Source organism: Amblyomma mixtum, chromosome 3 (assembly GCF_055824585.1).
Source record: "Amblyomma mixtum isolate Tamu chromosome 3, ASM5582458v1, whole genome shotgun sequence".
Lineage (NCBI taxonomy): Eukaryota > Metazoa > Arthropoda > Arachnida > Ixodida > Ixodidae > Amblyomma > Amblyomma mixtum.
The window spans coordinates 139024233-139168411 of NC_143014.1; the positions used below are offsets into that span (position 1 = coordinate 139024233).

Here is a 144179-nt window from a genome sequence, read left to right on the forward strand (position 1 = left end):
CCGCCAGAAATAAGAGCGCTTCGCTAGAGGTCCTTCTCAGCCAATTAAATATTTAGTTCAATGTACTTATGTCGACGGAAACATGGTACGGTACTACAGATGACCCTTGCTGCTTGCCTGAATATAATGCTTGTATCCTTAACCGAGAGTTTGACCGGGAAGGCGGGGTTAAGATTTTAATAAGAAAAAAATATAAAACATGAAATACTACCTTCCTTTACACGTTCGTCAAGTGATTATGAAGTTTTGTCTGTTCTCTCGAACAGCGAGCTTTTTGTAACGGTGTATCGCTCACCTGCAGGCAACCTTGAGATGTTTTTTAGCTCCCTTGAGTCCCTTTCCTCGTAACAAATGACAACGGCCTCAGTCCCATTTGTGGAGGAGATTTTAACATAAACTTACTCGACTCGTCTAGTCCTGTTAAACATTTTAAGCTAATGCTGGAGCTGTACTATATTAGAAACAAAATCAATTTGCAGCAAGAGTTACATTACAGTCATCCACATTAATTGATCTTTTTCTAATTACCAGACAAATGAGCTTAAACCCAGCGTCTTAGCTTACGATAGTAGTGACCATCTGCCGATTCTTCTTTGTGTCAAGCTCCAGGAAAATAAAAATTATACAGCGTAAAATTCGTCCCAACAAACTTTGCCTTCACAGCTTGAAGCATTTCGCAGCGATATCATGAGCGTTGGCATGTCCGATGTTTTAAATAGCTCGGATGTGAATTGGGCATATGATTGTTTCATTAAAAAGTTTAGGAACATTTATAGACCTCATTTTTCTTCTGTGACTGATAACTTACCAATAAAGATAAGAAAGCCATGGACCAATAGCCGTCTACTGTCAAGAATAATAATTAGGAACGACATGTTCCATATGTTCATTCAGGCCAAAGATATCACCTTACTGAAAGAATTCAAATAGTATCGGAATAAACTAAATGACGATATTAAGAAAGCTAAAACACACTACCTTGAAAAATCTTTCACCGCAGCTAATAATAACAATAAATCTACATGGTGGAAACTCGGGGATCTTCTGTGCCGTTCACACGGAACTGGACCGGTGAAAGAACTTTTAATAAATGGACAAACACTGAATGAGGCTTCTCTAACTGACCCATTTAATTATCATTTCGCCAGCCTTCTTTCCCCTCAGCTATCTAGGCACACAAATCTTCCCGATAGATTTTTATGCCCAAACAGTATATTTCTTAAGCCTATTTCAGTTGAAGAAGTTTGTTCAACCTTCTTGGATCTAAAGAATTCAGGCTACTGTGACTCACTACGTATGAAAATCGAGTCACTAAAATACGCCTTTCAGTTTATAGCACCTGTATTAACGCATGTTTTCAACTTGAGCTTTACTGCAGGCACTTTCGCTAAACAGCTGCAAGAAGCGAAAGTTAAACCTCTTCATAAAAAAGATCACCATAATCTCAACAATTATCGCCCCATATCAATTCTGCTAGGGTTCTCTAAAGGATTAGAAAAACTTCTTCAGTTTCGCCTTCACTGGGTTTCTCACTTTCATCATCGAAATGACCAGTTTAGAAATTTACAACCAAATGTTGAACTGCTGCATATGAACAGCCGCTGTCAACCAAAGTTTGTGAGATTTCATCAAGAACGTGCTTTGCATCTTTTCCTTGGAGAAACAGAAACTTCAATATTGTCCTGTGCTCTTCCGCACTGAACGTCTGTGGTGCGGTAAAGTTAAATGCGGAGCGCGAGAAACAAATAAATAATGTACGTTTTAAGCGGGTTTGACGTCCCAAAGCGACTCAGGCTATGAGGGACGCCGTAGTGAATTAAGGGCTCCGGAAATTCCAACTGCCTAGGGTTCTTTAACGTGCACCGACATCGCACAGTACACGGGCCTCCATAATTTTGCCTCCTGCGAAATTCGACCCCCGCGGCCGGGATCGAACCCGCATATTTCGGGTCAGCAGCCGAGCGCCATAACAACTGAGCCACCGCGACGGGTAAAAACAAAAAAACATCATAGGTAGTGTATTTTTACACCATCGAATACAGACAAACAGTTCAAATACTACAAAAGGACGAGGACAAACAGAGAAACGCACACACAAAGCACCAACTTCGAGTTGAGCGCTTTCATCCAAGGAAGGCAAATATACGTGCGCATTACGAGAAAATTCTTTAAAAGACCAGAGTACACATATAAAAGCGCGAAAACGACCACCATCCTAAAAGCCAAGAGCTGAACAAGGAAGCAACACACCACACTTGCAAATCTTTCCAGTTGGGACGTCGGTACCTACAAGAGACACACAGCAGTCTGGTCTTGTCATTACGTGGGCCGCCATTCTTGTGGCCTGGGAGGCTATCATCAGAGAAGGTTGCGAAAAGCCGGCAGTCCTCTCCTCCATGATGAGCAGTTCACGAAACTGGCGCAGCCATCATCTCCCGGCGCTCCCGGAAGCTTCTGACACTGCTCGAGCTGCGTAACCTGGAAGAGCCGCTGCTGCACGAGCGGATTTAATCCGCCCAGTATGCCCACCGAAGGCGTCATTGAGCTGTCCCCGAAATCTCGTGTTATTAACAGAATCACAGTCACGTCCGCCACGATTAGAGAGAACGTAACCACGCATAGAGTGCCTCACAGCGGTATGCATGGATGTCCTACTTGGCACCGAACGTCTGGCACAGGGGCCACCGCCAGCGCTTTGCAGGATTCGTGCAGCTTTGGAATGAGCGCATTCTCGAACGAAATCTTGCCGCTTTTGAAGAAGTCCGGGAATCAAGCCGTGGTGGGCTGGAAGATGTGCGGCTTCCGGCATTGCCGTGGAAGCTGGCTGTCCCAGGGAGCAGTAAAGCCGTTGTCGCTCATTAGGTCCTTCCATATCAGCACCGAGGTTTCGGTTGATTTGTTTGAACTCGTCCAATCGAAAGCCACCCAGGCCCCTGCCGATGTTTGGCGGCAGTAGACTGGAAACGATCAAAACTCGTGAATCCAACGACAGCGCACTTATGGGTCTCTGGCCGCTCTTGGTCCTAACGAAGCTTCCTGTGACCTTGAGGAAGAATGTGATTATGATGGAGATCACCGCGGGTGATCAGCCGCGCCACCCATCGGGTGAACGGGTAGGCTTTGGGGATTACCACGCGGCCGAGCCAGAAGTTAAAAAACAGCTGTTCACAGCGTTCTGGTGTCGACCAGACTCACACTAGGGTGATTGCTGAAGTTGCCAAAACCACCGTGTTGGACCAAGCGCCACCAGTATTTGTGAATGCTTTCGTCGTCCACGTCCACGTGAATTAGAAGCTTCGACAATAGCGCCGCCAGCAAGTAATTTGGCGGTTTATTTGCAAGCTCCCAAAAGCTTGAATTGCGAACAACATAGAAAAGGGTCAGCACCAGAAGGTTTCGTGGTCGTATATATGGTTTGAAGAAATTGTTATTTTGACGACCCCGTCGTTGTCCTTTTAAAGTTGCGTATAAGCATGGACAGATCTTCGATCTTGCTTTCTATCTCCTTTTCTTCCTTAAGCATTTCTTAAGAGCCTTTAGCGACAGAATCCGTCGAACTCCGAGTAAATATTGTGTAATCTAAGGTTACTTCATGCCTTGTTTGAGGTTCTAGTTTCATTGCCCGGAGACCTCTTCCCAAAAATTTTCCGGCCGACTGAGGCAAGTTGCAGTCGAAACTCTATCTTAACCCTTGACTGCAGCTTTCTGCGTCACTGTGCCCACTCTTTTTAATGCAGGTGTGCATTATACGTCTACATTTTATCCTTTCCGTCAGTCTGTGGACACCTGACCTGCATAAGAACGTACGCCTACAGGAACATCTAAATAGGAAAAAACAGCACGGATGTGTGTATGAATGTACACTGCATACATCGCCACGCTGGCGCACACTACTTACATGGCAGAGCAGGTACAGGAGGGTAGGCTGTGTGTACATGTTACCCAGAAGGTAAGCTTCCAAGAAGAATAAGATGAAGATGAAGCAAATGATGAAGGAGGCAGCCGCGGCTGAAAGCATGGGCTTCGATGAAAGCTTCCGAAATTAGAGCAGATGGAATGTGGCGCCGTAATCCTCCACCCCAGCGGTTTTCGGTCCAAACACGCTGGCTTATTTTTCCCGCTCCGGGTGTCCTACGTGTCACTCCCAAGATTGCGAGGACGACGTCCACCACCTGGTGTTAGTCTGCCCGTCATACAAATCAAACAGAATACGGCACCACCTAGTCACGGACCTTTTGGTGGGCAGCGCCGCATCGTATGCTGCTGGGGAACGGGCAGGACGTCATTGGATCAGCGAACTTTTTCACATCCATATCCTGCTCAGATCTGAGCAAAAATTTGCTTTGTAAGCGTTAATCAAAATATATTTCTCAAGTCCGGGTGTTCCTATGAACGCACGCAAAAAACTTTGCAGCCATAGGTTCAACAGTTCTGTCTTTATGTCCGTTAGCCGTGCTGTGCGCTATAGGGTCGCTGTGCCTTCAAAATATGCACCAACGTCTCACTACGCATATTTAGTTCAATAATGTACAGCAGAACACAATTTTAAATCACAATAACATGAAGTCTAAGTGCGAAGCGTGCTCGAGGAAGAACAGCTGTTTTTTTTTTTTTTTTAACGTCGGTTCCGACCTCCCAGGGAAATTGAATTACCACTCCTCGCCCAGCATGTTGCGGACGTACGATGCCAGGAGTGGCTGTGGGCACGATTCGGTCGCCACGAGAAGCATGAGAGTTATTTGGCTGCTGGGAGCAGGAACCGATGTAGACAAACCAACTTGGAAGGATGCTCGGAGCGCCCCATTGTTACCCTATTATTGAAAAGGTGATTATATGAGAGCACAATGAGTACTATCTAACTCTGACAGCACCTAGGCTTATCTGTTTTTGTTTTTTCATGCCGCAAAAGATGTGAATTACATTATAAACGTAGTCAATCATCGCTCCTATGACTCTAAAATAAAAGATGAAATACCATACCATCTAAACGGGCTTAAATGAGGAGGAGGACGCGGCAGAAGACACAGTAGACGAAGGAAAAGAAGGTAGACTACATAGTATTTTGCGAGATCTCCTGAAAGAAGATGGACAGGTTGTCGACGAGTTATCCCCTCGTAGCATTAAATTCATTCCTGCAGTAGTCTTCTCAGGTGTACGTAGCTGAATTTTGCAAAGTTCAAACGATATACGAAGTGTTGCCGGCTTGAAAGGCCAAACCATGGCTTTGATCAATTGTCAAAATTCGAGAGAAACGTGCTCGGTGAAAACTCGTGTCAGCGTTCATCGATACATAAACGATGCACAATCTCACTTAATGCGCCCTAGAGCATTTCATTCGAGTAAGAATCGAGCTCGGATGGTGTCCTTGACATCGCGTAAACCCGTTCATATTTACAATGGGCGTCGGCATTCCGTGAATCTTGGCTTTCTAGGAAAGAAACACTCTGACAAGGTTTCGCCTGATCTCGGTGGCAAAACCTTTCCGATGTTTTTACTACGGCAATTTTTATTTGTAGCCAAGTTCCTACTCACAGCCATGCGAAACAGGCAGCTCTGGCGTGTCACATGGAGGCAAGGGGATGCCTGCGTACAGTAAGCTTCTTAACCTACACGAAGAAAGTTTTTTTCAAGATTTGCATCAGATGTCAAAGTCTTCCTCAGCGAGCGAGGCTTAGAGACCGCCCCTCCACCGGGAATAACAAAAAGGAGCATCGGCATTCTTTGCTGCTCGGCGCTGCTCGACACTCGATGCAGCAAATACATAGTGTGCAGCGCGTGGCTTTAGGATGACATAAATATTCAAACCAGCAGCTCTGCGCGAAAGACAACTTGTAAAACCTATGAGGTCATGCTTTTAGTCAGATAAAGTCCTGCGTGCGATAAAATGGCATTTCAAAGTGCTGTTCTGTGGCTCATGTGTGCCCAGATTACATTCTTCGCGCACTAATAATAGCCCCGTAAAATTAAGTACTGCTGCTAAACGGATGACACTGAGGAGCTCGACAGTATTCATCTTCTCACCATGGATTAAAGTGAATATAGTTTCGGTGTAGCCTCATTCTGTTTGCTCTGCAAACAATGATAAAACTGTGAAGGAAAATTTATCTGGCTGCACCAGCCCTGTTGCCAGGTTCGACTGCGCATCACGCTACTTTCGCCGTCTCTTTTCCGCTATTACTCCTGAACCAGGATTCAACATGAATACTTCAGTTTGTACCGGCTACAATTTCATTTAAACGATACGCTCTTGCATGAAGGCCGTAATTGCCAAGTGCATTGAAATCCGATGCCTAAACTGTTCACTACAAGCACTGCTAAATCAAGGAATCAAAACAAGACAGTCATATTTATTTTGTGGCTGTGCTTCCAAGCTACAAGCAGCCAGAATTATTTCAAAGCCTTAAGGTTTACATTTTCCCACGACTGCTACCTGTGCCAAGAAAGAGTTGGTGGTGAAAGTGAATTATTCCATGCAGTCGTGCCACACAGGCGGCGCAGAGCTAAATGCGGTAGCGCCGAGGTCACCGAGCTGAGGTAGAAGCTAGGAACACGAGTCATGAAAATACACGTAAAATAAGGGCCTCCCAGAATATTTTTTCTCTTCAGAGTGCGTTCATGAAGTCAGCTCCACGTTAACAGCTCTCGAGTGCACAGAAGTAACCTTGAGAGTACGGAACGTCACTTCACGGCCAAAATATTTTTAGAACAAAAATATAAGCTGGTTTTGTGATAGCGGAGATACCCCTGGGCAGAAGCAGCTGGCTGTCGCTTCTGGAGAGAAATGAATACGCTTGTACCAGCCTTCACATCTGTTTTCTTATTTGCAATGAGGGGCATGTAATTATTAAGGATGAAGGGAGAGCCTACTAAACGACGCGGTGGCCGTGACGTTCAGCAGTTGTGCCCAGTGACAGAGGATGCAATTTCGGCCTATGCTGCCGTACTATGGTTTGGTTTGGTTTATGTGGTTTAACGTCCCAAAGCAACTGAGGCTGAGAGACGCCGTAGTGGAGTGCTCCGGAAATTTCGACCACCTGGGGTTCTTTAACGTGCACTGACATCGCACAGTACACGGTCCTCGAATTTCTCCTCCAAAGAAATTCAACCGCCGCGGCCGGGATCGAACCCGCGTCTTTCGGGCCAGCAGCCGAGCACCATAGCCACTGAGCCACCGCGGCGGCTCTGCTGTACTATGATAAGACGAAATGCAAAAAGCCCGTTTACTCCGTGATTTCAGTACACGTTGAAGAATCCCAGGTGGTCGCAATTAGTCCGGATCCATACACTGCGACGTCTTTCATAGCACATGTGAAGCTTTTAGACGCTAAACCCCACGTACCGTACCGTGCCATACCATACCAGATCATACCATACCATACCATACCATACTATACCATACCATACTGATAACAACACAAGCCACCCGAATTTTATTTTATTTTAATTGTTCTCACCTGACCTGTATTGCGTATCTTTTTTTTATTTCCCTTCTGTTTGGTTTATTACTCTACTCTTTTTTCATGTGTTGAAATATTTTTGCTGCGTATTGCATTTTTTTATTCATTTCTGCCTGTTCTGTTACAAATTCAGTGTTCGAAATTTGACGCCCCCCTTACACATTGCCCAACGGGCCTGTAAGCTATTTGAAACAAAATAAATACTATACCATGCTATACCATGTCATACCATACCATAACATACACTATCATACCATACCACACAGCTTCCACCCTCGCCGTTCGATGACGTTCTACGTCACATCAGCGGTAACTCGGGACGTGCTACGTCCGCCGCTTAAGGACGTGGGTGGCGCTGGTGAACACTCCCAAGGTTAGGTTATTTGTAAACATAAATACCCCCGAAAGCAGAAGGTTTGACAGCCGTCGCCGTAGCTCAGCGGTAGAGCACCGGACGCGCAATTCGGAGGACGTGGGTTCGGATCCCACCGGCGGCATGTGGTTGTTTTTTCTTCTGCTTTTCTAATCAATTAGCTTTAAGCGATAACATATTCAGTAATATAAATTGATCAACACCACAAAATAAATGAATATATTAAAAATCCCCTGTGCCCCTTGGTTTATGTGGCTGTTGGCTTCTCTCATACTATACCATGCCATGCCAAACCATACCAACTAAGTAGTAAAGAAGAGGTTGTTCAACACCGCGGTTTCGGTTTCTCGAGGAGTTGTGCTCACAGTGCTGTCGACGGGAACGCCTCGTTCGGGACCACAGAGAAAGGAAAACCAGGAGGGAGCGTCATGCGTCAGTTCTCAAAAAGCCATGAAGAAGCCCTCGGTATGCAGTCCTATACGCCGCGCAGCCACGTCGGCAAATGTCCACTCCTGTAGCCTCAACAAGGGCGCCACGTCCATGGAAACGTTTTGCGGCGCACGTACCGACCACATTGCGGGATGAGTGGGATAGCAACGAGGTCCGGTTGCAAAACAACTCGTGACCTGTACGAGGCTCCGAATTTTCAGCGCTCGGGCGCTGTTTCGGCTGCCGAGCTGTAACGTTGAAAACCACATATTCTACGTGCTTTGTAATCCTACGATACTTGGAAAATTAGCATGACAACTTATCAAAATCTTTCTTCAAAAATTAGACTTGAACGTTTTCGTTTAAATGCTACAATTTTGAACAAAGTCGGCCCAGTGGTTGCGAAATGACGCCACTGATGCGTTTGCACGTATTTTCAGTTACAGAAAATATTTCGCACGTATTTTCGCATCTATTTTCAAGTACAGAAGTTCCCACAAGACACTGCGCGATTTCTGAAAACATCTTTCAGTTTTAATCTTCGCAGCTATCCGCAGGCACCTGCGAGCGACCCCCTGTGGGCAAAACCGGCTTTTCGCAGCGGAACATCACGTGCAACGCAGAGCACGCAGAGCCCGCCTAGCCGTCAAGGCGTCATTCGAGCTCGGATTGATACGTAATTCCTAGCAGCATCATGGAAGGGCTTCACCGACAAAAGCTCGGCGACAGCGAAGAGCCTCTTCGGGGAGGGGACACCTCTAAGCCACCAGATGGTTCCACGGAAGGCCCACGAGAGGTGAGCCAAGAGGGGTTCCAGCAGGACACATTGGAGCCCAGTGTTGTCGACGAAGACAGCATCGAACAATTAATCGAAGAAGCAGATTATAATGTGCTCGAGTTGAAGGAAGAGGATGAGCTCATGATATCGCTGTGTTCCAGCACCACCGATGACAGCCTAGGCAGGTGGCCTACCCCTCCTCCTGCAATTGATCCGCAAGTGTTCAGCCCGCTTCCAGGGCTCAGTGAAGACAGCGAGATCGAGGACTTGCCTGTGGCCGACCCCATTCTCCCAGTTCCGTTAGATGAGGAGGACTGAAACTGAGTCCGCGCATGGCGAAACCTTGATTTGAGCAAGCGTGTGTTTTTTTGTGCTTTCAATTGTTTTTTTTTTCTTCGTACGTCCTAACTTTCCATTGTATGTACTGTTTTTTCTCTGAAAATATATGTGATCCAAAAATGGGCTGGAATATTGATTTTCACTCAGTGCATGCACTCGTACCTGTTCCTGAAAGGTCAAGCCAACTAAGAAAGCGTTTACGCAGAAAGCAGCACAGTACCTCGAAATTCAGTCTGGGAATGGTCCGCACGAGGGAAGGGTGCGAGTCTTATGAACTTGATCCTGCTTTCGCGGGTGACAAGGCGTGCTAGGAACTCAATTGTGGTGGCACCAAAGGCACACTTCTTATGCTTGATCACGAGCCCGTAGTCATCAAGGCAGTAAAACAGGCCTCGCAGGTGACCTTCGTGTCCGGCGCCAGATGAGCTAGCTAGACAGAGCTTGATCGTTGAAGTATGCGAAGACGACCTCGCGTGACATCATTAATCGATCACTGAAAAGTGAGCAGCACTGCACAATTACAATATCATCGTCACATGCTAAAACAGGATGAAAGGCGTTGTAATGGCCGCCATTCGTACGTCAGCTGACTCTACAAGAACCTGATGGTAGGCTTTCCCTAAGTCAGTCTTTGAGAAGATCGTGCACCCAGCCAGAATCGTTCCGCAGTCTTGAATTGAGGAAGTGAATGGCGGTCACGTATTTCGTGGAAGTTGAGAGAACGGTAGTCACTGCATATAGTCTACAACCTCCAGGAATTTTCTTCAGCTCCATATTCAGGGGTGATGTGTTCAAAAATATGCTCAACTCGCGGCGAGAGGTAGTGACATGTTCTCCAAGACCAGAGGGCCAAGAACAGAGGGCACAGTGTGGCGTGTAATGGATTGCTGCACCGGTGACTCTTTAGTGTGAGGCTTCGTTTTGTTCTGAAAATAAGGAAGGATTTTCGCGTAGGTCGGAACAGGGAAAAAACGCTCGGAGCCCCGTCGCTATGGCTGTGGAGCGTATTTAGTCTGCACAGATCTATGAGGCTACAAGCGTGCATGTCGGCTGCGGAGTTGAAGAAACCGAGGAAGACAGAGCCGAGAAGAGCTTGCGGGATATCAGCGACGATGTATGTGCCATTAAGCCTGAGGGCATCATCATCATCATCATGAAGGGCCATCGTAAAGGGCGGCGCAGTCCAAGGTTAAGCGTGAAGGACCGCTGGCCGAATGTGGTGATGGCGGAGCCATTGATCATCTGTTACGGGAAGGTCGTTGCTATGTCAGTCGGCACAAGAGGCCGGTATCGCGCTGACCTCGCTGCAGTGTCGATAAGTAAGCGATTGCGAGTGGTTATGTCAGCAGCGTAGTGTAGAGATTGCATTCCCATTGACAAGTGCCACTTTCCGCCGTCAACAGCTGGTTTCCGCGTTTACCCGCCAGGAGCACGGCCGCGTGCACTTGCTGACAGAGCTTCCCAAGGCACGATGATGCCAGCACACTCACGGGGGCGTGGTGTCCTCCCGTGCGTTGAATGATTGGAATTTCAAACAGCGGGAATACACCGAGGAGCAATGACGGCACCTGAGAAGCGGCCGCGGACGCCATGACCAGAGCACGAGGGTGTCAAGCTGTTGAACGGCGCGTCGACTTTCGACGCGAGAAAGCTGTGAGAATGCAGGTGTAGCTGCAGGCGGAGTATACTGCGCTGCGGTAGTATGAGGACCTTGAGTACGTGATGACGCGATGGGCTAGCTAGGCGAGCTTGTCCAGTGGCATGTCGCCTACGGCTGCTTGTACGATGATCATGTTTTCCGGGTGGCGCTGGAGAAGCAACTCTGGCAGTAGTTTGTGATGCGGCTCTTCAGTGGCTCCCTGCAGCTGGTGCATGTTTTGGAGGAGCAAACAAAGGCGCGGTCACCGAGCTCTTCAGCTGTGAAGAGCTTCTGGAGCTGACAGCACTTGGGCTCTGACTTGTGGTCAGTGACGGGTGCCTTCAGCATATCAAAATGGCGCAACGGATTGGACGTGATGATGATATTCGCCATCTCATGTCATCTCGCCATCTCCTCGGCGATATTCGCCATCTCCTCGGCGACATCAGAACGTAGAGAGGGCACAGTACGGGGGAACTTGGTCTCCATGATGCGCAGGAGATGTACTGTAAGTGTGCCTTGTCGTGTACCGAGAGCCGTGGAAAGACGGCGATGGGAGACTCGGCCCGTGAAGCACAAGCGAATTACTTTAGCACTCGAACAACCCAGACGCATTCATTGCACTCGCCGAATGTTGACGAATTACCAATGATTAATTACAATGATGATGGTAATCCAGCGTTGCCGGCCTCCATGTCGCCTCGGCCTGCATGAGCCAGGCGCTTAGGCTCTAGAGTCAGAATGGCGGCAGGTTGACGTGCTGGAACGCTTCCAGCCGCAGAGTTTCTCAATCCTAGCTAGAAGAAAAGAAGGCGCCTGGCACGGCACTTCATCCATCATGGAGAGGTGCAGGAATGCCAGGAAGAAGACGGTTTGTATTTTGTAGGGCATGAAACGTGAATACGGCTCTTCTCGCGGCAAACCCAAAAAATGCTATAAAATTTTCCATACCCGCCTAATTCTTGCGTTAATTTTATTGAAGAAGCCCCGTCCCGCGCGTTGGCGGTGGAGCCAGCGGAGGAGCACCAACTTTTGAGCATGCAAATAGTCACAAGAAGAGAGGGAAAGGCAGGAAGGCGTTGAAATTAATATTTTGACTAGAGATAACGCAGCTTCTACAAAACTTATCAAAAAAATTGCTGGAAGATATTCGTGAAGTGTCGTCCTTTAACATCTCAGGCATACCGCACCTTTCAGAGCCCCTTTAAGAAACAGGCATAGACGGTGCAGCGAGCTTTCCCTCTACGTAATATTGAAAGACTCCATGCTTCCAACGAAGCGCTGCCAGGCCGCACATCCTGCTCGTTGTCGCCGTGAAGGAGGGTTGGAAGAGCCGGCGGCATCCACAGTGTAGGGCCGGCAGTTGCGTGATCGAAGCAGAGCAAAAAGGCTGTCTGAGCTATAGCAGGATGAGTCAGCCCCGAGAGTGTTAGGTTTCAAACTACGAAGTTTTATTGCGCCGCTCCCTGATGTTGTTTTCTTCTTCTTCTTCATCCTCTTGAAAATGGCACATACCCACATGGGTGGCTTGGCCTCTTCTTCGTCTTCTTCTTCTTGACCCCTTCTGTTGAAATCGCGAATACCCATGGTTGTCACTGTGTGCAGTGTCATCCACTTCTTCATCGTCGATGGGCGCCGCGCGCCGAGGCCGGAGGGAGGGAGACGCTAGGGGAGCTACAGATGTATGCTACGATGTCGCGTTCAACTAAAATTTTGGGCAGCACTCGTATCTTCTTAGTGCGTGTGCCGCGCTTCTTTCAGAGCGTCTTGAAGATCTAGTCTGTGGTCAACAACGGCTCACCTCTCTGTCCACACACCCCTACCCCCCCCCCCCCCCCCCCCCCTCCGGCAGTAACGGCAATAAAATAATTTAGAATGCATGGAGCCAAGCGATCAGTGCCTCGTCACGGCATTCCTTTCATTGACCTGTCGATGCATGAATACCGCCGCAATCGACAGTACAATGGGCGACGAAGCTTGGGACGAGAATGCATTCGTCGCAGGCCGGGTGCCGGAGCGCCCAGCCTCGGCGTGCTTAGCGCGCCATTCCAACTATATTGGCAGTTGGCCCTTGCGACGGTGCCATGGGGAGTGAGCCACGCGTCCGCGTGCTCCTGCCGCCGCAGCCGGGACAGAACACGCAAAGCCTTGGTCAGCAGCAGAAGTCGTCGCGGGCGGTTTTTTTCTGCGCCCGAGGTAGTGTGCGCGCGCAAGTGCACGCGTTCAGAAGGGAATGAGAAAAGATGGAAAGAACTAAGAAATTAAAAGCGCCGCGAATGTAGTAACGCGTACATGACTAGGCCACTATATGCTGTGAGCACCCGACTACTCCGCGCCCAAAGGATAAAAAAAAAAAGCATTTTCGGGGTTCTCCGGCAACAGTAGACTCTTGATTGTGCTGTGATGCTCTGACGAACGCTTAGGACGTCCGTTACCGCTCCTAAGTCGTGAACTGTGTAGATCTTAACCTCTGGGCATGCGCGGATGTAAAAACACCTGCTCCTTGGACTGTTGCCAGCACCAGCACAAAACTCGCGCTACCATCTGCACCCTGCTTGCGCCAGGTGCGCACAGCAGTCTTGTTTAGCAATACATGGCGACCCCCAAGGAGCGCGTTTATAAAAGTTTAGAAAACGCGCACCTTGGTCGTCGTTGTATTGCTTTATGCACTGCTGCGTGCATCTGGCGCAAGTACGGTGGAAGGGCAGCACGAGGTGCATACAGCAGTGTAATGACGCCCAGGTTCGAAAGGTCTCCAGACGAGCACCGATCAGTGAAGTAAGCAAAACGCGGTAGGGCTGCGGCAGCCGAGCGGTGATAGCAGCTTGAGATTCGAGCATAAAAATAGAAGCAAAGGAAAAGATTTAATTCTTTTTCACTTCACAGTGCATCCATGAAGTCAGCTTCTCGTTAGCAGCTGGCGAGTGCACATCAGAGTTGACTTTGAAAGTATGAAGGAGGAGGAAGAACATTTATTTCCGCCGAATGTGGCGCGGCAGCCACCTCCGGGCCCGCACGCAGGCGTCCGGGGAGGCAGTCTGTCGCACCGCGGCCGGAGGACATCCGACCCCGTCTAGGAGAAGAGTTCTTCGGCCTCGGCCGCCAGGCGGACGGCGAAGCGCTGGGTTTTTTCGTCAGAGCTTCTTAGCGTGGTCTCCCATTCATCGCTAGTTTTAATCGCGTTGCGCCCTGGGGCACGAACGCATCTCCGTATTATGTGATCTAATGTTGCCACGTGGCCGCAAAATTTACAAATTTCGGTTTCTGCACCGTCCCTCTTCCGCCCTCGGGCACCCGTCCAACTCCTCCACAGGGGTGAGAAGAAATTTCGAGCTTGGAGTCTTCTCCAGTCGTACGATTCCTTTTTACTCAGGGATCTATCCGGTGGCGGATATATCTCCGGTCTTTCTTCAGATTGTCAGTTACATCCCTAAACGTACCAATACTTTCTTTGCTTTTAGATGTTGTTGTGGAGGCGTCTGCAGCGCTTCGAGGTAGCGAGGAGCGGGCGAGCATGTGGGCAGCCTCGTTGCCGGCGAGACCGGCGTGTGCTGGGGTTCAGATATAGTCACATTTTCGGCGAGAGACGACTCGTTCAGAATTTTGGCAGCACGATTGCTGACTCAACCCTTGCTAAAATTCCTAACCGCCGCTTTGCTATCGCTGACGACGTGTTTCATGCCTGGTCGTGCAATAGCAATGGCTATTGCAATCTCCTCCGCCTCTACCGGCGGTAGATCTCGGTTTATTTCGATTCCTATGGCGATCCCGGTGTCTAATAGGGCGACCGAGGTTGCGTCGCCTTCTTTCCCGATCGCTGCATCGGTGTAGGCGACCGATCCCGGTGGCAGTTTGTCCAATTTGTTAGCGAGATTCTTAGCTCTGCTTTTCCTCCTCCCCTCGTCGTGTACAGGGCGCATGTTCTTCGGTATGGGCGAGACGTATAGATCCTTTCTGATTTCTCAATCTATGCTTCCTCTGGCCCTTTCCCCTTCCTCGGGCGCTAGTAGGTTTACCCAGTCGAAGATTTGTCTACCCGCCGCCGTTCCTGCGAGTCGCTCTCTCTGGGATATCCTGACCGCCTCAGCTAGCTCTTTCCACTCATTATGCAACCCCATTTTCTCTAGAATATCGTTAGAAGTAGAGCGCACTTCGTGCATCTTTTAATTATGGTGTTTATTTCCCGTTCTTCGGTCTTGTTGATATTTATGAATGAAGCCGCGTAGGTGATTCTGCTCGTGACAAAAGTTTGTACGAGTCTGAGTCTACTAGCCTCCGTGAGGCCACTCCTTCTGTTGGACGTCTTCTTAAATACTCTGACTACGAGCTCCGCCTGGTCTTTTAATTTCTTAATCAGGCTTTTGTTACTACCCCTGCGGTTGATACTCATACCTAATATTCTAATTTCATCTACTTTCGGGACTTCGTTCCTCTTGGCTTTAATTTTGATATCTGGAGTTATCTTCCCGCTACTGCTGGTCATTACCAGGAGCTCCGATTTTTCTGGCGAATAGCATAGACCTTCGTCCTCTGCGTGTTTGCTGATTATATCTGCAGCCTCTTGGAGCCTGGATGTGATGTACGAGTCGTTCCCTTCGCAGATCCAGACGGTCACATCGTCCGCGCAGATGCTTAGTTTTAAGCCATCGAGATATCCAAGCTTACGGGGGAGCTTCCTCATTACGATGTTAAAAAGGAAGGGTCAGAGCACAGCCCCCTGCGGAGTGCCTCTGTTACCCAGCGGGAACTCCTCCGATTTTAAGCCCTGAAAGCTGATGATTGCCGTCCTGTCTCGCAGGAATGATCTAATGTAGTTGTTTCGCCTACTCTTAGCTCAGCTAGCCCGTCGAGAATGGCGTCGTGGCTGACGCTGTCGAAAGCTTTCTTTTAATGCCAAAACATTTTTTTATAAAACTTAAGGGTGCGCTGTAATGGCTGAGATAACTTCGGACAGACGGATCGGTAGCAGGTGTAGCCCATAGATCTGCATGTGAACAAAGTGCTTCAAAATAGTTTTCTCATTTCAGTAGGTATGTGGTTAGCTCTACGTTAACAGTCGGCGAATATACTTCACCCCCAAAGTTGAAGGCCCCTGAAGCATGCATGCAGCCACGAATTCCTCGCATTCTACAGCCTTAATCCTTTTCTTCTTTCGCGCGACGATAGTGGCCATGGCGCAAATTTGATGCTAATTTTAAAGTTTCAGTTATCTAGCCGGAAATCATGCACATCTTTGATGTGCATGATTTGATGCACATCTTTGATGTGCCCCTTCCTTCTTGAGTTGTATGCTACTAATTAGTAATGCAACGTGAGACCAGTAATTTCTGCTTGCTTGACCGCCTCACGGTTAACCGCATGAACATTTTCACTTCTGCAACCATCACCAAGCTCGAATACTAGGTTTGAGGCTTGCGGGGAAAAAGAAGTTTTTATTTCTTAACCAAAAGGCTTTTCAAGCGGCCACTCTTCAAGCCGTGGCAGAACATCAACACAGCATGCCTGCAGTGGACAAAGCGGGGCGGGTACATGATTTTAAGGCGGAAGCCTTTAATGTCTCATCGTTGTAAGCAGCGGTTGTCGACAGAAATGTCACGCTTTTCAATTGGTCGAAATGGTCGTGACGTCACAGTGCGCGAATTTCGAACGGGGCCAATTGCACTTCGGCTAGTAATTAGGCAACCAATTAAAACGATGGTATAGTGATGCTCCAAGAAAATAAATAAAACCTAGAAGGAAATTGGTTGGAGAATCCAACCATGGTCTCCGGAGTGCGAGACGAGCACGTTACCCGCTCCGCCATGCCAGCGTGGTGGTTTCGAATGAACAAAGGCGCATCTAGCGAATACGGTGTCTTCGTTCACTCCCATCTTCCTCCCTTCCCGTTACGGCGAGATTCAGGTGTCCAGCGAGATATGCGAGACAGATACATTTTCTTCCCTCAAGAACCAATTTACCGACGAGCACGGCGTAGAATCGAAGGGGCAATGGCGTTCTGTGGACTCCCTGGCAGCGTTGCAAGACGCTGTCGCATTCCACTCTTAGAGGCGAAGCTTAACATCTTAAAGGTGCACTGAAGAGGAATTTGAACTCGCCTTTTTGCCGCGGGAACTCTATCTACACGTTCCGAGCATCCTTAGAAACTTCGACTTATTGCCCTGTGTGGCCGATTTCTCTAATTAAATCGAATTAACGTCCGGCTCGGGCCTTTATTTTTGAATTCTCCCTCGTACGGTGGGCGGAATTGACCAACGCGTGGAGTGCCTTTCAGCCAGCTCCGTGGAGGCTTTGCTTTCACTTTATGTTGTTTTTTAGGTTTCCGTGAATAAATAGTTTCATTCGCAGATAATATAGCCGCAAAATAAGCCCGCAGAAATAAATATACGCGCGGACTATTTGCTTCTGCGGATTACTACGTATTACTCCGCCGATGGCAGAGCGGCAAGCCGCCACGGGACTGGGTGAAAAGCACTCCGCGCGTTGGTTGACTCCGCCCACCGTACGAGGGAGAATTCAAAAAAAAAAGGCGGGAGCCGGACATTAATTCGATTTAATTAGAAAAATCGGCCACACAGGTCAATAAATAGAAGTTTCCAAGAATGCTCAGAACGTGTAGACTGAGTTCCCGCGGCAAAAAGACGAGTTCAGATTCCTCTTCAGTGCACCTTTAACACCGGGCTTAAGGCTTTCGCCTCACCGCACTTCAGGCCAACAAAGCGCCCCCCTGAATTTTTGTGATGTCAACTATCACATATATTGCTAGACAAGGAAGCTCTCGACAAAAAACGCAGAATGACCGCAAAATTCAAATCATTTTAATTTCACATATACGGCGAACAAAGTGGGAAAAGATAGTTTGTGATAGGAAATTGGTTATCATAATCCCATCAAATTTCAGTGTGTTTGGACATAATTGACGCCTCACGTTGCTAACGCCCTTACGTTCTATTAAATATCAGATTCCTATACTGCTTTCTCTCTAAGCCCAGTAACATTCGCATTTTTTGTGCATTCAGTGCTTTTCTTGCGATGTGCACAGTAGCGAACTTGGATTTCAATATTATGGCAGACGCGTTTCGTCTTCCTTTTTGCATTTCGCTTCGCAGACACGTGTAGTGTGTTATCATGCTTCTACCACGGAGCACAACGCACTTTCCATCACTGCCGCTATAACCAGAGCTGAAGGAGCCAGAATGCATCGTGAAATGTATTGGAGCTGAAGAGCCGTAAGCCACGGTGATAGAAGACCGGGGTCGACACTTCGGGTTTCAGCCGTTTTTTTTTTTGCTCTACGTGCGCATGTTCAAATTATTAGCTGCTCACAAATTCTTCGTGGTCCTTCTATTCGTGTGCCACTTCTCCAGTAAGTGAGGGCTCTCTGTGCTTCTGCGATACCAGGCAAGCATTACCGGAGAGAGGGGTAAAACGCCACACAAACATGCAAATCGTCGCGTTTTTTTTTTTATTTATCACCGATGTCAACTAATAAATATCGCCAAATGATCCGCTACCGAACTGGCGTCACGCTTACTTAATATGGAAGGCCCAGCTGAAGGGAAACAGTAAAATTTAATGACGCAAATTTGAAAATGTCGCAATTTTTTCCCACATTGCTGGTCAAGGCGCACTTCCGCAATCAAGATGTTACTCATCCTTGTAATGAGTGTTCGCAAAGTTGGCTCCATGGATTTCTAGAAAAACTTCGCGAGATAATTGGCATGACAGACGCTGTATTCAGGCCGAACCCGGCACTGTTTTGTTCCATGACCCACTGCAGACTAGGCATTTCTACAGCCGAGCTGTGCGTGTTGTCCATGGCTACGCGATATTTTTTTCTTCAATTTTCGGCCTTCACCACAAAATTCCTCTATTTTCACATCTGTTGCTCTGTCGCTCAGCCCTGTTGAATGGACATCAGATTTGGTTCTATTCGCAGTGAGCGAACACTAGGATTTTTTAACGTGATTACAGACATCAGGCCAAAGAGAGCTCGCTCCATTATTCGAATGTGTCTCGCGCAGGTAGCTGTTCTTGCTCATCGGAAGGAGCGCGCCGCTAAGGTTTAAGGTTCGGACACAGTTCCTGCCTGATATATTCCCTGTTTTTGCTCAGTGTTCTGCGTTGGGCGCCGTCACGTACGCAAAAACGCTTTATGCAATCGGCGGAGCTCGATGCTCTTCAAAGCTTTCCTTTTTGTGCGGTAGTCAGCAATCAATATCTTGCTTTTGTGCGGTAAAATAATTATTGAGAGCGAACATGAGAGGGTAGATCTTTGGAGCGGGCAATGAAATCATTGTCTTTCATTTACTCCTCGCGAAACACCACGATGTCGCGTTTTGCCCGCATGTTCAACCTGCTGCTAAAATAATCTCTTAAGAACCCGACGCATAAAATGTTTTAACATTTCCAAAAGATAAGGCCAATAACCAGTTGTAAAAACTAAACACTTGCATTAATCAAGGACGCTAGGACAGTTGAGCTGAAGAGTACCGAAAAATGTGGCCTGCAGAAATTTACAGCTTTCTGACCACTTTCCCGCTCACGTGGTCTCATTCCGGAATTTATTTCTATGCTTGGAAAAAAAACGACGTTGTCAGCCTTAAGTTATGTTGCAGTGGATAAATTAATTTTATTGTACGGTTAAAAGTCCAGGGACGCTTAAAAGTGTCCCCTTTTTTGCCCCACTCTTAACAATGACACCGTTGCCAAGATCATGCTTGCATGAAATACTAGATCCAAATATATTTTATTCCGGCTGTGCATACTGCATACGGCTGCTAGAAGAGCAGCCCAGTGTCGGCATTATTCTCATGTATTTCGGTGTCATAGCCGACCGCGCGAAAGACTCCAGAATGTGATTCTTGTTGTTCTGGTACCACCTCGTCAAATGGTGCACATACACGCACGGGGGACAGACGATATTCGGGTTGCAAGCGAGTGCTAACCAACATGGAACTCTGTAGTGCAAAGGAAAGGAGGAAGAGGAAGCGTGAGCGATGATGAAGATGATGATGACGATGAAAGCATTTTTAATTGGACCTAAAATTGGTGGTCGGTGCACGAATATGTGAGTCAGGCAAACATTTAAAAAAAACGGTCCAGAGACCCTCAGGGACATTTGGATGTTTTCCTTTCATCCCGCATTTTACGGTGCGACTTTCGGCGCAAAAAGCTCGGCGCTCAGCTACTGCCTCGCGCCTTGCGCGTTCACAGGAGCTATCCTTCGCCGAGCTCGTTTTCGCAAGGTCTATCAAGAAGCTTCTCTTTTTTACCATGGAAAACGAATTCAAGGCTTCGACAGTGAGGGGCGCCTTGGTCGATGTTTCGAACGTCTGCCAGAAGATACCGAGCAGCCGTGCAGAGTCAGACATCTGCTCGAAGCAAACTGGTGAGCTGCGCCAAGTAGATACAAAGCTGGGTGAGCCAGCTGCAGCCACTGCTAGTGGAGATGAAGAGGAGGCGAAGGCGGAGATACCGCCGACGGGCCACAGCGATGGTGGCCACACGCCACAAATCGAGTACAAGGCCATGCACCTCTACGGCGACATGGATGAAAGCCTGATAGTCCTTAGTGATGAAGACGAGGACCTCAACCGTCCGCCCGAGTTTGCTCCGCCATCGGCTGGAGCTGAGGAGTTCGCTTTTGAAGAGAACGAGAGTGTTCCACTGGACCTTCCCATAGAGGATCCACTTCAAGAGGTGCCTCTGGAGTGAAAGACTTGAGACTGGCTCAAGTGAAAAGTGACCAGTGCCTTTTTTTTTTTTGTAGTGAACTTTCATTTGTATTTGGAAAACTTTTTTTTTCGGTTCAAGCTTGTCAATCTCACGTCGTAGCAGGAACACGGTGGCCATGTCCGGCGACAATTAAATAAGCTTGGACCAACCTTCACGTCTGTTTCCTTATTCACGGTGAGAGACATGCAATGAATTATTACGGATAAAAAGGGGAACATACCAGCCGGGAGTAAAAAAAAAAATTACTGGGGGCAATTAAGGCTGCTTACGTGATTTGAATGCGAAAGCATTGCCTTATCGTGAGCTCTGTAGCGAGGTTCATTAAAGATTCATTCCTTTCTAACGACACACCTACCCATTAGCCCACAGTCGTAAGGTAACGCGTTCGCTAGGTTCACCTTTATTCGCTGACAAGCAGCGTGGTTTTGTAGCCTATGGGTTGCGTGCATGACTCGTAATCAGAAGGTCCTTGGCTGAATTCCCCGCACCTTTGGAAGAAGTTTCATTGTACTCTGAAGATGACGTCACCGGGTTTCTGGATGCCGCTTTATCTTATGGTCTACTGCTGACGTCATTCGAGGCCCTGGTGACGTCATTGGGCTTTTTGGACCACTTCTGCTGGACAGCAACGACGGGTTTCATTGACGGTGAGCCATTTAATGCGTTCGCATTAAAAAGGTGTTCTACACGGTTGCTTAGAGTTTTCGAGCTCGACCTCTCCTGCCGTCGCTTGAAACGTTACGTGCGGGACCACAGAGGAAGGTAAACTAAAATGGAGATTATCGCGGCGTCAGTTTTTAAGAAGCCTTAGTTCCCACCCCTTCGCGCATCCACACAGGCAGGCATCCACTGCTTTTACACAACGCATGGGCCACGCCCAAAGAAGAGTTTTGGGGCACAAGTACCGACCCTGCTGCGGGGTAAAGGGGGATAGCAAATAGCACTGATTTCAGTGGAAGTCGGCTTGTGACGTCTGTGATGTGCGCCTACCTACTAGCCATTTATTTCTTCCATGCATGGCCTGTACACGCGCATGCAGGGAAGTGCTGAGGTACCAATTTCGTAGCCTACTAGCGCTCTTTCAGCTGCGATGTTGCAACAGTGCAAACACGAATTTGAATGTGTTATATTTCTGCGATACTTGGCAAATTGATATGAAAACTTGGTCAATACCCCGCCGCAGTGGCTCAATGGTTAGGGGACGCGACTGCTGAGGGCAAGAACGCGGGCACGATCCCGGTCGCATTTCGATGGAGGCGAAGCAATCCAGAGTCTGTTACGGCGGTGTACCCATAGCCCACGTCGCTTTTGGACGTTGAGCCCCATCACCATGCAAAAACTTAATGAAGATTTTCCTTAAGAAGAATCACAACTTGTATTGTTCGTTCAAATGCTACAGTTTTCAACCAAATCGGTCTAGTGGTTGCGAAATGAGGGAACTTTGGCGTTCGCACTACTTTCTTTCACAATCAAGAAATCTAGATCTCCAGGGCGCGATTACTTAAAACTATACGCCACGCAAAATTTTCGAGCGATCTCCTACGGACAAAACAGCTTTCCTCGCTCAGCTTTCACGCGCTATGCCGACGAAAGAATCGCCCGCAATATCAAAGAGGGGGCTTTGTGGAGTTTCCTGAAGGAGCTTGCTGATACTTTTGATTTCCTGACTGTTTGCTTCTCGTTGCAATATTTATCTGGCCTGTCAAGGAGGCAGATGACAAAAGGAAGCGTCCCATCGTCCCGACGCTTCTTAAGAAAGGTTGGCCTGCGATGGGACGTTGCAGACGACTATCGCAAGTGGACTCAAGATAATCGCTTTATCGCGAGCTTTTGCCGCTTTTTAAGCGAGGCTAGTTTACACTCCTTTTTATAACTTTCTCTCCCTTTTTCATTATGCCTAATGGCAAACAGCTCGAATAAAAAAAAGCACTAATAGAATCTTTATTCCCTGTACCAGTGTATCAGTAACCTTACCTTCGTTTTATGAAGTGTATTGAAGCGAGTTCAGCGAATGTATATTCAACCTGCTGCAAAATCCTTCTTTTTTAGACTCCACACTTCGACTCTACCCTTCAAGGTCTGGCTTCGCGCTAAGGAGACTTCTGTTTTGAGAGGACATAGTAGTAGCGCTAAAAAAACAAGTACGACAGGATAGAGAAAGACAACACAGGCGCTAGTCAACTGGCTTTATTCTCGTGGACAACAACGAATTTATAGGCGACAATCAGGCGACAATAGCGCCTGTGTTGTCTTTCTCTACCCTGTCGTCCTTGTTTTTTTAGCGCTACTACTATGTCCTCTCAATCCAAACACCAACTAGCCCAGCTTTCTGCCTTAGAGACTTCTGTGCCATGGTAGGTGAGCTGTAGCCTGTGCGGCCAACCAAAGACGATCGATCACTGCTTTGTGTGGTGCCGTGATGCAGTGAGCTACTCTACGCGTAAGCTACACTACACGGGTTGGAAGGAGTTTCGCGTGCCCTCTTCGCCGACCATACTGCGCAGGCGCGGCAGCTGCGTGACGTCACGAGAGGCGCCACTGCGTCGACTTCGCCGCCGCCGGCGCGCGCGCTCCTCTCCGACGTTCCGCCGGTCGACGCATTCCAGAGGCGTGACGTCCCAGTCTCGGCAGACGCGTCGGAGCCGCGTGCGCCCGCCGCTGTGCTTACGACTGCCGCGCCGCGCGCCACTGCGCATGCGCGAAGAGGGCGCACCATGTGTATATAATGCGCGGGATATGCGGTTTATGCAGTGCGCTCTACATGGAGGTCAAAGACAGTCGAGCCGCTGCCAGTCGGCGGAGAAGACTGGAAAACCTCAATTCCTCAGACCCCGAGGTTGTCGCTTGGCAGCTAGCCGCTTACGCTGCATATATCCTGGCATAGCAGAGCTAAGCGACTGCCAATTTTTTTCAGGGACATACTACAGAGGACAATCAAAAAGGACATTGAGATCTCACCTTTACAGTATACGGTTCTTGCCTGTCCTGATAGACTCCGGGACTCCGTGTGCTCTGTTAATGCAGATTAGACTTTTTAGCCTGTGGAAGAGCCGCATAATGGATCGACAAGCAGAGCCACCTCGTACTGAACAGTGCGCCTTGGTGCGGGGGGTTTATGCTGCGCAGGACCGGCCGCGTGAATGGTTGCCGATTCTTGACGCATGTGTATGCCGCCCACAATTTTGATGGGCTGGTGGAGTGCAGTGTACGAAGACATGAGATTGTGTATCTGCATCCCGTAATGGTATGTGTGTACCTAAAGCATTTGGTAGTCGAGCAGGTTTGATTTCCATGCAATAAAGAAAAAAAACTACGCCGGTTGTGTGCATACACAAACGCGCGCACGCGCGCACACACACACACACACACACACACACATATATATATATATATATATATATATATATATATATATATATATATATCCTTTTTGTACATAGCCATGTAGAATAGATACCATGAAAGAAAAACAGCGGTAGCCGTTTACAAAGAATGGGACTTTTTACAGGATTGGTTTCCTCTCCTGATGCGCTGTATATCCTTACCGACCTTTTAGTTCTAATATGTTTACTATCATGTTTGTTCCACGTAGCGCCTACCTAGGTTCTCTGTAACTAGTTTTTTTGTGTGTGTTTATACACACACACATATGTATATACGTACATATCCTTTCTGTACAAAACCATGTAAATAAATACCATGAGAAAAAAAAACGACGGTGGCCGAATTCTCTGAGGCTATGAAACTGCTCTGTTTTCACCGGCGATTGTTCCAATCGCGCACCGAGATGGAGTTTTTTTTTTTTTCTGCTGTATACCGCTGCCATGACAACAAATCGACGCTCCAGTGCGCTTCACTCCGGCCGGTATGTTTGGAAGTGGCGCTAGTGTACACTCTTAAGGGTCAGGCTGCACGCAACACATGCATACATTGGTAATTAGAAGGCTACTTCGATGCTAGAAGTGCGACTGCGATGCTGAATTGAGCTTTCAGTTATCAAGCAGACGGCGTAGTGAACAACGACTTGGCCATCAGCACGCTCTTCGCGGCGCTTAGGCGGAAGTACATGCACAGGACCCGATACCTATGCGGGAGCAGTTAACTGTTGAAAAACTACAGCGCTCATAACATGAGAAACATGTACTTGTAATATGATTTAATATTTCAGCATACTAGTGATTTCTGCTTCTTCTGCTGCTTGAACGCGAGCTGCGCGAATATTCCCACTGCGCCATGGAGCATAAAACACGCTATATGCTTGAGGCTTGCGGGAGGTAAAGGGGAGTCTTTATTTAGTTCACCCAGCCCAACACCTTTTCAAGCAACGACTGCCCACGTTGTCACAGCACCCCACCGCAGCCAACAGCATGCAGTAGACTACACGGGGCGTGTATACCTATATGCCTTTGTGACGTTAGCGACCACAAAGAGTGCCAGAAAGGCAAAGTGTTCGAAAAAGAAGGAAAAAATTATTTTATGAGTGTCTGCCGCATCAAATTAACTCAAAATTCCAGCAGTCCTAATTTGATGTAATTGTAATTTTAAGATGGGGAATGGAGTGCTAAAGTAGTTTATGCTCGAAAACTGGGCGTCCTGACCCCGTTATCTTTCGGCACCCTTGGACATAGTAGACGCCACTCACTGTCGATGTTAGCCGATTAAAGGAGGATGATATTTTAATGTATGAATTTACTTGCCCTGCAAACCCTGTAATATCCGCACTTTTTTGTGTCCCAGGTCCAACTTGCGAAATACGCCGTATAGCGACCTTGCGTTTCAAAATTGCACCAGAAGCGTCCTCAACCAAATGGTGAGTGAATAGTTAAACACAGGAAAAAGCTTCCCGAAGTTTAAAAAGCCAACCTCGCGAAAAGCAGTTCCGCAGATACTTTTAAAGTGCAAATTCCAGGATAAACTGTTAGTGAGCGTCGCATCTAAATATTTGTAGCTAGAGACTTTATGCAATGGAATGAAATGCGAAAGATAATGGATTCGCTCAAAGAACCATGACCCATTTCTCGCATCATGCCATGATGTTAGTGAAATACCATGGCCAATCTGATTACTGGCCCATGTAATACCTCCGTACAGCACGAAATCATCTGCAAACAAGCGAATCTGTACTTTATAAACAACTATTTCAATGGAGTCGTTAATATACAGCAAAAATAATGAAGTCCCAAGAACAATCCCTTGTGGTACACCAGAAGTGACTGAAAGACAGTCACTGTTTTGTTTGAACTAAAACGTATTGCTTACCATTAAGTAGTCGGAAATCCAGAAAAACAAAATTTACGGAAAGCCGATAGATGTAGGATTTAGAATTAATTTATCATGAAGGATTTTATGTAAATTAAGCTCTAGTCAAATCTAAAAAATATTATATCGACTTGACCATTACTGTTGAAAGATAATGCAAGAGAATCAATCACGTTACTAATTTTATTTTCTTTTAATTTTAATTCAGTGCCTGTCAAACAGCCTTTACAAAAATCGAGTTGAAATTTTGATAGAATGAAGTGCTCATCTCGAAATTGATTTAGAAGAGCAGCAACACTATATTCGCCCAGTTTACAATAGAAGCAGTAGTAGTAAAAGACCTTTATTCGACCATAATTTATAGGCCGAGCATGTCGACCGCCTGGGCGACCAGAAGTCGCTGTTCTTCTTCCCCTTCAGCGCCAAGCCAGTCGAGCCAGGTGGTGATGGATAGAGAGGGTGGGGGGTAGGAACCCGACTGCTGAGCAGCCGGGCAATAGAAGAGGCAATGGGCCAGGTCCGCATAGATACAGGGGCAGTTGGGACAGGAAGGGTCCGACCGATAGCGATAGAGAAAGAGGCGGGACGGGGTGATAACTGCATTTATTTGGATGTTTACAATATAATTATGATTCAGACTGGGCGGCAGTTTTCCAGCTATAAACGATCACCTTTTTTTTAGGTAGGGAGTTCCGGCCGTCTTACAATCGCCTGACAATTTTCCAGTTCGCAAGGGCTCTCTAAACACGATACGTAATAAAATTACACTCAATTCAGCATATTGCGATAAATATATAAATGCTATATAGGCCACATGAATTTTCGATTTTTAAATTCAGCAACCCGGACAGCACACCAGGGTAGAAAATAAAATTCACTTCTGAGTACGGAGTAAGGTATACATATTATCTTCCACCATGTTTCTCAGCCACGAAACCGTTTAGTGATATGGGGGCGTGTACTGCGACTTGAACTTGAAAGGGTACTTCGGAAATAGGCAATAAAATGTTGCGCAATAGCTATCTTTCATGGGTTTTATGGGGGTTTAAAGTCCCAAAGCGACTCAAGCTATGACGGCGCCGTAGTGAAGGGCTCCGGAAATTTCGACCACCTGGTTTTCTTTAACGTGCACTGCATGACATCGCACAGTACACAAGCCTCTAGAATTTCGCCTACATCGAAATTCGACCGCCGCAGTCGGGAACGCAATAACTATCTAATCAGCAAATAAGGATCATTGACTGATATCTGCGATATAACCTTTTTTTTGCGCTGATTAATTCCAGAGCTTTTCTTGAACGTTTCTTATCAAATCTATAGGCAAAAATGTATAAAAGTGGTTGGTATTCTTTAGAACCACGTGGTGAATATGCAAGACTGTCTAGTTGCTTAATAAAGCTTGGGTGCACGCGGCGTTTTTTAATTGTTTTATCTTGCACTTCTGATGTATAATATAACGGATAATCGGAGGAGTCTATATGACTTGATTTTACACTGAGTATACTGCACATAAGGCTGCCGCTGACGACAGTGTGGACATCCCATCGGAATCAGTGAGCGATTGCTACTTGACGTCAGTGCGAGTGCTTACATTATTTTTTTTTCTCATTTCGGTGAAATGGTTTTACTTGTGTTTGCGTCACTGCAACAATTCGTTTAATAATTATTCATTACACGCGCACGAAATACCTCGACCAGAAAACTGCGATTACATAAGATTCGAAGCCTGCACTTTCAAGTCAACACCCACCTCGCTTTTAGCTACCAGCCCATGACCCCGTCGGCACTCTAGTTCCGCCTGGCAATATCCCCATCTGCATTGACCTCGGATCGCACAGCGGCCTCAAGGCCTCCGGCTCGGCGATGTCATGCAGAAGTCAGTCTCCGGCGGGCAACAGAGTCAGCCGCAAAAAATTCTTGCGACAATACCAGCTTACTCTGCTCGCCAGTTTGAAGCCACTCTCTATCGTGACCTTTCTCGCTTCTTTGGCGCAAATAATTTCAAGCGTCGAAGAAATATTCCGAGGTGGCGTCTCGCTCACTGGCACCCTGAATATGATGGAATTCCGCACTTCTCCAAGCTATGCCTCCCGCAGTGCTGGATTGCTTTGGCAGTGTTGCGCGTGCCCCTGGTGGCGCGTTCGACCCACCGCTGATAAACCTCTCGACGTCGGTGGCTATGCCACTCGCCTAAAAGCTGTCATTGCCGCGGTTAGACCAGCCCTCTGCGAGAGCATTTGCGATCCAGATTCGTCAGCAGTGCGTATCACCACCGCGCGAACGTATATAAAAGTGGCACTCGCCACCTGGCCACCTCATTAACCATCCTGTGGTGGTCCTTTCAAAGCAACGAAGCGCCACCACGTATACACTGTCTTCCTCGACAACAGGCGCTATAGGATAGTGTGAACACAGGCTGGCTCAAATCTGTCGTGCTCAAAAACAAATACCCGCACACAACTCTAATTGCAGCGTTCGGTTCACCTCCACGTAGCACTCGCCTGCACAACAACTACGCCCACTAAATGTCACTGCTTCACCCCTCACTCACCTCTTCAGCTAAATGTGTAGAGGCTCTGTCTCCGCGGACTTCCCACGCTTGGTGCGGCGCGGCTAGACGCTCGTCGCGATTGCACATGTCGAACTCAGCGATGTGCACTACTACTGCCGAGCAGAAGCCAAACGGTGGTCGCGCCTGGCCGGTAATAAATACCCTTGGAGCAACCTTCGCGTCTCTTTTTTTTTAGAATATGAGGCATGCAATAATTAAGGATAAAAAAAAATCTAAGAGCGACTAGTCCCTCCGTGGTGGCTAACTGGCGGAATCGAATCCCGGCCGCGGGAGCCGCAAAAACGTCCTGGTGCAGTGCGATGTTAGTGCACTTAAAGAGCCCCAGGCGACCGAAATTGATTCGGAGCCCTCCACTACGTGCAGCTTTGTGGCTTTAAACTCATGATACCGCATACCATACCAGAGATGGCAGAACTTAAATTACTATAATGAAATTATAAACATTCCAATAATTTTTCGGTGATTTGTTATGTAAGGAATTAAGTTTCTCGTCTATAGCCGTTTAATAATGTAATGAAATACTTCAGGCAGTAACTGTGCAGCAAAAGTAATAAATGACCTCAGAAATTACTTTTGTTGACATGCAGCGCTGTTGGTTGTATCATAAAGGCTTCCGCCTTTCGTTTGCAGAGTTGGCCGCCTCAAAAGAAGAAACGACGTACGAAATGCCTGAGCCAGAAAGCCAGCAGAGTTGCACAGGCGAAAGAGTGGCGATGTGAGCGCAGAGCTCAGTGTGAAAAGAGTGAACAAGAACGACTTTATTTGCTCAGAATCAAGTCTATTCAATGCTTCCTGCGATTGGGGTCCCTTTAGTCCAGGGCTCCTGCGGCTTGAGCTGCCTTTCGGCCCTTTCGATCAGGCAAAGCTGACCTTCCAGGTCCCAGCGGCGGCCGCGTTTCGATGGAGGCGAAACGCAAAAGGCGCCCGTGTGCTGTGCGATGTCAGTGCACTTGAAGGGTCCCCAGGTTGTCGAAATTATTCCGGAGCCCTCCACTACGGCACCTCTTTCTCTCCGTCTTCTTTTACTCCCACCTTGCTCCCTTCCCTCACGGCGCGATTGAGGTGTCCACTAAAAAGTGAGACGGTTACAGCGCCATTTGGTGCCACTTTTTCTCCGGCCTCGCCCACTTTTTGGACATTTTCGGCTCTAATTAATTACCTAATTAACCAACCTTAACCATTTTGTCACTTGCACATCCTCTTTCGATGCTCTATCCGACGATACCGTTCTTTTTTCCGATATGCCAACTAGTTCCTCCGTTATAGGACCGGGATTATCTAGTCCACGCCGAAACCGCCTACATAGTCATACAAGGCTTCCTCATTAAAAATCGTAAATGCTAGCGGAAGTTATGACCAATGTACTTTTTGCATGCGTACAAACAAAAAAGAAATTTCAGTTTAACTGCGTTACATTCTGTAAGTAATTGTATTGCCATTACTTTTCGTGACCAGTAACCGGTAAGGTTAATTGTATTCTTGCGTTTTTAGGACATGCAATTAGGAATCACAATTAGGAATAAATAAACTACCGAATTTGATAATTAACACCTAGTTCTTTTGTTCTCTATCTGTATTATGCATGAAGTGAAGCTTGAGTAGTTGTGTTATTTGCTGCCCCCCCCCCCCCCTATGTAATGCCCAGCCGGGCCCTTAGGGTATTTAAAGAAATAAATAAATAAATAAATAAACATTCAAGTACTTTTCAAACGTAGTTTTGCCTTGCACGTAGTATATCATACCAACGAGTGCTGAAGTAGAACGGTATTCTGCACCGTGGCTTCGGCTTTTCGAGGACTTGCCGTCAACCAGAACACCCCGTTCAGGGCCGTGGAGAAAGGAAACTATGAGGAGTGTCACATGACACTTTTGAAGAAGAAGCTATAAAGAGACCCACGGTATGCAGTTCCCACTCTGCCGCGCAGCCGCTCTGGTAGGCGTCCATTGCTGTAGGCCAACGCGGGTGCCGCGTCCAGAGAAAAGTTTTGCGGAAAAGGTGGCGACCATATTGCGGGATGGGGAGACAGCGCAGCTAACCATGCAGATTCAACGGCGGTCGGCCCGTGACATCTTGGCTGTGCCCCTCCATCCTAGCTCTCTATTTGTGACATGCATAACCTCAACACGTACAACTGCAATGAAGAAGCGAGTTACCAAATTTGTAGTCTCCCAACGGTGTTTCGGTTGCGGCATTATAATGTTGCAAACCGAAACTTTAACGCGCTTCATGATTCTGCGACACTCACCAAAAATAATATGAATACTTAGACAAGATTCTCCTTACGAAATACTTGAACTGCACTTTTTCGTTTAAATACTGCAATTTTAACCAACTAGGTACGTCCAGTGATTGCGAAATGGTAGCATTTTTGCGCACGCACGTACTTTTGTTCAAAGTCGATAAGTGTAGAGGCACCCACAAAACGCTGTGGGCGATTTCTGAAACATCCATCCACTCACGGCCCAAGTCACCGTCCTCTAATCCCCTTCCTTTACGGAAATAAAGTCTGATTCATTCATTCATTTCGTCACTTTGAATCTTCGCAGGCTCCCGCGAGCGGCTCCCTGTGGGAAAAACTAGTTTTCCCGCGCAACTTCCGCGCGCTACGCCCAGCAGCGGACGCCCGCCTCGTGCACCCAAGCATCATCCGTTAACACCAAAAAGACGACGTTCATTTTCAGCGACCGTGATGGACGGCGACACCCCATTCTGTCCTACGTCGGAAGCTGAGCCAGAGACGCCACGGCGAGACGTTAACGTCGCGGCACGACGGGCTGCCGCCCCTCCAGCTGCGCCGGATGTCTCCGGCGTAGGTGATGACAAAAAGTGGCTTCCACTGCCTGACGCTTCGGTGGAAGTCGAGCCGGGACCCAGTGGCGAGCGACAACCGGACGAACATTTGGCCTCTGCCCATGGTGCGCGTGAGTTGGAGGACTCAACTGAGCCTGAAGCCGACAATTCATTGAACGAAATCATCCAGATGCTGTCTGTCGCCTCGGAGCCATGCAGCCCCGAGTGGCTACACCGCCTCGGTCCTAGCATGTGGCCGAGCCCGCCTCTTTTTCCTGCGGCAGATTTCGGCCGTGGACCACCCCTAAGCGGGGAAAGTGACTTAGAAGTGGAGGACTCTCCTATCAACGAACCCCTTCAGCCGGTTCCATTCGACGACTAAAGAAGGACAAGCCCGGCGTCAGCATGGTTCAAGCCTTTTTTTTTTTTATCGTGAGAAAGACTGAACTGTGCTGTGACTGATTTTTCTTCTTTTTTTCTTTTCTTTGAGGCCAATGGATTCAAACGTGCAAGTAAAATTGGTTTTTGGTTCTCTACCAGTCTAGAATGCGGAAACTTTCCTGAACCCCATTCAGTGGCTCGCATGATTTTCCGCCACACAGTGTAGGACGAGAACAGCACGGTTTTCGATACCGACTGGTCGGCGGCCACGCCCGATTTCTTCGGAAATTCAACCACTCGCATTTCTTCTCCAAAAAAAAAAAAGATTCTGAAGCAGTGCTTGATCGTTTCTCAACTCAGCTGATTCTTTAACAGCAATCAAGCAAAGCAGACAAGGTGCATGGTCCGTTCCATTGAACGCTGGCACGCCTTACTCTCTGCTCTTCTCGTCTGTGTCAGGCGCGAGATTCTTCACTCCTGTGCATCTATTTCGAACGTTGTCCTTTCATTTTGGATGGAGACTTGGACAAAAAAAAAACACATGGCTGTTTGGGTCAACTGTTTCCACACGTTGGCTGCTGACATTGACTCCTGTCACTGGCTGAGTACACGAAATACTCCGAAAGGCGGTATGCGCACAAGATCTAAATTAGACATACAGCGTGTTTCACCTAAGATTTTTCACAATTTTTAAAAAGAAGCTTTTTGAGTTATAATACTGTTTTTCTCGGCATAGCATTGTCAGTGGTATAGTACATCATAATATAGGTAATGTGTGCTAACGAGCAGGCTGGTTAACTAATATTGAATACACAACTTTTTAGCCATTACTTCTAGTATCCTTAATTATTCAGAGGCGTATAGCCCGCCGTATTGTATTGTAAAGCATTAATTCACCGGCAGAAAGTGGTTCAACGAGGGTCAAGTTATATCCATATCAGTTTTTAGAAAGCCAAAAAGGCGGTTAACCTCGGCGTTGTGGCCCGAGAAAATCTGGCTACATCACGCCAAAATACCTGCGATTTCGAGAAGCTTGCAGGCGGAGCAACCTCTCCAGTGCACGTAATTCGTCGAAATAGCCAAAATTTGTTGGGCAACAGCGCCGAGGATAAACACGTTTTCGAAACTCTAAAAACTGTCATGGATATAACTTACCATGGGCTACACGCCTCTGAATAATCAAGGATCCTAAAAGTAATAGCTAAAAAGTTAACTATTCAATATCAGTTAACCAGCCTGCTAGTTAGCAAGTGTTAGTTGCACCCTGATCGACCACACCGCTAACAATGCTATGCCGAAAAAAGCAGTCTTTAAAATTGCGTAAAGTCTTAGGTAAAACACCCTGTATATGAACGAGCCTTTTGTCCACAGATACTCGTCCAAATCAGTTCCTTACTCCACAAAATTTGCTTTCCAGTCACCAGCTCAGCCGGGGCTTCTCCAGAAGTGCTTTCACGGGCGCACCCAAATTCCAACGAAAAATTCAGGGGGGCACTTTGTTGACCTAAAGTGCGGTGAGGCGAAAGCCTTAAGCGCGGTGTTGCTGCTTGTGTCACTGATGTGTTGTTAAGATGTTAAGCTTCGCCTCTAAGAGTGAAACGCGACAGCGTCTTGCAACGCTGCCAGGGAGTCCCCAGAACGCCGTCGCCCGTTCGGTTCTACGCCTTGCTCGTCGGTAAATTGGTTTTTGAGGAAAGGAAATGTATCTGTCTCGCATACCTCGGTGGACACCTGAACCTCGCCGTATGGGGAAGGGAGGAAGATGGGAGTGAACGAAGACACCGTATTCGCTAGACGCGCCTTTGTTCATTCCAAACCATCGAGCTGGCATGGCGGAGTGGTTAGCATGCTCATTTCGCACTCCGGAGACCGGGGTTCTCTTCCCGAACTCGACCAATTTCTTACTCGGTTATCGGCCTGATTAGAAAGGTTAATTTGGCTAATTGGGCGAGTAAGCAATTAACTAAACTCATTCCCACTTACTTGGAGCATCACTATACGAATTGGTTGCATGGTTGCAAGCCAAAGTACAATTGGCCACGTTTGAAATTCGCGCACTGTGACGTCACGACCGCTTGGACCAACCGAAAAGCGTGACATTTCTGTCGATAACTCCTGCTACAACAATGACGCATTAAAGGCTTCCGCCTTAATACTCTAACAAGATCGTCTACGAGTGCACACCAAAGAATGCCTCCCTCAGAATGAAAATCTCCGAACTGCTGCCTTAGACGCAGTTCTCACATTTAATGATGGCAGCATGGACCAAGTTAACGCCATGAAGGATTTTGGGATACCACCGAGGCGCTACGTCGTGATATGGTTGCCGCATGGGGACCCACGCTGAAAGTACTTTACTCGCAGAGATGCAGGGCGGACCATAAAGGAGTCTGTAAAAGCAGAGCGACAAGCTAAGAAACGTAAAATTAACAGTGATACAGACTAATAGATTCCTCACTGCACGTTTTTACTCGACAAAAATTGAATGAAACAATACCTCAGAATGTCATTTTTGTTTCGTTTGACGAGTTATCGCAAAAATGACAAAGAAAAAGAAGCATGATTTTTTTTTTTCAGCTTTAACTACGCAGAGGTGCAAAGATACTGAATGGTACACATTGACGCAGATTTTCTGTTTAACATATGTTTCCGGGAAAAGGATAACAAAGATATAAATATTTGCTACAAAACAGTCATTCTAGTGCGGTTGTAAGAAGAAGAAAATTTAGAATGAAATGGAGAAAAGCCGAATAAGCGACATGTAGCAGTTGTAGAGAAAACGGGTCTTAGAAACGCCTAAAAAATACAATGGAAGTATGAGGCCTACCATGCGCCCTTAAGCGATTCATCGCTCAGAACTTTCCGCTGGAGATACTGGCACTGCAACTGGCACAGGATTGTATGCAGAGTTCGGACCGCATCAACGTAGCAGTTGCCTCCGCAACTAAGCCCACTAATGCTAACTACTGTTACGTTTCGCCTTTGTCGTCAGGGAAAACCGGCGCGGCTGCAGCGGAATGCCGACGAATCGCTCAAGGCACGCGGGGTCAACTCCCGGATTGGACACGGAAGCGGCGACAGTAGTCCACCCCGAAACTAGCCAGCGCAGCTCTGCAATGCACCCTCTTCTACAGAACGAAGTTAGCTGCCAAGGCCGGCAGTACTTGACGTTTCCGAGGGGCCAGGGGTTCAGCTGGTACAGTCATCAAGTCCGACAGCAGCACCCGTCTTCCAGCGAGAAGTTATCAGCGAGCGTTTCCCTACCCCGCGTGGACATGCACGTAGCCTGAACCCCGCACGTGCGAGCACTCTCAATCCCAACACGTGACGGGGCCGTGTTCCCTGATGAGAGAGTGTGTGATGGGTGCCACAGTGAACTTTTCAGGACACTCCTTCCTCGGCAGGTCCGAACCCCATCTAGGGAGCCCAGGGAAAGGAAACGATATAAAATTCGGCGCTGAGTACGGCCGAGTAGCTCCTCGTCATCGAGCACCCTGTCATCGAGACTATTTTACTGAGCTACAGTCTCAGTTGCTGTTTGCACATAATGTAATTTACCTGTACAAAGTTATTCTTCTTGTATTTCCCGTAACCTCGTCTCCGACCTCCCTCTTCCCCTCTCCGGCCCGACCATACTACCTGAGCCGCAACACTACTTTACTCTCCTCCGGTTTACGGGGGCTTAATGTCTCAAATCGACGCAGGCTATGAGGAACGCCGTAGTGTAGGGCTCCGGAAAATTTCCACCACCTGGGGTTCTTTAACGTGCACTGACATCGCACAGTACACGGGTTTCTAGAATTTTGCCTCCATCGAAATTCGACCGCCGCGGCCAGGATCGAACCCGCGTCTTTCGCGCCAGCTGCCGTGCGCCATAAGCACTGAGCCACCGCGACGGTTTTTACTCTCCTCCTTGCCACTGAAAAGACCATACACTCTTAATTTTAGTAGCATGCTTTCTTATTTCAAATGATGCGTTAGACGTTAGAATACATGGTTCGCCGCGTGTTACTCGCCTACGACCCCTAAATAATTTACAACTGAAATTATTCTTGATGTCGTTTCGGTTTCATCAACCGAACGATGGCTGTGATGCGTTTTGTGTGGGTTTAGGACAATTATGAATACACACACAAAAAAAAGTGCAATATAGACGCTGATACGTAGGTTTAATTCACTACAACGCTTAGGCCGCCTGATTCAAGAGCTGCAATGACAACAAATGACGCATCAGCGGTTATACCGGATTTTTTTTTTTCGCGCCTCGTGCGATCTAAACACCCAATGCGTCACAGCCACCGTTCGGTTCATGAAACCAAAACAGCATTCAGCATTCAGAAGGATTCTGAGAAATGCATTCTGTTTAATGCATCATTTGAAAGAAGAAAACATGCAGCTGAAATTAGGTGTCTATGGTCCTTCAGGTTACAAGTAGAAGTTCCGTCTCGGCACACTTCCGACGCTTAGAACAGCGCTGCTGGACGTGACTCGCGATCGCACCTGCGGAACCCAGCGTCGCCTATACTGCCTAGCAGAGGCCGAACGACTGTCGCTTCTGGCGAACAGTTAATGCGCTTGGACCGACTTTCGCTTCTAACTTTTTTCTTATCTACGACGAAAAGCATGCAGTAAATTATTACAGATTAAAAAGAGTAACATATCAGCGAGTAGTAAAGAAAAACAATATTCTACACCATAGCTTCGAGTTCTCGGGCGCATACACGTCCCCACGTCGCGCCGTCGACCAAAATGTCACGTGCGGGACTGCGAAGAAAGAACTAAAAAGGGGAATATCACGGAGTCAGTTTTGGAGAAAGAGCCACCACGAACAGTAGTTCCTAACCCGCCGCGCAGCCACATAGGCAGGCGTCCACCGCTGTAATCCAACGCGTGTACAGCGTCCAGAGAAAAGTTTTGTGGCACACCGAATACGACCAGTTTCAACGAAACTGCCCACTATCGAACGAATGGTTCGCGACATAACAAGCGTGGGCATACACGTGCATGTCAGCTCGAAGTAAAGTAGCGCGTCTCAGGAGATTCTGAATGTGATCTTAGCTACTTGTGTCGTAATGTTTTTGTTTTTTTTTTCTGCCCCATTCACCTGCATCAGATGCTGGTGATACATTTGTTTCAGATATCCGAGCTCTCTTTTCTCCGCTGTCGCATTTAGTGCAACCAGATCAGATGCTGCTTGCACCGTGTTTTGGATATTATCATCATAATAGAGGGTATTGTTTCGATACTGATGCTTTTCACACACGCGGAACAGCAGCAGTTGACGCCGGCATCAAGCTTGCAGCGTGCAGAAGGGTTGTTGTGCAATGCACAATGCAAGCTTGATGTGGGTCTGTAGGCCCACAGTTCTCTGGCTCATCTTTCGCTGGAAAAAAAAACGAACAAAATTCGCGGGTACAAAATGAATGCTACAAATATCTGCAAACGTTTTTAACTGCCTGCATTCGTAGAAGAACAGTCTTGCTCTTTGCTCATTTCTAAGCGTTTTTTTTTTTTGCGACGTTTGGAAGAGGTATTCTATAGACTACATTTAGATGTGTTTTTTTACTGCGCGTACGAGAAGGATTCTGAAATCTCTTTCAACCCGGGCATTAGACAAGCTATATGACTGATTTAAGGCGTTAACCAGCTGAAGACGGATTTTTCACACATGTTTTCGAGACATTCGTTTCGCTTCGAGTAGTTAGCTTTGATGATGTCTTCTATTTCAGTAAGTGCTACCTGATAAGGTGCTCGACTCCCACACCTGTAGTCATAAAAATTAAGAAGCACGGAGAGCAGTCCCGTGGACAATAAAAAAAAAAAAAGAAGCGCGAGAGACCATGATGAACTCTTCTTTTTTCTTCTCCCCACATTTCGTGCCGCGGCTATCGTGCACACAGTCTCGTGCCCTGCACGTTCGTTCCAGACGTACTCCACCACGGGATGCTGCGAACAAAGCCCTTACCAGTCGACTGTTTAATTTACTGAACCATGGAGGACAACAGGCGGAGGAACCCATTGTCTGATATAACCAACGCTCCCGTCCGACCTGCATCGTGCCGCAGTAACGACGAAGGCACCGAGAGGCGTTCGGACAATATGTTACAAGCCCAGATAGCGCCGACAGCCCAACGAGTGGCGGCAGACACTGCAGCTGTTGGCATCCAGACCAACGCCCTTCGAGAAGAGACGGGCAAGACCGAAGCCAACTGCAGCATCGCCAACGCCTCCGCGACTGTTGACACGAAGGTGGCCAGTGACCCTGAACAGGAGAGCTCACTAGTTGTCGTTTCTGACGAAGATTCAGAGCTCAGCAACCCTCCTGAGTTTGCGCCTGGAACAGACGTCGCTCCAGGTGAGTTGCTTCTCGACGTTGATTCCTGTCCGGAAGATTGCCGCATCGAAGACGACATAGTGGACATCCCATTAGAATGAGTGGACAACTGGTGCTTTGCGGAAGGGCGCAGCCTACAGTTATCTTTTTTATTATTATTTAGCTTGTATCAGTGAACTTGTGTGCACGTTATTGTAAACCTTTATTTTTTTTTCATGACTATTCAAGTGAACGAAGCTGAAGTTTGTGCTAGCAGTGGTACGAAGCCTGCTGGTCACATTGTGACACATGTACCTGCTGGGACATTTTCAAGCCAGCGCCCCTTCCTCGTTTAGTTGCCTGCGCATGACCCCGTGTGCCCGCTCCTTCATCCTGCAAACCAATGCTACATCCCCATTTGCAAAGACCTCGGTGCGCATTGCGGCCTCAAGGCCTCCTCCTCGGAGACGTTATGCAGAAGTCAGTCACCGGTCGGCTTGTGACAGAGAGCCAGCCGCCCAAGATACCCGCGACGATACCAGCTTGTCCTGGTCGCCAGTTTGAAGCCACCCTCCTTCGTCACCTCTCTCGGTTTCTTGGCGCAAATAGCATCAAGTTTCGAAGAAATCATTCCAAGGTGCCGTCTCGCCCACTGGCACCCAGAACAAAGTGCAACTGGATGTGATGGGATTCCACACCATTTTCTCAGCATGCCTCCTGCAGTGCTGAAGAGATTGTTTTGGCAGTGTTGTGCGTGTCTCTGGCAACGTGTCCGACTGGCCGCTGATACATCTCTCAACGTTTGTGGCCGGCTATCCCAATCGCCCAAGAGCTAGCCATAGCCATCGTTAAACATCGTCAGCAATGCGCGCATCGCCACCGCGCAACGTGTATACGTGTGACACTCGCCACCTGGCCACCTCATCAACCGCCCTGTGATTGTCCCTTCGAAGCAGCAACGCGCCGCCCCGAATACACTGTCTTCCTCGACAGGCTGGCTCAAATCTGCCTGTACGCCAAAAGAACTGGCACATGACTGCATGCAGTATTCGGCTCGCCTCTGTGTAGCACTTGCCTGCGCAACAGCTAAGCCCACAAAATTTAACTGCTTCACCCCCCACTCAGCTCTTAAGTGAAATGCAGAAGCTATGTCTCCGCAGACTTCCCACGCCCGGCGCGGCGCAGCCGGACGTGGGTCAGTGGAACTCGGCGGTGCAGTACTGAATGGCAGAGGCCAAACGGCAGTTGCGCCCGGCGAGCAATAAATGCGCTTGGACCGGCCTTCGCATCTGTTCTGTCATTTACAGTAATAGGCATGCAATCATTAAAGATAAAAAATGAACTTAAGAGCAAGTAGCTCCATCGCAGAGGCTAACTGGCGGGATCAAATCCCGGCCACGGCAGCCGCTGTTCGAAGGGGACGATATGCAAAAACACCCGTGTGCTGTGCGATGTTAGTGCACGTTAAAGAACCCTGGGCGATCGAAACTCATTCGGAGCCATCCACTATGTGCAGCTTTGAGACTTTAAGCTCAACACACCGCATACTATCCCGACATGGCACAGATTAAATTACTGTAATGAAGTATTTGCAATCTAAGTATGTTTCGGTAATTTGTTCTTGTGTAGTCAATTAATAATTTAATTAATTATTTTAAGGCAGTAAACGCGCGGCTAATGTAATTAATTGGTTTCGAAATTACTTTTATTGGCGTGCAGCACGACCCTTCGTATTAGCAAGGTTTCTGTATTACGTTTGCAGGGTCGACCGCCTTAAAAGAAGAAGCGACGCGACAGAATTCGCGTGTTGAAACCGGAATTGAAACAATTTCTGACAAAATTATAAATTATTCACCCGGTGTAAGCGAATTTCTTGTGACGATTTATGCTCATTAATCTCTTGTACACCATTCCAAAGAAAACGCAAAAACAAATATTTAGTGCTTGCACTAAACGCTATACCCGTTCACAGGTATTTTAGGCTACAGTGTACAGGCTACAAGTGTAGAGATTCACGCAAAGGCAGTGCATCATTTCTGAAACCTTCCGTCAGCTTTCACCTACACAAGTATTAAATCAGTTTGCAGGCACCCGCGAGTGACCTCTGGGGGCAAACTTTGGCTTCGCCGTGAAATTTCCGCGCGCATTGCAAAGCACGGACCCCCGTCTCGTGCACCCGTGTCACCCAGCTGTCTTGCTAGGACTGAGCTGTTTCCAGTAGCGATGGACAGAGAGATTCCCTTTCGTCAGCCAGCAGCTCCTCGACGGCCCAAGGATGTCACGAATCTGGAAACGCCGACCCGACGCGTCGCTCCACAATCCGGTTGCGGAGACGGCGCAGGTGATCTGCAGGTGCCAATGGAAACTCCAGCTAGCCCAAGCGTCGTCAAAAACAGCGACGGCAACCAAGTGGAAAGTAGTTCAGCGCAGTCACAGGGCGAGGAGCGTTGTGGTTGTGACGTTCGCGAACCGAGCGAGCAACTCGCTCTTAAGGAAGGCGTCGAAACTCCGGGAAGCCCACCACCCGGCGATGGAAGCCCGCTCGTCATCATCAAGACGCCGAGCCCACCACCGACTTTCATCATGCCAACTTTCAGCCCCGAGCCGCCTCCTCCACTGAGTGAAGACAGTGAGTTGGAAGATCTTCCGGTTGAAGAACCGATCCTGCCAGTACCTCTGGACTATCTGGACTAAAGAGAAGAAAGAGAGGAAGAGAGGAGCGGGGCGGGGGGGGGGGGGGGGGGGGGGGGGGGGGGGGGGGGGGGGGGGGGGGGTGCCAGCTGGAAAAGACTGGGTTTCTGAAACAAGTGGCCTTTTTTTTTTTCGTTTATGCGAACACTTGGTGTTTTCTTGCATGTAGCTACTCCTTCGTTAACGCTGACCGCTGAACCGCATTTGGAATAAAGTAGCACACGTCTGTCTATCGTTTTCTTTAACTGGGGCCAATATCGCCAGTGAACTGACGAGTCTCAACATAAAGCACAAGGAACGGGAACATCATCAAGCATGCAATACCAAGAAATCTCGATTACTTCACACCGCATCATAGGCCCTGTGGCACTGCGTTGTCGAGCATGAGGTCAGGAGTTCAATACTGGCCGTGGCTGCTGCATTTCGACGGAGGCGAAATGGAAAAATACTCGTGTACCGAGGTTTCAGTGTAAGTGAAGAATTACACGCGGTCAAAATTAGTCTGCCCCCCCCCCCCCCCCCCACCCCCCCCCCCTTTGTGTCCCTGAAAGCCCAGCTAGGCGCAGCTTTGGCGCGAGAAAATCGACTGACAAAAGTCAGAGTGAGCGCCGCGGCATCACGAGAGCTGGAGCACCCTAAACATAAACAATTAACTCGCCAGGACCTGAAGCACGATTAAACTTTTTTGGGCTTTAGGACTGTACGTACCATACGAGGGAACAAAGGTCACGGGGACGTGTGAGTAGCAACCGAAGCCCATAATTCAGTTAACAGCCGCAGGCTCTACCACACTTGTGGATAATGAAGTCGAGCCGTGCCCTCACATGTGATGGTGAAACTATATAGGCAGTCATGGACAGAGATGGCACCTAAGCGCCTAGATGAACAATTGCGCGCCCTGTAGATTTCTGCACCCGGCAATACTTTGTTGACCACAAGAAGCGTCTTGGCATCGACAGGGCTATTTAGGACTGATGCCACCCCGAACTTTTTCTTCGAAACGGGGAATAAGAGGGTATAAATAAAGGCACAACATTTAGCTTGAGAACTTTTATTCCGCTCAATTACCTCCCTCATTTTCCCCCGGCATTGCCAGGAAGATGGAGCGCTTTGCTATAGAGCTAATATACCAACTCTTATCAAGGCTGTGGATCGGCGCCTTCGCCCGTGGCAACAATGGTTTTACCACAGTCGTGAAAGGCAGCACAGAAGTCACCCGGGCCACGGGCGGTTGCTCTATTACAGCGCAAATCAGATTGATAAGCCCCTGTAAGAAGTGAGAGAGAGTCAATTGCACTATGAGCCTACGCGGCGCATATGGGGCCCAGCTGCAGATTGATCGAGATGCTTATGACGACGTACTCTGGCCGAGCGAATGTAAAAATTGTAAAACGTGGAGTTTAACGGCCCGAACGACACATAGGCTATGCGGGACGCCGTACTGAAGAGCTCCAGGTTAGTTAAGACCACCTTGGGCTCTTTAACGTGCGCTGACATCGCACAGCACACGGGCACCTTTTGTGTTTCGCCTCCATCGAAATGCGGCCACCGCGGCCGGGAAGGATCCTGGGTCATCTGGCTCACAGCCGAGCGCTCTAACCATTGAGCCACTGCGGCGGTTCTGCCGGCAAATGTGTTGCGGACGTAACACACGTCGTAGAATTGCGGATGTGTCCTCAATGCTACGAATTGCCGCCGACAATCCGTTCTTCGCCGTGATACAAGTACCTAAGAAGGCATGGCTCCTCCATGTATAAAACCCCTCAATAAACTTAAAGTAATGCCATGCTAGCCATGCTATGAAGAACGCCACTCCACACCTTCCCAGTGCGTCCCCTTCTCGCTTGGCCCTCCCATTGGCCGAATGCCGTCATGTGCATTCGCGCGCTTTTTTCCTGCTTGTTTTTCTGATGGCGACGATGTCCTCAGTCTTAATGGCACATACCCAGGTCGGGGGATTTGCCAGGGTGCACAGCGGATACAAACGAAGTCTGAAGTTTGGTTTATGAGTTTTAACGTCCCAAAGCAACTCGGGCTATGAGAGACGCCGTAGTGAAGGGCTCCGGAAATTTCGACCACCTGCGGTTCTTTAAAGGGCCACTGACCAGGGTCCGGACATTTTTGAAAAACAAGCCCACTGCATAGATGAGGCATCGAAGATAACCTCTGCAAAATACTAGAGCCATGCGCGCCCCGAAAAGCTGCGAAAATTCAAATCAAAGCCCGTTCGTTCTTTCCTTCCTTCAAAAACGGGCCCCGCCCACTACTCTGCACACCGCTGACGTCAAGGGTGGCTACTTTGGCTAAAGGCACTCCATTGGTGCATCGTTCTGACTGACGGGAGAAGGTTGGGCGTAGCCTTGGCGTCGCGTCGTCTGCACAAGGCTTTCCGCAGCGCCTTCTGTTCTGGCTCATGCCTCCAAACCCGCATGAAGGAAAAAAAAAAAAACTGCGGAGGGAGCGTGCGGCGACAGCCTTGAACCCTTGCCATAAAAAGTAAAAAATAGTAAAACTGAGGGAGTTGGTTCGCCCCCCCCCCCCTCCCCCCCCGCCGTGATCACGTCACGAGAAGCTCTGCGTGCGCGCTCCCTTCTCAGTTTCTTTTCTTCTATGCGAGCCCCCCAAAACAAGGTTTTAATTAGTAGTGCAGCAGAGCCTTTCCCTCGCTCGTCCACTTGAGCGCTCCGCATAGACACCGCTTATCCTCCATGCATCTTGCGTACGCCCTGACTCCAATGAACGACATGGGCTTCGTGAACGACATGGGCTTCGGAGCGGAGAAAAGACACAAACACACAGAACACAAACACACATGAAGAAAAGCAAACGGGCGGTTGCCGGGTCCGCACTTCGCCGTGTGTTTCGAACAGAAACGACTTCCGCCCATCCGCTCGTGAAACGGTGGGGAGGCCTAAAAAAAAAAATGAAAAGGTGGCTCGCTAACTGGGAATGACAAACAGATGTATGAAAGGGTGCGCTCGCTAACAAGTCTAGGTGGTCGAGCCGATCGCGCCTCTCGATCGTTCAGTGTGCGGAGAAAATGCGACGACGCTGTTTCAGCCCCAGCAGCAAAAACCAAGAAAAGAATTCTATTGAAGGCGGGGCCATGACGTAACCCCGTGACGCACTCCACAGACACCACGCCTCCGGCTTACGTCGGAGAAGGAAGGGGTGATTTTGCCTTGCCGAGCCTACTCGACGAGGAGCGGGAGAGAAGAATTTCGAGGAGGGAATGGAAGGAGAGGAGGCTCGCTGAAAGAGAGGTAGAGAGTGTCTGCTGAGCTGGGGTGGTCCGTGGCCCTTTAACGTGCACTGACATCGCACAGTACACGGGCCTCTAGAATTTCGCCTTCATCGAAATTCAACCGCCGCGGCCGGGATCGAACCCGCGTCTTTCGGGTCAGCAGCCGAGCGCCGTAACAACTGAGCCACCGCGGCGGGGCCGAAGTCTGAAGTCGCAGCTTCTTCGTCGCACGGCGCGCACGTAGTAGCTGTGGTTCAGAGGGACCTATGGGCGTATGCGAAGCACCACTGTCTATTCTAGCTGTTCTAGCCACCCACCCTAGCACCACTGCGATAATCACAGACCCGCACGCTCAGTGACCCTCAGGAAAGCGGTTTGGCACAGGCCTATAAACCATTTTCCCATGGGCGCTGCCATATTCGAGAAGACGCGATCTAGCATGGTCCGGTCGAGAGCGACCGCGCCAGGCTCGCTGGTGCGACCTGCCGCGGCTGCGTTTGGCTCAGCGGGAGCAACTGATGGCTGCGCTGTGTAATCGTATTATTTTAGTTTCTTGCATGGGGAGGGGTCAAGAAGAATAGTGATCTCACATGGTTCTCGCGGCTACCGGAAACCTCGCTGCCTTTACATGGCTGCCAGCAGTTCTGCCGTTAATCATGCACGGCTGTCACCATAGGCGTTCGGAAAGGGGGGGGGGGGGGGGGGCAAGGGGAGGCGGTTGCCCCCCCCCCCCCCCCCCCCTGGAATTACGGATATTATATATGCACTAGTTCCTTTTTGGTGTTAACCTACCGCCGCCCCCATCCCCGGACATCGGGTCCCCCCCCCCCCCCTGGAAAAAGTTCTGCGTACGCCCTTGGCTGTCACTGACAGCTAGCGTGCCTGTGCGCACACCAAATTTGTGCCGGACAATTAGCAACGACTGCTCATTACGATAAATGACTCGCCTGAAAAGCAAGATGTCATTTGTGCAGGTGAAATTGCATTGATGGAATTTCATCATATATGCTACGTCGGCATGGTGTTACTTTTGAGTTTTGTTCCTCACGCCAGTTACAAATGAACTTTATGGCACACAAGCTAAGAAAATACGTTCTGAATTCTAGCAAATACACGTGTTTTGTGTTTGAATTCAACATTTAGTTGGCATTTCAGAGTGGTTCTCAACACAGAATGCATTTTTGCTACCTAACACTTCTTCCAACGATACATATGCTACAGCAACGAACAAATCATATGCTTGCAAATACTCATTTGCATGGGTTCAAATCATTTTAGATCACTTTATTGTACTGCTCTCCTAGCGGCTTGTGCAATTCGTATTTGCCATTGTATATTCACAGCGAGTGTCAAAAAACATTTCCTTTACATAAATGAGAGGGAAATTCCTCGCACTTTTGTAAATAAAGTGAGCAGTATACACATTTGGATTTCAAACATTTGTGGAGCCAGACGTGTTGCTTCTTTTTTAATGCGTGACAGTGCTTAGCAACCCACACCATACTTATACGTACCACATATGGAAGCTGCAAGCAAAGCATTCAAGTAGCAACAGCTCACGTGTTACGCATATTTCTTGCCCGTTTTTCTATTCTGAAAAACTGAACAGGTCTGCTCTGCTACTGCTCTGCTAGCGGCTTGTGCAATTTGTATTCATCACTGTATATTCACATTTCGCCTTGCCAAAAACATTTTCTTTACATAAATGAGAGGAAAATTTCCTGCCACTTTTATAAAGTGAGCAGTATACATATTTGGATTTCAAACATTGGTGGAGCCCAACGTGTTCCTTTTTTTTTAAATGCGCGATAATGCTGAGCAACCCACACTGTGCTTATATGTACAGGGTCGGTCAAAAGTTCCCAGGCCACAGGGTCTGCTTTTGAGCAGTGTAGCCAGGCAGTTACGACTCCCCCGAAGCTCAAAATATTCGCAGAGGGTATAATAAGCATCGTTCTAACCTCTGAGAACCTTGATAGCTTTATCCGCACCTTAAGTGTCAGGATGTCTACCAAAGAGGTAGACAAATCCTTGCCGAAAATTAATCTTCGACCTGCGTATGCTATAAAAGGATCGCATGATTTAAAATGCACCAAAAGTGCATGAAAATTATTATCAAGCCCTGCGCAGCATACACAAAACTCGACGCTTGTCCATCACCCAAGCCAGCAAGAGGAGGAAAGGTCCCCTCCTCTTTGCTGCTTCCCTCCTCACTCCTGGAAATGGAGTGGTGCTTTCAGAGCAAAATAAAATGGTTGGTTGGTTTATGGGGTTTAACGTCCCAAAGCGACTAAGGCTATGAGAGACGCCGTAGTGGAGGCCTCCGGAAATTTCGACCACCTGGGGTTCTTTAACGTGCACTGACATCGCACAGTACACGGGCCTCGAATTTCTCCTCCAAAGAAATTCAGCCGCCGCGGCCGGGTTCGAACCCGCGTCTTTCGGGCCAGCAGCCGAGCACCATAGCCACTGAGCCACCGCGGAGGCCCCCCAAATAAAATGAAAAAGCGATCACATCAAACAAGCGCCAACTAAGTTAAGCCAACAGTGATCTTCACATTCTGTCAATTTTTTTGTCCCATTCTCAAATACCTTTATGGTTCAGCTAAAAGTGGTTCGATGTGAGGCTTACATTTCTTCCATTCACATGTTGTCACTCAACATATTTTAAAAGCGAACAGCTGTCTCTGGCTACCATGGCAGTTTTCTTCATCGGACTGAATGACATCACCAAAAGTGGTTATCAGGAAATGAAAGGTGCAGTTATGTCTCAATTCTCGGTGGACACCACAACTGCGATGGGAGGGAAGGTGGGTGGTGGTGGTAAAAACTATTATTTTAACAGAGGTGTTTGGGGAACCACACAGGCCCCTGGGCCCTACTACGACCCCACTACACTCAAATGTTTAAGTGAAAGAGGAAAGAGAGAGAGGTGCTGTAGTGGAGGGCTCCGGATTAATTTTGACCACGTGCACTGACATCACACAGCTAACGGGCGCCTTTTGCATTTTGCCTCCGTAAAAACGCGGCCACCTAGGACAGGTTCTAAGCCGGGTACTCTGGCTCAGTAGCCAAGCACTCTAAGCGTGCATTGGATTTCAGTGATCGCTGGCCATTCACGGATGATTCAGCGGGAAAAGGTTTTCGCTTACTTAGATAATCATCCTACATAGTTTCCACATGGATTTTTTTTTTTAGGTTGTACGAGCGTATTTTTGGAAGTGCGAGCAAGAGCAGACAAAGCGAAATACGCTTTTTCGCTCCACCTTCAGGGCTAATAACCCGGCCTATTACCTCAATTCTAATACAGTGATACTGATAACAGTGGAAGCAATCAAGTCTGCCAGCATGAAAAAAAAAGTTAGCGACTAATTACTTATTGCGACACTTGCACCTTTCCTCTTGCAGCCGCTTTACCGCATCAGTGTCAAAAGTGCCAAAACAGCGACGATTATGTCGTGGCTTCCAGCTCAGCAGTGCGGTTGCATGGCAGCCCAGCGCTCCTATCCAAAGGCTGAATGCTCTCTGGTTGTTTAGCGTTTTGCGCAGATGTATCGCTGTGTGGATTTCAAAATTGCTTGGATTTTCTTCCACCAAAAAAGAAAAGACCAGACGAGGGAGGTCTTCACGTGAACACTTGTCTTTTCTCAATGGTCTTACGGCTTCCAACATCTAGACCGTTGCATCAAATTAAAAAAAATTAATTTGTGTCCATTAAGCACCCTCAAAATATGTAAGGAAAGCATCACAGAGTTTCTTTCACTCGTGCAGGGCCTTCCATGAAGCTTTACAATTGGGTGAACAAAACTGGGGTAAACTGAATACGGAGATGATTGTCCTAAGATTGCAAATATGCTATTTTTAGCAAGAACAGAGCTTGGATAAGCGAGAAAATTAGTTAAAAGTGAAAGACAAGCAGCAACGTTCCTTCAGAGCATTGGTAACTGGGCATGATCAGCTGATTTTTTTTTGCCAGCCACGAATGGTTCGTCGTTTCATGTGCAAGACTTTACATGGGCAGGCACTGTCAATGTGTGTGTGTGCGTACGTGCATGTGTGTGTATACTATATATATATATATATATATATATATAGCACAGAAAGATGAACATACTTGGTTGCTAGAGGTAAAATGCGCAATTGAGAAACGTTTCATTTAGATAAACATTTATTGCGAGTCGACGTTTCGGACAGAGCCTGTCCTTTTCCAAGACTGAAGGTACATGGTTCTTGCTTCTCTTCTTAAGGGGTTGGTATGGGCTTGACAGGGGTTGGCATCTTAAGAAGAGAAGCAAAAACCATGTACCTTCAGTCTTCAAAAAGGACAGGCTCTGTCCGAAACGTCGACTCGCAATAAATGTTTACCTAAATGAAGTGTTTCTCAATTTCGCATTTTACCTCTAGCAACCAAGTACGTTTATTTTTTTGTGCTATATATATATATATATATATATATATATATATATTCTAATTACTCATATATTGCACATCAACACGATAGCACACAAACATGAATAAGGTCTCAGAAAAAAATTAGCTTGATTTGCAACTGCACAGTAAGGAGTTCGTCATTCTCCTTAATCTTATATTCACATGCCATTACTGGGCTGAGTAGATGCAACATTCAGTTTCTTTGTTTTCTTCTGAGGCAACTGAAATATTTATGGCCGCACAATACCCTGCTATCATTCTAAACATCACTTGTCGCTCACCTGTGTTGTCAACCTGCAGCAGCTAGACAAGAAGCCTCGTGCAGCGAGTCTTTTTAACAGAAAGAAATGAACGCAGCAGTCTGTTTTTTGATGTTGCGAAGTTAAAGGGTTTTGTTTTACAACAGATGGCAACAGAAAGATCAAAGCTGGGGTAGTATGCAAGGAAAAATATTTCAGCTGCTATACCACAGCAATGCTGGGAATTAAAAAGTTAGAGAGATAGGGCAAGGTAGCATCAAATACTGAGAAGCCAACTGCATTTGTTACACACCTAACCCCCAAAATATCCGATTTCTTAGGTTCTATTAAACTGTTCCAATAGCTGATTTTTTTGCCATGAGAATCACCTTCTGCTTTTTCTGCAATCAAAGAAACTTTATTTGGAAATTGTTTCACTCATCCAAAGCATACTCTTGTAAACCTGTACACATAATTAAAAACTGCAAGTTCCAGGACAACACCAGTAAAGACTGCTTGATGCACTGTTCCAGATCCAGAATTCAGCCTAACGAAAACATGCATCTTTTTATTATTTTGCTGAAATGTCTACGATACAGTGCACACAAACGAAGACGTTGCAGGCCCAGCTCAACACGCCACAATATCAGATCTCCCCTCTTGCAACTGTTAAGCCATTTTCTCCTCCCTTCCCTTAGCACAGAATAGAGGGCCAGAGACACGTTCTTCTGGCTGACCTCTCCATACTTCCGAGACATTTAAAGCTTACCCTCCTCTTTCTTGTGAAATGCAAGTTGTGAGCAGACGCATATGTACATCCCGTGTAAATCTCAAGCCATTCAAAACTGCTTTCTGAACAATACCCTTCTTCACATCTGCTAGGATGGAACACCCACTCAATATTTCAGCTTCACATGATACCTGCAAAGCTGTACACCTCAAGCAACCAATAGATGGTGCCAGCAGACAGCAGTCAATTGTGAGAGCACTGATTCCACCACTTACCAGAGTGCAAATATAGCAATGGTTTATTAACATGATAGAAACAATGTGAACACACACAGGTCTGCCAGAGCACTCCAGTGCTGTCATTATGGTCCATTCTTGAGCGCTGGCAAACAGAAACCAATGGCAATTAGTAGCCTGGCCGGGCTTCCTCGTAGAACTTTGCACCAGTACTGCCTGCAAAGAGTCGCAGTAGGCCCCAAGTTTTTACCAGAAAATTGTATGGCTGGTCACACTAGCCTGCAACCATGCGCTGCATTCTTTTCACAGGCAACAGCACCACAGAAGCAAATCAAGCAGACTTATTTTAGTTTGGTTTGGTTTATGGGGTTTAACGTCCCAAAGCGTCTAAGGCTATGAGAGACGCCGTAGTGGAGGGCTCTGGAAATTTTGACCACCTGGGGTTCTTTAACGTGCACTGACATCGCACAGTACACGGGCCTCTAGAATTTCTCCTCCAAACAGACTTATTTTAGTACATTTTTCTACTTGAGGTGGTTTCTTTCTCTCAAAGTAAAAAAAGCTCACCTGACTACCACAAACATAAAAGCCAGCCATATTTTGATATAAATTTTTTCATGCGATAAATTTTCATGAAAAAATGAGACAAAACTTTCAAAAAAACCCATGCTGATTTTGCAGATACACACTGCTCCAAAAACCTGCAATGCATTTCTTAAAGGGACCGTGAGGAGAGCTCTAATAATATTTTTTTTATAGCAAAATCCGATAGTTCGGCATTTCATGGCTTTGTTGCCACTTGGCCGGCAGCGAAAGATGCATTTATTTCTAAGAAATTTGGATTCGAAGTTGAAAAGTTTTTCCTGCCGCTCTGATCCAAACTTGGGATTCTCTTATGACAACACAGGACTAAGTGACGTGAAACATGACACGTACATGACGTAACGCAGACTCCGTGATTTCTGGCGGCCAACAGTGCAGCCTAGCAGCAGCTGAAAAGAACGCTACCGCCGGCCGCACGTTGAAGGCATCTATCGGCTATTGCGGCCGCCGCTAGCGTCGCTTCGTTTACATTTGCACCGGCGTTTTGCCAGCGTTACGGTGGATCCCGTTCTCGAAGTCGTCAACGAAGTTCTCGCAAATAGACACCTTTAGCATACCGTGGACCTCGTTACCGTTAGCGGAATACCGGGAGCCCGCCTACCGCCGGTGAGCAGGCGCTGATTAGTCCCGATGCTGCAGGCGCACGCGTAGCTGCCGAGTACGTGGCGCCGTCTGGCGACGTCAAGGACATTTTCGCGCGCATTGGCTGCGCCTCAGTGATTCGTGGCTTCTCGTGTCGTAGTGTTGCTAGAACCATTGGTTCTAGCAACACTGTTTTGTCCTATGACGTCATCACGCTTGTACTTGCGAGTTTGGCCAGTGGCGGTGATACCTGCATTTTGGTTCTTGCTCTTTTCTACGTTATAAGAGCTTTGTTGTCAGTATGAGTGGCGTTTTTGTAATCAGGAGCTGGTATTCTGTCGATACAAGCTAGCTTCAATTTCTCCTCAGTGTCCCTTTAAAGTGCCCATGGCTAGTGTCAGCATTCATTATACAATAATTTCAACACACCTTTGAGTACAAACAACATTTCTACATTACCTTGGTCGACGACTAGCTTTTTCATTGGCTTGCCATGTTCAGACACCTGCACAAGGAACAGAGAAGCTATTTTTTAAGCACCTCAAGTTGGTCTGATAAATAGCATGTCAATGGCCAATAACATGGGCAAGCTAGTTTTTTAGCTTTCCGTGCATGCGGCACCTAAGAAATATATTAATGCAGCAATAAATATGTAACACATGAATGTAATCAAAAAATATACGAGGTCCTTTAAAATAAAGTAAATAACCGAAACTCAACCATCCACAACTTTCATTGATACTAAGTGCTTTCATCTTTTGAAGTACAGCTTTAATGGCCATCTGTTAATGTCAAGCATAATATGATTTGTAAATTTACGACAATGAGAAGCAAAATTGATACTGAAAAAAAAAAAAGTTATGAACATGACTCAAGGTGGGCTCATAAGGTTTCGGAAACAAAGCTAAAAGCAGTATGCTCAGCAGAAAACATGCTGTTTCGATTCACTTCGCGAAGCAATACTGTGGTGTCACTGAGGCAGGGAAAGAAACAGCATATTTTGAAACACTTTTCCGGAGAACAGAAAATGCATCCACAGTCACAAAATGCCAAGAAGTACAAAACAGCGTGCAAAATAATACAAAATTTAGAGAGTGAAAAATGCACCAATTTTTTTTTTTTTTAGGCTGTCAACAGTGAGTTTTTGTACATGACAGCACAATAAATAAAAACATCCAAGAAATAAACGCAGGAGAGGAGGGGCTCATGCAAAATGCACCGAAAATGGCTAAGAGACACTAGTCTTCACAGTTTTTGAAGGAAATACACAGCGCATAAAACCACCGTTCCAGTCCCTTTCAGGACACAATCTAGGCTATGCAGAAATACTGATATATGCCCTCTGTGTCTCGAGCGGGCACAATTAAGAAACGTATGCTTTCCCTGATGACGAGATAAGCAGCATGCAATCGGAGGCCCTAGCATGTTAAAGGGATTCAACTGGTATCCCTCTACAGATCACTGTTAGCACCTAAACCTTTTCAATCAAATTCATTTGTCCAGGCACTGTGCATGGCTACTTTAAGAGTGGCTTTGCCACGCAAGACTTTGCTCCCTTCAAAACTTTTCCAGAGTAGCTCTTTTTCTACATACAGCAAGAAAGTGCAACTGAATTGGTGCAATGGTTAGCCCAAGCATATGCTCTAAGCTTCTTCAGCAATGCAGCACAATAAAGTGAAGCATATGGCATGATCAGTTTGAATGAAACACTGGTTTAGCTAGCTGACAGCAAGAAGATACTGCATCAGCTTCCCCACACTGTCATGCAGACTTCCTACACAATTACCAACATTGTCATACTGATGGAGCGTTTGTACCAAAATCTGTGCTTTTCCATACAGAGTTAGCTGCCACAGGCAAACTTGGTCACGAATACCACCAAGAGGAAGGTTGCTCACTAAAGTGCTTCAAAATGCTGTATTTACGCGCATAATAAGTGCACCACCAGTTTAGTCACGAAGAACTAAATTTTTTTATTTCCGCGCATAAAAGGTGCAGTCCGAACTTGGCACAGTGATCAATACTGTAGTTACACGATTGCAAACAGACGGCTCCTCCCCCCCCCCAGCCCCCGACTCTTTATTTTAACAAACTTTTGCTAACTGACCTGAACTGACCACTAGTCCTCACTAGTGCTACTGCCGTCGCAGCTGCTGCGGACCCACACCACGTACAATGAAATAGCATGGAACAGCTGTACACAGTTACCAGGGATGCTCCCTTTAACGTCTGTTTGGAAAGCTTCATCTCCAACCGGAAACCTTCCCGACTTAGGCCCCACGAAAACCTTGCCACTAGGAGTCACATACGAAAATTTAGGTACGCTGCAGTCACAACTGCCACACTTCTCGGCCACGTCGAACTTCCGGCCTGCCACACACTTGCCGTGTTCGACAGCAAACTCCCAGCCGTGTAGCCATTAAGGTGCTTGGCCGTCATGCTAAAATCGCAACGCTCGGCGGCAGCACACGAAAGCCACAACTACGATGAACTAACAACACGCTAAAACAGATCCCGGGCCTTTGACAGCCTCAAAAAACTGCAGCTGGTGATGCTGATGCCGATATGGATAGCGAAAGCTCGCGGTGGAAAAAAAAGTTGATGATGATGATGACCTTGGTCTCTGGCGCCATCCGGGGTGGCACCTGGAAGCTCCTGTGCGCGCGAGGCCTCCGTGATCAAGCGCGCGTTGCTTGCAGCCGGAGCCGATCTCAGAGGCCCCGGAGCGTGCCTTTCGAAGGCTATTCCCGCGTGGGTTGTGGAAGGTTTGGTGGGGCCCCTACACGGATCTTTTTTTTTAATATTTTATTCAGGAAAACAGGGTGCGGCCCGTACACAGGTGCGTTTATGCGGTATGTTCAATTTTGCGAGTCCAAAAATTTCCGAACATGTTACCCCGCGCAATAGACATACCCCGAACTTTAAGCCAGATTTTTTGAAAAAAAAAAAAAAAGTGCGCCTATTATGCGAGTAAATACGGTACTAATTAATTCAGAATACCTATATCGCTGGAGTGGGGAGGTTAAGTAGGTACATGGGGGTCACGCAATGATAAAAATAGAATAGAACACTTAAAAAATTTAGCTTCCTTTCACTTTCTCAGTACAGATGCGTGCCCTAAATAGAGTCATTTAAGTTTTAATAATTTTTTTTCCTTTAACAGGCATGATCATTCATGCATTTAATTTCCATGAACCGCTGCCCACACAGAAAAGCAAAATTTGCATTGCACTCTTGGTTCTTTTTTTGTTTCAGAAAAATTCCCTATGCCTGACTCAGCATGCTCCTAAAGAGTTCATGAAATAGCACAGTCCAACGGAAGGAGACGCTCACTGAAACCTCCTAACTACAGTAACTAGTCATGCACAGTTAGCTGTGCTAGCCCTTTGCTTCGAAGAATGGGTGTTTGCAGCCCTAGATAATGTGGAATATTCTAGGTGTTTCATACTCTTCAATAAAAATGATATCAAAGTTACAGAACACCACTTTTCAGGTTGGGTTACCTGGCCAGGCCTTGTTGCGGCAAATCTGTGAATATTAATTAATTACCCCGTACGTTTATTGAACTTTCAAATTAATCTGTACTGAATGAAATGAAGCACTTAGCACACACTCCATACATGACGGTGACACCTAAGTTCATCAGCTTGATGTATGCCACGTTGCACATATGATAATGATCAGCTGATGGGCACAATACAAGCAGCATGTGTGTTAATGATAACATCCATACCAACTCCAAATTCGTACCTTCAAGTACTATCCCCTTTAAATAAGCAAAACTGAGAGAGAGTTAACTTTTTATTCCAGTGCGCACCCACTTGAGCAGCATAAAAGCGCAACACAGAAGGCAAAAATTCATCACCTAGGGATTTTGGACAGGTAAGCACTGTTCCTCTGAAAAAGCATAGGCTGAAAGCCACATGAACATGCCCGATATATATCACCACTGCAACTTACCTTTGATTCTTTGCCCCCAAGTGAAGAAGTGATGCTCTGCAGAGTGCCTGCATCTGATTGGGACTGCTCTGAGCAATGATTGATGAACATGCTTGGAATGTCCTTGCCAAAATAGACCTTGTTATTAGCAGCAATGGCTTCATAGCGCTTGAGTTCCAAAAATTCTGGTGTTAAGAGCAGCTGCAAGAAAAAAAAAACGCGCTCGCATTTCAGTTTTCACTTCAGTTTCAGTTTCGGTTCGAGGCTTGGTTTAAAGGCAATGTGTAGGGGTGTGTTCTGGAACCATGGCATACAGGTGGAAGTTGATCAAGAAGATGACATACAAAGCACAGCTGCAGCGATAACACAGTGATCGAATGCAGGGGCCAGCGAAGCTGATCTACATGCGCCACCGTGAGTTCGAAACCCAGTCGCAGCCACACAGAGTTCTGCCACAAAGTTTTCTGCATAGCTGGCCATAAAGCCTGCTGGCGGAGGTTGCCCACAACCCGATGGGCAGGCTGCCATCAGCCAGAGGCTTCAGACAAACATCTGAGATTGGTGGTTTCAGTACTGGCGCATTAAAATAAAAAAAGAAAGCAGGTACAAACTGAAATACTCAAGATGCTCCAGCAGCAAAAGTTGCCCCACAGAAGCACAAGATTTGCAGAATTATAACTAAGCCACTTTATGGACATGCTTGTTTTTAACACGTTCACTGCAGCAGCGATTTTCGGGGCACTAATTTCAGTCTGTCGGGGCTCACCGGTGGGCCACCCTTAGATTTTTTTTTTTTTTTTGCGTGCAGCGTCACCCACCAGTGAGTCTCCGGAGAAATCGACTTATTGTAACCAATGAAAGATGGCAACAGCAACGTGGGATTAGCGTTTTTCGCAGGCTCTGAAAAACCTGAGCTGTCCCACAGCTTCATAGCACCACTCAGTTTTTGTACCGCACAGCAGGAATACACGATGGGACCCACCAATGGCCCATGACGCAGTGAACGTGTTAAGGTAAGACATGCGAGGGTCAACCACAAAAGTAATGCCTCTAATTTTGGTACTAGTATTTCCATGCAGAAGAAAAGCTTCCCCCCTTCACTTTTTCCTTGGCCTGCTACACATAATTATGAAAAACAAATGAATGAAATGAAACCAAAACTGATACCTTCAGCCCAACAGCACTTTTTCAACACTATCCCCATTCACTGACTGGCTATGCATTTTCGCCATGCCATGCCAGTAAGCGTATGTACTGTGGACGTGAATTGTAAATTCAGGGCTTTAATGTCAAGCAGTGACATACGGACTATGAGGGATGCCGTAGTGGAGGACTCCGAATTAATTTGAACCACCTGGAGTTCTTAAATTTGCCCAGACACCACCCAGCTCACGAGCACCTTATACGCTTCATCTCAACGAAACATGGCCGCCGTGGCCAGGACTGAACCCAGGTCCTCCAGCTCAGCAGCCGAGCGCCCTGATTACTGAGCCACCTGCCAGGCCTGTATTCGATGTACACGGCCTAACCCAACAAAACAACAAGTTGGCAGCCATTGAAATCTACTGATGAAATCAGCCAGGGTACGCCATGCTGCTGGATCTGAAACAAACTGCAGCACTAATGGACGTGTTAATTAGTCAAGAACCCTGAACAAAGTTAGCAACTGGGTGCGAACTTGCTCGTAAAGAAATTCGACCGATGCTAGTGCTCCCAACGTAGTCATATTGTTTTCAATCCCTGCGACAGAATTTGAATGTGGCCCATATGGATGTGGAGCAAGTGCAGCTTCTAGCTCTCACCACAGCATGTCACAGCAGAGCAGGGGGAGCTGCTGCACACATGCACTCCCATATTGCTTTCAAAATGACCATCCTCACCCTATGCAATACTTTGTGCATTAGGGTCTTCAAACTTTCACATTTGAGCAGCACGGGTCAAGAAAAGAAAAAAGTTCGACAGAAACAAAAACTGCAAGGGCTCACGAAGTTAACCCACACAACTGCACCTCGTACAGTGCCGAGCAGTGCACTTAGCGCCTTGCTTCCTTTCCAGCACCTACAGTTGCACACGAATGAGCAGTCAAACTACAGCAGCTGCTGTGACCAAATTTCCGCCTGCCTGTAATATGCTGTTCACACTGCTGCACAACTAAGACACAAAGGCTGAGGCTCATTCCAAACGCCCATGCTTGGTTGGTCAGCATCGCATGGGAACAGGAAAGCAGACGATCCTGTTCATTTCATTTCAAATAGTACATTATTAGGTCACATCACTTCAAAAACAACCTCCAAAATCTTTCCCCAGCAAGCAGTGCCTATACCAGCCAAAAGTGTTTAATATAAATGCCGCTTTCCAGAGTTGGAAGGAATTGTGACACGCAGAAGAGCACATCTGCTCCCAACACATCAGCCACTCTCACTTGTTCACAACAACATTCAATAACTTTTCTTGCCATGTAATCATTTGTGTTAAAATTCTGATAGGCTTTTTTCACCTAGCACTATTATGTAAGAGTAATATAAAATATCTTCTGCAGCACGATAAATTTGGTCTTCATGGGTATGCTTGTTGTAAAATAGGGGTTGGAGAATTCAGTCTAAAAAGAAAAATGCTTTGTTGTAAAATAGGGTTTGCAGAATTAAGTCTAAAAAGAAAAAAAAAGATGAACCAAGCACCTCGGTAAGTTCTGCTGTCCTCTGGATCAGCGAATTCATGCTTGTGCTGCTTCTGCACACTCAATGCGAACTGATTCTAGCATGTTCAAGGCTAACTGCGTCGCCTGCTAGGGAAAACAGTCCACTTTTGACGGACGGCACACAGGAGGCATGACCAACTTCGCAGATGACATGTTTGTGAAAGGCACCGTATCACTTCTTCACAGCATTACTCCACAGAGCTGTGTATGTGCAGGCTTTCCCTGTTAATTTAACCATCACTGTGCTTTAAAAACGGATGTCTAAAGAACCTCTCCAATTACTACATTAATTGCATGAAATATAGTTATACCATTAAAATATGTGAAGGACCATTTTGTAGCCTTCCTTGGCTCTAACATGACGAGGCAGCTCTACCTTCCACAGTGCTGCAAACTACTTGTGAGACGGGGTATAGCTGCACAAGGTGGGCGATCCCACTTTTCCGTAAGTGTTAGATGCTATAGTTGACAGCAATGCACAGGCGTTTCGTGCATGCTTGTCCACCAGCGTGACACTGCACAGTCCTGGCGGCTACAGAAGTTTCAAACATGCAGACATCACGACAGCAGCTGCTTAGGATGAATCGGTGTGATTGCTGCCACGAACAGCGCTGCCTGAACCGTCAGCGCAGTCTTTCAAAAAGTGCCTCCTTCGCAACGGGCAAATATCCAAGGCATGTGGAGCAGTGCGAGAGTCCCACCTGCACGAGGCTTGCCTATGCGTGCTGTGCATTTCAGTTTCCTTGGCACCCAGCTAGGAATACAGTTTCCACATTGGACGCGTGCTCCGTTTACTTATGTCCTCACCTGTACACATTTCGGTGCGTGACTAACTCAACAGTTTTGCCATTTCGCGTATGGTGCACTCTGTGCTATTTTGTTGCAAATATTAATTTCAGGAAACTTCCACTCATGCGAGCTTTTTTCAAGGTCTCTTGTCGTTCACTCAAGTCAGAGTTTACTGAAAGCCAAGTGAGGAAATAAGATTAGAAGATCTGCTAGGAGAAGACTCCCGTGGCTGGTGTAGGACAGAGCTAATTGGAGACCCCTGGGAGAGGCTATTGTCATGATGATGAATGCAATGTGTGGCACTATGTATACACAGAAGCCATTTCAACACCGCATTCATGCGGGTCCTCAGATGCTGTTTACCTTCCAAAGTGGCCTACTTGTACCCATGAAAAAGCGAGTTTAACAAGGAAGCAGTTAAATGCACTTGAATATGAGAAGCTAGCTGCAACACCATGCGCAATGTATTGCATGGAATGTAATACCCGTTGCAAGGGATCAAAGCTGCAAGCAGCTGCACAAAATAGACCAGATAAAAAATAGAGAGTAAACTGAGGGTTACCTTATTCGCTTCTGCCAGCTTCTGCTTTGAGTAGAACTCTCCATCTGCTTTCATCTTTTCTCGAGAGAAATGCATTTCATCTGGAGAAGACAGGAGAAAGTGCAAGATAAGTCAGGTAAAGCAAACAATTATTTTCTTGTAAAAAAAAAAAGCAGAAATATTGAAAGAAGACATTAACCATAGAAGTTCACCTTTATAGAAACTCATTATGTCTTATAATTTATTGCAAAGGAACACGTTACAAGAAGCGATCGATTAGATAAAAGGCATTGTTCTGTTGATTTCCACTGCTCTTAGTTTGTGTATTTCTTTTTTGTACTCATTTCTGACATCCTGATGTATGCACTTCGTTTCATCTACAGGCCCCGTTCTGCTCGGTGGTTAGGGTGCTCAGCTACTGAGCTGGAGAACCCAGGTTCAATCCTCGCTGCAGTGGCTGCTTTTCGATGGAGAAAAAAGGCAAAAGGCACCCGTGTGCTCTGTAACATCAGCACAAATCAAAGAACCCCAGGGGCTGAATTACAGAACAATCAAATCACAAACCTATCCCGAACGGATCAATTAGCCCCTCTACTATTGTTCAATATGTCCTCCAGTCCATGCTGACCAATAGGAATGGGGCGTTATGACCGTTTTGCGATTGTTTTGAGATTGTGATCCTTCCGTAATTCGGTGGTCTCAATTATAATCCGGAGCCCTCCTATACGGCATCCCTCAGAGCCCATGTGTTTCTTCAGGATGTTAGACCCAACAATTCACAATTCTAGAGTCCTCCTTTCATGAAGCACAAGAGCAAAACTAGGAAATGACAATTAAACTGAGAATCGTTTTCTGTTGGGCTAGTTGGTACAGTTGAGTCCACTTATAATGAACCTGATGGTCGTGCACATTTTGTTCATTGTATTCGAAGTTCGTAGTAAGTGCACTTTCCATACTACAGCAAAAAAATTGCAAGTAAAACAAAAGTGGCATTTATTTGTTAATATGCTCAACAAATGCTAATATGCTAGGCAAATGCTAGACAAGCCATTCGCTGTACCCACTCACCTGAGCGTACAGTGGACTCCCTTCAAAATAAACTTCGTTAGGCTGAATTTTCTGACAAGCTAAGTTTGGGGATCACTGGTTAGTTTGCCATATAGTGGTATGTAGGGTTTGATGTCCTGAAGCTGCAGGTGGGCTGTCGGAGATGCCATAGTGGAGGGCTCCTGATTAATTTCAACCACATGGAGTTATTTAATGTGCTCTCACATTGTACAACACATGGGCATTTTTGCATTTTGCCTCCATCGAAATGGCCAGGATTCCATCCTATGACCGTGGGATGGAATGCTGAATGCCGAAGCCACAAAGTGACTGCAGCAGGTAGCTTGCCGTATAGTGTGAAGAAGGGGCTTGTTAACAGAAGCCATCCTATTTGTGCACATTGGTTCACATGAACTGCAGCGATACAAACTTCACTGGCTTTTCACAGGAACAAGCGACCAATAGGTTTCTGCAACGGTGTTGTATTGTTTAAGACAACAGCATGCAACAGAGAGATTTTTAAAAAATCAGTCCGAGAGTGTAATTGAAAAGATTTGTCCAAGGCTAGTTTGTAGCCTAGCAAGAGCAGCAGGAAATTGTAGTTTGCCTTGCATGTGACATTCAATTGGGCAAAATGCTCTTTTAACAAAGCAACAGGCTTTTCAGAAACGCAGGGATCACAGACATCATTACTTCCCATTAAACAAATGTCCTTCAACATGACAACAGATCAATTGACATAGTAAAAGCCTAAAAGCTGTAATACACGAACGGTTGACTGCGGGTAACATGGACGATTCATGAAAATATTTTTTGGAGCACATAACAAATACCGTCGCCGACCGATTTTTCGGACTTGGCAGGACCCGGAAAATGGTCCGAATAATCGAACAGTCCGAAAAATCCGTGAACTTAAAAAAATAAACAATGCTGCGAAAAAACAGCTTTCAAAATTGCGAAAATCATCGCTCCCCATGTTCGGCCTACATGCGATAATATTAGACTCTGTCTGAGTCATAGACGTGCTTTCTTCATGTCCGCACCCTATCACATCATGATACCAGATAGTGCGATGCGGCCGCGGCCTTGCGGCGAATGAATGCACTCGATGCACGAACAGTCAGTTTGCATGAGGTAATGACGTTCGCAAAGACCGAGCTAACCCATGGGTAACCCACGGGAAGACGCGAGCGGAAGCGGGCGCCTCCGACCCCCCCCCACACCGCGCGCCCTTTGTAGGACATCTCGATGGCAGTGGAGAGCATCTCATCTCGAATAGCAACAGTGGAGAACAAATAGCCAAGCCTATCCAAGCCAGTCCGATTCCGTTTAAATCCAAGATGGCGCCTCTCGCGGTGGTGGCAAACGGTTTGGTTGTGACAGCGATGCCCGCTCGCGTCTATATTAGGCCGAAATAACGAACTTTCGGTTGAAAAACTATCATCACAATATTGTTGGCGCCTTTTTTAGTCCGAAAATTCGAACTTTTAGACTCCACAAAGTCCGAAATATCGGTCGTGAAAATGTACACATTCCTATGAGGTGCGCGACGGTTCCTCAGCGAAGTCCGAAATATTGCGCTAGTCTGAATTATTGGAGTCCGAAATATCGGTCGGCTACTGTATTTCCTTACCAAATCCCCCTCATCTATAATTTATCTCATTACTGATTTTACTTCTGGCGTCTGCATGCTATAACAAATATTCCCTTACAAAATCCCCCTCATCTACACTATATGTCATTACTGATTTTACTTCTGGTGTCTGCATGCTGTAAGTGTGAAGTGGCAACCACGTCACACATTTCCTGCTGCCAGTGCTACACTAATGGAAAAATGACTGCCTCTCCTTTGTCTATAAGCACTCATCCCTGCTCCGAGTGTGCAAAAAGCATGAAAGTAGAAACAAAACTTGAGATTGTGCTCTTCAGAAAGGTACGCACAGAGTGGCTCCCTCCTATCTTATGAGACACAGCTCAATACAGTCACTTAGTGGTGATGGCAGTCCGGCAGTCAGGAGATAGCGAAAAGGGCTTCCAAAAGAAACTGTTTAATGGGATGACCTGCACCCAAAAAGGACTGAATGACTCGATGGCAGCGATAGCAAAAAGCGTACTCGGCGGTTGTCGAACAGCATTCCCATCGTGCTCGGTCGCGCTCAATTTAAAGCTGGCAAGGAACCTTTGAGATAAGGCACCAAAGCCAACTACAGTGAAACCCCGTTAATACGCAGTTGGCGGAGACGCGGGAAAAGTATGCGCTATCCCGTAGTACAGCTTAACCGACTGGTACAAATTTGCCATTACTCACGATCTGAAACAAAAACTCAGGCACAGTAAATTTCTTACGAATAAACATATGTAGTTGGTGAACTGTCGTTGGAGTAGCCCACTCTGCCATTCTTTGGCACTCTCCTTGTCTGCAAGTGCTGCCTCGCCGCACCCCACTCTCAAACTTATATTGTAGTGTGCTTTGAACCTAGAAACCTAGACAATCAACCGTTATTGCAAGAAAAATCTTCACAGTTCAGCTGGGCCGCCAAACGATTGCGCTTTTTCAACAAGAAGGGGCCCGGTGACCAGCAGGTTCTCTGATCTAGCTTTCTTAAGTCACAGCACCAAAATTTTTTCCACGTCGGGAAAAGCACCTCCTCATATTCGGTTCAGCACCGCTTTTCAGCTTCTCCCAAGCATTCCAGATGCCGCAGACTGTTATTAAGGCCAAGTTCCACGCACGCGCTAGTGCACTCTGCGTTGTTCCATTTTCAATGGAACGAATAACGGCCAACTTTTCTTTCACTGTCAGTACGCGATACTTCGGTCAAGTGGGTTTCGGCATAGTGCCGACCGTTTGCACACACACTGATGCAACAACAGTTTTACGCTTTGCACAGTACCAGCTCAGAACAAAGGACGCTACCACAAAATGCGCGTCAACAACTTGCAACACATCCACAATGCAACTGCACACAGTGCAAGGTTAGCGCAAGGTTGTGAGGTCACATGGGCAGGGTGGACGGTGAAGGTTACTGCGATAGGGCTGGCGACGATATTACTCAGCGATGCGTTCGAGCGCAAGAACACAGAAGCGGCCAACGCTTCCTGTACGCTTCTTGTACTCTCACTGACAAGCAGGTGGCCATTACATCAGAAAAGCTATACTGGTCCTGCTCAGCTGGTACAAAGCAGACTACCATCATAGTGGTTGTGATTGTACTGTCAAAAGCAACTGTGAGGCATGTGGCTAACCAAACCCAGGAAGGAAGGATTGAAAAAAAAAATGCTCAACACCTCACCTTCGATATATGACATCTTCTTCAGGGATTCTTGCTCCAAGATCCTCTGCTGGTACTGAATCTTAGCCACCTGAGCAACCTTTTCAGCATCTGTGACAAAAAGAGGCTTGGTTAGCACTTCTCACCAACCATAACCACCTTCTCTGGCTCCAAAAGAAAGAGTAAATAATTTTGCATTTCAAGTAATGAAAAACACAGCCACCCTAAAATAATGTATTAAAAGGAGCATTGTTTTCACTGTAAAACATAGGCAGATTCTCTTACATCAGCTGTGATTCCAGCAATTCTGTTCCTAAAAACTACACACTGGAGTATCCTTCCATGTGCTGTCAACTATTAATATAACTTGAACTTGAATGGGACCAAAAATTTGTTTAAGTTAAGCAGAGTTCAAATTAAGGGGAGTTTTTTAATGTACTTGATGTTGCCAAGGCCAAAGCATCGATTCAAATAAACCAGAAGCTCCAATTAAGTGAGCTCAAATAAAGGAGGGTTCACTCCAATACATATTGGAAACAATCTAGCACACTCAACACAAAGGACACGCAAGAGAAATACAGATAGGCAGCGACATACCTGTCCTCTTTGTTTTTGGTTAACTGGTTAGTTAAGGAGTGAGAATAAGCAAACTCTACTTTACAGAGATCAGTTCCCAGAATTTCACACTGATCCCTGATCCCCTTCACTGGCAACATGACTTAGTCACACAATGCCGAATATTGTCCGATGGGATCATTCAACTGTGCTCTGTCAAGACCCAAAGGAAGCCAAACTCAAAGTTCAATCAAGCTACCAACAATATTTTACTAAACAGACCTGTATGCAAATTCAAATCGTAATCCTTTAACTTGCACACCCAAAACTGAGGCAGAAAAATGGTAGTTAGACAATCGAACCATGCCTGAGCCAAAGTTTTTCCATACATTTTTGGTCAAAGAACGAGACTAAGCTGTAGGTTTACAGAACATCAAGAATACAACTCAATGTTTGCATACTATCGTGTCCACAGGTACAGGAACTGACACTACAAAAAACTGTAACACATGAACACTGAACAATTTTGGGCATGTTACAAGCAGAACATAAAATCAGAGGCAAAATGATATAACAAACTGAACTGACATTCAAGCTCAAAACTTTGAACTAGCCAAGCCACAAGGCATTCAAAATAAGACAGCCACAGTGTAATAGTATTTACAAGCTCACATATGACAATGCTCGTTTGTACACTGCAGTTTAAGCACTCCAAACCATTAGGCTTTTAGTTCAGTAAGGAGCTTCCTTCATGAAGTTGTCAACCGTCCACAAACCTCAATATACTTGTCCTAGCATGAGGCTCCACATTAAAATTTTCTGTAAGCTATTTTTATTCACAAAGAAACCAGATGTGACAGGATAGCTGCAATTACTCTCTAAAACTGACGATAATTTAGGGCACTGTGAATGTAGCTCAAACACTACAGTATAGAGAGCGGTAGCAATATATAATGTGTTTTGTTGAAGTGGCAGAGGAATGCACCTGAAAGCATAAAACAACACACTAGTACTAGATGTTACGGGCTGATAAAGTATGCAATGTTGATTTAAAGCATTAGTAAGAAAAAGAAAACAAAATAGGCATCTTGATTAAAGGCGTGCACTGAAGAGGAATCTGAACTGGTATTTTTACCGCTGGAACTCGATCTAAACGTTCCGAGCGTTCTTGGAAACTTCAAATTATTGCCCTGTGCGGCCGATTTCCCTAATTTAAATCAAGTTAACACCGGGCTCACGCCTTTTTTTGGTTGAATGCCCCGCAAACGGTGGGAGGAGTCGACCAACCTTTCACCCAGTCCCGTGGCGGCTTGCCGCTCTGCCATCGGCGGAGTGATACGTAGTGATCGGCGAACCCAAAGAGTCCGCGCGCGTATTTTTATTTCCGTGGGCCTAATTTGCAGCTATGAAGTCTCTGATTGTACCTATTTATTCACGGAAACCTAAAAGAAACAAAATAAAAGCAAAAGCAAAGTCGCCACACGACTGCCTGAAGGGCACTCCATGCGTTGGTCGACTCCTCCCACCGTATGCGGGGAATTAAAAAAAAAAGGCATGAGCTGGACTTTAATCCGATTTAACTAGAAAAATCGGCCACACAGGGCAATAAATCGAAGTTTCTAAGAATGCTGGGAACGTGTAGATCGAGTTCCCGCGGCAAAAAGACGAGTTCAGATTCCTCTTCAGTGCCCCTTTAAAGGCAATTCAAATTTGCTATACAAAAGAACATGAGATAAACTACAACTTGTCTTCTCGTCTTCTTTTCCTTACATCAGCCTCATGCAAACAGTATGTATCTTTTCCCCCCTGCAATAATGCTTTCGGGCGCTACAGGTATTGTAAATAAAAGAAGTAAATAATAAACTACAGTGATAAAATTATTTGTGCAAGAACAGCATTTCATGTTTGTTTGGTCTTATGTTTTAAATAGTTTAATGTACCAAAGTGGCTCAGGCTATGAAGGATGCCGTAGTGGAGGGCTCTGGATAATTTCGAACATCTGACATTCTTCAATGGGCACTGGCATTGCACAGTACACGGGCCTCTAGCATTTCGCCTCCATCAAAATGCGACTGCCGCGGCATGGATCGAACCCGCGCCTTTCTAGTCAGCAGCCGAACACCATAACGACACAGCCACCGCAGCACATTTCATGTTTATGAATAACTTTATACATACCAACAAGTTACCCTATTCAAAGAAATATAACACAACCATGAATATAATTTAGAGGATCTTTCCGAATATAATGCAAGGGGGGAGCTTGAGACCTCGCGAAAACGGAAAATATATATAGATCATGACTTTAATGATCCCAACTATTCAAGTTAAATACAGCCGAAGACTCAGGCAAAAGAAGAAAAAAAAAATAGACAGCATGCAAAAATACCGAACAAACAGATAAGTCAATATTATCTGATAGACAACACTTCACAAAGACGCCCATGCAGCAGCGGCTGCCATCCACAGTGTGCCACTGCTGTTTCGTATTTTGTGCTGCCCAATGCCCGCACCGGTCCCCGTCCTTCCTTTCCCAACTCCAATCAACTCTTCTGCCTCTGAGCGCCTCAAGGTCCTTAAAAAAAGCGGCTCTCCTAGGAGCTCACGAGTCATGTGGTGAAGGGTGCTGTAGCCATCTTGAAGAGTAGCAAAAAACAAACCGTGTTAATTCGTACCTTGGTTCAGACACACACCATTACGCGTTCTTGAACAGACGATCCGAGGGAAAAAGACTCGCTATATTTGTGCAAGTACTGTTATTCGAGCTACCTTTTCTTCATGTGACAAATCTTAAAAGGAAGGGCAGTATAACTCGACATAGACAGAAGGGAACGAAGGCAATGAAAGTGTACACTCAGTAGAAAAATCACTCCTGAGAGTACAGCTCCCTTTTTTTTTGTGCTTGAATGTGTTGCACTGTCCTTCACTGTAAAATGAACTTGCACAAACTTGCCCACTTTTCAATACTTCTGCACAATGAAAAACCCACCCTTGCATGGCATTTTATCTTTTACACCAAGTTAGTGCTTTAAGTGCATTACTTATATTTAGAAGTGAGGTAATCCCAAGAAGCCCATGCTAAAATAACTACCTACAATCAACAAAAGTGTGAGAAATAAACAGCTGATTTGTGCAAGAGACTCTAGCACAGGCAGAAGAATACTAAAATGCACTTTGGCTCTGAACTGAGCAATAAGTATACTCTTGTGTGTGACGTCAAGATTGGCAAGCCAATTTAAAACAGCAGATTTAGGTAAGTAAATGCAAATTCCTACTTTTTAAGCTATATTCATAAGCTAGAAAGGGTGCGCCGAGCAACTTGTTTCAAGCAGCAGGAAAGACAATGACGTGCACTTTGAATAGGCATCCGTAGCATACATTAAAATTAGGAATGACAGCAGCAACTGTTTAACCTGCAATCGACACAACAGGCTCGCAAAAGCTATCACTGATTCCTGCAGAAGCTTTACATATCCTGCAAACAAAAAAATATTCTCAGTGCTTGCACACCAGCATGAGACAAAGAACCCACCTATGAGCCAAATTATCAACAATGATACTGCAGACTTAATGCCGGTAGCTGTTTATACTCTGCAAGCTTATGCTGAAACAAAACATACTTTTCCCCTCACAAGCTGTAGCCTCTCACCATGTCTTAGAAACACAGATAGTGAAGCCACACGTTGCAAGAGAAAAGTTAAATACAGCTAATGGGCAAGCGCATTTGGACAAGAAGCTAATGCTCAAAACTCTACATGTTAAAGGGAAGTGCTGAAACACTGCTTAGCGCTACTGCTTAATAAATCCAAGCAGTGCAAGTAGCGCACAAACCAAATGAAAAGCTGCAAGAACAAGAAATGCACGCCGAAGCTCATGTTCCATCTGCCTTCTCATGAGACACAAAAGTCAACACTGCAATAGCCCCAAACAGCAACGCCTTCCCTACCCATTAGCACCGAAGGCTCCAGGCTTTGGTGGCAACCCTCAAGTTCTGCACTGCCATTCAAGCAGAGTAAAGCCCCATCACAACTTCTTGACTCACCAATAATGGCCTTTTTCCTGTCAGTTTCAGCATCTTTTTCCACAACCTTTTGCTTCTGCTCAGCTATGAGCAACTTCGTCTTTTCAGCTTCCCTATGGCAATGAAAAAATGCAAAGAATTTCATATGATGCTCACCAGTACCAAATGAATTTACATCAATATGAGAAAATCTTCCGGAAGAAACTGACACACAAAACCATCATCACAAACTGGAGCTGGCAAGCAGGATTGGCAATACATAAATTCAAGATCAAACAGCATGGCAAAAGGTATAATTTTTTATCAGGCCTCCACAAATTTCACGTTTCGAGCTTGGACAGATTAAATGCTCAATAAGTACACTTCAACACATAAGCCAATATATCTCAAGCAGTTATTTCCCTCTAGCGCAGCCTCGATATTCACAGACACTGCATATTTATCTTTGAAGTGCTGTCATATTCATATCTGATGGCTATCCGCTACATGAGCTGTGGCTCTCTGTGTCAGCCATTAACATTCAGGTGAGCTAGCTGATGCACTGTGCTTGACCGAAAACAATGGTGAGTGACAGGAACACAGAAGGACACATAAGACATGTGCTAATGCTACTTCCAACTATAAATTAGAAATTACCTAGTTGAGCCAGCAAGTCTAAAAAACAGTGTCAATAAAAAAAAATGGCTGAGGCTTAGCTAAGGTTAAGCCTAGTCAGATGCGAAGCATATTGATGACTAGGCTTGGTAATACATGGCTTTCCTTGGTTGAATACTTGGTCATTTTAATACAACCACTAGAAGCCTTCGTCGTGGGGGAAGACAACGGCATGGCTACAGCGGAACGCCGACTAACCCCGAGACGCGCGTTGGGTGAGCGCCTGGATTGCCACGGAAGCCGCGTCCGCCTGCCCGGTGGAGCGAGCGTTTCACCTACACGGAGTGTGAACGCGCGTTCGAAATGCGCGGGAATGCCGCTCGAGGACATTCCAGCGTCTGTGCGATGGCATCGTTCTCCCTCTCCCAGCGCGTGACAGTGATCTGTCGTGACGTCATCGTGTCACGTGGTGTGGCATCATCGTGTCGCGTAATTTGGAGGCGCACAACCACAGCGACGGCGAGAGGTGGGCCCCTGTTTCTCCACTGTCGCGACGTCATCGTGTCACATGGTGTGGCATCATCGTGTCGCGTGATTTGGAGGCGCACAACCACAGCGACGGCGCGAGGTGGGCCCCCATTTCTCCACTGTCGTGACGTCATCGTGTCACGTGGTGCGGCATCATCGTGTCGTGTAATTTGGAGGCGCACAACCACAGCGACGGCGCGAGGTGAGCCCCCGTTTCTCCACTGTCGTGACGTCATCGTGTCACGTGGTGTGGCATCATCGTGTCGTGTAATTTGGAGGCGCACAACCACAGCGACGGCGCGAGGTGGGCCCCCGTTTCTTCACTGTCGTGACGTCATCGTGTCACATGGTGTGGCATCATCGTGTCGCGTGATTTGGAGGCGCACAACCACAGCGACGGCGCGAGGTGGGCCCCCGTTTCTCCACTGTCGTGACGTCATCGTGTCACATGGTGTGGCATCATCGTGTCACGTAATTTGGAGGCGCACAACCACAGCGACGGCGCGAGGTGGGCCCCCGTTTCTCCACTGTCGTGACGTCATCGTGTCACATGGTGTGGCATCATCGTGTCGCGTAATTTGGAGGCGCACAACCACAGCGACGGCGCGAGGTGGGCCCCCGTTTCTCCACTGTCGTGACGTCATCGTGTCACATGGTGTGGCATCATCGTGTCCCGTAATTTGGAGGCGCACAACCACAGCGACGGCGCGAGGTGGGCCCCCGTTTCTCCACTGTCGTGACGTCATCGTGTCACATGGTGTGGCATCATCGTGTCACGTAATTTGGAGGCGCATAACCACGGTGAAGGGCTGAAGTGGTAGCTAAAGTAGTATGCTTCGCATAAAAATTGTGCTTCTTACAATGGTCAAGTATGCCGTCAGTTTACAAATAACTATACTTAAAGGCATGACTACCTCTTTCAGAAATATCACTCAGCTGGGGCCAGCAATTTGGATAAAGAAGGCTTTAACCGGCTCTGTTTCATTACTATGCCTTCTCAGGCACTTGTCTTCCTGCAGCCGCAACCCGCAGCCACATAAGCCACATAGTTAATGACAAATAATGTGGTCCCGAACTTATGTTTCACAGCCTTTTCTCCGCAGGACACAGAACACGGTAATTTTTTTTCTTTTAGCAGCTGACACCTGGACAGCCATGCTGCACACAAATGTCTTCGAATGAAATACTATACTAAAATATTCAGAGGGGATGATGACCCACTGAAATGTCATGGACACTGCCAATTTTATTTTTTTTTTCCAGTCATACTTATTCACTCTGTAGACCGGATTATGAGGGTTATAGTAAGCTAGACCTTTCGTAAGAGAAATAAGCGTGAACTGTTTTTTTTTCGAAACATAGCAATAGAAGCTAACCACCTAGCATAGCATAGCATAGCACAGCACAGCATAGCACAGCACAGCATAGCACAGCATAGCACAGCATAGCACAGCATAGCACAGCAGAGCACAGCAGAGCACAGCATAGCACAGCAGAGCACAGCAGAGCACAGTGTGCACAGCACAGCCATAAATTTATGAACTGTTACAACCTCAAATAAGAGAGAACGTTTCTGCATACGCCAAAAATATAGGCAGTTTTTTTTTTCCTGCAGCCAATGCAAATCTAGATAGCGTCATAGCTTTCAAAACTATGAACTGTGTTTTAAAATGGACACACAAAAGTATGGCAAGCTCTAGAGATTGCACATGTCTATAATGCAGAACTCATAATGCACAACTTGCCTTTCAAAACAATCCAAAGAGCGCGGGACCCAACACAGCATCATCATAAGGCAGCAAAGAAGACTGGAAGCCTCATTATTTCTAACCTTATGCCAAAACACAATATTTCCCTTTTAAAAATCCATCCCTTTTCCAGAAAATGACCTACTGAAACTCAAACTCCTTAGCTAAACTGTAGCACAATATGAATCACCGTCTAGTGATTCATTCATCTAGAATGACTTCCCAAGTGCAAAAAAATCAAAACAGCCAAAGGCTGCATGGTTTTACAGTCTAAATGCAACAGAACAGAGCAGAGAAAATATAAAACAAAACTTTTCCCACTCCTACAACTTAAATCTATACTGTCAACATTACAGCAATCCATTACAACAAAGCACAAGGCAACAAAAACACTGCATTTAACGATTCCGCCATATGATCTAGCACATATCTCTGTATTTTAAAAAAAAAACGTTCTAAGCACTCACACGAGTATGTGCGCACGTGCGGCCGCCATACTTCTCTGGAGTTTATAAAGATCAATTCAATGATTGAAGTGTACAGTACTGGCAACAATTCAACACCTATCACATTATCTATTTTCTGCAAGAGTGAATGGACTACACCACAAGTTTACTCACTTACGCCTGAAATCATAATCGAGCTGTAAGCTTCAAAACTAATTAATGAGATCACATATATGTTAGGTTAAGTGGTTAATTAAGCCACAGTAAGCTTAAACCAAAGCGAAAGAAAGATCTCTGAGAAAAGGTTGGATAATGCAACAACAACCTTCCATTTCGTTTCATTTTTTGTCATCATTTACTGCACGAAATGTGCAGTCTAGGTAATAGTTGCAATGTTTTTAACACAAAATTAACAGAAAAAGAGGTGTCCCACTATTCAGCCCCAGCAAGGACTCTTTCCTGCCCGGTACATAAAAAGATTTTCATTGTAAACCCCAAAACAGTATCAGCTTTGGTCAGCCTTGAGAGTGCATCAGTTCACCCGGCTTGCATAACAGAACATGACCCGTAAGAGTGAGTAACTCGTTTACCCATGAGTTCAAATGAGATTGAGAGGGGACATTGGCCAAATGAGAGAAGAGACTAAAGTTTGGTTATCCAAAGGAGCTCGGTACAGGATGAATGCTAAGAAGACCCTTCAAGCAAGGCTGAGGCAGCTGAAATTTTTGGCCAGGAAGAAGAGAAACTGCTGGCTTTAGTCTTTGTCTATACATAAATTGAACTCATCAAATGAATGTAATTCAAATCGAAATTCACCTTCCACATGATAATCTACAGCCGGCCAAATCTTTAGCTGGCGTGCGCGACGGCCACTTTTTCTGTGCTCCTGCGCTTTGGGATGAAGCAATCTTGCGGAAAGCTCAATATTAAGTTCAGACTTAGTGTGTCTTTGCTTAAATTTGATATTTTCGCAAGTTTGCTCCGTCATAAACTGCAGGAGCCCGGAAAATGCGGCAGTCACGCACGCCAGCTAAAGATTTGGCCGGCTGTACATGCCTTATTAAAATGGGCGTACAGTGAGCACTTTCCTAACATAAGGACAGGTCACCTTAGAACAGAACCGCAGCACTTTGAAGCTTTCAATTATTTTGCACTCAGAAATATTTTATGCTGAAAATAAGGTGCTGTCAAAGTTGCATGCAGTCGGGCAGCAGTAAATCCCCTGTAATTCAGACTCAGCCCAAAGCAAAACAGTTAAGCCTGAATATATATCGACAGCTGAATAAACCACTTTTTTGTAATATCAATACAGCAAAAGGTAAGGCATACAATCTGCAATAGATTGTGAAGCTTAAAATTGCCCACAACAATGCAAAACGAATAAAAACGCTAGCACAGGTGCTTCGATAAATGCCAGACAGTAGTCGCTCCAAGGAAGAAGCTACCCTGAACGCAATTCCTAAAGAGCATGGAGCAACCAGGCTCTGCACACAACTCACATCATCTCGTAGTTACGTCGAATGGTTTCAGGGATTTTTGGCTTCGTCACTCGCACTGCTTGCACAAACAGGCCAGGTGCCATCACATTCAGGTCCCTCTGCAAGGCGGTCTTCAGGTTCTCGTCAATCTGGTCTGAAATAAAAGCAGAAAAGTCATGCAAAGAAACAGCAGCGTTCATAACCAGAAAAAAAAGTCATAAAAAGAACATAAGAAAACTCCGGTTCCTTGAGCTCCATTGCAAAAATGTGAATTTGAATCTCATGCTTTGATCCTCTTCAGAATAATAATACAACTATCCTAGACTGATCAAGTGTATAGAACAAAAAACAGCAAAAAATTAGTCAACGCATCAAAGGAGCACTTGACTGACATTTCGTGTGACATGCAAATACCACTCAAGCCATTGCAGCTACTGAAAATGCTTAGTGTGAATTACTATGCCAAAGTACAAGTGGTTTTGTCAGAAATGGCCCACAAAAACTGTTACTTCATAAACCAAAACTGAAAACAATGGTAGTTATTACTGGCCACTGGAAGTGACGAAGGAATCGAAAATACTCCAGCGATCAGCACCAGCAATGTTTTGCGCATTTTAGCACCAATAAATTGCAAACCACAACACAAAGCTGGGACATTGTTGTATAATAGGCATTTAAATACGCCCAACCAATGTTACCATACGCATTGTTGCAGAAGTTTGAGACTTGATCACATTTTACATATATTGTGACTCTTGCATTCTAGTGTCAGAACCAGAAAATGTGGTGCTGCATTCTACCAAGTGGTGCTCCACATTTGCAGCTTGTAAATATCTTTGTATCGGGATTATACAGGTGTGAAATCCAAGGACTCTGTGTTATTTGGCTGTTGATGCACATCTTGTTGAAGCATCAGCCACTCAGAATAATGCTCTTCCATCAGATGGCCAAAGCTAAATGCAGCAAGCTTGTCACTTAGCATGACCAAATCGAAGCCATTGCCAGTGCACTTTCAGCACTGGTGATTTTACCCATGTGTTAGTGCAATTTGCTTGTGCAGCGATTGATCCGTAGTTTTGTTCACCAAAGCGAATGACACCAGTTCGGTACATTATGACTGCCAGTCTGAACCAGTGATTGGTGCCTCAGTGCAATGCCTGATTATCAGATTTGTATGAATTTGGGCACTAAACACTAGATGCCAAGGGATTTTGAATGAAAACTAGCTCTCAAGAAAAAGAAAGTAGACGGCCGTAAAAATAAAAACAAAAGATCTTCAAATGGCGTAAAAGTAATAATAAAAGCACAAAAAAGGAGCATACAGTGGCATCTGTAGCAAAAAGGAAACGACAATAAAGAGCCAAAAGCAAAAAGAAAAAAGAATTCAGCTGTTCAGTATGAACATTTCTACACCCCCCAATTCTGCTTTGCTGCCACACACACCTTCAGTGTTTTTTTTTGTTGATTTTCTACTGTGAAACACCTTAGGCAATGACAAAATAAACTGGTTTAACAATAGTGTGTCGACATCATCAGTGTTATTATGAACTTCCAGCACTTAAATTGCAGTGGTACAATGAGACATTTGATACATTTTGTGTAGTGGAGCCCTTCTCCATTGCACAAACATCTATCACACAATCAGGATATTGGTTACAATGTTAGAAGACAGACAGAAGTTTAAGAACCTTGCGCAGAGTGTTGAAACTTTGCTTTGCTCGATGGTTGCCCATCCTGCTACATGAGCTAGCACAGTTGTTTTGTGTGCGCACTGAAAATAGCCATAAATAGCCTTAAAGAAAGACCTAAAAGACATTATTAAACATAACATATGCGAAATGTAAACACGCTTCATTAGTGAAGCAAGATAACAGGCTTACACCTTGCCATCTCAGCTTCTTGCCATCTGAGAATATACATGCCATTTGTATTTTACCACACAATGCTCCATGCAGGAACAATGGCAATAGTGACAAAAAACAATTCAGATACTTTCAAATATGACTTCCAAGCAAGGTGGCTTGGTTTAGGTTTGGTTTATTAGGGTTTAACGTCCCAAAGCAACTCAGGCTATGAGGGACGCCATAGTGAAGGGCTCCGAAAATTTCGACCACCTGGGGTTATTTAACGTGCACTGACATCGCACAACACACGGGCCTCTAGAATTTCGCCTCCATCGAAATTTGACCGCCGCAGCCGGGATCGAACCCGCGTCTTTCGGGTCAGCAGCTGAGCGCCGTAACCACTGAGCCACCGCAGCGGGGCTCCAAGCAAGGTGCCACACAGAGAAAGTCTACAAGAGGGCTTGCAACAAGCAAAGGTGGTTCACAATCTGACATCCCGAACGCACTGCAGGGCAACTGTGTGGCCCACCACTAAGCACTCAAGTCATCTCCTACAGTGCATTCCTAAATAAAAATTCGAAATAAGAAGACTATGTTTTACGGCCGTGCCACTCGGCCACAATTACTTCATTTACATATCCTGAGTAACTGCAATGAAATTAGCCCGAGTAAAGTTTTTCGTCAAGTAGGCTTTCAAACGCTTCTCTTTAACACTAAGGTTCAAATCTTTAAATTGACACCCCCTATGGCGTACAGGGCCATTGGATAATGGAGAGAATTTTTCAGGTTTAATCTTTTTTGATGATGGCAAAATGCAAAAATGCCTGTGTAATCAGATTTCGGTGCATACTAAAGAACACCAGGTGGTCACACTTAATCCGCAGCACTCCACTACAGAGCGCTTCAGAGCCCAGAGCATTAATTTGGCATGTAAGAAGCTGTCCACTCATTAACTCTCTCAACACAGACCCCAGTTAGCTACAGTCAGAGTTCATTCCCAAGTTGACAATGTGCACTAGGCCTGCAAAAGACAATTCTTATCTGAGCCGCCACGATTTCAGGATGACAACTTTGGACTCCGAGTAAAACATGAGATGGTATCTAGAAAAGCCCACAATTGAAATGCATATAAAAAGGCAAAAATCTAGCAATTTCTTGCTATTTCATAAACATCAGCACGCCCCTCTCCCTAGCTTACTTCACACCAGTTTGACAAATTTTCCAAGTGAATGATGAACGGAGCTAACAGGCAAATAACTTACCAAACAGGTTTATGTAGACCTCCTGGAGGTTGTGAACACTGCAGAACTGATTTAGTTCATGGTGCACCTTGTTGAAAATCAGAGTCTTGTCATAGTCAGCAGTGTAGTTTTTTACCATATCATAAACTGAAAGAGAGGTTCCAGGTTATGAAGAAGCTTTTAGGTCATCATGAAGCCTCATGGAGTTCATTTTCTTGCACTGAATAGTTTCAACTATATAGCAATTTGAATTACATGAACCACAATACACTCTGCAGACACTGCACTTAACCTTTCCTAGTAAAGTAGATGAGCTTGTAAGCGGCGAACTAATCAAGATATGACAGCTATACGCAGTTAGGGCTCCTTGAGTAAGCCAGCAGTCAAATAGTAATAGCAACACATTTATGTGTACACGGTTTTTTTGCCGTGTTTTCATGGGGTGCTTGCAGATCTCAATGCCTAGGTAATTCATAAGACTGAAGCTGCCTACTCTGGAGGGAGAAGGATATCCACCATAGAGCAACACTTTATAAGACAAGTGCAAAAAAAAAATTTCCTATGCTTCAAATGATGAAAATAATCGAGGACAAAACACAACTACTCAGCAATGACAATTCCATTTTACATGTCACTTCGCTGCAGTTTGGCCTAATATTATCATTCATCATGTGGATTACACTGCTGACTTCATTATATTGTAATGCTGAACGAGAAAAATTAACAATAGCTTGACACATCAAATGGAAGTGCCATAAAGAACTGTCCCATAATACACAAAATTTCTCTAATGCATATAGAACTCTGAACTGCTACATCAAGACACTGATGAAGACAAATCTAAAGAAAAAAGAATGAAACGAGAACATCTTACCACTGTCTGGGCTTAAGATATTTACAACCTCAATTCTGTCGAAGTAGATCATGACGCCACCACTGGAATTAAACATCCCATTAGCAACATATTTACAGAGCAATAAATCTCGCAAGAAAATTGCTAGCATCAACCTGGTTATGCTCGGATGGATACCATTTGTTTTCTCGTGCACACATCACATCACAGCCAAATTCAACAACTAAACACAAGAGCACAAACATGATTTAGTTTGCTCTACCCCTTTCAGTGCAATGAATTCCTTTAATCTGCCCTCACTTAGTTGTGCACTAACTCCAAAAAACTCTTTTAGCCTCAAAACCCACAGCCGGAGCCACTTCAGCTAACACTTAAGTGGCTCAAAAAAAGTCTTTTTAACTAATAATCTCTGCCTTATGTTACATAGTAACGGCAAGCCTGGAAACTGCACATCCATTTTACACAACTATGACTGAATTAAAGCAGGGGTGTGCGAATAGCGCTTTTTCAAAACCAAATCAAATACAACTAGCTTTGCTTCAGTGCCGAATCAAATACGAATAGTGGAGTTGAAAACTGAATTGAATACAAATCAAATATTCATATAATATTCGCTGCTTGAGTGAATATTTGTACAAATAAATATTCATGCTGCACAGCCAAGCTCTAGCGATAGTGCTTTAACTTGTAGAGTTAAATGTGTAGCAGTCGAAAGCTGCAACAAAAATATCCTCTAGGGGACACGCAACATGAAGTCAGTATATCAACTCTGTTATCGTTATGTGATATGCATAGGAAAATCGTCTTTATTTTACCTTTAGTTATTGGCCATCCCCTCTGATTTCAAGCATGAAGGCAGTTTGCTGAAACTGGCTGAACCAGTCTTGCAGGCAGTATGCATGAGCATCATGAACATCATCCCACAAATGGACCCCATCATGACACTGAACGCACAAACGAATCACAGCAGCTTGCTGTGCAGTGTTGGGGGTGGGTCATGCCCTTGAAACAGCCGTCGAAGAAAACTACGGCATGCCATATTCGAACTTCATGCCTATCATCCACAAATTATTAGGAAACTTGAGACCATATTCATGTCAAATAATTTTGAAAGTGGACTGTTTGATTCATTCAGGGAGTGAAATAGGACAGCATTTCATTTTCTATTTGGAATCTTCGAATATTCGCACATCCCTAAAACAAAGGCCACAAAAATTAACATTTTAGTAAGATATTAACCCATCCCACACTTTTGAAAGTTTTCTTTGACACATGTTGCGGAGCCGTAATACACTTACTTTTATACATTGCAAAAGAGCAGCCCCCAGCTATAAATAAAACACCAAAGGGAGAAACAAATGCCTGCCTGAGAAGGCACTTATCTGCCCAGCTATTCATCACGGTAGAGCTTCGCCTATTAAATTCAACAGTGCTTCTTCGACATCTGTTGTCCTCTGTTCCTTTTTTTTGAGACCATCAACATGTAAACAAAGCCTGACAAGTAAAACCTGAAAAACTGCAGCTCTGACTGCAAGCAAGCATAAACTACGATTAATGAACTGCAGTATTCACTGTGCTTTCCAATTCCTAGTACGACGCCCAGCATCATTAGACCTCCTTTGGCGCCCATAGCATTAGCAGGCACAACATGCAGTTCTGGCTGCAATTTTTGACACAAAAAAGTTTCATCATAGAGCTCTATGAAGGCATTATTAAATGCAACAGAACACTGCCCAATAAATAATGCACACATATACACATCCACGATTTTCTACAAACACACTTTTTGTGGTGTGTGGGGTTTAACATATCTAAGCTGTACACGAGCTATGTGAAACCCCATAGTGGGGTCTCTGGTTTAATTTCGAAAACAAGGCTTTCTTTATTGTGCACTAACAACACACAGTGCACGGCCGTTCTCGCATTCCGCTTCCATCGAAATGCGGCTGCTGCGGCCGGGATTCGATACCGCAACCTTCGATTCAGTAGCCGAACACCACAGCCACTGAGCAATCGCGACGGATACACACACTTCTGATATGCATGAACAGCTTTTCAATAATTTTCAACGCACCTTGTACCACATGGAACATTTTTTACTTCGTCTGTTTGAAGAGTCACCTGAAAAACAAGACAGACGCTATTCTGGGTTCTGCATTCGAAGTTGCTAAAGGAATCAAAATATGAGTCTTAATGAAGCCATTCAAAGGCAACAATGATAGACACATGCCGAAAACAAAATATCACATGCGGTTCGACCATGACGTGTGGTTCAACCATTCCTTCTTTGCACCGGCAAAAATGTTCTAGACAAACGAAGGGCCGCATCAACGATATTCTACAACGTTATCGTGCAAAATTTTTTACCCAAACCTACCTGGATTGATCGGTAGGTTGTAATGAATGGTACCATCATGTGAAAACCTGGATTACTAGTTTGTTTAAGCAGTGCGCCTCCCTTGGAGAGAAAACAAGATACATTAATTAGGCAACACAGCGCGGCCATCGGACTGCCAATGAATTCAAAAGCGGCTCACCCTGTAATAGACACCAACATGGCCTGGAAAAGACGAGGCCCAAAACTTAGAAACATGACAAGTGCTACAATTTTCACATCATTGCAAAAGGCTCACGGCAATTGACGGTCGAAATGCCGCCCTGCGGCTTACCTTCGTCGATTTTGTGCAGTGAAAAATTGACAACAAGAAACAAGACAAATGCACACGTCAAGGCTGCGACTCCTGAGTTGGGCATCGTACACCTGTAAAATAGTATCACACATAAATCGGCGTTCTATACGCCGCTTTATCAGTATTTTCCTCGAGAAGGAGGCACAGACACAGGAACCCACCTGTAAAAGATCTCTCACGCCACAGCAACCTTAGGCTCGATACCCACCAAAAACAGTTAAATGTGCATTACACTTAGACACAAGGGACTAGATTTAAGGACAAGCCGCATCTACAAACTCTACCAAAGCAAGAACATAACAAAAACAACTCCGTAACATTCACGTGCGCTTACACTACCGCTGCTGCGGTACCGCCGCGATACGCGACATAAATATGTCTCGTTTTGGCTAGAGATGGATTGTTGCCCACGTAGTACTAACTGGTACACAGTTATAACCAGTTATAACACAGTGCGGCTTTGAGGCTTTGTGATGCGACACGCGCTGTTTCAATGGTGGTAACCTTTTAAGCAGAATTCTTATAAATTTTTCGGCAGATAAGAATTATAGTTTTCGCCCGAGCTGTTACAACTGGGCTTCCCTGCTGTTTTCTGGTACGGATTTCCAAACTCACCTGTAAAATTCAGTCCAAGATATAGCAATAAATGTACTTTCAAATTTTTGGGACGGCACTTTCACAGGGCACATCGAAGTGTTGCGCATCTTTATTCCTTTATCGTGAAGACTTTTAAACATTTTCCCGCCTCTAGCCGCTGGCTTCGGTACTGCGGTAACTTTTTTCGCATAGTAAGGGCCGGCGTTATTGCGACCGGGTGAGAATAACGGAAATCCAAGCCAAAGCGTTATTGCGACCCGGTGGAAATAACGAAAAGCCGGCCCAAAGCGTTATTTTCACCCATGGATTGCCTTGGCTTCGTTTATTGTTGGCGGACGGGATTTGAGCCGCCGTTTTTGCATCGTTTGCTTGTTTGATCAGCCTGTCAACGCGTGGACGTGTGATTTCGGGGTTGCGCTTGGATTTTAGGCGGTGTGGTAAAGTCATGCCGGCGTTTTGCATAATTCTCGCCGTGTATTATGTGACCTTGGCTTTTGCGTGGCGCGTTGTGATCGCTTGATTCGTTTTGAAAGGACTCTTGTGTGCTTGCGTTGTTTGTGTGCTCGCGCTTGTGCAGTGCCTTCGAAGACGCTCCAGCTTTCTCCGGAAAACCTTGTCATAATTAATCGACCGTATGAAAATGCGCTTTCATTTCGCGTAATTTATGGGTTGGGCGAGTGGGCATATGTGCGCTCATTCGTTTCGAGCATTCAACCTGATTTGCGCTGAGGATATGCAAGTTAATAATGTGAATTCATTACAGCGTGGGGCCAGGGTCATAAATACGATCCAGACACGGTGGTTTTGCAGTCCCCGAGGCATTCGTCAGTTGAAGCGAGCAGTGGTTCCGTATGTACAAGGTCGTCCACCCTGAACACGCGAGTGCATGGCCCCACTCTGGAGGGCCACTGCGTCCGGCACGGCCGCTCATCGCAGCCAAGTGGCGCAGGAGAAGTTGGACCTGGGCGTGGTGCTTCACGACATCTACCACTTCGCTTCGATGCGCGGCCGTGTCGTGCGCAGTGGCCCTCCATAGTGGGGCCACGCACTCGCGTGTTCGTACTAAGAGTTGACGACCCTGTACATTCCAGACGAAGGGCAGGAGTTTTCAAAACGCACCAGGTGAATATTGCCCACGTGCCGAAGATGCTCTGCCTCGTTCGAAGTTCCCTGGAATCGTTTATCCTTGCGACGATTAATTTGGTCTACATCGGGGGAGACAGCTAGAAACATACCTAGGCGTCTGAAAGAGCTAGTGATGTCGGCAGGAATCGAACAGCTGCTGTGGCAGAACATGCACAACCAGGGCGTGAAATTGCGTGGGAGAATGTGGAAATATTTGCCACTGAATGAACTTTGTAAGTGTGGCTGCACCTGGAGTCCTTTATGATGATGCTGAAGACAGTCACAAAGGGAAACCTTCACCAGGCTTATGCAAAGTCATTGCCCTGATTAGTTAAGGAGCTGCGTTTTCATGACCAGTCCTTCATTTTGAACGAGCAACCTGTTAGGGTTCTGAAATGTCAATCAACGTGTTCGACATGGTCAGTGACCAATGTTTCATTCTACTATTAAGGCAAGATGAAAACTTCACGACGTGTGCCCTATGCACCGAAGCTAACAGCAGTTGTGCTCTAAGCCCACAATATATTCCACAATTAACGTCAAAAAGGTGGCCAGCAGGTTCGGAATCCTTAATTGTTTTGTACCACTTCTCTCAAGCTGTCTTGACTGAATCCACGCACATTTTGGGTTAGAAAGCATGGGTGGCAGAAAAGACATTACAAACAATTGGTGTACTGCAGTGGTGTTCTGTGGGAATACTTAATTCTGTCAGTAGGTCATGCTAGATGGCGTGGCAATGGAGTATACCCCCCCCCCCCCCCCCCCCCCCTTTAAGACGCATTCATTTACCTACGAGATCGAACGTTTTTAAGAGATTAGGGTACCGGTTGTAATAGCATAGACATGATGGCACGTGAACAACTTTCATAACTGGCTTGTCTTTTGAATTTCTTATTTAATTGCAGTATTGCATTGCATTGAAGCCATACTAATAATGATTCATTTCTTCCTGTGTACAGTGCTTCAGCCAGGAAATAAATTGATTGTTTACAGCTGATTTCCTATGTTTTCATTCCTTGTTTGTGTGCTTAAACTACTCAAACTGACATGCTTTCTTCAATTCTAAGCCAACTCTCTCAATAATAACTCACCTTGTAAGCAATGCGTATAAGCAATTCACAAGGCACATTTCACTTGGCCGTAAGTGTCACAAGGACTCAAAATCGGCAACTTCGTATTGGTTAACAGCAAGGAAAACCTTTTTTTCGTTGTAATAAATCTTGCTGCTGTGTAGATATTTCTGTATGTTAGTTGCTGTTGAAATGAAGTCCTCGACGTGAGCATGGTCGGCCGTAATTTCATGGCACTTTGTGCACTGCCAACTTCGTGCCTCTGCTAACAAGGTTTATTGAAGTGCTGTTGAAAGAGCTGGGATCATGTATTGTTGGCACCAGCTTAGAGAGAACCACTGGAACTTGCAGAAGCATGATGAGTCCTTCAACTGGGGCTATTTGATCTTGCAGTGTAATGATCATTTTAATGTTGGATAGTTGTAATTCAGCTCTTGCTATCTTATTAATATGAGTGGTAGACACCTTTGACCATGCCCCGAAATCTCAACTTTATAATCCAGAGGTATGGACACGTTGTTAAAAAAGTGTTTCGAATTGTGCTTCTAGGTATTGCATATTTCGAGAAAAATTTTTACCAGTTTTGGCATTGGCAGAGCAGCAAGGCGGGTATTAAATTTGAACCAAAATAGTTATTTTACCACACATACTAAAATTGTCTGCAATTCTTGTTAAAATTTGGGAGTGATATTAGGATGGCAAGATGTTTTTAACATTTCAAATGCCTTTTTGATGCCAAATTTGTCACGACAATATTGATATTTCTTTTGCTTTGCTATAAATTTTTCTTTCTTTTTACCATTCAGTTTGAACAGTACAGACAGTCTTGTTTTCTGTTTTACAACTGCTATTTCTTTCCTCTGGTGCACTGATGTTCAGCTTTTCATGAGCACTACAATGAGCCCTATATTTCATCACGTAATGACCACATGTTTAAAGCCTGTGTTCTTGCATGTCATATATTCATTTTTTCCACACACCAGTAACGACAGGAACCACTTTTTTGCCTTTGTCACTGCGATCGCCAATAACATCGCCTTCAAGAAAGCTGCAACTGATTTGTTCTGTTAATAATTTGTTCTGTTCACCCATTTCTCTAAATAATGCCCTTGAGCCTTGAGAGTGAATAAGTAAGGTGATGAAACAAAATATTTTAATGCATAATTTCTTCAAATTCAAATTGAATTTTCTTTTCATGCAAAGAGGGAGCCGCCACAAAAAGCTACTGCTGTCAGTGGCTTGAAAAGATGACCCAACAGGTGAAGACAAATGCAGTGTATATACCGAAACACTGAATGAAAAGCATGGGCAAGCCGCCATGGTGGCATAGTAGTTGTGGTGCCCAGCTGCTGACCTGAAAGATGCGGGCCTGATCCCGGTCTTGTTGGCCTCATTTCAATGAAGCCGTAATTCTAGAGGCCTTTTGTACTGTGTGATGTCGGTGCACGTTAATGAACCCCAAGTGGTCGAAATTATCCACAGCCCGCCACTACGGCATCCCTCATAGCCTGAGTCACTTTGGGACGTACCATAAACTGCATAAAACCAAACCATAGACAAGCATGGGCTCGTTCTACTTGGTCATACTTGGAGGTCCCGCCCGCAGTCTTGTACCATGGGACCTCTCGCTGCATACGTTTGAAACTTTGTTTGGATTCCTTAATAAACTTTCAACTTCAACTTCAAAAACTGCTCACACATACTAATTACAGCATACTGAACAGCAGAACAAAAGCAAGTAGTCAACTGTCCTATATACGATACAAAAAAGAAGAAGGCGATGAGCAGCATTATTTAAAGACGTGGGGTGAAGCAACGAATCGTCTATTTAATTTATACAAAGGGAAGAAAGTTGATATATGGCACCCACCAAGCTAAAGAATAGACAGGCACTCCAACATAATCACCAGTAAACAAAATATATTAAGAGGAAAACGAGGTTTCAGGCAAGTTTGTTTGACACTTCAGATGTAACTGCAGCACAAACACCCCCATTCAAAATAAGGAACACACGCATGCATGGATGCTGTAGCAGCCGCATGTTATGATGCAACATTAAGTGCCGTGGATATCTTGTGCCAGGGTCACCAAAGCCATCTTGTTCATATCAGCTGGTCCGATGCTATGGGTAATGCTGTAATTGAAAGGCAATGGGGTTCAGCTCAAGTTAAGGACAGCGCAGCGAGCTATGGAAAGAAAAATGATAGGCGTAACGTCAGGTGATTGGAAGAGGGCGGAGTGGGTGAGGGAACAAACGTGGGTTAATGACATCCTAGTTGAAATCAAGAGGAAGAAATGGGCTTGGGCAGGGCATGTAATATGAAGGCAAGATAACCGCTGCTCTTTAAGGGTAACGGAGTGCATTCCAAGAGAAGGCAAACGTAGCAGGGGGCTGCGGAAAGTTAGGTTGGCGGATGAGATTAAGAAGTTTGTGGGGATACGGTAGCCGCAATTGGCAATGGACAGGGTTAATTGGAGAGACATGGGAGAGGCCTGTGTCCTGCAGTGGGTGTAGTCAGGCCGATGATGATGATGATGTTGCAGGAATAGAGGGAACGTTCCAGATTAGCATAGGGATCATAGCAAATGGGGCATGCAGGGGAAGCTCTGAGACGGTAGACAAAATAAATGGCCAGGGGTGAGGGGTGTATCTTAAGAGGATGCACTGAAGAAAACAAAGTTGGGGAGTGGTGAGAGGTTTGTCAGGAACAGGAAGGCTGCAAAAGAGATCCTCTCATGTTGTCACAAGAAGATTATTTTGTGCCTTCATGCGAATGTGAGTGCTTGTGCTGCAGTTGCATCTGAAGTATTTTAGAAGCATTTCTTAGACATAGAGTTGTTTTAATGCATACAAAGCATTACCATCATTGTTACTGTTATTATTAATTAAACAAAAAACCCTGCAAACCTTCTAACGGAAGAGATAAGGTCTCTCAATGCACTGATGGTTTGCTGAATAATCCATCATAAAAAGCTGATAATTTCAATCAATATTTCAGGCTTGCAACAAGAATGGCTGTAACACAACACAACACCACTTGCGCACTAAAAAAAAACTTTCACCTGCTTTAACATACATTCTGAGGCTCTCAAAGGGGGATCTGGCCAGGTTAGTGCACTTTTAGGCGAAATATGCCCACTTCATTGCTACCATGGTATCATCATGTTCTTGCAAACATTCCATTCTTTTTGACTGAACGGTTTCAGGAAAATTCTGTCATATGATTTGATAAGCTTTGATATAGGCCACTATTGAAGGGAAGGCAAAAAATGCATTGAGAACTACTGACCAATTTACCTGTTATTGACTCCATCCCAAATACTAGAAAAATTCCTATTTGAATGCATGACAAGATTTTTTAACATTATTTTTTTTAATCATCAGGAAGGCGATATTACAAGAAGGGGCATTGCATTAATTCTTGACAAATTTGCAGCTGAGCTGTATTCGTCATTTGACAAATTGTTTAACTGCGCTTTTTTTCTCAGTGTTCAGAAAATCTTTGATGTGACGAAACATAGGATTTCACCAAGCAAACTGTACCTGCTTGGCTTTTGAGCTCCCTTTTTCGCTATCCTTGAGAATTTTTTGTATAGTCGTTCATTATTAAATTAAATAACCAAACTGAACCTGGTGGTAAACTGCCAATATGTAAACTGCTGGGTACTATATTATCTTCCATACTCTTTAAAAAAATTTAATCACTAATGGCTTCAGCTCGATAACTTCAGGTGCTTGGTCTTCCAGTGCATGGACAGCACAGTTTTGCTCACAGATCAAGTACACTTTGAGACAGCAATGCATTAGTTGCAGGAAAACATAAATTATATGCTTAAATCATTTTCTGACAATAGAATTTCAGTTAACGCACAAAAAAAATGATCTCTTTCAGGAATATTTCAAAGGCTAACAGATAGAGTGGTATTTTACTTAACCGTGGTTTTCTCTCCTGCAGCTGTAATTCAATAGAATATGTGAACTGAATCAAATATCCTAGCATATTCTCTTATACTATAGTGGTAGCTTATTATGGTATGTTTGTGTCACATTACGGAAGATTCTGTGGTTGCTCTTTAATGTGAAATTCTTGGCTCTAGTAACCATGATAAAAAAAACAATATTAGAACTCAGATATGATACTCTTAGATAAGGTATTACAATATTTGTTTCAACTCCTTCATGTTTGCCATGTGGGCAATATAGCTTGAAGAATGTTTGAAATGTGTTTTGAATAGCTGTCTTATGTCACCAAGTGTTCGCATTTTCCTGTTTCTAGGTCTTTCCATAGTCTTTTTTACAAACAGACATTACTCATCATTTAGATATGAAACTTTTCAACAAAATCCACTTCCCATCGGAACCACAAAATTTTTGCTAGGTATAGGAAGGCAGCACACTGGCATATATGCACCTGACAACTTTGGTGGATTACACAAAGAGCTCTTTACTGTACCATCTGTGCACAGCCTAAAGGGCCAGCTGAAGCTGCTGTATTATTCTTCAGTGTTTTGCTGCATTACCACACACAGTCTTTTGGCAGTGAAAAAGATGTGTGTGTGTGTGCGTGCAAGTTAAATGAAAGTGCCTTTCCAAGATGGCATCTTGGGAAAGAACATAAATAAGGTGAGGCTGAAAATGTTTAATCACGGCACAATAGAATCTATGTCATGAAAAGCAATTCTACTAGATAGCACACTTCTTGCAAAATCACATTCTCATTATTGATACACTAGGATCAGTATGACTGTAACATATCAAAAAGGAAAAAAATTAATCTGTATTTGTTGTGCCTGTAATAATTGTTTCTTGTAGCTTTTGCTTGTTTTGATTCTCCGGTAGGAGTAATTGCACAGTTTGGCCTTATGTATCTACAATTGTCCGGCTGTTTGTAATCTTTAATTTAATATTGTGTGAATGGAAGAAAAACAGCAAAGAGGTCTGTTACACTGTCAGGCATTCATTTATGCCTTTTCAAATATGTGTGGGCAGAATGAGTGCAGTACATTTTATTTCTTTGCTCAGTAAATGACCTGATTTGAAACTTTGCAAGCATTGTTCTGAACATACTGATATATGATTGATTTAAACTGCAATCTGGGCCTTTAAATTCTTTTACAGGGGCTGTTGGCTCTTATTGGCTCTTATTGGCTCTTACTGTCTGCATCATTTCTTCAGTGAGCACAGGCTCATCTGATGATATTTTCTTCCATGCTTCACCTTTAATGGGTGCTTTACACAATTTTCTTGCCTCAGCAGCTTTGATAACAACTAAAGTCAAGAGCTTTCAACCTGACATCTTAACAATAAGCAAATTATTTCTACTTCTATTTAATAAGAAAAGTTCAGCTTTGTGATGACCAAGTAACCATATGACCCATGTCCCACATTGCAGTTCTAATCCCTACTGTATCTCTCTGCTTGATGAAAATGCCGTCATACCTTTCAATGAAATTTAAGTGGGTCTTGTACAAATATTGCACTTACTTGAAGGAGCTTTAAGCCTTTTTTTCTACAGTCATGAAGGCAGTAGCTGATAAGCTATAGTTCAGGTGAAATATAATTTGCTTTCACTGGGCAATTGTCATCTGGATTTACATACGTGCAAGGGAAACATCCTAAACTGAGAATTTGACACAGCTGCAGCTGATATGAACTACTATCACTCAGTTTCAATCAGAAATCTGTTGGCCACAGTTTCAAATTAAGAATCATAGCTGTTTGCTAATATATGACGCCACACCTTCTCTTGCAAAGCAGCTTCACTGTTCGAGCTGGAACCAAGTGAAACTGTGTAATCAAAACTGAAGTGTGCCTGAAATATCATTGCAAATTGTTCTAGTTAATGACATAATAAAAGCCAAATGTTTGTCCTAGTCAATAGCAGGTCAACTTCACAAGAATGGCAGATTTCGACTGGTCACCAGCTATGGAAACCACAGGGTTGTGTGTGATCTCAGCAGGGGTCAGTTGGGATTTGCCAGACTAAACTGTCTACATTTTCAGTTGATACCAGTCAAAAACCTTCAGGTATTGCAGCTGTGTTAAGGCTTCTGCTGTAATCTTTCTCTGCACGGTGTGTCCCAGCTGGGATTAGTTCTTTTATGAGGAATTAACAGCTCTTAAAGGGATCTGCTTTTCTGAGCTTGAAAAACAGTAGTAGGGAATGAAGTGTGTATATACTTTAGTGACCGCAGTGGGAACTGCTCGAGGAAAGAGCTGGGTATGCACTCGTAGGCGTGGCTGCGAGCGCTCCTGGCCCGTGCAGTTTCGCCCATTTGGGCACCCCAAACTCAGTGCACTGCAGCCGAGAGAATCACAATTTGAGGAATCTAAAAACTGATGCGGATATTATGGTCAGCTATAATAAGAGGCATTACTGTAACTGGTAAAAAGTTAAATATTATATATTAATTTACAAGCTTGCGGGTTAAATAAATATCGTAGCTGTATTTAATCTATTTAAAAAATTGCCACATTCAGTGAAACACTCTGTAGGCCATCACTTTTGGACTAATTATAGCTTGTAGAGTACTTTCTGGAAGATAAATTAGGATTGGCATATATACTTTGCAACTGAAATCTCTCACATTCACCAGCTGAATTAATTTTTTTATTTTTTTTTTTGTTTCTGCAATACACACTTTACTTATTTTCTTCTTCAGTGACTACTAAAAATTTCACATTTCAGTAAAAACCAGTTCAGCTGCAAATGTCGGTGCACATACTACGACGCATTTCGCTAGTGATTACTTCTCTGTTGCAAGCGATCAACCTGTGCCAGCTCGCCCCGCTACCCATGCTTCTGGCCAAAAACCTCAACTGCAGCCATGGAATCAGCATTCTTGAATATGCATGACATCTGTGGTCATGTTGTCCAGGTGGTGATGTACGTGATTTGTGTGCATCTGGGAGAGACAATATGAAGTTAAATTTTTTTGGGCTACACACATGTGTGTACGACCTAAAGTGAGAGTTGAGAGTGCACTCAAGTGTCCACATATAGTTGTTAAATGCACCAGAGCATCAAATGCAACAAAACACATTGCTGCAGAGTTTTTCATAGGACCGCAAAAAAAAAAAAGTAACAGCCAGGAAACATAGCAGATGAATGTTTTGAGTGAAAAAAAATTGTGCACTGTTGCCTGCAGTTTTTTTTATTATTATGAATTGTGCGCCATATCCTTTTCTGTAATTAGCAAGGCTGTGTGGTTCTCAGGATCGTTCTGCATGAGCAAAGAAGACCAAACAACACAAGTGATGAGTGTGCCATTTTTTCCATGATGCTATGCCAACTATATATATAGCTCAAATTTTGATTCCGCTTCTGAGCAGCTGTCTGTGGAAGGGTTTTAGCAGCTAAGAGGGAGCATGCCTGGAGCGTGCGAAGGTGCGGTACGCGCGCTCCTCTTCGCTGTTATCGCGGTGGCCACATTAATCCCATAGGATCATCGCCTATTGAAATCTCGAAATTGTGTATCTTAAGGTGCAGGTGACAAGAATAAAGCGGATGGTAGAAACAAAACCGTCGGAGCCAACGCGCGCAACTGCATCTCGTGTGCCGTCTGCCGCGGCATAGTTTCGTTTTCGCGCGTTAGGGTCGTTCGCGCTGGCATCACAGCGGCGATGTAACTGTGCCAACAGCCGCACCAAAAATCACCTATTCAGTAAGCGCGCTCACTTTGTCGTGGGGGCTTCCCGCCAGAAGTCGCCTAACACAGCGGCGGACAAGCGCCGATAGAGTGTATAGTTTCGCTTTTTCTACCCGGCACTGACATTGCACACGCATTGAACAAATGCCGGAACGGTGTAAACTATCACCGCGAGGTGATTTCCGCGGCATGCGATGCGGAAATAATGCAATAATTGCATTATGTAACAGATACAGGCGATCGAGTTTCAATTACGTATACATGGGTTTCGATCTATGGCAGCTGGACTGGCTCATGAAAACGTAGCACTGGTAAAACGCAGCAACCGCGAACGTAACAGCGGGGTTCTACTCGAGGTTTGTTTTGCAGGAAAAAAAAAAATCAATCCTTCCACTTTTCATTGTGAGGACTATAGAAGCGCCAGCTGCGGAACAACATATAACGCGTACTTCCATCTCGTATCGATATCACCGTTTCGCTGTACCGCACGCAAGCACCACGATCAAGGGCGTCCGCAGAACTTTTTCCAGGGGGGTGCACCCGATGTCTGGGGATGGGGGAAGCGGTAGGTTTGTAGTTGTTTTCTACTAGGGCATAAATAATATCCGTAATTCCAAGGGGGGGGGCAACCGCCCCCCCTTGCCCCCCCTTCCCCCTTCCGGACGCCCATGACCACGATCAGTGCTTTTAGTGGCAAAACCTATTGAGCACGACCCTTCCTCAAACACACGCACTCACGGAGAACTCTCGTTGTTTCGTGCTCGCTTTCTTAGCTCAAACTTTTGGTCAAATTCTATTCGAACTGAGGGTGCCAAGAGTGGACACGTGTGTGCGGCACGGTGGTTTTGTAGCCGCGTGCTGCTCTCTTTGAGCAGTCTTATATTTATGTTTGTTGCGAGTAAACTTTTGAGATTTGCGCCAAGACTTTTGAAGATGAAGGCAAGGACCATCACGTTTAGAGCCAAATTGTGCGCGCGCCATGAAAAGGATATATATCGTTGCAACGCCACGCGCCAATGGTCGGGCATATCTCGAAGTCTCAATACTTCAAACTGTTAAGGGACTGAAAATTTGTTCAAATCATGCCGATTTGAAATTAAAGGTAAGGGGACCGAAAATAGAGTTCGGAATAAAGAGAGCCCGACCAGAGGGTTTAATGCATTCACTGGTCTTGTCATTCTTATGCGACCGTTCATCAGCACTGGCAGCATTAGCGGCGCCTCATAGATGCCACTCGATCGGCCTCGCATGTTCTAAAATAAACTGGCCCCACGTCGTGACAGGAGCACAGGGAAAAAAAAAAAGAACTATAGTGAAGCAGCCGCAAAGACCACAACCCACACCAAGCAACGCGCGCATAGTGCATGTAATGACCCTTCATAGACTGTCGGTCCGGGGGCTGTCGAAAGCACGACGGCCACGTGCAGCACGCTGCATTGCCATGCTTCATCATCGGTCAGGACAGGTAAGCTGTACGGCCGTTGAATAAGCGTGTACTACCGGCAGTTTTGTCGCACTGAAATACGAGATTTTGACGGGACCGAAGTACTTTTTTGTAAATAGCGCAGATTTGAATGAAGCGATTTTTGTGTGTGTACAGTACACACCCTACATACCTCTCGGGCAATAATGGCCCTTAGCAGCTAAGCAAGGTTAGAGCAAGAAAAAAATTAAATCTGACATTAACAAGTGATGCAAATTCAATAAGGCACTGTTCTGTTCGAGGAAAGATAGGTCAGAAATGGTAAGAGAAGACTGTAAATCGAATTTGCCAAATAACGTTTTAATCATTTAGGGCCCTTTGTTAACAGGTAAAGACCAACATTACCCAGTTTGTGCACCCAAAGCATCATCATGAAAACTGGGCGAAACCCAATTCCTGCTCAAAAAGTGTCTTCAAGAGAAATGTAGTTTGCAGCAGACTGAAGCTACCGTATTGAAATTGGCAGATGTCTTGAACCTGAAAACAATGAACTAGCCATGTGATCTTTTCCAGGTCGTGTTGCATGGCATGAATTACCGTGGAAGAGTTTTCTTTATGCTCTTTCAGAGTGCAGTTTCGGGAGATACCAATTTCACTAACTGCCAGCGAGAGCCAAGCGCTACAGAATCTGCCTCATTTGCAGTGGGTTGGAACCCCAGTAGTGCTAGGATGGTTGCCTAGCCTTTTTGAAATACCAACAAAGACCATTCAGTTAAAAGCACCCAGATTACAATATTCAGCACTATTTCCTAGCACTGTCAGTGCTGTATGAGGTGGTGGTATAGGCAGAAGCATCCCACATCAAGGGATGGTCCCTCCTATGCATTGAAAGTACACATGCAGCGCCCACGAATATTCATTATCTGATCTACATTTTCACTGGGCTTCAGTACCCTTCTAGCAGTAGTCTCAGAGCAGCTTGTCAGTGAAATTTCTTTTCCTCATTAACTTTGTGCAGCATTTTCTGCTGCAGGGGCATAAACAGAAAGGCAATATGCGGCTCTGCAGAGGAAACAATGTGGAGGCTGGGTATGGTCTCAACCGACTGTTTTGAAACATGATTTTTCTATAGGGCCAGCCAAGTTGTTAGTAATCTATTCATATGCTTCATTAATCACCGACAAGGCATGTTGGTAGGAATACTTTATTTGGCACAGCAGTTCTGGCAGCAATGGGTATATTGTCATTCTGCTTGTAGGCCAAGGTGCAGACTTGTGAGCACGTTCTTGAGCCAGTAGCCTGGAACGATGAATAGGTGCCTTGGACCAGAGAATGCTGCGTCATGCAAGGTCGGTTGCTGCAGTCCCTCCCCTAGTGTCAGCCATATGCAGGGTTGGATGCCATGAAAAGAGAAAACAAAAGTGGGCAAGCTCAGAAAAGTAAAATGCAACTAATAAACCACTAAGAGAAACCCACAAACAAATGCTCAAAAAAAAAAATGGAATGCATGCAAGAGAGAAAAAGATAAGGACATCTCCCAATTGTGTTCAGGAAAGTAAAAAGAGCGCTAAATTCTACACAAACCACACAGAAAGATGGACAGGACGGGCGCTGCTGTCTTTCTGTGTGGTTTGTGTACAATTTAGGGCTGTTTTTAATTTCCTGAACACAATGTCACACCAACTAGCCCAGCAAAAGGTACTGTTAAACATCTGCCAACAGACTATCGCAGCAGCCTACGCACTCCTTAGTGGCCTTGTGCATGGACATTTGAAAGATCTTCAAAAAAGGATAAAAGCAACATTGTTGAAGATGTGCTGGAAGAACCACACACAAAAAGAAGTGTGCACAAAGCTCAAGAGAGAATGAAAATAGTCAAGACAAACAACAAAAGGGTTTCACTGGGTCAGACCAGTACTAATTAAGAGAATCAAATTATCAGGTTTCAAATCTTGGCAGTTAAGCTTCGCCAGTCCACAACACTGACGCATTTCCTTTTGCGGCTTCCGACGCTGGCACACAGGAGGTCAAAAGCTCCATATGCTAAACCCAAAACCTTAAAATGGGGGGGGGGGGGGGGGGGGGGGGGGGGACACCAAATTTTTGGTTGGCGTCTTTGTTTCAAATATTGCATTGCCCCAGGGCACATATACATGACACATGCTGCACGATTCATATATGCACTATAAATAATTTATTACCGTGTTACTTATACTGAGCGGTTTCGCTTTCTGAGCGCCGGGGTGTGTTATGACGTCACTCCCAAGGAAGAGCAGCAACCCTGGTCACGCGGGCTCCAAAAGTAGACAAAGGGACTGCGGCGTCGTCTGCTCTCGTACACATGCTGTGCATAGCAGGGCATTTTGAATTGCCGGCCGGTACTATGACATGCTTAGCAAAGCCAAGCGGCTGAGGGGCAACGTCGAGTTCTGAAACCAAGCAGCTCACTTGGGACGATCTCAAGTCGGAATACGCGATTTCAGCGTTGTATTTAGCTTTGGAACACTCCGCCCATTCCAAAAGGATAAAAGGGTGCAACAATTTCTGGGAGTCTTTTTGGTGATCTCACGAGTATATTGTGCATTCATAAGCAGATAAAATTTGTTTTGTACAATGTATTTTTAAAATAAATATTTGCTTTCCTTGTGCTTTGCTGCGTATGAAATTAGAGCTAGTTCTCAGCAATGTTGCTGTTCCCGTTGCAGCTTGGATAAGCCTTTGTGATCTAGATGCCAACTGAAAGCAGCATCTGCTTGCATTTGATGAAATGCTCACAGTGCAGTGCATTGCTGCTATCCACATTGCACATAAAATAAGAATCTAATCCCACTCAAACAAATATCTTTTTGCGTGCTTTACATAGTCGAGTTTCCTTGCGGTGTGGACGGAATAACAAAAATCTGCAGACAAAAAGACTAAAATGTAGCCGTTAAATGCATTCCCGAGTTAAATATGCTATCTAGGCGAGCTGAAGCATTCAACAAAGAAAATTAAAACTGGGCGTCCAGCAAGCTACTAATTTTGAATTCCCAACGGCCGAAGCGAGAAACATAGTGTCGATAATAATGGACAGTATACATGATCAATTCACAGAAAAAAATTAATGAAGCCGCAAAAGCTGCATTGCAAGAGATTTGCTTCCCCTGTTTGAGAAAGCCCCTTTTACGAAGTCCATCTCTTTATTATAGGTGGCTACCCTTTTCTTTATTCTTCCCAGCATTTGATGTTCTCTACCAAGTGCGTGTCAACATCAAATTTTTCATTTTGAAGCAGACAATAGTAATAAAATTCACAGCAAATACAACTGAATATTCTAGAGTAGTTCAGATATCAATACAGATAGTTAAAATTACAATACAAACATGTTTCCTCAAAATGCAGCAATAAAACTGACTATTCCACACCAATATTTTACTTCTCATAATTTATCACATCCTAATGCTTACCGAGCATTTCAATGAATGAGGGGAAATCATGTAGAATGGTAAAATTTGCCTAAAGCATAACTGTGTGCAGGGAAAAACCTGACAGCTTGAATTTGCAAGCTGGCAAGTGGAGGTGCTCTTGCCACAGTTCGCACTGAAAAGGCGTATGACGTGATGTGGCACACTGCTGAGAAACAAAAGATTACACAAAAAATCAATGAACAGCAGCTTAAGCTACAACGTGAGTGAGAGCTTTAACAAGACTGTCTTCCACGCTGCCTCGTGACACCTAGAGACAGCTCCAACCGTGGAATGCTGTCCCGGATGCATCATTCTTGACGGGACATGGCCCGCTTAACTCTTGTGTATGGGTTTAACCACACTGGAATCCCTAGCCATAACGGGCCCACAAATGCTGGCACATTTCAATTCAAAATCTGTGCAGCAATTTCGGCAGCTGTTTTCCTTCTCACCAGACGAAAAGTGCCTCAGTGACCTGGGCTCTTAGATTTGGAAGTTTCTTAAAATTATGCTCACAAGTTCCTGCTCTCTTTTAATGGTTCATAAGAGTGGTGGTCATATGTGCTTTTACAGAAGAAACAAAGAGCACCACTTTGAGAAAATGCTGGAAAATTATCTAAACAAAACACTCCGCATGCTTTCAGGGGATTCATAAACTGCCCATTGTACTGCCAGAGATTATTTCAGGCTTTCAAAGGATGGTTTTTCCATCAGTGAAAAGTACTGCCGTTTCCTGCCTTTCCAATGAAGGCGCCCTATGCTCACACTGGCATCCCTTTCGACAGCAGCAATGCCATGGGAGAAGCACCAAGAGATTTCCATAAAAAATATCAGCTTCCTATGACCTTATCACAGCTCGAACCATACAGAAACTAGCCTGTTTGTTTCTGCAATGGCCTACAAGATTGACGAGGCCTGAGAGCAAGATTTTCAGTTTGATTTTGATGCCACGCTAGGGTGGCGTGGCTCCTCGCATGAGTACACTGAAAGTGCATGAATTCTTTACATTGCTATGACTACGGCTTATTCCACAGAAAGTACTTTTGAATGCAGCTATGTCTATCCATATGCACCAGCCCAAGTTAACTGTCGAGTCCGGGAACCTGTTCAGAATGAACCAGTATATACAATGCTCACATCATGGACGACAAGAAAAAGACACCCAAAACAGACAGGCTGCCATGCCTCATGCATGTTAGAAGCAAAAATATGCCACGCCAATGTGAACAGACCGTGTGCTGGGCACTCGCAGTACCGTTGAAACTTGTGGCAGACCACTGCGTTAATTTCAGTCAGTCCTTTTTTCCAACTTGGCCACTTTCTTGACCGTATCCCTCACAATTCACTCATTTTTCCACGTAAAAAAAATTCCCCTGATAATTCAAGGTTGCTAAACACCCTGTAAAGCCATCACAGCCCTTCAGAGAAATATAGTAGAACCTTGCTATTCTATTCTGTTCTTGGTTCGTGTAATGTGCCGTATAACAAACCCAAAAATTATGCGTGTTACGCTATTTTTCTTCACAATATAAATCCTGGATAACTTTGTGGAACGATTCCCTGGTGTACATGTCCATAATTTCGTCAAATTCTGACGGCATGGTGCATTCAGAGACCAAGAGGAAATGCCAGCCAAGCTAGTCATCATTTTTCGATACTTTGCCCAAATGCACCTGAGCACTGCGGAGAAGGCTATGAAAAAAGCAAGGAGACGGAGCATCTTAAGAGCAGCGGCGGCTCCTCCACACTACACAAGTGCAATGGGACAAAGTATCTGAAAACGCCAAAGAATAGTTGATGGACTGGATGTGCCATGAAGCTCCAGCCCCATGAAAAACGAAAATATGGAAAGAACTTGCGAGCGCTAGAAAAAAAGGAGCTTTCCAAAATTTGTGCCAGCATACACACACACAATTTTTAATGAAGTGAAAGTGCCAATAAATGCCAGGGATTACGAAATAGTGCAAAACCTGGACATGGAGACAATCGTGTGCAGACCAGCAATCAAATTTTTTGAAGCTCCTAATTCAAGCTTCGTGCATAAAACAGCACTTGCAACATCCAAGAAAAAAATAATAAATGAAGGAGACAAAAAAAAAAGGGAAGGTGGCAAAAAAATTTGCAGACACCATCGCGTCAGGATTTAGCATTCATTGAAAAGCAGAGTGCAATCACCTTGAAATCAGTGGGTGGCCAAGCGTCTGCCTAGGGAATTTCTCAGTGCCCTTAAGTTCTTATGCAAACAATGATACACCACCCAGCTTGCCATATGTGACAATGCCCATGGGAAAAATGAATATTACACACCACACAGCATGTGGAGAGGAGGGAATGGCCACGAGCATTTTGGAGCAGTCTTTGTAGCAAGCCAAATTTCTATTAGGAGCAGATTTCCAGTTTTCTAGCAGGTGACCAATACTGAGAGAAGGTAAAGATACGGATGTGCCAAAGTTTAAAAAACTACTGGCTGCAGTTTTTTTTAAAATGCATATGATTTAAAAGGAAAGTTCATGAGTGCTTTAATGCATACGCCACACTGACATAATAAGTAGGGGTGTGCGAATATTCGAAATTTTCGAATATATTTAGAATATTATATTTTTAGTATTCGAATTCGATTCGAAATCCAAGTATTCGTGTTTTTTTCGAATATTTGACCCGACGCGAATATTCGTATCTAGCCGGATATTCATTGTGAGTACCAGCGTTTATTTCGGTCCGTAAGCCCTATCGTCAGATACATAACAACATGGCGGCGCCTACACGGAAGGAAAATTCTTTCTTCCTCCAAGGGCCATGCCGCAGCTGACTGCGCTGGTGAGCTTTTTTGTGTCTATACCTGCGAAGCTGGTATAGTCAGAGCTGTGCACGAAGTACCTCGCAAATACGTGCCAGGTTAGTGCCAAGTGAGAGGGCATTTTCTGTGGCTGGAGGAGTCGTTTCAGCTAGAAGGGAACTACTTTTGCCAGACCATGTGGTGCAGCTGGTTTTCCTTCACGACAACCTTTTACGTCATCCCAGCAACGCGCTTTTGTACTGATGGCAAGCTAGCCTTAATCAATGCTGTGTACTAGCCATCTTCTCTGATATTTCCACTCTTCTAAGAATTTTGTTCGAGACTTTGATAGTTTTAGTGCACCCACACACACCTTTTGTGTTCATTTCATCATCGATAGCTGAACTGTGATGTTCTTGGGTGCCCAAATAAATGTTTTGTAGTGATTAAATGCGTCTGTCCTTGATTATTCGATATTCGGAACTATGTTGGGCCTTTGAACCCAGAGGCAACAAGCCCCTGCTTCCCTTCAGCTCGGCACACTCCAAAGCCGTGAAACGAGGCATTGTGAAATCGTGCCTTTCCAACGCTCTGAGCAAGTCCTGCCTGCATTTGGTAGGACGCAGCTTTGACATCCAGTTGCAGCGCCTTTCGAGCGCAGGCTGCCAGACGGCCTTGCTGGCTTCAACTGCCGAGAACCTGCTGAAGAAACCAGCCAGCAAACCCGACCAAGTTGACCGGAAGAAAGTGGCGGTCATTCCGTACATTCACGGAATCTCGCATAATATTAAGAAGATCGGTGCTAGGGCTGGTGTTAGAGTGGTTTTTAACGCTCCTGAAAAACTCTCCAGGATTTGCAAGAGAGTGAATGCGGAGGATACGGCCGTCGCTTGTTCGAAGCGGCACCAGCAGCGCTTCGTGGCCTGTAAAAAGAGCGTTGTGTACTCGATACCACTTGCCTGTGGTAAGCAGTACATTGGCCAAACTGGCAGGTGCCTTAATGAAAGGCTGAGGGAGCACGCAAGATATGTAAAGAACAAGTCACGTAGCAAAATGATTGACCATATTCGGAATTGCCGCAACTGCACTCCCGCGCTCGAAAAAACTTCAGTACTGCGCCGGTGCAAGACACAACTTGGAAGAGAGATAATTGAGGCCAATGAGATAGGAAAATCGGGTAACTCGTGTGTCAGCAATCCTTCAATTTTGCTCTCAAAAAAAGAAATCAGTTATCTTGCGCAGAATTAGAGCTCGAAACATGCATTCACTCGTGCGATGGTGGGATCTGTGCTGATATGATATATGTATGCTAAGTCTCTTCTTTCCCTTTTCGTGTTTGATAAGAGCAGCTGCTGTATTTAAGCAATGTTATGTCAATAAACACCTGAGTTGTTAGTAAGCGCTTGTCCTGTCTACCTCGTTCCTTTGTGTCGTGTCTTTTGCGCAAAAAACCCACAATGATTCGGAACTAAGTATTCATATTCGATTCGTATTCGAAAAATTTGATATTCGCACACCCCTAATAATAAGACATGTTGCTGACATGTGTAGCCTACTTGCAGCTGCTTGACGCATCTGGAAAGAGAGAACTCTTCCCTCCCATTGTAAGGAAAGGGGGGTGCCAGCCTGTCCCCACCACACCTGAGGCTCGTCACTAACCTGTTTGCAGGTGCTGGTGTACGAGCAGCCACGACCCTAGCCATGCAGATGTGCCACTGCTATAGCTACTGCTTATCACTGTCATATGACTTGGCCTTTCTGCAGCAGATTTCAGTTTTCCTCCAATGCGCCGCACCTATCATTGCTGCGTTGCCGGCTGATCTGCGCCACTGTGCAGCTGTGGTCCAGCCCCATCTCATTGCGTTCTCATATTGCCAACGCTGTCATGGATAGCGTGCTTCCCAAATTAAATAAGCTGCAGTGTGTCTCGCATCAGGGCGAAGCTCTCAGTACTGACAGCCACGCTGCCTGTGAAGGGCTCTTTGCAGATGTTCTGCAGCAGGATGGCAGTGTCATCATCATCATCAGCCTGACTACGCCCACTGCAGGGCAAAGGCCTCTCCCACGTCTCTCCAATTAACCCTGTCCTTCGCCAGCTGTGGCCGCCGTATCCCGGCAAACTGCTTAATCTCATCCACCCACGTACCTTTCTGCCGCCCCCTGCTATACTAGCCTTCTTTAAGGACCCTTAAGGACCAGCGGTTATTTTGCCTTCGGATTACATACCCTGCTCAAGCCGCATTCGAGGCTGAACGGTAGCTATGCAGTTAAAAGGTTTCATGTGCACATTTAAAAAAATTGATCAGGAATCATTATTTACCAGGTAAGTGGATATATTCAGGCCGCTTTCAGTTTGGGCATATTGCCGCTTTGCACATAGTTTTTCTGCAGTGCTACGAGGTACGCCTTAATGAGGTTTCACTGTACTTATGAGTAGTAAGGTTGCTGAATTTTATGCGTCTCAACGTGAAATCTGAACTGACTGATACACCTCCTGCAGTGAGGCCCATGACCCAAGTGTAAAAGTGAAGTTCTGATCTACTGCTATGCGATGCATTCAGAACAGGTGCTGCCCTTGATGGCCTCACAAATAAATTTGACAACAATGGCAACACAGACATCAAAGTTTGCTCTCCACCATTGGTGCCATGTTTGCTGCTGCTCTAATGTCATTTTCCACAGTGGCCCACTCACAACTCACCTCAATCCTGGTAAATACAAGAGGGGGGGGGGGGGGGGGTACTGTGCACAAAAAGACATGGACAAGAAGATAACACAACAAGCGCAGTATGGACAAGAAGATAACACAACAATGTTCTTGTCCATGTCTTTTTGTGTGCAGTACCCCCCCCTTGTATTTACCGTGATTGACCGACTAGCCCAACAACGTACACCTCAATCCTGACCGCGGTGCCAAACCAGCAAACAACCTATAAGTGGTACTGTGCGGATGGATCTTATGGCCATGCCACTGCTCTAATTACATCACACCACTTTCTCTCAGTCCCATGGCGACATTCCGAGCAAAGGTGGGGGAAGGAGGAAGTTGGAGCACCACAAAAGGCAAATGTACAACAGGGACACAGTGCAGTGGCCTCGCTCAAAGCTCTTGCCCAGAGCTCAAACAGCACAGGCATTTCTGGCTGAGCTTACAACTTTTGTCACACCCAAGTTGACAGCTCACCAGCCACACACACCGCAACAATCACACACGCCAACAGTGCAAGGTCTGGCGATATGATGTTAAGCCATCTGTGCTTTAACCAACCCGAAATTCTTACCCCTCAGTCCAGTAGATGACCTCGGTTCTCTCCGGCGATACACCCAGCCTGTTCACAGCTATGGTAAATTATCATTTCGACCTCTCAGATTCCCTCACCAAGAGGCATGAGGGCAATTGATTACTGTTTGGTTCTTCGGACCAAGAGGCATTTAGGAATAACTACAATTTCTGGGTAAACACTCCCTGAAGGGGCCACAGAAAATCCTCCACCAAGGCTGCAAATTATACTGTTTGAACAGAAATTACTTTTTGTTGTTTATTTATCAGTTTATCTGTACCTCAACGGGCCGAAGGCAGCATTATATAAGGGGTGGGCTGACATGTAACCTCCTGCCACAGAATTTTTCACAAAAAGCAAACTGAAGAGCTAAACTGCCCATCCACATCCTTGAGGCTTTTTTTCCTCTCATAATTCCAGCTGCACTGGAAGCCCTACGTTGGTGCTTGAACCTGAATGCCACACACCCATAGGTGCGCCGCACACATCTTTTATCAGCATAGCGCCACGTAAGATCATGACAATGCCGCATTTGAGGTGAAGAGGTGCAAGTACACAAAACAGTAGGAACGAAACGAAAACACTAATGCTGTGTGAGTCATCCCTGAGCTCCATCTTTTGGCTGCCTCAAAAAGTGAAACTACAACAAATATCGACTTTTAACTTGTGGGGAAAAAAAAAAGAGAAACATAGAAGGAACAACATAAACAACGCCTCGTCCTTGTCTTTCCATGTGTGCTTCAAATATGGGAACTACTCCCTCGTTCAGCTACCTGTCCTACCTACATTCGCCTATGGCTTTTCGCCTCTGCTTGTCTCTAGGGGCACAAACGTTCCCGGTTTCACAGCAGGAGGCCCACTTTCAAAATTATAATTTGCTAGATCCATAACAGTCGAGTTGCTTTGTTCACTATACGGGCAGGCTTTGTTCACCTGGGGTCTGCAGGTGAAAGCCATATTAAGAGTTAATGTTCCCACGTTTTCTTTGTTTTTTCTTTCTACTTGACAGCCAGGGCAAAAAACTGCCACTCACCCGTGCAAAGCAAATGGCCACATAATCATCATAACCACAATGACCTGTCACACACTGAAACAGTGCCTTGTGAGCTTTATGCACCTCACAAGCTTCCAAAATATCAAAGGACATCAAGCACTTTGTCCACAATGTTCCCCTTCTTAAGGCCTCTTTGCAGTATCACCCGTAATAAGCTCTTAAGCTTAGAGGCCTTAAAAGAAAGCTTGCTTTTCCAGTTGCCTCATGCGCTCCATGCTAGTTAGCTACGTGGGTCCAAGCACCTTCCCCGTGTAATACCGAAGCTCAGTGCAGGTGGCACAGCACTAGTTTTAAAATTCACAGGAGGTGGAGAGCTCACCTAGTGGCGCCTTAAAGCCTTTGCTGCTTCCGCATTCTATCGTCCCATTTTGTTCAGCCTCTGCGCCAGCAAGAGAACGCCGGACTCGATGCAGGAATCGGGAAGGTCCGTGCCTACAAGTAAAATGCATTTCGGTTTTTCAAGTGCCGTTTTCTGAAATGAAAATAAATTTAAAAGAACATGTTTACGCGCTGCAGACACCAAAGCGTAATCGCTTATCTCGCCGCAATTAGTGCCCCTGTTTCGGAAAGCGGCTCGTATGGATAAACAGCAACACAACTGTAAAATGAACCATTAAATCAGTAACCTAAACACTTTCCTATTAGCGGGGGCACAAAAAATCGGACCGCGCACAAAACTCATCGCATAAACGGTTAGTTCAACCGGGCTGTTGTCAAAAGTTTCCCGCCTTTTTTTCGGGCGCACGCTAACCATGCGTGTTTTACATGACCAAAAGTTACGTTGGGCCGGGCTGACAAAAGGTACAAAAACTTACTCAGCGCATATTATCTTCTGTCGAACTGCACTGAGTTTTTCAGCAGAACTCAGGATAAAACAGACGAGTCTCACCTTTAGGGCCTTTGTGTCCACTGCCGAGCAAGCGGGCTCAGTGCTAGTCCTGGGTGATCTGCAAACACAAAATATTCGGGCGCAAGGAAGTTCAAAATGAAATGCCGAATGCCATATAACGGGCAATCACTCAATACATACAATACATACCAAAAGACAGGAAGAACAGAGAAATTGCTCACGGGCAAAACGAGCGCGCGTACCTCCCACCGTCCGGCCATTCTCCTACTGCAAGCATTGGCAATGCTCGGCTCGGCTCGCTCGGCTGTAGCTGGGCTCAAACATGACAAAAACAACAAAAAATTGGCCGGACGTGGCGTCATTTTTCAAACCGGATGCGACGTCACGGGTGAAAATAACGCTTGCGTTATTGCGACCGGGTCGCAGGAGACACTTCCCATAGTAAGTGTGACAGCGGTACTCACCTGGTTCAGACACGCATGATACAAACCCGTAATTGTCTGCCCCGTGATCGACGAACCGAAAGCCGTCAAGTTTTCACTTTAAGGTAGTAGGGGCGTCATCTGTTGTCTGAAGGAAGAAGTGTCATGGCGCGAAAAGCGCCGAGGAAAGCGTTGCAAGATGCGCGAGCCGTTTGATGGCGCCACCACCGCTCTTGGGCGGCAACCAGGCGTTGGGGGCTTTCGGTTCGGCCAAGGAGATTGTAATAGTTACTATAACCTCCTTGGGTTCGTCGATCTCGGTGCAGACGATTTCGAGTTTGCATCATGCGCGGCTGAACCACGTAAGTACCGTTGCCAAAGTATTTACAAGACAAAAGTTCCCACAGTACGCAAACTCTGTGAGCAGCTTTACCGCAAACGGGTCGAGGATTGAGGCGGGAAAATTCTAAGGCGAAAGCCTTTAATGCCTCATACTGTCGTTAGCAGACGCGTCGGCAGCCGTGTCGGCAGACGCGTCGGCAGGAGTGTCGACAGACGCGTCGGTAGAAGTGTCGACAGACGCGTCGGCAGCCGTGTCGGCAGACGCGTCGGCAGCCGTGTCGACAGACGCGTCGGCAGCCGTGTCGACAGACACGTCGGCAGATTCGTCCGCCTTTCGGCGTCACTGCTTAAAGGGCTTAAGGTTCCAGCATGAATAAAGGCGCATCTAGTGAATGCATGGGCTTCATAAATAAAATAAAAGGAGTAAAGTCAAGAAAAGGAAAATAAAAATAAGAAAATAAACAAAAATAAAAACAAAATGAAAAACAACAAAATTAAGAAAAGGAGCAAAAAATAAAAACCACATATGAAAAATAAAAAGTATATAAAAACAAACAGTGCCCAGGACACGCTTTCGCCTTGCAGCACTTTAGAGAGCCAAAGTGCCCCCTGAATTTTTGTCCATGTCTTCGCGATAGAGATGCACAATTCTGCATGTCCTGTTTTCAGCATATGTGGCCCGAAAGAGCTAGTGTTTTCCTTACCTCTCACCAAACAGGCACGGAGGGACACGCACAGGCATCTCCACAATAAAAAGAAAAAGGGACCGAGAAATTTTAAAATGTGTCATGGACATTATTCGCTCGGAAAATAACTATTGGGAACAAAGAAAACGTGGGCTCTACGCTGATACCAGCTAGCGCCTCCTCTGATGGTTGAATGCGAATAATTTTTCATATTGGGGCAACCTGCACACGCAGTACCCCGAATACAGCTAAAATTTGTACTGCTGAACGGTGCCAAATTTCTCCGCTTTCCAACAGCTGCTTCGAATCAAAACTTGAAATATTTTAGCACATGCACGGCCGCTAGATTTCCCGTGACACATGTATACCAGGTGTCTCAGCGAACACATGCAAAACTTTCTGAGTATATATACGAGAGCGATATTGAGAGCGGTACAGAATACGGCCCCAGATAAACACCAGCATAATCATGCTTGACGGCGATGTTATGGGGTTCCCAAAGAACACGTCGTCCGAATATGTGCTCTCATTACTGCGAACACCGCCACCGCTACGCACAACTAACGGAACAACCTCCGGCTTAAACAGCATTGCTGTTAAAAACAAGCATTGTCTGCATCAGCTTTCATGTACTTTGTCGCATTTCAGGCATTGGAGAGGATGCTTAGGTACCCAAAATAAGGCGAAAGCCTTTAATTGCGCATACTGTTGTCCGTTAACAAAGCGTGTCACACGCTTTTAACTCGGGAACTAAAAAAGGAAGAAAACCAATGGTTGCTTCAGATAGAGGAGAAACAAAATTAACCTAGAAGCTAAGTTTGATGACTGTAGATTAATTAGATAATTAATTAAAGGCAAAAATGCCGAAATTGCGTCGAAATAACACGGACGTCGATGTAACCACAAAAACAGTGTGACGTCACATCCATCAGAAGTCGTCATGGCATAGTGAAAATTGTCACAAAATGGTGGGAGAAACGTCGGATTTGTGTCAAATTAAATTTTAAAAATGTGTCATTAAACGTAATTAACACTTAAGATCCCAAGAAATTAATAATTTGAGTATCAATGTAACCACAAAAACGGTGTGACGTCACATCCAACGAAAGTCGTCACGGCATAGTGTTTTCGGCTTTTGCCTCTCAACACTTTAGTTGGCGATCGAAGTGCCCTCGAAAATTTTTTCCCAGTAGCACTATTGCCATCGAGGTTCACTGACGTGGCAGCTTCTGGAACGTCGTCGGTTCTGCGAAGTAGGAGCCCTTTCCAGCGCGACTGAGCGACGCAGGCTTCCGCACAACCTCTATTCATGAACTGTGTGCCTTTGGCACCTGCTACCGAAGATCATTGGGTTGCCGGTTACACTGAAACCAGTTCCATCGATATGAACGCCGTCAGTTATCTGCTGACAAGGAGGGACTTTGACGCCATGGCCCATACCAATTCCAGCACGTTGGCCGCAGCCATGGTGGAAGACAGCACTGCGAGAACTCCATGGGAGTGCCAGCATCGACAGCTTCCCCACAGACTGCGCACGCCAGATCTTCTGGAAAACGGGAAGGTATCTTCTGCGAAGGCCTGCTTCTTGAGTGTTTTGCGGCGGTGCTCTCGGCGCCCGCTGATGTCCTCAGTAATCGTCCCGGAGCTGAGATGTGCCTTGCCGTGGGAACCTGCGGTCAACTGTGTAATGCTTTCGACGAGCAACCTGGGTGGAGTGGGCTCCGACGTTCAACCGCCGCTGCTATTTGTGACGCAGTCCGAGGAACATCTGTAACGTATGGGCGTCGTGGCCTGCTCGAACAGCGAAGTGGCCATGGCCATCATGGATGAGACGACGAAGGGTACGCTGGCACCTTTCGTCTCCTAAAATGGTGTCAGACCACCGAGCATCTGTGGGGTCCGGTACAGCCGCCGCAAGAAGCGTTACTGCCGGGCTACGTCAAGGCAAGCTCTTCGCACGTGGCCAGGCGTGAGTTCCGGGATCTGTTGTCGAAGGCAAGGACTGTGGAGACGGCAGTGGCCGTGTATGAAGTCCTTGGATGACTGCTTACCACCTGAAGCGAATTTCACCAGTCCTGGACTAAGATAATTTTTTGATTTCTGCGCTATTGTATTCGTTGTTCGATATTTTATGGAATTTGGGAAAATCGTGTTAACATTTGATCGTTCCCAATAAATCTTCTTTTCGACGCAGCTCGTTCTCTACGCCTTTCTCTCTGTTTGCCCTCGTTGTCTTTGTGTGCGAGTAATAGTTCAGGTAGTTAATATGCATAATCAGGGACAAAAGTCCTCAGGATGCTTAAGTGCCAACGAAACCCAACAGGTCTGCTGTAATAGTCAGTGGCTCACGAATCCCTTGTGGAAGTGCATGACCAACTAACGTGCTCTAAAGTATGATAGTCGAAGACCGTGGTCATTGTCAGGCATTGCGTTGATGCGCCTAGATAGCGGTTGGCGTCTCAGAGTTTTGCTCCCGATATTACCAATGAGCGTAATCATTAAGTTGGGCATGAAAGTACATGCTGCCATCTCCATGGACGAGCCCACCGATGGAGCAGGCGGTCAGGGCTTACAAACGCACTGTCGACGAATACTACGCGCAGCAAAAATTGGATTTAGCTGATTTACCACCACCGCACCCATCCTTATCGATCCGTGAAGCTCGCATTCTTCGCCGAATACAGTTTAATCTCCTACATACACCAGCCAAACTTCACCTATACCGGTACACTTCCACACCTCAGTGCCCAAACTGTCCACACACATATGCAGACATAGAACACTGCCTTACACAGTGCCACGCAGCCTTCCAATCCCCCACCTATCCTTTCCCCCCACCCCCACCGTGGCCCATCTGGCTCGCCTCCCTGGATCTGGGACTGCAACGTGCCCTCGTCGCCTTGGCCCATGATGTACTGAACGCCTAACAGAAAGGGTGTTCGAATAAAAATGTCACACCACCACCACCGCTTTGCATAAGCTGAATTTATTAACGAAATGCTTGGGCTCGTCTCTACACTAACGATGGTGCTGCGAATGTAAGTACGCCGAAACATGCGTGATTCGAAGGGGAACGCCGAAGACTGCTTCTCTTGTTGAGTTCCGCGCTCATAACCCTTGCCTTTACGACTGGGGTGCCAACGCTGAATCCCTGGCGTAGGATGCCAAGGTGACGGTAAACTCAGTTCTTTTAATGAATACCTCTCGAGTGTTATTCTAGCAGCAGTGACTTTAATTAACGATTGCTTACAAGGCCCCATGCACAGGCAATGATCATGGGGCGCATGAAGAGCCAATGATATGCGGGGCCAACTGGGATCCGAGTGTTGTTGAAAGCCGCCTATCGCATCTGTCATGACTTATTATCGGTTGAAGACTAAAGATTTGAACATTTGATTAAATGTTGATAGTAGTCAAGCATTCTTTTACGTACAGTGATGAAAAATTTATTAATATACTCGTCGCCGCACGTAGTCACCGGGAACGGGGAGTGCCTAAAGACATAATTTAAGAAATCGGTGGGCGGTTGAGCATTGCCAAAGATGGTCGATTTCATTTGTCTACGCATCTTTGAGCGCTACTGCGCAATGAAAAAAACAAAGCCGGTGCACACATTGAGACACAAAGAGGAGAACTGCTTATGGTGACTAGAAAGTCGTCTTGTCGTGTTTCTTGCAGCAGGTTGACAAGATAACGCATCATCAAAACCATGTGTTACTGATGGCCCACTAGCGAAACACACTATTCTGCATCATATTCCACATATATGATTCTTATTTTTAGCATCCTGGGGGATGACAATTATGTACCACAAAATTCTTTGCTGGTAGCAGCACTGTCATCGCTATATGCTAACGTTAACCGTCCTTTAGAATGTAAGAGAAAACTTTCGTATTGCCAATCATCACCACTACTACGTGCGAATGAGCGACTTGCACACCTTGAGTTTCTGGACCTTGCTGCTTAAAATCTGCTGCCTGAAAAGCTCTGGCGTGCGAAGTACGCCAAAAGCATTTCAGTCCAGATAAACAACAGCATAATCATTACTGACGGCAATGTTATGGGGTTCCCTAAGACTAAGAAGAAGACGTCGTCCGAATTTGTGCTCCAATTACTGCGAACACAGCCACCGCTGCGCACGCCTAACGGAACAACGTCCGGCTTAAACAGCATCGCTGTTAAAAAAATTGGCAGTGGCTTAGCTCTGCTTAAGCCTGGATATACAAGCGAAAAGCTGCAGTTATGCTTTGTTTGACGTCATGGCTGTCGCTGTTCGCGCACAATGCACTGGGAGCACCACGATAGCGGTGTAGATTTTGAGCCAGCTCCCTCGCTACCACTTCTGGGTCTTCTTTTCTTCCTTCCATGGCGAATGTCTGCGTCTCTTTTACGGCCGCCGCCGCCGCTCACACGTGCGTTCTCGCAACGCCTTGCGAAAGAACCTTCTCTTGAGACGGCGGCGGAGACCGCACAGCAGCGGCAAGGGGTAACCGGTGGCGAGGAGGAGAAGTGCCGATGAAGCGCGCGCTGCGGCGCGCGGCCTCTTTTATGTCCGCCGCCGCCGCCGCCCGAGCGTTATCGCAACGCCTTGCGATAACGCGATAAGAACGCGACAAGAACCGCTAGCAGCGGCGAAGGGTAAACAGGTGGAGAGGAGGAGAAGGGAGGGGGTGGCAATGAGGACGAAGGGCGCGCCGCGGCGGCGCCAAGGGGTGGCCCACGCGAAGCGCGGTGTTGACAAGCCTAGTGAAGCTTTTCGCTTATTGCCTGCCGTCACTTTGACGGTCACCCTTTTGTCAGTTTTGATGGGGCTTTGGCGTCATTCGGAAAAGACGGTGACTTCGGCGTGAATCAGTGGGAGAGGGCAGAGCTACGGGGAGCGCAAAAAAAATAAACAAAATTCTTGGCCTTGTGATTAGCTCTTGTTCGTAAACGTCATATGACCGATGACCTATCGCGGTGCGGTCGCGTTTGGCGCCGCGCGGACTCTGCGAGCGTAGCTTTTTTAGGCTCCTCGTGCGATCTTGGCGTGGTTGGTCTATGCGGGCCTTGTTTTTTTTCGTGTTCTCGCGCCATTTTGTTTCTTCGCATTGGTGAGAAGACGGCGAGGCTTGGATTCATGGAAGCGGCTGCTGTCTCAAACCAAGTGCGCCTGATTACGGTAGGCGTACTGCATGTTTACTATATTTGCTTACATTTTCCTTTCGGTACGTGGTGTATGACACAAGCGCGGAGGTTCGAGCCGTCGTGGGGTGCACGCCGGGGCGGCCGGCGTACGTTTTTCGCCTCAAGCCCGTCGTGGATTCGTCTCGCGCTGTGCTCGCCCACTTTCCTACACAAAAAGGGTTACCATCTCTGCAAACTTTCTTCTGTGCGTTCTTTGTGAGCCCGCTCCTTCCCAACTCGAAAGGTGGCCTTGTATGCTTGTATACACAGGTGAAGGGAACACGCGAGCCCTTTGCGATGCGAGCCGATCGCGCTCTTGTGGCTGTTGTAAACAGCGTGCTGTCGTGCTTTCGCGGGGTCACCCCGTAGTGCTCCTTAGATTCTGCTTTCGAATTGAATCGGCCTCACTGTTTTTAAAACTCTTACTGTTACGCACGCATCGTCTTGCTCAGGACGTGGCCTGCCTCCAGTTTTTAGAACAGCCGCAGGGGCTGGATCGGCCCGCATCGCGATGATCCCACGTGTTCACTGCCATATTGCTTCTACCTGTAGTAGGTGCGTTCGCCTTTCCCTTCGTTTTTTTGCGGGGACATCTCGAGCACGGCTGTATCGTTTACGTGCGCGCTCTGCCGCGCCTATATATCATCTGTCTCTGCAGCTCTTCGGTCGGCTGTACTCGCCCCGGCTCCTAACGCTGCAGCCGTGCGAGGCGGCGGTCGGCCCGCTGGTTGTTGTACCGCGTGTTTCGTATTTATCTGTCCCTGTTACGAAAAATTCCACTGCGCAATCTGCTGAACTATATGGGCTCAAAACGCCGACTACAAGGTACCTTATCATGGTCTTGGTCTTTCGATAAGTAATTATACATCTAAAATTGACTGCATTTTTAGGAATCGGCGAGCAACTGCATTCAGCTGCGGCAGAACTTTCCGTCTAGGCTAGCAAAGAAGCCAGTGTGACAGACTGCGCCATCTGGCGAGCGATGTTACTTTCAAGGAGCAGACGACACGCACATCCGAAGAAACCGCGCGGTGCGCATTCCCGCCCCAAGCCATGACATCGGTTGCCTCACCTCTCGCCAGATGGCGCAGCCTGTCAAAGTGGCTTCTTTGCTCGCCTAGACGAAAATTTCTGCCGCAGTCGAATGCAGTTTTTCGCCGATTACTGAAAATGCAGGCAAGTTTCGATGTTAAATTACATATCGAAAGACGAAGACCATCATAAGCTACTTTGTAGTCGGCGTTTGAGCCCATATAGTCTAGTAGTTTGCTCAGGAGAATTTTTTCTAACACGGACAGATAAATACGGAACAGGCGGTATGTTCCTGCTGCACTGGCCGTAGTTTGATGTGATAACTCCGAGGTCCGGTGTGCGTGCAGCAAGCTGTGATAGCTTCGTGCAAGCGGGCCCCGATTTTCTAGAACGAGCATCTTTCTAGGAATACATACTCGAAAGCAAAAGATCAGGCCAGACCGAGAGCCTTCGCTGCCCTGTAACCTTATGGGTGAACCGAAATAATCTCTGCTGCCTTTCCTATGGCACCAGGCTTGCCGTATGCGTAGTCTGAGTTAGTCTTGACATTACACAACAAAACTTTTTACTCAATAGTGTTACGTGCTAGTAATTTTGTTCCCATGCAGGCTCAGTTGTCGGCGACATCCACCTACTTGCCCTTGCAGTCGACAGAGAGGAGTAGTGCATCTCCAAAACCAGTCTGGACAAGGCAGTGGGACTCCTTCTTGGAGCCTTTCTTGGTTTCAACATCTGTGATCCGCCTGGCAGCCCTATCACTATGGAACGTTTGCAGAGGTAAATGAGTGTAAAATAATTTGAAAGACCCTTTCTTAAAGGTTGGAATTTCAGGACCAGTAAAAAATTTATTCAAATAATATGTGTGACTTAATTTAACAAAACTTCTGTTACTTAAAATGTGTGACTTAAAATCGAGTATTTCTTCTTCGAACGAAGAAGCTTAGCTGACCTCTGGTCAGCTTCCTTGGCTTTGTGGGTTCATATAGAGTGCTGCAATACAAGGTGCAGAACTGAAATCTTTTCTTTCAGGGATTTCTGGTTTATGCACTAGTGAGTAATCTCATAACTTGGCAGCCAATAGCACAGCAAGCTGGCACTATTCATATCATGCATCATCGTTTGCGTTTACCAAATTTCTTATATGTTATTTTTTGTTCTAGCAAAAAAAAACAGTGAAAACTGAGACACGGGTCGATGAGAAAGTACACGCACTACCGCCGAACTTACAGGTGATTTATTTTTGCAAGCGCATATGCAAATGAAACAATCAAGCCCAGTCGTCATTCCATTCCCGATAAAAAGCGCCACTCTTTTTCTGTGATAAGGACAGAGAACCACTTATTCTTTTTTATAATTTGTTAGAAGTGTTTCAAGCAGTTCTTGCTCATGTCTGGACTTATCCCTGCTAATAATGCTCGTGCAGTGAAACAGAGGTGAGCATTTGCTACAGTCCTTCAGATGCAAAACAAGGTTGCTCCCTGTGCCTCCTTGCAACTTGTTGCCGTGTTCTCTGAGACGTTCACCCAGGCATTGCCGAGTCTGTCCGATGTATACTTTCCCACTGGACATACGGATTTAATACACAACCCTCATTACACACATTGGGAACTCTATTTGGCGGCTGGTCTTGCAGGCTGAAAACACAAACTTGATACCAAAATTTTCGGACACTCTTTCAACCCATGGGAAATTTTGTGGAAGTGTGGGACAAGAAACACTGAGGTGATCTTGTTCTTCCATAAAATTTCCCATGGGCTGAAAAGAGTGTCCAAAAAATTTGGTGTCAACATGGTGTTTCCAGCCTCTCATAGCTATCTGGTCTTTTCACCCGCATCTCTGGCTGTGCAGAGAACAAGCATGCAAGACCAACCACCAAACGAGGTTCACAAAGTGTGCGGTGGGAGTTGTGTATTCAACCCCATGTGCTGTGGGAAAGTATACATCGAGCAGGCTGGACAATGCCTGAACGAATGCCTCAGGAAACACATTGCATGTGAGCACAGGGAGCAACCTGGAGTTGCATGTGAGGGACTTTAGCAAATGTTTGCCTCTGTTTCACCCCACGAGCATTACTAGCAGGGGGAAGTCCTTGCACCAGCGAGGACTGGTTGAACCATTTTTTAGCAAAAAGAATGAGTGGTCCTGCATAAGCGAGCCGTCTATCCTTAGCATAGAGAAAGAGTGCCGCTATTTGCCGGGGATGGAAAGATGATCGAACTTGATTTTTTCATTTGCATGGGTGCTTGAGCGAGAAAATGGCTTCAAGTACTTGGATGAGCCAAAAATAAATCATTTGGAAGTCCGCGAAAAGTGTGCGACTTCTTCTGGTCCTGTGTCACGGTTTTCAGGACATTGCAGAAAACACCTGGTATAATTGTTTATGTAATTCAAAATATCTTAAAGAGTACACAGTATATTCAGACTCACAAGCCGCTATACACCACATACAGAAATGCACCCTAACCCCTTCTCTCCAACAGGAGGTCGAACGAGCGGTCTCCGCATTGCAGCCTTCCATCGTTTTCCTCCGCTGGGTCCCTGGGCATTCAGGGATTGACGGCAATGAGCTGGCCCATCAGCTCGCCCGAGACACACTTTTCCGGGCACCGTTGATCCCCTGGCCCAAGCCCTCGGAGGGAGACTCACCCTTCGCCGCACCATAAAAGAGGTCTACCCGAGCTCCGCCTAGACAAACTCCTTTACCCTCCTCCTCATCCCTCGCTCACGGTGCCGGAGGCTCGCCTTCTTCGGCACATCCAAATGAATGCAGTCATCACCCCGTCTCGCCTCTTTCTCTATCGCTATCGATCGGACCCTTTCTTTCCCAACTGCCCCTGTATCTATGCGGACCTGGCCCATTGCCTCTTTTATTGCCCGGCTGCTCAGCAGTCGGGTTCCTACCCCCACCTTCATTATCCATCACCACCTGGCTCGACTGGCTTGGCGCTGAAGGGGAGGAAGAACAGGGACTTCTGGTTGCCCAGGCGGTCGACATGCTCAGCCTGTAAATTTTGGCCGAATAAAGGTCTTCTACTACTACTATTTGGTCATCTATGATGCTCACTCAGACTTGAAGCAAGTAATGCGTAACTCTATCATTACATATGTTGTGCACCTTGTGATGGTCACAAGTGCTTTCCTACAGAATGATGCATTGATCTGCCAGAGTTGTCCAGTTGAAAGGAATGCCTTGATACCTTCCACTTCCAGACCTGCCCTCCTAAGACTGCCTAGTTTGGTTTATGTGCCATTGCCTGCTGATCAAAGCTTTGCCTTGAGGAAATGTGATGTGTACCTCTCTTTGACAAATTAAAGTACAGTGACTATGTTGCTTTCAAGTAATAAATGTAAAGGTAACGTCGTGTATATGGCCTGAATGGTTACATCGATAAAAGGATGATGCAATAAGGGAACAAGACAGTACACCTTTCGAACTGACAGTGTAAAATTTTTCCGTAAGGTGCGATATATTACAGCGGTGGGCTGTCGTCACAACTTGACAAAGCCCATGCCTTGCACGCCACGTCAAAGAGGCAGGTTAAAATTCATTGTTGTGCATGCATGCACAACAATGAATTGTGCTTCATTACACTTCAACTTCAAATGTTGCGCTTCAACTGTCATGACAGTTGAAGCGCAACACAGTTCATAAATGGAAGTTAAGACAGATGCGTTATCTCCCTTTTATAGAAAAGAGAATTATGTTTTGATTTCATTTACAAGTATTTAATGGTGGCAACAAATTTGTTCTTTGTCACTTTTTGTCTTGGTGTGGCCCTTTTCTCGTGGCTTCATATCATACAATTTTGTACATATTATTTGTGTATCATCCTTGTATCTAATCTGGATATGCGTTATTTTCTGTTTTTCAGATGCCAGGGTCCATGGATGTTATTGGGGGAAGCACCTAAGGCGACACAGGAGCCGCAAGTTTTGACGCCTGTTTTTGTATTTCGGCAACTAACAAAGCACTTATGAGCAATAAATACCTTCAAAAGATATCAGTTTTTGCAGCATCTTTCATACGATATTGCATAATCCAAACAAATTTAGCTTCAGAAATTAACAAAAGATACAAGCGATCTTGTTGACTTCCAGTATTCTGGATACCCTTGATCAAGGAAGGAGCAAGAGAAAGTTCAAACAACAGACAGAAACAACAGTTGAGATCATGTCAAGAACGATGAACATCAGCTCGACCTTGCTGAGGCCTATAACAATATATACAAACATGGACTGTAACTGTACAGAATTATAGGTGGACTGTACAGAAAACACACCAGGCTGTCGTTTTAACCTAAGTGTGCTCGAAATTGACAAAGAAAAATTTGAAGTATAGACTAATTTTTGCTTGCGCGTTTTCATCTTTAAAATAATGCGTAACACATTGGAATAAATGGATCACCATGTGGTATTTAGCTGCAACAACTACAGATAATTCAGTTTCTTGTTACTATTTCGGTTGCATCAGCCAATTGGTTGCTTTGATGTGTAGAAGTTGGTTAGGTCGCGTGAGGCATGAAAAAATAATATAACTGCTGATACATCATTTGTTGTCATATCTTCATGAAGGAACACTATGTGTCAGCCATTATAGTGTAGTTTGATTCATGTCTCACGTGGAATAAACCAAATACATGTCACAGTTATTGCTTGGCTGGTGAAACCGAAACACGTCTAGAAATAAACTTGTAAATTGTGAGAAAGAAGCCAACAGCCACAGAAACCAACGGACACAGGGGATTTTTTTTTTTATTTTGTGGTGTTGATCAATTTAGAATAATACTGCATATCTTATCACTTAAAGCTAATTGATAAGAAAAGCAGAAGCTGTTTTTTCTTCTGCTTTTCTTATCAATTAGCTTTAAGTGATAAGATATGCAGTATTATTCTAAATTGATCAACACCACAAAATAAAAAAAAAATCCCCTGTGTCCGTTGGTTTCTGTGGCTGTTGGCTTCTTTCTCATATTTATAACGAGCCCCTCATTTCCCTCCCCTTGTTTGCTTAATTGCTTAGCGAGGGTCTCGGTTCTAGCAGCCATGATGCCATAGGAAGCATAAGAGGGTTCTCACACAGCTTCCATCCTCGCCGTTAGATGACGTTCTACGTCACACCAGCGGTACCTCAGGACGTGCTACGTCCGCCGCTTACGAACGCGGGTGGCGCTGATGAATACTCTCAAGTTAGGTTATTTGTAAACATAAATACCCCCGAAAGCAGAAGACTTGACAGCCGTCGCCATAGCTCAGAGGTAGAGCACCGGACACGAAATTCGGAGGTCGTGGGTTCGGATCCCACCGGCGGCATATGGCTGTTTTTACTTCTGCTTTTCTTATCAATTAGCTTTAAGTGATAAGATATGCAGTATTATTCTAAATTGATCAACACCACAAAATAAAAAAAAATCCCCTGTGTCCGTTGGTTTCTGTGGCTGTTGGCTTCTTTCTCATATTTATAACGAGCCCCTCATTTCCCTCCCCTTGCTTGTAAATTGTGGTTATGCATGGATCGCCATGCATTAATCTATCTATTCTAATGTGTAACACATCGTTTGCAACAAGACTCGCAACTTAAATTTGGTGTCTGTTATTCCAAATTGGTTCCACACTCTACATGAAAAGACTTCAGGCTGTCGTACTGACGACATAAATGTATTTCAGGTTGACAAAAAAATGTTTCAATGATGCCACACTATAATGAATAGATGCCATGCTGTAATATTGACAGCGGATCATTTAAATGATGCCATACTGTAATATGAAAAGACATGAGGCTGTCATATTGATGACTCAGTTGTATTCCTAATTAGCAAGCAAAACGTCAAAATGATCAAAAACACAGTCATTTGGAAACGACAGCCTGCTGTCATTTTGACGGTTAGATTCTTGGAAATAGAGCTGCCAAGATATTTCCCGTCATTTTGACGGATTTTTTTTACAGTTTTTCATCTACTTTCTCGCATTCAAGGCATTTGAGAGGATGCCTAGGCACCCAAAATTTTTAAGGCGAAAGCCTTTAATGTCGTCCCTTAAGTAAGCGTGTCGCACGCGTTTAACTCGGGAAATAAAAAAGAAAGAAGAAAACCAATGGCTGCTTCAGATAGAGGAGGAAAAAATGAACCTAGAAGTCAAGTTTGATGACTATAGACTAATTAGTTAATTATATGCAAAAATTACAAAATTGCTTGGAAATAACGCGGACGTCGATATAACCACCAAAATGGTGTGACATCACATCCATCAGAAGTCGTCGCGACATAGTGAAAATTGTCACAAAATGGTCGGAAAAAAGTCGTATTTGAGTCAAATTGGAAAAAAAATGTGTAATCAAGCGTAATTAACAGTTAAGATCCCAAGAAATGATAATTTGATTATCACTCTAACCACAAAAACGGTGTGACGTCATATCCAACGGAAGTCGTCACAGCATAGTGTTTTCGGCTTTCGCCTCTCAACACTTTAGTTGGCAAACTGTCCTCGCAAATTATTTGCCAGTAGCACTATTGCCATCGAGGTACACTGACGTGGAAGCTTCTGGAATGTCGTTGGTTCTGCTACGTTCCAAGGTCAATTGTACGTTCTGCTAAGTAGGAGCACTTTCCAGTGCAACTGAGCGACGCAGGCTTCCGCGCAGCCTGTATTCATGAACTGTGTGCCTTTGGGACCTACTACCGAAGATCTCTGGGGTACCAGTTATACCAATACCAGCACGTTGGTCGTATAGCCATGCTGCAAGACAGCGCTCGGGGATCTCCATGTGAGTGCCAGCATCGACAGCCTGCCCATAGACTGCGCACGCCAGATCTTCTGGAAAACGGGGAGGTATCTTCTGCGAAGGCCTGCTTGAGTGTTCCGCGGCGGTTCTCTCGATGCCCGCTGATGTTTTCGGCATTCGCCCTAGAGGTGACAGATGTCTTGTCGTGGGAACCCACGGTCAACTGTGAAGTGCTTTCGGCCGGCATCCTGGGCGGAGCGGGCTCCGACGTTCAACCGCCGCTGCTCTTTGTGACGCAGTCCGAGGAACAACTGGGACGTATGGGCGTCGTGGCCTGCTCGAACAGCGAAGTGGTCATGGTCATCATGGATGAGACGACGCCGGGTACGCTGGCGCCTTTCGTCTCCTAAAATGGTGTCAGACCACCGAGCATCTGTGGGGTCCGGCACAGCCGCCGCAAGAAGCGTTACTGCCGGGCTACGTCCAGGCAAGCTCTTCGCACGTGGCCAGGCGTGAGTTCCGGGATCTGTTGTCGAAGACAGGGACTGTGGTCACCGCAGTGGCCGAGTATGAAGTCCTTGGATGACTGCTTACCACCTGAAGCGAATTTCACCAGTCCTGGACTAAGATAATTTTTTTTATTTCTGCGCTATTGTATTCGTTGTTCGATATTTTATGGAATTTGGGAAAATCGTGTTAACATTTGATCGTTCCCAATAAATCTTCTTTTCGACGCAGCTCGTTCTCTACGCCTTTCTCTCTGTTTGCCCTCGTTGTCTTTGTGTGCGAGTGATAGTTCAGGTAGTTAATATGCATAATCAGGGACAAAAGTCCCCAGGACGCTTGAGTGCCAACGAAAGCCGACAGGTCTGCTATAATAGTCAGTGGCTCATGAAACCCTTGTGCAAGTCAATGACCAACTAACGTGCTATAAAGTATGATAGGCGAAGACCGTGGTCATTGGCAGGCATTGCATTAATGCGCCTAGGTAGCGGTTGGCGTCTCTTTGAGGGTTTTGCTCCCAATAGTGCAAATGAGCCATTAAGTTGGGCATGCAAGTACAGGCTACCGTATCCGCTTTGCATAAGCTGAATTTATTAATGAAATGCTTTCGTTCGCCTCCACACTAACGCTGGCGCTGCGAATGTAAGTACGCCGAAACGTGCGTGTTTAGAAGCAGAACGCCGAAGATTGCTTATCTTGTTGTGTTCCGTGCTCATAACTGTGCCCTAGGTGCCAACGCTGAATCCCTGGCGTAGCGTGGCAAGGTGACGGTAAGCTCAGTTCTTTTAATGAATACCTCTCGAGTGTTATTCTAGCAGCAGTGATTTTAATTAACGATTGCTTACAGGGCTCATGTACAGGCAATGATCATGGGGCGCATGAAGAGCCAATGCTAAACAGTGCCAGCTGGTCGTCGGACTGTTGTTGAAAGCGGCCTATCGCCTTTGTCATGACTTATCGCTTGAAGACTTAAAGGCTTGCTCATTTTATTATATGTTCATAGGAGTAAAACATTCTTTTATGTACAGTGATGCAAAATTTATTATTATAATCGTCGCCGCACATATACACTGCCAAAGATGGTCGATTTTACTTTTCTACGCATCTTTGAGCGCCACTGCGCAGTGAGAAAAAAAGCTGGTGCCCACATTTAGGCACAAAAAGGAGAACTGCTTTTGGTGACCAGAAAGTCGTCTTCTCGTGTTTCTTGCGGCAAGTCGACAAGATAACATATCATCAAAACCATGTGTTACTGATGGCACACTAGCGAAACACACTATTCTGCGTCATATTCCACATATTTGATTCTTATTTTTAGCATCCTGGAGGATGACAATTATATGTACCACAAAATTCTTTGCTGGTAGCTGCACTGTCATCGCTATATTCTAACGTTAACCGTCCTTTAGAATTTAAGAGAAAGCTTCTGTATTGCCAATCATCACCACCACTACTACGTGCGAATGAGCGACCTGCACACCTTGAGTTTCTGAACCTTGCTGCTTAAAATCTGGTGCCTGAAAAGCTCTGGCGTGCGATGTACGCCAAAACCATTTCAGTACAGATAAACAACAGCATAATCATGCTTGACGGCAGTGTTATGGGATTCCCTAAGAGTAAGAAGAACACGTCGTACGAATTTGTGCTCTCATTGCTGCGAACACAGCCACCGCTGCGCAGGACTAACGGAACAACCTCCGGCTTAAACAGCATCGCTGTTAAAAACTAGCATTGTCTGCATCTGTTTTCGTTTACTTTGTCCCATTCGAGGCGTTTTAGAGGATGCCTAGGTACCAAAAATTTTTAAGGCGAAAGCCTTTAATGTCGTCCGTTAAGAAAGCGTGTAACACGCGTTAAACTCTGGAACTATAAAAGAAAGAACAAAACCAAATACTGCTTCCGATAGAGGATGAAAAAATGTACCAAGAAGTCAAGTTCTATGACTCTAGATTAATTAGTTCATTAATTATACGCAGAAATGCCGAAATTGCGTCGAAATAACACGGACGTCGGTGTAACCACAAAAACGGTGTGACGCCACATCCATCAGAAGTCGCCGCGGCATAGTGAAAATTGTCACAAAATGGTCGGAAAAAACGTTGGATTTGTGTCAGATTAGATAAAAAATGTTTAATTAAGCGTAATTAACACTTACGATCCCAAGAAATGAATAATTTGATAATCAATATAACCACAACAACTGTGTGACGTCACATCCAACGGAAGTCGTCACGGCATAGTGTTTTCGGCTTTCGCCTCTCAACACTTTAGTTGGCAAAGTGTCCTCTCAAATTTTTTGCCAGTAGCACTATTGCCATCGAGGTCCATTGACGTGGCAGCACGGAGGAAGGAAACGTGGCAGTTTCTGGAACGTCGTCGGTTCTGCGAAGTAGGAGCCCATTCCAGTGCGACTGAGCGACGCAGGCTTCCGCACAACCTCTATCCATGAACTGTGTGCCTTTGGCACCTGCTACCGAAGATCATTGGGTTGCCGGTTACACTGAAACCAGTTCCATCGATATGAACGCCGTCAGTTATCTGCTGGCAAGGAGGGACTTTGACGCCATGGCCTATACCAATTCCAGCACGTTGGCCGCAGCCATGGTGGAAGACAGCACTGCGAGAACTCCATGGGAGTGCCAGCAAAGACAGCTTCCCCACAGACTGCGCTCGCCAGATCTTCTGGAAAACGGGAAGGTATCTTCTGCGAAGGCCTGCTTCTTGAGTGTTCCGCGGCGGTGCTCTCGGCGCCCGCTGATGTCCTCGGTAATCGTCCCGGAGCTGAGATGTGCCTTGCCGTGGGAACCTACGGTCAACTGTGTAATGCTTTCGACGAGCAACCTGGGTGGAGCGGGCTCCGACGTTCAACCGCCGCTGCTATTTGTGACGCAGTCCGAGGAACATCTGCAACGTATGGGCGTCGTGGCCTGCTCGAACAGCGAAGTGGTCATGGCCATCATGGATGAGACGACGAAGGGTACGCTGGCACCTTTCGTCTCCTAAAATGGTGTCAGACCACCGAGCATCTGTGGGGTCCGGTACAGCCGCCGCAAGAAGCGTTACTGCCGGGCTACGTCCAGGCAAGCTCTTCGCACGTGGCCAGGCGTGAGTTCCTGGATCTGTTGTCGAAGGCAGGGACTGTGGAGACGGCAGTGGCCGTGTATGAAGTCCTTGGATGACTGGTTACCACCTGAAGCAAATTTCGCCGGTCCTGGACTAAGATAATATTTTTTTTATTTCTGCGATATTGTATTCGTTGTTCGATACTTTATGGAATTTGGGAAAATCGTGAGTTAACATTTGATCGTTCCCAATAAATCTTCTTTTCGACGCAGCTCGTTCTCTACGCCTTTCTCTCTGTTTGCCCTCGTTGTCTTTGTGTGCGAGTGATAGTTCAGGTAGTTAATATGCATAATCAGGGACAAAAGTCCCCAGGACGCTTAAGTGCCAACGAAAGCCGACAGGTCTGCTATAATAGTCAGTGGCTCATGAAACTCTTAAGTGAATGACCAACTAACGTGCTCTAGTATGATAGGCGAAGACCGTGGCCTTTGGCAGGCATTGCATTAATGCGCCTAGGTAGCCGTTGGCGTCTCTTTGAGAGTTTTGCTCTCAATAGTACCAATGAGCCTAATCATTAAGTTGGGCATGGAAGTACATGCTACCATCTCCGCTTTGCATAAGCTGAATTTATGAACGAAACGCTTTCGTTCGCCTCTAGTCTAACGCTGGTGCTGCGAAATTTCACCAGTCCTGGACTACAGTAGTAGTTTTTTTATTTCTGCGCTATTGTATCTTTTGTTCGGTATTTTATGGAATTTGGGAAAAGTGGGAATTCACATTTGATAAACGGCCTAAACAGTACCAGCATTGTCCTCATCAGTTTTCAGGTACTTTGTCGCATTTAAGGCATTTGAGAGGATGCCTAGGTACCCAAAATTTTTAAGCTGAAAGCCTTCAATGTCGTCCGTTAACAAAGCGTGTCACACGCGTTTAACTCTGTAACTAAAAAATAAAGAAGAAAACCAATGGCTGCTTCAGATAGAGGAGGAAAAAATGAACCTAGAAGTCAAGTTTGATGACTATAGATTAATTAGTTAATTATATGCAAAAATTACAAAATTGCTTGGAAATAACGCGGACGTCGATATAACCACCAAAATGGTGTGACATCACATCCATCAGAAGTCGTCGCGACATAGTGAAAATTGTCACAAAATGGTCGGAAAAAAGTCGTATTTGAGTCAAATTGGAAAAAAAATGTGTAATCAAGCGTAATTAACAGTTAAGATCCCAAGAAATGATAATTTGATTATCACTCTAACCACAAAAACGGTGTGACGTCATATCCAACGGAAGTCGTCACAGCATAGTGTTTTCGGCTTTCGCCTCTCAACACTTTAGTTGGCAAACTGTCCTCGCAAATTATTTGCCAGTAGCACTATTGCCATCGAGGTACACTGACGTGGAAGCTTCTGGAATGTCGTTGGTTCTGCTACGTTCCAAGGTCAATTGTACGTTCTGCTAAGTAGGAGCACTTTCCAGTGCGACTGAGCGACGCAGGCTTCCGCACAGCCTGTATTCATGAACTGTGTGCCTTTGGGACCTACTACCGAAGATCTCTGGGGTACCAGTTATACCAATACCAGCACGTTGGTCGTATAGCCATGCTGCAAGACAGCGCTCGGGGATCTCCATGTGAGTGCCAGCATCGACAGCCTGCCCATAGACTGCGCACGCCAGATCTTCTGGAAAACGGGGAGGTATCTTCTGCGAAGGCCTGCTTGAGTGTTCCGCGGCGGTTCTCTCGGTGCCCGCTGATGTTTTCGGCATTCGCCCTAGAGGTGCCAGATGTCTTGTCGTGGGAACCCACGGTCAACTGTGAAGTGCTTTCGGCCGGCATCCTGGGCGGAGCGGGCTCCGACGTTCAACCGCCGCTGCTATTTGTGACGCAGTCCGAGGAACATCTGCAACGTATGGGCGTCGTGGCCTGCTCGAACAGCGAAGTGGTCATGGCCATCATGGATGAGACGACGAAGGGTACGCTGGCACCTTTCGTCTCCTAAAATGGTGTCAGACCACCGAGCATCTGTGGGGTCCGGTACAGCCGCCGCAAGAAGCGTTACTGCCGGGCTACGTCCAGGCAAGCTCTTCGCACGTGGCCAGGCGTGAGTTCCTGGATCTGTTGTCGAAGGCAGGGACTGTGGAGACGGCAGTGGCCGTGTATGAAGTCCTTGGATGACTGGTTACCACCTGAAGCAAATTTCGCCGGTCCTGGACTAAGATAATATTTTTTTTATTTCTGCGATATTGTATTCGTTGTTCGATACTTTATGGAATTTGGGAAAATCGTGAGTTAACATTTGATCGTTCCCAATAAATCTTCTTTTCGACGCAGCTCGTTCTCTACGCCTTTCTCTCTGTTTGCCCTCGTTGTCTTTGTGTGCGAGTGATAGTTCAGGTAGTTAATATGCATAATCAGGGACAAAAGTCCCCAGGACGCTTAAGTGCCAACGAAAGCCGACAGGTCTGCTATAATAGTCAGTGGCTCATGAAACTCTTAAGTGAATGACCAACTAACGTGCTCTAGTATGATAGGCGAAGACCGTGGCCTTTGGCAGGCATTGCATTAATGCGCCTAGGTAGCCGTTGGCGTCTCTTTGAGAGTTTTGCTCTCAATAGTACCAATGAGCCTAATCATTAAGTTGGGCATGGAAGTACATGCTACCATCTCCGCTTTGCATAAGCTGAATTTATGAACGAAACGCTTTCGTTCGCCTCTAGTCTAACGCTGGTGCTGCGAAATTTCACCAGTCCTGGACTACAGTAGTAGTTTTTTTATTTCTGCGCTATTGTATCTTTTGTTCGGTATTTTATGGAATTTGGGAAAAGTGGGAATTCACATTTGATAAACGGCCTAAACAGTACCAGCATTGTCCTCATCAGTTTTCAGGTACTTTGTCGCATTTAAGGCATTTGAGAGGATGCCTAGGTACCCAAAATTTTTAAGCTGAAAGCCTTCAATGTCGTCCGTTAACAAAGCGTGTCACACGCGTTTAACTCTGTAACTAAAAAATAAAGAAGAAAACCAATGGCTGCTTCAGATAGAGGAGGAAAAAATGAACCTAGAAGTCAAGTTTGATGACTATAGATTAATTAGTTAATTATATGCAAAAATTACAAAATTGCTTGGAAACAACGCGGACGTCGATATAACCACCAAAATGGTGTGACATCACATCCATCAGAAGTCGTCGCGACATAGTGAAAATTGTCACAAAATGGTCGGAAAAAAGTCGTATTTGAGTCAAATTGGAAAAAAAATGTGTAATCAAGCGTAATTAACAGTTAAGATCCCAAGAAATGATAATTTGATTATCACTCTAACCACAAAAACGGTGTGACGTCATATCCAACGGAAGTCGTCACAGCATAGTGTTTTCGGCTTTCGCCTCTCAACACTTTAGTTGGCAAACTGTCCTCGCAAATTATTTGCCAGTAGCACTATTGCCATCGAGGTACACTGACGTGGAAACTTCTGGAATGTCGTTGGTTCTGCTACGTTCCAAGGTCAATTGTACGTTCTGCTAAGTAGGAGCACTTTCCAGTGCGACTGAGCGACGCAGGCTTCCGCACAGCCTGTATTCATGAACTGTGTGCCTTTGGGACCTACTACCGAAGATCTCTGGGGTACCAGTTATACCAATACCAGCACGTTGGTCGTATAGCCATGCTGCAAGACAGCGCTCGGGGATCTCCATGTGAGTGCCAGCATCGACAGCCTGCCCATAGACTGCGCACGCCAGATCTTCTGGAAAACGGGGAGGTATCTTCTGCGAAGGCCTGCTTGAGTGTTCCGCGGCGGTTCTCTCGGTGCCCGCTGATGTTTTCGGCATTCGCCCTAGAGGTGCCAGATGTCTTGTCGTGGGAACCCACGGTCAACTGTGAAGTGCTTTCGGCCGGCATCCTGGGCGGAGCGGGCTCCGACGTTCAACCGCCGCTGCTATTTGTGACGCAGTCCGAGGAACATCTGCAACGTATGGGCGTCGTGGCCTGCTCGAACAGCGAAGTGGTCATGGCCATCATGGATGAGACGACGAAGGGTACGCTGGCACCTTTCGTCTCCTAAAATGGTGTCAGACCACCGAGCATCTGTGGGGTCCGGTACAGCCGCCGCAAGAAGCGTTACTGCCGGGCTACGTCCAGGCAAGCTCTTCGCACGTGGCCAGGCGTGAGTTCCTGGATCTGTTGTCGAAGGCAGGGACTGTGGAGACGGCAGTGGCCGTGTATGAAGTCCTTGGATGACTGGTTACCACCTGAAGCAAATTTCGCCGGTCCTGGACTAAGATAATATTTTTTTTATTTCTGCGATATTGTATTCGTTGTTCGATACTTTATGGAATTTGGGAAAATCGTGAGTTAACATTTGATCGTTCCCAATAAATCTTCTTTTCGACGCAGCTCGTTCTCTACGCCTTTCTCTCTGTTTGCCCTCGTTGTCTTTGTGTGCGAGTGATAGTTCAGGTAGTTAATATGCATAATCAGGGACAAAAGTCCCCAGGACGCTTAAGTGCCAACGAAAGCCGACAGGTCTGCTATAATAGTCAGTGGCTCATGAAACTCTTAAGTGAATGACCAACTAACGTGCTCTAGTATGATAGGCGAAGACCGTGGTCTTTGGCAGGCATTGCATTAATGCGCCTAGGTAGCCGTTGGCGTCTCTTTGAGAGTTTTGCTCTCAATAGTACCAATGAGCCTAATCATTAAGTTGGGCATGGAAGTACATGCTACCATCTCCGCTTTGCATAAGCTGAATTTATGAACGAAACGCTTTCGTTCGCCTCTAGTCTAACGCTGGTGCTGCGAAATTTCACCAGTCCTGGACTACAGTAGTAGTTTTTTTATTTCTGCGCTATTGTATCTTTTGTTCGGTATTTTATGGAATTTGGGAAAAGTGGGAATTCACATTTGATAAACGGCCTAAACAGTACCAGCATTGTCCTCATCAGTTTTCAGGTACTTTGTCGCATTTAAGGCATTTGAGAGGATGCCTAGGTACCCAAAATTTTTAAGCTGAAAGCCTTCAATGTCGTCCGTTAACAAAGCGTGTCACACGCGTTTAACTCTGTAACTAAAAAATAAAGAAGAAAACCAATGGCTGCTTCAGATAGAGGAGGAAAAAATGAACCTAGAAGTCAAGTTTGATGACTATAGATTAATTAGTTAATTATATGCAAAAATTACAAAATTGCTTGGAAATAACGCGGACGTCGATATAACCACCAAAATGGTGTGACATCACATCCATCAGAAGTCGTCACGACATAGTGAAAATTGTCACAAAATGGTCGGAAAAAAGTCGTATTTGAGTCAAATTGGAAAAAAAAATGTGTAATCAAGCGTAATTAACAGTTAAGATCCCAAGAAATGATAATTTGATTATCACTCTAACCACAAAAACGGTGTGACGTCATATCCAACGGAAGTCGTCACAGCATAGTGTTTTCGGCTTTCGCCTCTCAACACTTTAGTTGGCAAACTGTCCTCGCAAATTATTTGCCAGTAGCACTATTGCCATCGAGGTACACTGACGTGGAAGCTTCTGGAATGTCGTTGGTTCTGCTACGTTCCAAGGTCAATTGTACGTTCTGCTAAGTAGGAGCACTTTCCAGTGCGACTGAGCGACGCAGGCTTCCGCACAGCCTGTATTCATGAACTGTGTGCCTTTGGGACCTACTACCGAAGATCTCTGGGGTACCAGTTATACCAATACCAGCACGTTGGTCGTATAGCCATGCTGCAAGACAGCGCTCGGGGATCTCCATGTGAGTGCCAGCATCGACAGCCTGCCCATAGACTGCGCACGCCAGATCTTCTGGAAAACGGGGAGGTATCTTCTGCGAAGGCCTGCTTGAGTGTTCCGCGGCGGTTCTCTCGATGCCCGCTGATGTTTTCGGCATTCGCCCTAGAGGTGACAGATGTCTTGTCGTGGGAACCCACGGTCAACTGTGAAGTGCTTTCGGCCGGCATCCTGGGCGGAGCGGGCTCCGACGTTCAACCGCCGCTGCTCTTTGTGACGCAGTCCGAGGAACAACTGGGACGTATGGGCGTCGTGGCCTGCTCGAACAGCGAAGTGGTCATGGTCATCATGGATGAGACGACGCCGGGTACGCTGGCGCCTTTCGTCTCCTAAAATGGTGTCAGACCACCGAGCATCTGTGGGGTCCGGCACAGCCGCCGCAAGAAGCGTTACTGCCGGGCTACGTCCAGGCAAGCTCTTCGCACGTGGTCAGGCGTGAGTTCCGGGATCTGTTGTCGAAGACAGGGACTGTGGTCACCGCAGTGGCCGAGTATGAAGTCCTTGGATGACTGCTGACCACTTGAGGCGAATTTAACGAGTCCTGGAGTAAGATAATTTTTTATTTCTGCGCTATTATTTCGTTGTTCGATATTTTATGGAATTTGGGAAAATCGTGAGTTAACATTTGATCGTTCCCAATAAATCTTCTTTTCGACGCAGCTCGTTCTCTACGCCTTTCTCTCTGTTTGCCCTCGTTGTCTTTGTGTGCGAGTAATAGTTCAGGTAGTTAATATGCGTAATCAGGGACAAAAGTCCTCAGGATGCTTGAGTGCCAACGAAACCCGACAGGTCTGCTGTAATAGTCAGTGGCTCATGAATCCCTTGTGGAAGTGAATGACCAAATAATGTGCTCTAAAGTATGATAGTATGGTCATTGGCAGGCATTGCATTGATGCGCCTAGATAGCGGTTGGCGTCTCAGAGTTTTCCTCCCGATATTACCAATGAGCGTAATCATTAAGTTGGGCATGAAAGTACATGCTAGCATCTCCGGCTTTGCATAAGCTGAATTTATTAACGAAATGCTTTCGTTCGCCTATACACTAGCACTGGTGCTGCGAATGTAAGTACGCCGAAACGTGCGTGATTGGAAGCAGAACGCCGAAGATTGTTTCTCTTGTTGAGTTCCGCGTTCGTAACGCTTGCCTTTACGACCGGGGTGCCAATGCTGAATCCCTGGCGTAGCATGCCAAGGTGACGGTAAGCTCAGTTATTTTCATGAATACCTCTCGAGTGTTACTCTAGCAGCAGTGATTTTAATTAACGATTGCAATGAGGCAATGATCATGGGGTGCATGTAGAGCCAATGCTATACGAGGGAGTGCGCTGTCGGCGGATCGGCAGGTGCTGTGCGCGCTGCGCTTCTTTGCCACCGATGGGTTTCAAGGCACCGTAGGAAATGAAGCAAATATCGGCGTAGCCCAGCAGGCTGTGAGCAAGTGTTTTGCGGCGGGTGGCGGAGACCATTGTCAACGTTGGATCGCAGCTGCTTTCCGGCGAGACCCGAAGAGAAGGCGGCGACGAAGGAGGGCTTTCTTCGCTGAAAATTTCGCCGCGGCAGTATCCCCGGCTTCGTCGGGTGTGTCGATGATGCACTCATCGCCATCAAGAAGCCGTGGGCCAGCGCTGCGAGGAAGTCGCAAGGGCTTCTACGCTGCACACATGAGTGAGTAGACCTCGGACACTGTTTTTGACCGCATGAGTTAGGCTACAAATGCGGTCCTCGGCAACGAGAGTAAGTTCGTGTTTTTTCACAGATCTGTGGTGCGAACATGCGTATTCTGGCCGTGGACACATGTTGACCCGGATCCTCCCACGACGCGGTCGTGTGGCGCCACTACGAGGCGGAGGAAGGCTTGCTGGACGATGGTGAGTTTTTTCTGGGTAAACAGTTTTTCAAAAAGGCCCTCTCAACCGTCGGGCGACCTCAATTACATATACTGAGCTCTAGCACACTGCATTTGCCCTGATCTGCTAAAGATACAAGAATGAGTCTGACTAGTTACACAGGTTACAGTATGATAGTGTATTTTCACCCTTTTGTTATCAGCAGAAACACAGCACCATGTAAAGTTGAAATACATGATATTTTCTGTCTAAGAAACCAAGGCAAAATGCACCTGACAGCGTTTGTGTTGTGTAGGCAATCATAACGCATTATTTATATCAGTATAATGGTAGAAGACTGACCTTATAGCAGTGTTCACTTATATATCGCAATCTTGTGTTGCCTGTATGCTCATGAATATCATGTTCTGCAGAGCCTGGCTGTGGGCTACTTGGCATGAGTCTTCCATTGTATAGTAGAGCGTGCTGTAAGGCTGTTGAGATCGCCGAGAAAGGACATGCTTGTCTGCATAATTTTTTGTTATGCAGGAGACAATGTCTACTCATTGGAGCCAGCCATGGCTACTTGCACCAGTGGCATGGCATCACAGACCCGACCCAGCTGAAGACCTGTACAACATGCTACATTCTTTTGTGCTTTTTGTAGTTGAACACTGCATCGATAGGCCGAACAGCTACTTCCAGTGCTTTCAAAGGCACCGGATGCACCACCACCGGTGGGAGTGGACAGTGTGCATCATCACCGGCGCATGCCACACTTCACAACCTCTCTTTGGATGCACCCATGTCAGCAGAGGGTGCAGGCGGTACTACCACTGACCTAGATAACAACGGGCTACCTCTACATGCTGGCTGCCTAGTAGAGACAGGATTTCTCCTCACCTACCTCCAGGGAAGAGCAATGCGCTACTGTATTTTTGGCCTCTCAGGCTGACCAGTCTCCAGAGGCTGGCATACTTAGGGATGGTGCAGGGACAGTTGTGGTGGCAACTCTAGCGTCAGGCAATGACTCACCATGCTGGCGTGGAGAGTCATATCACAGCCACTGTTTCTATTGCCACTGTCATTGCCACGTGTCGGTGCACAACACACATCTGCAAGTGTGTGAGCAACTGTGTGATGTGGTTGTGCACTTGGCCACAGCCAGCCTCATGGTCTGAACGGATTGCCATGTACAGTACAAGCCCTTATAACTGTGTTTTTGCTGTGTGTAGCCGGAAGCCTGCAGTGACAAACAAGCGCCCCACCAGCTGCCACTTTATTGACAGTATGTTTGCCCGAATACCTCCCAGTCCCTCAGCAGCGTGTTGTAGTCTGTTTCTGAAAGCGGAACAGGTGTTGAAACAGCTCGCCCCGAGTGTTAAACACATCAGTGTACATTCTATTTTGCCAATGCTTACGTTGAACCACCTGCTTCTTCCCTGCTATCACTTTCCGCCTTGGTACAGTGCCTGTGGTCATTACCCGTGTGATGAACATGCATAAAACCAAAAGTTTAGGGCTTAGTTAAGGCACTAAATGTTTGTGATGGTTGTTGGAATCAGAAATCACCACCAATGCTTTTTGTTAGTGCAACATACATTATGTGTGTTTATTTTTTTGGCCACAGCATTTCACATGACCGTTCTTATTGCTGAAGAAGCAGTTTATGTACAAGCATGCAAGAGGACCGGGGTTCGAATCCCGGTGCCACGCAACTCTCCACCGGATAAAAAAAAAAAACTCCGCGTGTCGATGGAATTGCATAACCAGGCTTGGAGTGCGGCCTGATTTCGGTGACCAGAACCGACAACGCACTTCCTCATCAGAACAGGATTTGGCCACCCTGGTGTAGTACTTGGCCACAACCTTCTATGAACAAACCAATTAACCCTCAGCCCTCAGTCCCCAGCGGCTGCGGAGCAACTGACCAAGGCGGCGGTCAGATCTGTGACGCAGCGGAGGGTGCTAAGAATCTCTGGCTCCAGACAGGCCGCCATTGGAAACTGAACCTGGCAACGTTTAACGCAAGAACCTTATCAAGTGAGGCTAGCTTAGCAGTGCTGCTGGAGTAATTAGCCGGTATTAAATGGGATGTCATAGGGCTTAGTGAGGTTAGAAGGACAGATGAGGCGTATACAGTACTAAAGGGTGGGCATGTACTGTGCTATCATGGATTAGCAGGTAGGCGAGAACTAGGTGTGGGATTTCTCATAAATCAGGATATAGCTGGCAACATCGAGGAGTTTTACAGTATTAACGAGAGAGTGGCAGCTATCGTAATTAGGCTTAATAAGAGGTACAAGCTGAAGGTGGTGCAGGCCTACGCGCCTACATCAAGCCATGATGACCAGATAGTTGAAAGCTTCTATGAGGATGTGGAATCGGCAATGACCAAAGTAAAATCACAGTACACTGTACTGATGGGCGACTTTAATGCAAAGGTAGGTAAAAAGCAGGCTGGAGACAAGGCAGTAGGTGACTATGGCATAGGTTCTAGGAACAGTAGGGGAGAGTTATTAGTAGAGTTCGCAGATAGAAATAATTTATGGATTATGAATACCTTCTTCCGCAAACGAGCAAACAGGAAGTGGACGTGGAAGAGCCCCAATGGTGATACTAAAAATGAAATAGACTTCATACTATGTGCACACCCTGGCATCGTAGAGGATGTGGATGTCCTCGGTAAGGTACGTTGGAGCGACCACAGAATGGTAAGGTCTCGTATTAGCTTAGATTTGAAGAGGGAACAGAGGAAACTGGTGAAGCGAAAGGCTATTATCGAGTTAGCATTAAGAGGGAAGGTAGAGGAATTCAATGTCGCTGCAAAACAGATTTTCCGCTTTAACTGAAGAAGACGACCGTAGTGTTGAAACAATGAATGATAATCTTACAGCTGTCGTTACAGAGTGCGCCGCAGAAGTAGGTGGTAGGATGGTTCGACAGGATACCAACAAGCTATCTCAGGAGACTAAAGATCTGATTAAGAAACGTCAAAGGATGAGGACGTCTAACTCCACAGACAGGACAGAACTAGCAGAGCTATCTAAGTTCATAAATAAGCGCAAGGTAGCCGACATAAGAAAGTATAACATGCAGAAAATCGAGCATGCTCTAAGGAATGGAGGTAGCCTAAAATCAGTGAGGAGAAAACTGGGCATAGGTAAAAACCAGATGTATGCGCTAAAAGACAAACAGGGCAATGTCATCAGCAATATGGATAAGATAGTTGAATTAGCTGAAGAGTTCTACACAAATCTATACAGTAGCGAATGTAATCAAGTTACTGAGGGAGGCAGTCGAGCACAGCAATGGGACATCCCGCCAGTAACGAAGGAGGAAGTAAAGAAAGCCTTAGGAGCAATGCAAAGAGGGAAAGCAGCTGGTGGGGATCAGGTAACAGCAGATTTGCTGAAGGACGGAGGAGACATTGTGCTACAAAAACTAGCCACCCTATATACGCAATGCCTTGTGACCTCGAGAGTACCAGAAGCTTGGAAGAACGCTAACATTATCTTAATTCATAAGAAAGGAGACGTCAAGGACTAGAAGAATTAAAGACCGATCAGCTTATTGTCCGTTGCCTACAAGGTATTTACTAAGGTAATCGCTAATAGAGTCAGGACAACCTTGGACATTAGTCAGCCAAATGATCAGGCAGGCTTTCGTAAAGGATACTCGACAATAGACCACATTCACACTATCAATCAGGTGATAGAGAAATGCGCAGAATATAACCAACCCCTATATATAGCCTTCATTGATTACGAGAAAGCATTCGACTCAGTGGAAACCTCAACTGTCATGCAGGCATTGCGGAATCAGGGTGTGGAAGAGTGCTATGTGAAAATATTGGAAGTTATTTATAACGATTGCACAGCTACTATAGTTCTCCATAAAGTCAGCAATAAAATTCCAATATGGAAAGGTGTCAGGCAGGGAGACACGATCTCGCCAATGCTCTTCACTGCCTGCTTACAGGAGGTATTCCGGGGACTGGAATGGGAGGAGTTGGGGATAAGAGTTAATGGAGAATACCTGAGTAATTTGCGATTCGCTGATGACATTGCCTTGCTAAGCCACACAGGACAAGAACTGCAAAGCATGATCAATCAGCTAGACAGGCAGAGTAGAAAGGTGGGGCTAAGAATTAACATGCAGAAAACTAAAGTAATGTTCAATAGCCTTGCAGCGAGGTGCTGGAAGTAGTAAGAGAATATGTCTACTTAGGGCAGGTAGTGACCGCATATCCGGATCATGAGAGGGAAATAACTAGAATAAGAATGGGGTGGAGCGCATATGGCAGGTTTTCTCAGGTCATGAATGGTAGCTTACCAATATCCCTGAAGAGAAAAGTATATAACAGCTGTATCCTACCGGTACTCACCTATGGGGCAGAAACGTGGAGGCTAACAAAGAGGGTTCAGCTTAAGTTAAGAACAACGCAGCGAGCTATGGAAAGGAAAATGATAGGTGTAACGTTAAGAGATCGGAAGAGGGCAGAGTGGGTGAGGGAACAAACGCGGGTTAATGACATCCTAGTTGAAATCAAGAGGAAGAAGTGGGCTGGGCAAGGCATGTAATGCGAAGGCACGATAACCGCTGGTCCTTAAGGGTAACGGAGTGGATTCCAAGAGAAAGCAAACGTAGCAGGGGACGGCAGAAAGTTAGGTGGGCGGATGAGATTAAGAAGTTTGCGGGGATACAGTGGCGGCAACTAGCAAAGGACAGGGTTAATTGGAGAGACATGGGAGAGGCCTTTGCCCTGCAGTGGGTGTAGTCAGGCTGATGATGATGATGATGATGCTTTACCTTGATGTACTATAATCATACGGCATTTTCAAGTGCAATTAAGTAAAAAATTTTGCGTTCAAAGTGCCTGTTTTCTTTCATACAGAGGCTGTCTGTTCAATACGTACTGCATGGTACAGTGCACATAATGCATTTTCAGGACTAGAAAACATTTTGGCATGTATAAAATGCATAAATACCAAAGATAACCTTTTAGCTTGATGGTATGTGACTATGGGTTTTGCTCTGCTAAAAGCTAACTAGAGCAAGGAGAATACTGTACAGCAATTCATAATAAATATTGTAAGGTGCAGTGGCCACAGTGAATGCTGATTGACTAGAAAATCCTCAGTGATAGACAAAGATGTGTAAAAATCACAGATACATCAATAAGCAGATAGTGTGTGAGTAGAGGTTATTTTACAATAACAAAACATGCAATACCATTACTGGGAATGCAATGCTCTAGAGCTCGAAGAATATACAGGCAGCTCCATTATGGGAAAGTTTCAGCACTAAATGATTGTCCCCATAACTGACACCTAGCTTGGTTTGCGATAGGACAACGCTATGAAGCCTTGTCCTTGATGACACGAGACTGTGACACTGCCAAATGGCTCGACAAGCTCCTTATGCTGTCAGATAATGTGTGTAACACGTACACCTTGAACTGCTTTCAGGCTACTTTTCGTCTTGGTATTTAATATCCTTTTTCAACTTTAATGCTTCCTCTTTTGTACAAACTGGTTGTTCCTTCCTCTATTGGAGGGGCCTATATACAACGTGCCTCAGCTACGAGAGACCAAGATTTAAAAAAAAACCATGTGTTGTTCTGAGCTGAAAGAAAGTGCATGTTAGAAGCTATGAGAAGTATGTAAAGCCCTTCAGACGCTGCTCTCACCAAAACCCAGCAATACCAACACAATCAGTCAACCTGCTCTGCAAAATGCAATAACATATTGCGCACCACTGCACCATCCTACCTGTATCGCCTCCACACTATTTCACTGCCCTAGATCATATGTGAACTTGAATATTGCCTCTACACAGTCATTGTGGAAAATTAAGGTTGCTGTGTACCAGCCAATGCTCAATTGGCTCAACTTTCTGCCCTGTTGCAATTAGCCTTTGCACAAGCCATATACAACCAACCTACTTCTTCCCTGGTTGACCCCTGACCAGTCAGAAGATCAGCAAATGACCTTGGTGGAACAACCTCGTTCCACCCTCGGTGACAATAGCAAATTTACCAAATTAAGTTCTGACTCTCTCTCTAAACAAACTAAATGAAGCATATACATCACAATTTCTGCATCTCGCACAGGCACAAAAAAAAAAAAAATGTAGCGCACAAACTGAACACCAACCGAACGGAACAGCCATAACACCAACGGAACATCAAGTGCTTAGCCCGATATGAGCGGCATCACTTGGCTCCGAGGCAGATGAGTGACTGTTGCCACAGAAACCGGGCATGTCGGCTCTCATTACCCGCACTGAGATAGCAAACTCCCAGCAGCTGCACCTGCCTGCTCCCGTCTGTCGGCAGTTGCTGCAGTGTGATGATTCATGGTCGTCCGGTATTTTCTAAACAAAAAGAAACAGAACCACACGTCACCCTTTGAGCACATTTGTCATCGATAGTAGGTGCCGACCAATAGCAGGGGCTAAAGTTGTCTGCGTCGATTTTCCAGACCAGCGCTCCTTGCAAGTCGATCTTGGCAGACCCGCGGCAATCACTGCCTTCAAACAGATTTTCCGCGCACTTAAGACATCCGGTCAGTACCTTGATTCTAGACGACGCGTAAAAAAAGCTGCAGAGCCGTGGAATCAGCTGTTTCCTTTTCTGGCTGCCATGTTCACGGTGGATGGATATGTTGGTGGATGCGTGGAGGATGGGTGGATGGATATGGTTGAATTCTCTGAATTGGGCGGCAGTTCGCGCCACCTAGCCGACGCTTTTCCGTCATTAGCGCACGCCATCTCCACTAGGTAGCTCGCATTCCCGCTTTCCGATAGAGTCACTCATGGAGGAGCCAGAATGTGGCGGAAGTGACGTCAAAATTTAGGCTTAGAAAGTCGGGCCACTAGCAACGTTGTCGTTGTTGCTAAGAAAACTCGGGCCACTAGCAACGGCGTACGGCTAAAGTGTACTAGAATATTGGGTAGTGGGCTGACTGAGCTCCATCCGCTGTCGCGGTTTACGTCTCGCCTGCTAGATGGCGCCACAACTGTATTCAATGTAAGCGGCCGCGCTTTGGCCGTGCGAAAGGTACGTGGTCGCCGCTGTAGAAACGGTCTAATTTCTTGAATGCTCGTTTCTCACATAAATAAAGAGCTTGGACTGTATGCTTGTTTGTCAGTAGTACTTCGTCTTTCTTTTCATGAGGGAAAAGTTTCTTTAATCACCATTTTTGTAACGCTGGCTTTGCTGAGCTTGCACTCGTATCGAAAACTCGCGTCTTGCGCCGAGTAAAAGGCTGTGGGGTTCCTCTCCATTGACAGCAAGTTTGGGTATATTTACTCAATAATAGCGCGACATAACAAATGAATCACTTACATTCTTGTCAAAGACAGCAGTTTTACTGCTGTCTTTGATTAGAAGGTAAGTGATCCATATGTCGCGGTGTTATCGAGTTGCGCGCGTGCAGAAATTCGTTTTCGGCGTTACCCTATTTGCAGTCCTTACAGCAATTCAGGCACCTTTGGAACGATGCCTTTCCTGTATACCTACCTATTTGACTCTGGCTGAGCATATTGAGGAAGAAAAATAGAGGTATATCAATGAAATGTTAAGCAGCATAGATATGAAGTTTTAATCGCACATGAATGTTGAAACAAAAGGTAAACCGTTTAAAACACCTTCCATGCTGTAGCTTGTCACATATGTGCCAGAAAACATGCGCATATATACATCAGTCGTTGCTCTACATTATTCCAACATAAAACGCATTTAATTCTCCCGACACTAACATACTGCATAATTTCTTATATCTGCCTTTCCAGAGAGTGATGTTGGTATAGCCACACTTACTTTTAAGGAAATATTTTATGAAAGAAAAAGAGAAAAAAAATGCAAACAAAATGTTGGTTGAACAACTTTAACAAAAGTTCATTATCTTGACAAGCACAATGCAACAAGTAGACAATGCAGACAGCATGCACATTTCAAGAGCAGCGGCTCAACTTCAAGTGCTTTGCCTTTTGGCGCTTCCCCGACTTGTCAGTATTTATACTTTTAACATAGAAGTGAAGTCGTGTAGTGACATAGAATTTGATTATATTTGGAGAAAGGGTGGAAGCATGACTGGAACAACCAACCTCTTGGCCAAGTCTGGCTTTGACAACTGTCAACACATCTAAAATGCTGTCAGAGTGCAGCTGTCCATGGGAGAAGCAGCCTGTGAACAAGTCCTCAAGCTTCTTTATGAAACCAAATAAGCATCCTTGGGCACGCTGAATAACGACGGCTTTGGGGCACCTTTTACATGTACATAGCCCGTTTTACAGCCGGGCGCAAAACAGTGGTTCAAACGGCGTGGTGCCATTTCACACGCAATAGCAACGCACGATATACTTCCCTACGATGATTTCTTATAAACATTAGAATTGGTAATGTAAACTTCGGAACACATGAAAGAAAGCACAGCGGAGGCAGCGGCGCGCAAAGCCAGGAAGGCAGCGGCGGAGGCAGCGGAGGTTTACATTGACGACGACGACAGCGCCTCCGCGCGGGTCCCCGGGAAAACATAAAAATGTTCACATTTCCGGCGACGCGGGAGCGCACGCCGCCACCGGAGAGTCAGCTCACTACCCAATAGTCTAGTTCACTTTAGTACGGCGTCGTTAGCGTCGTTGTTGCTAGGGGCCCGAGTGTTTCTCGGTGGTGGTGGACGAGCTTTCGGCACGGTGTGTTCGGCCTTGCGTGTTAAAGTCTACATGTCTGGCGTCGTGACGTTACGCACGCATCTAAGATTGCTTTTAAATGCAGCAAATAACCCCTCATTCGATATTTTGTTCGTCAAGCTTGATGTCGTTACGCGGAGCGATCGATGCATTGAAATGAATCTCGCGAAAAGGTGGCACTCTGGAACCGCGCTTCGACACGCGAAGAAGCGTTGATTGTTTTGATCAGCAAACTTTCGCACCTCATTAAACAGCACAGAAACATGAAGCCGCTCTCGGTGATGCTGTGCTGCGTTTCGAAGGCCACACGGCGGGTGTACGGTAGCCCGAGGAGGATGGTGAGCTGAGCTATAAGCGGCGCGCAATGTCGTCTTTCTGTTTCAAAAACACTCTGACGACGCAGCGAACGCAACTACGCACACATTCAGAAGTTTCTATCGAGCGACGCGTCGCTACCCGAGCCGCGCGCGATCCCCGCCCCGTAGCTCGGTGGAGAAAGGAGATAGTGAGGAGAGCCGAGCCAACTTCCGGTTGCAAGGTTGCTTCACAAAAAGTGACGTCAGGGCCTCTCCTTATTTCTTTCCTTCCTCCATGGAGTCACTGGAAAAATTTTTTCCAGTGACTCTACTTTCCGAGACGAGCGCGAGTAGCGCGAGTGAAGCCACCGGAAGTTGGACGGCTTTTCCCGGAAGTCGGGTGTCTGCTGTGTATTTCAATGCAAAAAGTCGCGTCTTTTGCCCTTTCGTTCTCAGTTTTTTGCGCTGTTCTCGTTTAATATCTGCTGTTATATGAAAGGAACAAGCAAGCTGAACGCGGATAATGTGAGTATTGTGTGCAGAACCCTGTAATTTCAGAGAAACCGAAGAAAACAGGCATGCAGGTCTCACCCTACCGCGGCAAAGGAGTACGTGCATTAAACACTATGTTCTTGTCTTGTTCTTGTCTTCCGAGCGTGACGGAGGAGTGGACTGACGATGAGGCTAGGTCATCTTAAAACCGAATTTTCGTGCAGCAAAGAAAAAGCACAGCGCGAGAGCAACGACTGACAAGAAAGACGAATGCTGCAGTGCGTGTGAGAAGCGCTGTTAAAAGTCAACTGCACCAAGCATCATGAATAAAAGCCCATTCAAACTTAACTTGCTACAGTACGAAACAGTACATGACACGCTCCGTCGAAAAAGCAGTACCACAGCTTTTGGAGCCGCTAGTCATCCAACCGAACACCGTCGACACCTAGTAGACACTTTTAGTTGCTGCGTACGTAGCGACATTGCGTACGCAACGCTCACTACGTTCCGTACGCTGTAAAGGACACCCATGGAGGAAAAAAAAACTTAGGGTGGTGACCATGGAGGAAAAAAAACTAAGGAGGGAGCATGACGTCACGCGGCCAGCGTTCGCAAGCCGAGTGTTTTGAAGTCGTTTTCTCCCTCAGTTTTTCGCTCTCCGAGCCGGTCCTTTATGTTTTGATTCCGGTATGTTTTAGTGCGCGCGTTTGCGCGACCCGCGGCGCGGGCGTCTACAGCAAGGAAGTTGATCTACAGTTAGTCTGCCGCGCTAATCGGCGCATGCGCGCGCGCAGCGGGGCGAGACTTTACCGCACGCTATCACGTGGTGCGATCACGGGGGGACACACTCTCTTCTTTTTGCTATATCTTTACTTGTTAAGACTAGGCTTCAAGGTTGTCGCCGGACGCTCCTTCCTCAGTTTGTTTTTCTCCATGAGGACACCCCCGTCACACTTATAGTTGGCCTTACCGCCGCAGAGCAGTCGCGTAGCGCGTTGTGTTGTGTCGCCATCTAGTGACAAACACTGAAAGCGCTGTTGCGCTCGGCTGAATATTTTTCAGTTTCTGACAATATGAATAGTATATTACTGTTTTTAATGAAGGAAAAAATGTGTAGTGTTTAATGAAGTGCAAAAATTGGCACATGACTAACAAAAATTATTCGGCAGGTGCGGTTGCTATGACGATAAACGTACACAACGTTAGTTAGGCTTAAAAGGTCAAGAATCGCCTCATTATCTGAAAAACAAGGGGTATTTGTCCCTAATATTTTGGCGTGTGGGTGAGAGTAGACAAAATAAAAGCTAACAGCACAGTTTAGAGCGAGCCATCGCGTTGAAGAAAGCAGCGGTGAAGTGAAATCGGTCCGAAGCGGGCGAAATGGTCGCCGCCATGTTCTCTACGCAGCACGTAGCGTCCCGCGTTGCGTACGCTACGCTATGCTGTTCTGCGCATGCGCATTCGTTACCCGCGGTGTCGTTGCGTGCGCAAGCTCACTGCCATGCTCACCATGGAGGAAAAAAAACTGAGGAGGGAGCGTCCGACGACAACCTTGAAGCCTAGTCTTAACAAGTAAAGATATAGCAAAAAAAAGAGTGTGTGTCCCCCCGTGATCGCACCACGTGATAGCGTGCGGTAAAGTCTAGCCCCGCTGCGCGCGCGCATGCGCCAATTAGCGCGGCAGACTAACTGTAGATCAACTTCCTTGCTGTAGACGCCCGCGCCGCGGGTCGCGCATACGCGCGCACTAAAACATACCGGAATCAAAACATAAAGGACCGGCTCGGAGAGCGAAAAACTGAGGGAGAAAACGACTTCAAAACACTCGGCTTGCGAACGCTGGCCGCGTGACGTCATGCTCCCTCCTTAGTTTTTTTTCCTCCATGATGCTCACTGTGTACGGCGGCGGCCATAAAAGAAGCCGCGCCCCGTGGCGCGCGCTCCATCGCCACTTCTCCTCGCCACCGGTTTACCCCTTGCCGCTGCTGCGCGGTCTCCGCCGCCGTCCCAAGAGAAGGTTCTTTCGCAAGGCGTTGCGAGAACGCACGCGTGAGTGGCGGCGGCCGTAGAAGAGGCGCAGACATTCGCCATGGAATGAGGAAAAGAAGACCCAGAAATGGTAGCGAGGGAGTTGGCTACTGCGCGCTCGCCTCCTCGCCACCGTTTGCCCTTTCGTTGCAGCCGCGTGTGTACCACAGTTGCTACGCATGCGTAAGGAGGGCTCATAACGCGCTTGCCTACACCGTTATCGTGCTGCTCCCAGTGCATTGTGCGCGAACTGCGACAGCCATGACGTCAAACAAAGCATAACTGCAGCTTTTCGCTTGCATATCCAGGCTTAACCAGAGCTAAGCCGCTGCCAATTTTTTTGTTTCATTTACTTCCCTACAAACTAAATGACTATTTGCTTACGGCGAGCCACGACACGGTAAATGAGTCGCATATTGCCGAAAATATCGAAACCTAAGGCCAAGTACCATAGGTTTGAAGCAAGACAGTCAACGATGCATACGTGCTTTTTAAAGGGAGATGCAGGACTACCACCGTGAAACTTCGACGTTATTAAGGTCATAAAACGCGAAAAATGACGGTAATAGCACAGGTCAGATTGATAGGAAAAAAACATATACATCTTAATGGGAGCCACTTTTAATGGGACAAACAGTTACAAGAGACGTGCTTTTACAAACGACAAGAGGCGTGCTAGAGAAAAAAAAATTACCGACGATTACGTTACTTCCTAATGCGAAATTTGAGCGCAGCAAATAAGCTGTTTCACCTTTTCGATAGTGAGTCAACCCCAGCTGCGGAGTTGGTTTCAGGGACAACGCCGCCGATGCCGACACAAACAATATGATACCCTCGCTTCCGCAGCGCTAAGAACCAGGTCTAGCCGTGGGAAGGTGGTCACGTATTCGTCGACGTGCCGGGGCCTACGTGAAATAACCGGCGCGTCGGCAACTGAAGAGCACCCTATCCGCCACACAAGAACAGGGGGGGGGGACCCTTTCCTCCTCTTTCTGCATGGCGGCGACGGTGTTCTATGCAGTCACGTTATCTTGACTCTCTAGCGGCGTCAGCGGCATCCAGCGGTATCAGTCGGTCGCTGCTAGCGCTGGGGGGATGAAAGGGGGCGGAGCTGGTTACGAGGCCGACGACAACGCCGACGACGACGCGAAACCCAGGAACGGACGCCAAAGAGCTGCGCTCTAAAAAGTGCATTCTTGTAGCAATAACAAAGTTCAGTATCTGAGAAGTGAATGCCAACACGGGCTCAACACAACCCAAGCGAGCAAGGCTGCACTTGTCTAGCTCTTCCAGCACTTTCCAGAAAATGTTTGTAGCCTTGGCGATGGTCAGAGTCAATTGCGGTCGCACATTACGTAGAACGCTGGTCTTGACTTGGTTTGGGAGCAGACAGGTCGACAGCTCGGCCGCACCGACTCACGGACGCATAGCTCGGGTGTGCCGACGCTGTTGCGCTTCTGTGTTGAGTTGCAGCCGGAGCCAACGCCGCACGAGCTGCGTCGCTCGAAACGCACTTATATAAATCTGACAAGGACACATAGGAGCAGCGATCAACTTGTAGCGCAGTTTAACCCAACAAAAAAACGCCTGGCACAAAAACGCTTCGCTGTAGTCTTCGCTGACGTCTTCCTTCCTCCAAGGCTGACGTGGTCAGCGCGGCTACTCTGCCGAGAAGCCGGTCAAACAACGGCGAGAGCGCCCCCGCACGGCGGTACGGGAAAGGCGACATCCGTGGCGTCGGAGTTTGCAAACTGAAAAAGTAATTTGGTAACGTTGGTTAAAACTGCCCGCAGGAATGCGCAGAGGAGGGTTGCCGGCTGCGACGCGGGCGACACGCGGCTGCAACGAAAGGTCAAACGGTGGGCGAGGAGGCGAAGCGCGCAGCTGTAGCGACAGCGAGGAGGCGACGCACATGCGCAGTAGCGCGCGGCTGCGCCGAAAGGTGGTGGGGGTAAAACTTTTATTTAGTGAAACAGAGTTTGGGAGCCACAGAGTGGCCCCGCTACATGGTCGGCGTCCCTAGTCCGGGACACCGCATGACGAGGCCCCGTCTCTCGCCCGTTTCACCAGAGCCCTTTGGGACTTAAGCGAGGAGCAGTTGAGGAGGGCAGTCTCCCATGCTTCTCGGGAAGAGGTAGGGGAAGGGGGGGAGGTGGGGATTTTGAGTACATGCCCACACCATGTGGAAGATATCACAGGTCTCCCCACAGTGCGGGCATCGCCCATCCGTGTTAGGATCGTAATGTTTTATGATTGCAGGACAGAGTAGAGTACCTGTCTGCAGGCGCCTTAAAGTTCGCTCCTCCGTCTTACTCAGCCCTTTTGCAGAGGCCGGGAAAAGGCGGTGGTTGTCGCTATAATGCGTTATTATTTCCATGAACCGCAGCAGCGGCTGGTTAGTCTCCGAGTCAGAACGGCCAGTGAACGCACTGAAAAAGGCAGCAACAACGGGAATTCAGTCCGAAGCGAGGGGTCCGGCTTCGAAGGGCGCCGCCATGTTTGTCGCTGCGTGGCGGAAATCGGTCTGGACCGATCGACCTCGTCGCGCCGCTTTCCGCCCCGGTTGGCGTCAAAAGCAGCCGAATCCGCTTCGTTTGCCGGATTTTTATGCGATAAGCTTCACTACGCGGGTCAGAGCTGAGCTTCACGTGAGCCGCACTGGTGAGTTATGCGCATGCGGGAAACCGAGTGACGTCACGCGCCGCGCCGGTGGTCGCTCCTCGCCGCTGCCGCAGCCGTCGCCGACTACGCGTCGCCTGACCTTTCGGCGGCCGTGTAGACGGGATTTTACACTGCCGCCGAAAGGTCAGGCGACGGAGTCGGCGACGGCTGCGACAGCGGCGAGGAGCGACCACCTGCGCGGCGTGTGACGTCACTCGGTTTCCCGCATGCGCATAACTCACCAGTGCGGCTCACGCGAAGCTCAGCTCTGACCCGCGTAGTGAAGCTTTTCAATTCAAAATCCGGCAAGCGAAGCGGATTCGGCCGCTTTTGACGCCAACCGGGGCGGAAAGCGGCGCGGCGAGGTCGATCGGTCCAGACCGATTTCCGCCGCGCGGCGACAAACATGGCGGCGCCCATTGAAGCCGGACCCCTCGCTTCGGACTGAATTCCCGTTGTTGCTGCCTTTTCAGTGCGTTCACTGGCCGTAAATGGAGCAACGGTCTTTCGCTAGTGATAAAGTGATAAAATATAGGTAGTGAAGTATAAGTAGTGATAAAGTATAAGTGATAAATTTGCTTTATTTTTTTATTTAGAGTGACAATTCTTCCACTTCTAGGCTTAAGAGGAGAGTCGGTTTGTTTACAGTAATGGTTTCCGTCCTGATAACCAGATGGCGCCACTATAGGCTGAGTTTATTTTTGCGTCCCTGCTAGCAAGTGGGAATGCAGCCCTGCGTTTAGCGTACGTAAGCATGTATACGCTTATGGTACGTAGACAGCGTAAATTTATGTTTTTTTCTCACTACATCTGTGTACGCTGCAAGCGGCGACTTGGTGTAAAAAAGCGAGAAAGAGCAGCGGCGCGGTGGTTCCTCCTCGCCCGGGCGTCGACAGATGAGAACAGGCACTAGTTTTTCCAGCGAGCGAATCCGCTTCGCTCGCCTGATTTTTGGACAAGTGTGAACGCTCCCTTACTCTACCTACTCAAGCCTAAGGTCTGATAAATAAAGACAAAATTGATAACATTGAAACAAATCTAATTAACACTTTGTTTCCTTTGCCGCCCTCTAATAAACAATGGCTTTAGAGTAAGTTTAAAAATCATTTTCTTGTTGCAGTTTACTAAGATTAAGGCCAAGCCATTGTTAGCAACACTGAAATCAAGACGGTTGCGGTCTGGCGCCTGTTTTTCGCCGTATGTGGTGCAGCACGGCGACAGCGCGTCGCCGTTCCGCCGCGCCGCATGAAATTCGCAGCGTCTGTTCGCTCCATGTGAGTCGGCCTACTCTCTCTCGCGGTGCAGGGCGTTGGAAAACGAAACTTTTTCTTCGTTTTGAAACTGATATCTCAACGCCGCCTCCGCGGCCGCCATTCGTCCTAACCACTCGACTGTCTTTAAAATAACCGACGTCCTCCGCGGATGACGCTTCTTTTTCGACCCCCCTATATTTTGAGTGTTCGCAAAAACACGCATTATAGAACATGGTTCGCGCTGACGCCGTAGCGACCGCCATGCTAATTTTCTTCTTTATTTACAAATACTGCTGATCCCATTTCGGATTGTGGCAGGAGGGCGTAGTTAAGTAAGCAAGAAAACGGTCTAGTATTAATGAGAACATTCAACAGGTCAACATGTTAAAAAAGCAACAAATGGTACAACGCAAATACAACAAAGCTATCACGTAAACAATAAAATGGTACAGGAAATAAAGCTAGTGTCGGTAACACTATACAAAGAATAAAAAAATGCGGAAAATAATCCTACTCTTAGAATATATAAACAATGGACCAGTACCAGAGTGAAAATACCTGCTCCGATGCACACTGTGGAAGCTGCGCGTGGTCCACCACTATGACTTCCGTGACATAACGTGCACGCAATCTATATAACGGTTCTCTAGTCCTCAGGGCTCCAGCCGGCTGGCGGGACTGGAGAGGCTGAGAATGCGTCGCCAGTCGAGCGGCGTTTGCTTATGGGAGTGACTGCGCGCCCTCAACCAATGAGTTCCCTGCAAACCTCCTTGGGGGGGGGGGGGGGGGTGCACACACCCCTTGTTTTTCTGAAGGTA

At 46.2% G+C, this 144179-nt stretch overlaps 2 protein-coding genes and 1 non-coding gene across 5 annotated transcripts; 2 read left to right on the forward strand and 1 right to left on the reverse strand.

Annotated features, from left to right (window-relative positions):
* Positions 1–7882: 7882 nt before the first annotated feature.
* Positions 7883–7954, forward strand: TRNAA-CGC (transfer RNA alanine (anticodon CGC)). The gene has a single exon. It is a non-coding gene; the product is annotated as a tRNA-Ala (tRNA).
* Positions 7955–49676: 41722 nt separating this feature from the next.
* LOC149352146 (erlin-1-like) lies at positions 49677–79490 on the reverse strand. Of its 2 annotated transcripts, XM_089581301.1 has the most exons (14): positions 79268–79490; positions 79086–79177; positions 78954–78976; positions 78794–78874; positions 78491–78537; positions 76438–76499; positions 75585–75710; positions 72500–72632; positions 67706–67797; positions 63130–63219; positions 58811–58890; positions 54783–54962; positions 51282–51327; positions 49677–49853 (listed from the first exon to the last, which is right to left on the reverse strand). In XM_089581301.1, exons 2-14 carry the CDS (start codon positions 79168–79170, stop codon positions 49807–49809), a joined length of 1092 nt encoding a protein of 363 aa, XP_089437427.1. In that variant the 5' UTR covers positions 79171–79177; positions 79268–79490; the 3' UTR covers positions 49677–49806. The 2 variants fall into 2 exon arrangements, with proteins under 2 accessions (XP_089437427.1, XP_089437428.1); XM_089581302.1 differs by lacking the exon at positions 78794–78874.
* Positions 79491–125731: 46241 nt separating this feature from the next.
* LOC149352147 (uncharacterized) lies at positions 125732–130038 on the forward strand. 2 transcript variants are annotated; one of them, XM_089581303.1, is made up of 4 exons: positions 125732–126654; positions 127528–127773; positions 127865–127976; positions 128484–130038. In XM_089581303.1, exons 2-4 carry the CDS (start codon positions 127695–127697, stop codon positions 128599–128601), a joined length of 309 nt encoding a protein of 102 aa, XP_089437429.1. In that variant the 5' UTR covers positions 125732–126654; positions 127528–127694; the 3' UTR covers positions 128602–130038. The 2 variants fall into 2 exon arrangements, 1 of the variants encoding a protein (XP_089437429.1); XR_016290694.1 differs by having other exon boundaries at positions 125751–126654; positions 127594–127773.
* Positions 130039–144179: the final 14141 nt, after the last annotated feature.

Excerpts from the sequence above, each read along its gene's own strand:
- LOC149352146 (XM_089581301.1), bottom strand. The coding sequence starts at position 79,170 with ATGCCCAACTCAGGAGTCGCAGCCTTGACGTGTGCATTTGTCTTGTTT. Across the intron at positions 78,977-79,085 it reads ACTGCACAAAATCGACGAAG|GCCATGTTGGTGTCTATTAC; the intron begins GTAAGCCGCAGG and ends CGTCTTTTCCAG. Across the intron at positions 54,963-58,810 it reads AGCTGGCAGAAGCGAATAAG|CTGCTCTTAACACCAGAATT; the intron begins GTAACCCTCAGT and ends TTTTTCTTGCAG.
- LOC149352147 (XM_089581303.1), top strand. The coding sequence starts at position 127,695 with ATGATGCACTCATCGCCATCAAGAAGCCGTGGGCCAGCGCTGCGAGGA. Across the intron at positions 127,774-127,864 it reads CTTCTACGCTGCACACATGA|ATCTGTGGTGCGAACATGCG; the intron begins GTGAGTAGACCT and ends GTTTTTTCACAG. Across the intron at positions 127,977-128,483 it reads GGAAGGCTTGCTGGACGATG|GAGACAATGTCTACTCATTG; the intron begins GTGAGTTTTTTC and ends TTTGTTATGCAG.